This window comes from Brachyhypopomus gauderio, chromosome 4, assembly GCF_052324685.1.
Source record: "Brachyhypopomus gauderio isolate BG-103 chromosome 4, BGAUD_0.2, whole genome shotgun sequence".
NCBI lineage: Eukaryota > Metazoa > Chordata > Actinopteri > Gymnotiformes > Hypopomidae > Brachyhypopomus > Brachyhypopomus gauderio.
The window spans coordinates 26,610,700-26,754,878 of NC_135214.1; the positions used below are offsets into that span (position 1 = coordinate 26,610,700).

General features: G+C 40.5%; 7 protein-coding genes and 2 long non-coding RNA genes across 16 annotated transcripts in view; 4 read left to right on the plus strand and 5 right to left on the minus strand.

The window, feature by feature from the left end:
• LOC143512742 (somatomedin-B and thrombospondin type-1 domain-containing protein) overlaps positions 1-16,020 on the minus strand; it is a 22,230-nt gene extending 6,210 nt beyond the window's left edge. For both annotated transcript variants that reach the window (XM_077003395.1, XM_077003394.1), the window contains exon 1: positions 15,554-16,020. In XM_077003395.1, the coding sequence (XP_076859510.1) occupies positions 15,554-15,803 (250 nt within the window). In that variant the 5' untranslated portion in view covers positions 15,804-16,020. The remainder of the gene's footprint in view (positions 1-15,553) is intronic.
• Positions 16,021-17,465: 1,445 nt separating this feature from the next.
• Positions 17,466-39,058, minus strand: LOC143512745 (tricarboxylate transport protein B, mitochondrial). The gene is made up of 9 exons (XM_077003401.1): positions 38,676-39,058; positions 29,901-30,008; positions 29,173-29,272; positions 26,733-26,871; positions 26,272-26,356; positions 25,950-26,054; positions 25,641-25,756; positions 25,452-25,525; positions 17,466-23,638 (listed from the first exon to the last, which is right to left on the minus strand). The coding sequence occupies exons 1-9, from the start codon at positions 38,785-38,787 to the stop codon at positions 23,524-23,526; spliced, it is 954 nt and encodes a 317-aa protein (XP_076859516.1). The 5' UTR covers positions 38,788-39,058; the 3' UTR covers positions 17,466-23,523.
• A 17-nt stretch (positions 39,059-39,075) lies between these two features.
• Positions 39,076-40,372, plus strand: LOC143512746 (uncharacterized). Its single transcript, XR_013130519.1, has 2 exons — positions 39,076-39,227; positions 39,342-40,372. It is a non-coding gene; the product is annotated as an uncharacterized LOC143512746 (long non-coding RNA).
• Positions 40,373-40,783: 411 nt separating this feature from the next.
• On the minus strand, positions 40,784-80,370 carry cltcl1 (clathrin, heavy chain-like 1). Of its 5 annotated transcripts, none has more exons than XM_077003397.1 (34): positions 80,135-80,370; positions 70,535-70,742; positions 67,861-68,129; positions 67,518-67,679; positions 66,672-66,785; positions 66,372-66,545; positions 65,289-65,486; positions 61,951-62,151; positions 61,615-61,767; positions 60,607-60,729; positions 60,248-60,385; positions 59,801-59,965; positions 59,459-59,639; positions 59,153-59,316; positions 55,957-56,082; positions 55,725-55,867; positions 51,110-51,344; positions 50,863-50,985; positions 50,550-50,695; positions 49,390-49,573; positions 49,013-49,205; positions 48,858-48,878; positions 48,484-48,641; positions 48,095-48,259; positions 45,285-45,392; positions 44,981-45,148; positions 44,563-44,712; positions 44,314-44,445; positions 43,940-44,050; positions 43,670-43,840; positions 43,180-43,401; positions 42,354-42,374; positions 41,195-41,270; positions 40,784-40,934 (listed from the first exon to the last, which is right to left on the minus strand). In XM_077003397.1, exons 1-34 carry the CDS (start codon positions 80,174-80,176, stop codon positions 40,813-40,815), a joined length of 5,067 nt encoding a protein of 1,688 aa, XP_076859512.1. In that variant the 5' UTR covers positions 80,177-80,370; the 3' UTR covers positions 40,784-40,812. The 5 variants fall into 5 exon arrangements, with proteins under 5 accessions (XP_076859512.1, XP_076859511.1, XP_076859514.1 ...); XM_077003396.1 differs by having other exon boundaries at positions 42,348-42,374; XM_077003399.1 differs by lacking the exon at positions 42,354-42,374 and having other exon boundaries at positions 80,135-80,368.
• A 318-nt stretch (positions 80,371-80,688) lies between these two features.
• On the minus strand, positions 80,689-91,432 carry LOC143512747 (uncharacterized). Of its 2 annotated transcripts, none has more exons than XM_077003404.1 (19): positions 91,241-91,432; positions 89,968-89,993; positions 89,828-89,865; positions 89,143-89,180; positions 88,110-88,203; positions 87,898-87,983; positions 87,721-87,781; positions 87,332-87,412; positions 87,108-87,136; positions 86,043-86,088; positions 85,464-85,536; positions 85,240-85,282; positions 85,111-85,144; positions 84,058-84,163; positions 83,403-83,434; positions 83,238-83,263; positions 82,914-82,997; positions 81,524-81,682; positions 80,689-81,254 (listed from the first exon to the last, which is right to left on the minus strand). In XM_077003404.1, the coding sequence occupies exons 1-19, from the start codon at positions 91,382-91,384 to the stop codon at positions 81,138-81,140; spliced, it is 1,317 nt and encodes a 438-aa protein (XP_076859519.1). In that variant the 5' UTR covers positions 91,385-91,432; the 3' UTR covers positions 80,689-81,137. The 2 variants fall into 2 exon arrangements, with proteins under 2 accessions (XP_076859519.1, XP_076859517.1); XM_077003402.1 differs by having other exon boundaries at positions 82,914-83,000; positions 91,241-91,428.
• LOC143512748 (uncharacterized) lies at positions 91,172-118,502 on the plus strand. The gene is made up of 10 exons (XM_077003405.1): positions 91,172-91,349; positions 101,615-101,795; positions 105,716-105,772; positions 106,154-106,210; positions 113,879-113,935; positions 114,879-114,935; positions 115,678-115,737; positions 116,643-116,699; positions 117,442-117,501; positions 118,408-118,502. Exons 2-10 carry the CDS (start codon positions 101,723-101,725, stop codon positions 118,485-118,487), a joined length of 558 nt encoding a protein of 185 aa, XP_076859520.1. The 5' UTR covers positions 91,172-91,349; positions 101,615-101,722; the 3' UTR covers positions 118,488-118,502.
• A 10,492-nt stretch (positions 118,503-128,994) lies between these two features.
• On the plus strand, positions 128,995-130,838 carry LOC143511651 (uncharacterized). The gene is made up of 3 exons (XR_013130215.1): positions 128,995-129,054; positions 129,797-129,856; positions 130,763-130,838. It is a non-coding gene; the product is annotated as an uncharacterized LOC143511651 (long non-coding RNA).
• Positions 130,839-136,060: 5,222 nt separating this feature from the next.
• LOC143512750 (uncharacterized) overlaps positions 136,061-144,179 on the plus strand; it is an 8,935-nt gene continuing 816 nt past the window's right edge. The window contains exons 1-6 of the mRNA XM_077003408.1: positions 136,061-136,114; positions 136,857-136,916; positions 140,430-140,486; positions 141,239-141,295; positions 142,049-142,122; positions 142,221-144,179. The exon at positions 142,221-144,179 is cut by the window's right edge and continues 816 nt beyond it. Of these exons, the coding sequence (XP_076859523.1) occupies positions 136,093-136,114; positions 136,857-136,916; positions 140,430-140,486; positions 141,239-141,295; positions 142,049-142,122; positions 142,221-142,325 (375 nt within the window). The 5' untranslated portion in view covers positions 136,061-136,092 and the 3' untranslated portion in view covers positions 142,326-144,179. The remainder of the gene's footprint in view (positions 136,115-136,856; positions 136,917-140,429; positions 140,487-141,238; positions 141,296-142,048; positions 142,123-142,220) is intronic.
• plat (plasminogen activator, tissue) overlaps positions 142,834-144,179 on the minus strand; it is a 14,692-nt gene continuing 13,346 nt past the window's right edge. For both annotated transcript variants that reach the window (XM_077003406.1, XM_077003407.1), the window contains one exon: positions 142,834-144,179. This exon is cut by the window's right edge and continues 2,017 nt beyond it. The gene's annotated coding sequence lies outside the window, so the exon portion shown is untranslated.

The following is a 144,179-nucleotide window of genomic DNA, read 5'->3' on the forward strand; positions in this document are numbered from 1 at the left end:
CTGTCAACACATACATGCACACACACACACACACACACACACACACACACACACACACACACACACACACACACACACACACACACACACACACACACACGCACCTCATCATACAGCCGTTGTCAAATTCCTCACATTCCACTACATTAGTTCTGCGGGTCTGCCCCAATCCCTGATAGCCCCTACAATCCTGGGTAGACTCATCCCATTATGCAGTTCAGCATAGTTATTTTGTGTTTACTTCAAATAATGTTTATGCACATAAAACTATGTTCTTATATTTGACAAAACAGTACAGGTGAACATTTCTATTACATTATGATAGTTGCATATAATGTGCAGTTTTTGACACTTTTAATTGTCTTTTCCTTTTTTATTTAATTTCAAATAATGGTTTGACTCAACATATATTTCACATTTGCCCTTCATAACTCAGAACACACACACACACACACACACACAATGTAAAAAAACAGGATTTTGAATCCTTGAATTTTTGAATTTTGAAACCCCAACAGAAACCACAGTAAAGTGAACTGACAAGACAAATAGATCTGCTTCATGATTATTGTGTTCTAAGCTTGGCTTAACTCGGCAAAGCATTATTTCTTTGTTAATGCAGAGGAACAGAGCATTTAATAGTAATGACAAGGTAGATTACTATACAGAATCACAGAGACACCCAAACATCTAAGAGGCTTTCATGTAGTTCTTAAGTATTTATATACATTATGTATCAAGATTATGAGTGATAATAAACCCAAGTTTGACAAGTGTGTAGTGTATACATTCAGTTTACACACACACACACACACACACACACACACACACACACACACACACACACACACACACACACCCTCTCATAACTGCACACCTGTATTATGTGCATGTGCATTAACAGCTGTAGCAGCACTGGCAGGCCTTAATTAATGCTCAGCCCATAAGGTCTGGTGTGCGGAAGGATTGGAGAGAACATGGGAAGGGCTGTGTGTTTTTCACTCATAAAATGACCAGTGCTCTTTAAAAACATTATTTCAGCACGTTAGATTTCATGTCCCCATCCTGCCAATTGCCTAACCTCTGCACAAATGAATCACAAACACACACACATGTGTTTATAGGGAGCACTAAACACAGGGCAGACTGCATACTGCATTCCACACTGCTTCCAGACTCTGCAACTGTGAAAGGATGCCTGTTTTGTTTTGAACATAGCAGAGGTGGGTTCACAGTAACACCGACATGCTGCAACATAAACTCTCGGGGCTTCACTGTGCTTGCTTTGTGAACCAATACAATTAACAACAATCTGTAGCAAAGGTGTTTCCAGTTGAGAGTTTGTAATATTGCCATCCTTGCTGCAACGTTTGAGGATTCCACTCTATGATAGTTATTTGAATTGCCCTAATCTACATTTTGTAGATATTTGACTATGGCTATAAAAATGTCATTTTAAATGTGGGTAAATTTAAACAGGTGATAGACTAGAAAATGCCAATACACCTCAGTAGCTTGATCAGCTGTGATGCTGCTGGGTTCAGTCATGTTGACCTGAGTCTGAATGCAAGCAACAGCCATTGCTTAGATGGTAGCCAGGCTCCATAGCCAGGCACACTAGACACTCCATAATAGTACACTGGAGAGGGAAGCTATGGTGACAGGGAAGAAGCCATAGCAGATGAAGCTGGTCTACAATGTAACCAGAAATATAGAGAAGCTGCATATATTTTGCTGAATTGTTACTGTTGAATACTGCTGAATTGGGTTTTTAACCCTTCTGTACGGTGGCCGAGGAAACCTATTGTGCTGCAAAATAAAAAATGCCCTGGGGGGGGGGGGGGGGTTGTATACGTTGTATATCGCGATCGATTGCCAGTGGATCGGAGGTAAATAAACTAGATTTTTTTTCTCGCCGTCGGAGGTGTGGCGTGTGAGCGTGTGAAGACGGTCAAATGCGTGTGTCACACGCTCAATGCGTGAGACTTGAGAGCCCTGCTGTAACACATGCTACATTTCAACACATATGCTACAACACACTGTAAATTCAGAAATGCTGCAAATACAGTCGGAATGGAAGTGGGCCACAACACAATGGAAGTGTTTCTGGGCAAAGTATTAAATTTAGAGCCAGAATAGATTTTTTTTGTGTTAATTGGGATTTTGTGATCAGATTTTTTAAGCCTTAGTTTCTATCTAAATACTCACATTAAAGAGCATGTATCTTATAAGCAACAACTACCAAGTAAAAACTAAGATTTTATCTCAGGTAAAATAAATAACAGGGTTGCCAACTTTTCAAAATCACTTGGAGTGAGATTTGATTTGGGGGGAGGGGGAGTCAAATCAAATGGACACATTGATTATTATATGTTTATTTGGCGGGGGGTGTCAAATGGACACATTCATTATTATATGTTTATATATTTCCTCTCTACACCTAAAGCGATCGATCACCAGTGGTTGGCTCCAGAGCGAACTAGTAACTCACTGAATCATAGATGTAGATCAGAGATAAATAACCTAGATAACCTTTTTTCAGCATGAGAAATCGGATGTATGGCGTGTGAAGACAGCAGAGGTGGGACCAAGTAAGTGTTTTGCAAGTCTCAAGTAAGTCCAAGTCTTTATCCTCAAGTCCCGAGTCAAGTCTCAAGCAAAGACAGTCAAGTCAAGTCAAGTCTCGAGTCAAGACAGGCAACAGTCAAGTCAAGTCCCAAGTCTGAAACTTGGAATTTCAAGTCCTTTCGAGTCTTTTTTTTTTTTTTAACCAATGTTGCAGGTATATGTTAAATGTAAATAATAGACATGTGTTCTTTTTTAAATCTGTATTCTCCTCAAATCTTGATAAAACATGTGCAACTGAAAACACGAAGTATAAAAAAATTTAAATTACACCTCTTTATTGCACAGTTCAATTTGTTAAAATTAGCTGCAAAAATATTCATACTTTAAACTACAATTTTCCAGAAATAAATATTCTGTGAAAAAGTCATAAGTAGAACTCCATGTTCAAATAAAAAGTGCTGATATTTTCACAGTACAATACAAAGAACCATAACAGCATTTTTCCCTCTCTTCTCTTATCTGGTTTCTTGGAGAACATGTGTGTCCATGTGTGAGTGACACAAGACAAACAAAAATAAGAACTGAACAATTAACAGGAATCAGGAATGAAACTTTAGACATTTCAGTAAACTATTCTGCTTTGCATTTGCAAAAGACCAAACTGGCCAAAAGTCTGTATGTCATTTGTGCACGATGAGGCCATAGCTGAAAACTCGCTCCACTTTTGTCAATATATTTTTTTCTCGACGTAGATGTCTTCAAATACAAAATCCATGCTGAGATAGAACTGGATATGATGGTGACAGAGAGAGGCTCTCTTCCCTGAGTTCAGATACAGAACCCAGGGTTGCCAACCCTCACGCATTGAGCGTGAGACACACGCATTTGACCGTCTTCACACGCTCTCACGCCACACATCCGATTTCTCACGCCGAAAAAAAAAATCTAGTTTATTTACCTCTGATTCTTATCTATGATTCAATGAGTTACTATATATACTTATAATACGATATACGATATAATACTTAATTTGTGTCCATTTTACACCCCGCCCGGTAACAATTCACGTTCGCTGACCCCCCCATTTGATTGGTTGTGCTGCAGCTCATGCACACACACACACACACACAACGTACAGAGTGTGGAAAAGCAGAGGACCGGTCTGCATCAGAAGGACGGAAATGAAATGAATGGGGCGCACTTTATAAATATTAATATGCGTTTTAAAATTTAGATTTGGGGGAAAAAAATCAAGTCTTTGCAAGTAAACAGGTTCAAGTCCAATTCAAGTCCCAAGTTATTGGTGTAAAAGTCCAAGTCAAGTCTAAGTCTCTGAATATTTTTTCAAGTCAAGTCAAAAGTCTTAATATTAATGACTCGAGTCTGACTCGAGTCCAAGTCATGTGACTCGAGTTCCCACCTCTGGAAGACAGTCAAATGCGTGTGTCTCACGCTCATTCCGTGAGAGTTGGCAACCCTGTAAATAATGCAGTATGTCTCAAAATGATTTCACAAAATAGACTAAACAAAACCTCATTGTTTTAAGTAGAATTTCATTTTTGGAAAGAACTATAGAGCAAAAAAGTAGCTGAAAGTCATTAAATGACGCAACCCCCTAAAAACAATAGCTAGAAGGGTCGGAATACTCGCTAAATATAGCAACAAAGTCACTAAGTTGGAAATGTGGTGCCAGTTTATTGCCATTCACAAAAATTATGTGTCTCATGCAACATCTCATTTAGGGGGGCCTAAGGGGGTCCAAGGAACCCCCACTACATTTAAAGAGTTTTTCTAATTTAGTCCCTTTCTACATAAGGAGATACTGTATAACACAATTCTAGTTAAAACATACAAGGTTATTCCGTTGGTCTTTTACCAGGTTATGTTCAGCCTATTTTGTGGAAAAAATTGAGACATACTGCATCATTTAGCTTACCCATGATAAATCTCTTACTTTTCACTTAGTCGCTGCGTATATCATGGATAAGCTAAATGATCTTTAAATGTTGCTAGGTTGCTAGCTATTTATACAGAAGCTAAGGCTTAAAAACCATTTAACACAACTTAGTTTATGTCTAAATACCTAGCTAGCTACATTTAGTTTCTCTACTAACTTTAGGCTTCCTCTCATTTTTCACTCTCCCTGTTCCTGGGTGTTGTCAGGACTTTACCAGTGTCATGCTTTCAGCCATCAATATGATAATCTCCTCATGCTCTGACAATCTTACAGTCATCTTAACATACAGTGCATGCTCTACACTGCCCAAAAACATATAACAAACATAAAACAAACTTTCTTGTACACACATATATCAACTTCTGTTCCTCTTTCTAGGGCTGCCACAAACGATTATTTTTATAGTCGACTAATCACCGATACATTTTTATGATTAGTCGACTAATCGGATCATATGTTAATTGAATATAAAGCACAGCTTATCGCACTAGAATGCAGCTACTATTATATAACCATCATTAGATTTCAGCTATATGCTAACTAAAAATAAAAACAATTTATATCATAGTTCATTAAACCTTTAATGAAATATGCAGCTTGTTGCAACAAACTATTATTAGCTAAAATAAGGATAAGGCACTGGCTTAAACAACACTAAAATAAATACATTAATAAATATATATTTTTTGGTTTTTATTTCATTTGTCTCTGGCATCAAACTTAGCTACATTTAAATCAAATTAGGTAGGTAACTGAAACTAAGGAATTATTCACAAAAATTAAGTTTTTGTCTCACTAATGTTACAGAAAACACATGAATGCGTGCTAAGGCTAATGAAACAAATCGCCATTGTTAATGTTAACTTTTACAGCTAAAACGATGAGTAAGTACTAAGTTGTTTATGCTAATTTTAGCGGCTAACTAGCGATTTAGATTACTGAGATGACCCTCTTCATCAGTCTCACAATCAGCCACAACATGCTTCAGGTGCTCGTGCATCGCGGTTGTGCTGCCGTGCAAGGCAAGTTCTGCCTTGCAGATATTGCATTGCACGTGTTTTTCTTTCATTCTATTAAAGTAATGCCACACTTTGAGTTCCGTCGCCGGGTAGCCACGATACCAGAGCCTGTCTGTATAATGTCCTGGGATGTCGTTTCCACTACTGCGCATGTGCGTCAAGGACAGAAAGGCAGATTGAAAGAAGAAAAAAAAAGCACGACACTTCGACACAATCCCCGGCATTGTCTTGAGATCGCGGTGCGCGATTTCAAAATAAGAGCGGATAGGCCGCTATTTGAGTATGGGGGGTCTACATAATCGTGACTAGTCGACTAATCATGGCAGCCCTACCTCTTTCCCTCACATTTTCTCTCTATGACACACACACACACACACACACACACACACAAGCATGTTTGAGTCCTTTACTCTATTAGGAATTATTTTTACTAACAGGCTGACGTGGGTAGTGTTAATAAGTGACTAATTATGCTCAGTCATCTTCTTCTCTTCTTCTGTCCTGCATGCAGAGATTGTCACCAACTATACCAAAGTAAAAGAATGACTGCCTTAAAAAAAACAAGGGGCAAAATTATCCATCCAAAAATGCAATGCCCATCATTTCCTTTAGTCCAGCAATCTACATAACACAATGATTGAATATAGACCATAAAGAGGAACTTGACTGAGTTAACATGATGATGGAAAAAATGTAATGTAAATGCTAAAAAGTTTAAATGTTGTTATTATTGACCTTATTACATAACACCACATTAATAGAACTTATATTCTTATAACCACTCTTTACATATTCTATACTGTGTAACTGGTTGCTGTGAAGATGTTGATATGGGACAGCAGAGATGTTTCAGTTAAAAACTAGGAATGCTGTGGGCAGGCAGTTTCATTTGATAGGGGTTGAGTAACAGGTTGCTGTAATCACAGAGTGGGCTACAGGGATGAGGAATACCTGGAGGTTACTGCCCACTGACTATGGCACTCAACATGCCTTCAAGAAGCATCGATGTCTCCATGTTTTATGGTTTCTGCACTGTACTACGTAAACACTGATTACTTCCCATTCTATTCCCAAGTGAACGTGTATGTGTGTATGTGAATTTGTGTGAGAGGCAAGGTAAAGTGCGGGAAGGTGACTACCTTGTCTTTTTTTATCATAAGAACCTTTCATGCTTCATCCACCATGTGTTTGCCTATCTGGATTCTGTTCACTAATTCCTGCCTAATTTCTATTTATAGCATAGCCACCAGCTGCTTTGACTGAGGCCCCAACTTTGATATAGGCCTGCTATCCTAATAATGTTCCATTTCTTACTGCCATGACCAAGAATCAAACAATGATGTTCTGTCTTACTATATTACTACACATATGAACTGAAATACAGTTGGTGGGCCACTGAAACATTTCTGGACCTGTGCTATCATTTTGCTATAAGAAGGGCACACTTGACTGACAGTTCCATATGGATTCATTTGGCCACATCTGGATAATGAGAGATGAGGAATTACATTTATTTCTAGTCTTCAAAGGCTGCTTCGTGATTTTGAGACACCACTGTTTAGACATTCTAGTTGTTACTGTTCTCCTAGCAGTTTATTAATTTTCTCATTATTCCTATTCCATAACATTAGGGATTTCCATTTCCAGTTGTGTACATCCCATAAAGATTTAGTGTAACTCACAGTATTGTGAGTTACAATATTGACTTATATATTGGTGGGGATGTGTCACTTCAAAGTCTGAATACTCACCTCTAGCACAAGAATCTTCTCTGTCAAACTAGTAATTTATCTGCACTTTGCTATTGCTAATGACGGACAGAGCTAAATGTCTGCTGCGTTCTGCACACTGAAGAAGTCATACTGTATATAGTGGTCATGACCAAAGATGTTTTTATGTTATTTACAAATTTTGAGTGGTTCACTGAATTTTGTTTTTAATTATAGAATAGTCAAAGTTTCAGAATTGTATTTAGCTATGTGTGAGGAAAATACTATGAGTTATGATATTTTGATAGAATAGCATGAATCTGCTTTTGAGTCTCGTTACAGTAGCATTTTTATACAAAGCAGCACAACTCGTCACAATAACAGGTATGGTAATCTTAAAGTCTAAGCAAGAATAATTAATCAAAGATTGTCATTCACCTAAGACCTAACAATACCCTTCACCAGTCAGATGAAAAAGATTAATATAGTAGATGCATGTCAGGAAAGGCCATAACCCATAATGTGGCGTGCAATATAACATACAGACGTTTTTACTAAACTTCTGCATGTCCAAGTGGTGCTCATAAAACAATGTGGAATTGCACATTGTGCTCATAAATCAATGTGGGGTTCATAAATTATTTGCCTAAGTTTGAGGGCAAGCCTAGTCTTTTAGGGCGGGATAGCATACAGCATACAATGGAGGGTTCTTCACTCACAGGCTCTGATTGAAATGGACTATTACATACAGTATACTTCATACTACACTCATACGGTCCCTGTAGTAGTATGCAGTATTGTATCCAGTATGCGAGAAACGCAAAGTCACATGAATATACGAAGGTTCTGCCTCCTTGGGAAAGATTTGCTGTCACTGTTGCATCCTGGGATGCAATGCACCATGAAGAGCATTGGTACTAGAATAAAATACTGGAATATTGTTGGAAGTAATACATCATCCGGGAATCATATCATACTGGAAAAATGTATTTCTTTTGTTACATACTGCATATAGCAGACTGATTTGGGGACCAATCAGTACCCAGTAGTATTTTGTAGGCTATATTGAACACAGCAGCAATCTTATGTTAATTACTTAATCAATGACAATCCAGAACAGGAGGCCAGGAGGCAAAGAGGCTAAACCAACTGTCTGCTGATTGCTACAAGACATCAATCATGGTTCACCATACTGACACTCTGTCTGTTCCCTGCATTAATCAGAAATATGGATAACCAAGTGCTAAAAACATGATTAGTAATAAGGTAAATGACACAGAAAACTGCCAGCAGCTTTGATTTGAAGCTAGCATTACAAAACATTAGATTCCAAACATCTAAAACACGCTAATCGTAAATGAAATAAATGTCAATCATAGATTTAATATAGGCCTATTCTCTCTAACAAAAACATGAATCGGGCCAAATGAGTACATAGCTTTAAAAGAGGCCAGCCCTACTGACTACAGCTATGTACACCACCCTCAAATAACTGGCTGTGCAAGCAGAATCACAGTTATTTATAATGAAGCATTAAATGTAATTCAGAAAGCTGGTTCTGATTTCAATCTTTTGAAATCCTTTTATTAACATAAATAATGTAGCCATAAAAAGAAGCCCACTCAGCCTTTTTCACTAATTGGGATCTACAGGCCATCAGGACCCGGTTTAGAATTTACTAAAGAGTTTGCATATTTCTTCTCTAATCTACTCACTTTGGTAGAAATAACTATTGTTGTTGATTTCAATATTCACTTTCATAGTGAATATTGAAATCAAGACACTTTAAGATCAGCCTTTAGTTCTACACTATCAATTGTTTTCGCTCAATGTGCTGGACATACACTTGACTTAGTGTTGTCATATGGTATAGACACAGAGAACATAGTCATACTACCCCAGTCTGATTCCATGTCAGACCATTCCCTCATTTCATTTGAAGTATGCACAATATAGTGACTTTGCCAAACACACCAGATACGCAATCACCTAGATTTATTGTAGAACTCCCAGATTTATCACTTTTGACTGAATACCCTCAAAATCCTTCAGAACATAATCACATGACTGAATGCTAAGAACCAACATTTCATTCTACACTCAATGATCCTGCTTCAATTACAAATAAAAAATTGGGAAAAAATTAGATTAGGACCATAGTATAATGATCATATTCGCAATTTAAAAGAGAGCAATTGAAGAAAGCACGCAATTGGCATCTGATCAGGGTTGTTTATTGTTGCCTATATTGCTTGATCTCAGTGCAGCATTTGACACCACATATCAGCAATCACATCATATTTGACTAGATAGTCTAAAAATGTTGTGATTAGGGTTGTAGCCATTTACTGGTTTAAATCTTATTTAGCCATCCATTCATTTACATATACTTATCTAGGGTGACCAAACGTCCGTATTTCCCGGGACATGTCCGTATTTCACGTCCGGCGTCCCAGGTTTTTTTGTTAAAGTGAGGAAATGTCCTGGTTTTTTAAATTACCTTCATCGGGCCATTAATTCTAGAGGCACTAGGACCCTGAGCACGGCGATGCATGACACGGAATCCCTGAGCCATATCGTACTCAACGAGAGACGGGATAATTAATTTTAAAGCGTAGTGTTACTACGCTTTAGTAGTAGTAGCGCTCAACAACTTACGTTCGCCACCCTTGAGCAAATAGTCAACAAGAACAATGTAACAGTGATCACCCTGCAGGAGACCCACATGGAAAACAAGAACATGCTGAGGGTTCCAGGGTTCACCTTGGCTGGTTACATTGCCAATAAACATCATGGCATTGCAACATTTGTTCGCAAAGACATGGCATGGTCAGCTGCTGGGCAATCCCCAGAGGGGGCAGAGATGGAATGGTTAATAACGAAAGTATATGATATCACCATTGTCAACATCTACAAACCACCTCCCAGTAAACTGTTTCCATCGTCCCTGCCAGATGTCCCAGCTCTTACTGTGTACACTGGCGAATTTAATAGCCATCATACAGTCTGGGGTTACAGCAGTTCCAACAGCGATGGCGAAGTCCTGGTAAACTGGGCCTCAACTGTAGATGCAACCCTCCTATATGACCCAAAGGAACCATGTACATTCTACTCTGCCCGCTGGAATAGTACTACCAATTCAGACCTGGCATTTGCAAAATGGCATAACAACCAACCACTCCCCATAAGACGCACTCTGAACATGTTTCCTCGGTCACACCATCGACCGTCGCTTATTACTACCACGTCTTTGGCTCAGCCTGTGTAGGGGAGGGCTGTCAAGAGGTGGAATTTTCGGAAAGCAAACTGGGCAGGCTTTACCGAACAAGTCAGCCAGGCGGCCGCCGGCCTATTACCCCCGTGTTTTAACAACCTAAATGATGCCTATGACTCATACTACAAGATGCTGCTGGCCGCCGCCAAGAATAACATCCCCCGTGGTGTACGCAAGGCCTATGTCCCCTGCTGGGACCAAACATGTGAAAACCTACTTCGCTCCCACACGGAAGCACAGACCAGCGAAGACAGGGACAAAGCAGCAGATGATCTACTCTGCAGGCTAACAGAGAAGCGTAGGAAATGCTGGATCGAGATGGTGGAGTCAATCGACTTCACACATTCCAGCTGACAGGGGTGGCAGACCTTGAACAAACTAACCGGTAGGTCAACAACTCCAGCACAATGTCCCATCACTGCACACTCCATCGCATCGCTCCTGCTGAGTAATGGCCACTGCCCTAATGCAGACAAGGACTCCGCTCGACAGACATCAGCAAGAGTCCATGAGCTCCTTAGGGCTCCAGGGTGTGATTCTAACCTATCTACCAACTTCACGACGCAAGAACTTGATTTGGCAATCCAATGCCTGAAGACTGGCAAGGCACCAAGCATAGATGGCATTCACTCTGAGTGCATAAAACACCAAGGCAAGAAGGTAACTGATTGGCTCTGTTCCTTCTTCTCTGCATGCCTTCAGTACTTAAAGGTGCCCAAGATCTGGTGTCGCGCGAAGGTAATAGCCCTGCTGAAGCCAAACAAGCCAAGTGATGACCCTAAGGGATATCGGCCCATCTCATTGCTCTGTGTACCATGCAAGCTCCCCAAACATCTCATCCTGGCGTGCCTCACCCCAGTAATTGACCCCCAGCTGCCTAAAGAACAAGCTGGCTTTCGAAGTGGGAGATCAACAACAGACCAGGTGACCCTCCTGGGCCAAGACATAGAGGATAGCTTTCAGGCAGGAGAGAAAGCTGGTGCCGTCTTCCTGGACCTCACAGCTGCCTACGACACTGAGCTTCATTATGGAGATGCTGAGCAACCGCAGCTTCAGGCTACACACCAGCAATGGCCAAAGTAGCAGGGTGAGAAAGCTCAGGAACGGAGTCCCACAGGGCTCAGTGCTGGCACCAATGTTGTTCAACATCTATATTTACGATCTACCTGTAACAACATCTCGGAAGTACTGCTACGCAGACGACCTGGCCATTTTACTCAGTAAGCCATCTTGGGAAGCAGTAGAGGAGGGCCTCTCCAAGGACATGGACATCCTGTCATCTTATTTGAAGAACTGGCATCTCAAGCTCAGTGTTGATAAAACAATGTGTGTGTTTGTATGCCCAGTGGTGGATGGTGCTCTGCTACTATAGGGTCTGTCCTCTCTCCCCTTCCTGCACCCCATTCAGTCCCCCAGGGGGCTCTGGATCCCGGTAGAGAGTACGCTGTGCGCAATTGGCTGCCGCTTCTCGCCGGTGTGTAATTGGTAGTGTAAGAGTTGTACCTGTGTTAAAATTGTAAAGCGACCTTGAGTATCTAGAAAGGCGCTATATAAATTGAACATTCATCATCATCATCATCATCATCATCACTGTGAATGTGGGGACCCATTACAGATAGTGGAACATGTGATGACTAACTGCCCCAGATTTCGGCCACCGAATGGTGTTCGTGGTTTAATGGACCTGGATGATAAAACACTGGAATGGCTTGCAGCAACAGAGCTTAAGGTTTAAGGACATACGCCAGAGAGGGCGGTATGCAGGGGCAGTAGCCTAAGCAAAGAAGCCCAGGTTTTCCTCTCCCACAGCTGAAATTAGTTTTATCTGTAGGGTGACCGGGCTCTCCTTTAGAGTTAAGGTACAGAGCATGGTCATCCAGAAGAGACTTTGAGTAGAGTCACTGCTCCTCCACATAAAGAGGAGCCAGTTCAGGTGGTTCGGTCATGTGGTCCGGACATGCTCCGGGCATGTCCAACTGAGAGGAGACCCCGGGGAAGACCCAGGACACGCTGGAGAGATTATATCTCTTGGCTGTCCTGGGAACGCCTCTGTATCCCCCCAGAAGAGCTAGAAGAGGTGGCTCGGGAGAGGGAAACCTTTGCTTAGGCTACTGCCCCCATGACCCAGACCCGGATAAGCGGATGAGAATGGATGGATGGATGGAGATTCATTTCCATCTCTTTGTTAAGGATACTGAACAGTATTCTTTTCCCTGTTAATTCTGTTATTGACTATTGTTTGCTTCTTTTCTATGATATTTGGATTTGCCCTTCAGTTTTGCCTAGTTTACTATTTTCTGTTTTCAGACCTCTGCCTGTTTTGTTTTTGGTTGTGAATTGCCCTTATCTAGTAAAAGTGTTTATTCTGATGTTGTTCCGTGGGCATCTGCTAGCTTACATTGCTATGCTAATGATACTCAGTTATATATAATATAACTGATATACTGATAACTGATATACTCTCAGTTTGTAGAGCCCTCCAAACATTCAAAAGTGAAATAGTGAAATATGGGGTCCGGCAAGGCTCCATCTTAGGACCACTCTTATTTACTTTACATTATACATACTACCAATGGGCATAGTTATAAACAAACATGGTGTCAACTGTCACTGCTATGCAGATGACATCCAACTTTGGAAAAATTGAGCCAGTAGCCAAAAATCTCGGCGTCATATTCAACTCTGTTCTATCATTTGACAAATACATAGATAATACTACTAGGATAGCTTTTCTACATCTCTGCAACATTGCCAAGCTATCAATGCATTATCCCAGCATGATGCAGAAAAATTAGTACACACCTTTGTTAGCTCCAGATTAGACTACAGTAACTCATTACTGTCAGGATGCCTAAACAGGAATAAATTTCAAGTAGTTCAAAATGCCACAGCCAGAGTTGTCTCTAACTAGAACTAGAAAATTCTATAATATCAGGCCAGTCTTATCAGCCCTGCATTGGCTCCCACTTAAATTCTGTATTGATTTTAAAATTCTTCTGACTTATAAAGCACTGCACAGGCTTGCTCCTGATTACCTCCTGATTTCTCCTATTATGAACCCCCACGTCCACGAAGATCACAGGGTGCTGGCCTCTTATTAGTTAATAAGATAATCCATTAATTAATAAGGTAACCTATGGAATAAACTTTCAGAATGTGTCTGGGACTGTCACACAGTCTTAATCTTTAAGTCTAGGTTGAAAACTTACTTATTTAGTTTAGCGTTTGGTAATTAATGTGCCCCCTTAGATAAAGGTTACAGATCCAGGGTTTCATGAGGCAAGGGTTTTATGGTAAACCGCAATATGGTAAACAGCAATGGTGCTGTCAACCTGTCACTGCATGACATGTGATAACTCAAGTTTGTGGATGGATGCCATTATCTCAGAATGCCCCCAAGTCTGTGTTACCTTCTGGTTCTGCCCTTTTTAGCTAGGCTGTAATAATTTAATGCCGGATTTGCTGCCACACTTCAGAAATGTTTTTATTCTCCTGTCCCGCATATATACAGATACATACAGAGCTAATTTTCTCTTTTCTTTTTCCAAATGGCTGCCCTCCTACCCGAGAAATACTGAGACGAGGAGACGAGCCTGCTATTCACCCTGTTTCAGCCACCTCCTGCAACCAGCTATGGATGAAGGATAAACCCACTGCCCTGGACACTTGTAAAGCTGCTTTGTGACATCAACTGTTGTAAAAAGTGCTATATAAATAAATTGAGATTGACTGATTGATTATAAATTACTTTAAGTGAATCATACTTGTTTTACACGTTTAAACAGCTGTGCTTTGTCCAATGCAAGGTCTGTACCTTATTGTTTGACGCATCTCAGAAAATAATACAGACCAACAGGTGTGGATACTGTTACATTTAAATCTACCTGAATCATCTTTTTATACACAAGATGAGGTTAAAGTTAGGATTTCAATTAAATTTGCTGCTGAGCTACATCTTAAAAAGAATTAGACCTAATTGTTCGCGATCATATCCATATACTGCCATAAGATACCAAGAACAATATTACTTGACTGAAACTGATATGTCCTGTATGCATAAATCTGGTTAAACGACATTATCAGATTGCGCTTTTTTCAACGTGGTCCTTTTACAAAAAATACTATACTAGCGATACCTTATAGTGTGGACCTCCCATTTTGTTGCACCAACCCTTGCGCAAAGCGAAGTAGGAATTGAGCAAAACGCACATGGAGAGGTCATAGCCTAATATGTTAGCCTATATGAAAATATGATAATATGTTGTAGTGCTACCTAAATTTGTGGCGAGGGCTTAAAAACCGCCCAAGTCTCATTGCAAACTGAATGAAATTCATCTACAAATATTTTCAAATCCAAACAATGTGCTTACAGTATATTATTCAAAATGTCTTAAAACCATAACTGGACATTTACTATCATTGTGGTTCCTCTTTCGAATAAAAAATAAGTAATCGTAGCGCCTTTTTACTGTGAGCGTGTTGATTTAAATAAACGCGTTGTTTTTCAAATATACTGTATGTTCAAATGTTTTGTATTTTCTTATTTTGAAGAAGTTTTCTGTCTGTCATTTTCATAAGATGCTTTCAAATCATATACAACGTCGTATGTCACAATTCTCTCCTGTGTCCATGCAACGTCACTGATATCTTAGCTTATGAAGTGCAGTACAGAACTCATTTGGAATCTGCAGCGCACAAACGCTGTTTTCTTACTGAGGAGAGTAATTAAAACCACCTCAAAGCCCAAATGCAGTTCGTTTAAAGTTAAATATTTTAAAACTTTTAGGCACATAGAACATAAGTTTGCTATTTGCTATTCAGTCAGACGTCACCCTTTTAATATATGAGAAACTCGAAACATCAAATTCTATAGGCATAATAACCTTTAAAAATCGAAACACGATTGTCGGTTGGATACAGTAAATCTACTCTAGTTTGTCAAGATAAAAAGAATATATTGATATAGTAACCATACCATTAACCAGAGGTCCAGCAACTTCATCTGGGATATACTAGAGAAACTCACCGTATATTTGGCACACTTGCTCATAGTCTTCACAGCAATCACCGGTTTTCCGACAGTATTCATCACAGTAGCATATGGTCTTCTCCTTGGTGTATTCGAAACAATCGTTATTTCTACCAGTACAACAATTAGGCGACTTTCTCTTCTCGCATCCGGCCTCGGCCCACGGGATACAAACTTCAGAAAAACACACTAAAACACTATAAACAGCTATCCAGTACCGTCTAAACACACATCCATGCGCCCCCATATTTGTAGGTCCTCAAAAAACCCCAAAGATTCTGCGTTGTGGTAGAACTAAGGTGCACCTGCAAATAGTCTATATATTATAATGGTTAAGCGTTTTAATACTCGTGACTCAAAATAAAGTGTATGTAGTACAGCACTGACAGTTCGCAAAGTAACTTGGTGTAATGTATCCTACGAGCGCAGCTGCAGTGTGGTATTTTCCGTACACCTTGTTCAGATGTGCGTAGTTTTCTCTGCGCTGCGGCACCGCCCCCATTTGAGAGTTTAGCGGGCACAACTTTAACTTCTGTCTTGGGAAGCCTCATCTGTTTTTGCGAAAACAGACAATAGTGACAATCTGTAATAAGAATTTAACAGCGGAACGTCAAAAATTAATACTGCTGGAAGACACAAGTTACTTTTACTGGCATACGTTATTTTATAATCTTTATTTCACATGTAGCAATTTGCTAAATATAAAACAACCCAAAGTTCTGAAGCCTAAAGTTCAATAGATGCGGTGAGGTTTGCGAAACGACGCTTACAATTTTCTTTTTCTTTCTTCCTTTCAAAGGCCAGACTGAGAGGACTATTAGGGACAATAAAATTACTGTCGCCTCAGTACGTATCCAATAGCGTACTGTAAAGCGCATCTGGCAGCAGGTCGTATCGTGGGTCAGACGGTAAAACAACGCAACTATTGTCTCTTTCTGCCATCTTCTCAAAGCCCGGGGTCAGAATAGTGTCGTAGCGGATAGTATGAGGTGTAACATGGCCTGTGTGAGAAGACATTCGTTCATTTTCTCGGCGACAACGTTCAGAACGACGAACGTAAATATGATATTAGAAAACATTGCTTTGTGAACTGTTGGTTATTTTTACGTTTGGATGAATATTTTGACATCGGAGATGATGAAGATGTTAGCAACAGTCTCCATCCGTTTTACAAAAAAAGTTTACTATGCAAAAATGACGACTCAGTAATGTTTTTGCGACTCAGTAATGTATTTGCTATGAGAAAGAGACGGAGGACTAACGAGAATAAAAACGTGGAGTCTTTCATAAGGTTAAGAGGTAAGGAAAGGTGTGATAGAAAACCCTCTTCTATTGAAATTAGCGTTTCATTTCACAGGTATATTCTGACTATAACCAGTAGATGGCACTAGTGAATTAGCAATACTGTACTTTGATAGTCCCTTGGTATGTGAAGTAATACTTAGGAAAAGTAGCTGTTTATCATTAGGAAAAGTACAACTTTTAAAGCCACATACGACCAAACACCTAACCCCACAACCATTTTTCTTAATGCAGGGTGCTATGAAAGTGGATTTCTCTGCATGCCATTCATAGCACTATGCAGTCCACATTTGAAACATACAGAGAACTGGATCATTTCTGTACTGTATCTCTTAATATTGTGAAATTTGGGCGTTTTCACATGCTACCTATAGCACTATACAGTCCAAGACACACAGAAGTGATGTAATGGTGTATGATGTGATTGATAAAAATAGATAATTTGATCTTTGATTTTTCCCATATCACTATACAGCGCCTGTTAGAAATGTGCATACTTTCATACACACACGCACACATACACAGAGAGAGAGAGAGAGAAAGAGAATTTGAGCATTTCAGAAGTGTATCGATTTAGGACAGACATATTGGAAAGAAAACAAGCCAATAATTTCATCTGCCTATAGGTTTATTTCAGCTAGTGAAAATAAAATAAGTTAATTTTAAATTATTAATTTTATATTTGTATGTTGACACTCATCATTTTACAAGAGACACAAACATATTAGCATAAGGTGCGAATGGCATCAGCAACAGAATTACATGATACTTAAGGAAGGCACTCACAAACATACCTGTACCAAATGTTCAGAGACACATAGACAAACAAGTATGCGCATACACAAAACCTTGACACTGAGCTGCTATACTGTCTCAATGTGCATGGGAACAGGTCATCAACATATCTAGTATGCATGACTCTGGTACAGTTAATCTTAATGCATTACAACTATAACAACTATTCTGCTTTGTGTACTATTGCCTGCGACCAAGCACATCAGACTTAGATGTAGCTCCTCCACTTTGAATAGGTATAACCACAATATAAGCCCTACTCAAAGAATGCACCATTAAGCAGTTCAGTAATACAAATTCACATCTAAGTATAATAACACTTTTGTAGATATCCCAGACAAGATTGTCAAGATTTTCTCCTCCACCTCCACCACACACATTTTCTTTTTACAATCAACTCAGCCAAACCCAAATCTTGCAACTCGTACAACTGAAAGACCCTCTCTGTCACTTCAGACAAAGCATGTGGAGGCAGTGCCACTTTATGAGAGGAGTAAAAGAAGAGGTCAAAGACATAACTGTAGTTATGACATGCTTACAGTATGAAGGCTTTTAAACAATGGAATCAAAAACCCCATGGAGGCCTGTTAATTCTTGAATAGAAAACAAAATGTTGCACAGAGTTCTTAGGGTATTCAGAAGAATTATCTGCAAAATGTAATGTGAATGCACAGTCATATTGATGTACATAAATCATTTGTAAAATGAAAAAAAAAATCTTGCTTTGACACTCTTCTTAACATTTGACACTGCTTGATTGAATAAACAGTATTAATAATTGGTTTACAAGTATTCCTAAATGCATTGTGTAGATGTTTTTATTGCTTCAAGTCCCAAAGGAAAAAAAGTCATATAATAGAAAACATTTGTTTCTTTAAAGTATGTGAGTAAAGTACAATTTAAATCATCAACCTAGGGGATAATTTTCATAGTATGTCCAGATGTGCATTTGCTGGACATTTCATCCAAGAGACAATTGAACCATTTGAATAAGTTAGTACAGTAGTTGGGTGTAGCTGGATTCATATACTTTAAGTTGAAACCTTACATCCAGGGAGTCACATCACAATACGACTTTCATCTGATCTTTCATCAATATATGTCACATTTACAGGAAATAAATCTCACTGATCTCTACTTCAGGACAATGCACAGCTACAGTTTTTTCGGTACATTCACTTGTTAGTTGTGTTCCACAGTTCTGGTGTAGTTTTCAGTCGTAGAATACTGCACACAGGGAAGGTTAATATTTACATCAGTGTATTGATCAGCACCAAATGCATGAGGAGAGACAGGAATCACAAGAAACCAAATGTTCTTTTGCTTTTAAAATAAGGTCTGAGGAATGTATGGTTAAAGGCACATGTACAACCCAAAGACAATTTTTGAGATCATTTAACAAAGTGAGATACAAAAGTAAATGGGAGGGAAAAAAAAAAAAAACAGTGCCACGAATAGTGATCCTGGGGTCCAAGCATCTTGCAAGTAGTGCAAGCCTTATTGTAATATAGCATAAATTTCCTGTAATACCAAATCAGACTGAACCAGACTTAGTGGAGCCCTTTAACAAGTTGTTTAATATGTCTGTTAAATGTGTTTAGTTGAGACCTGAACTGCTACAAGAAGTGAATTAAGTGGTGAAATGTTTTTTTTTTTCTGGTTTGGTGAAAATACACTGATTACATGTGATTTTTAGAAAGATTTGTGTTATCAGTCCTAAAGAACTTTGCGTTGTGACATGACTTTATACTTTATTTAAAAAACAAAGCAAGAAATATTTGTTTTATCTTATTTATACCTCAGTAACCACTGTAGCAGCCCCCAGAGGCCAATTTGCACAAAATGCCTCAGTTATCCACAGAATGTAGGGCTAATAACATTCCCCAAAGATATGCCAAAGTTTACCATGACTACAGTTGTAAATAATTCAGCACACTGAGTTCATCACAGTGAATGACTGACATGTAGCATCCTTGTTGTACTTAAAGTATAAATTTTTAATAAACTTAGTTTTTTTACTGAAAACATTGCATTGCAAACAATTTTGTGGCAATTCAGTGAAACGCCTAGGATTAGTCAAAAAAGTTTTTTTTTTTTTATTAATGGTAAACTGCAAAAACAAACAAACAAAAAAGCAGACATGGTGAATCATGCAAAGGCAGCTTCTACACCAGGACATAATGTAGTCCCATATCAATTGTATAAAAGTTTTGTAGTTTTAAATCTTGAAGCTTTATAGATGATGGTTGTAGGTGGAAAAAATTGATTATTCCAAAAGAGTGGAAATCTGGGTATTCTCATACAAAAAGTGAAGGATGCTGTAGGTATTGATCAGTTTTGGTTTACAGGCCCTTCTTTAGAAGATCATGTGGAGACTGCTACATATTTGAAAGAGAATAATTCATACATTAATGCAAAAGGCAGGGGACTAGGGGATTTGCAGGTTGTATAGAGCATAGCAGTTTTTTGGCATCAGATTCAGACAGCAAAGTAAGACATGTAGAACCTACATGTGGTTTTCCTCAATTCTTCATCTTCTCTTATGGAAGACATTTGGGTTCTGCTTCACCAGTGGCATTTAAGATGGCAATTAACATGATAATTAGGCCTGTAGGCAGTGGAGAGGCAGCAGAGTGGGGTGTAGGCAGGGAGAGGCAGCAGAATATTACTTCTCTCTCTCTCTATTGAGGGCATACAGGGATGACAAAGAACAAGTTATGGGGCTAAAGAAAATATTTATCAGGTAAATTCAAATTGGGGCACCTCCAGTTTGGTTTGATGTGTTATATTAGATGTGCACTGACTGTTTATGAGACTGCAATCACTGAAGTAAAGAGACTGACAGGATTATGAATAAGGCTAAGTCCTAGTCGTGTGGCACTGCCTGACTAGTTTAGTTAGGAAAGTTAAATGTTAAATGTAACATTTATATTTAACAGTTATATTGCCAGTTGATTTGGTTATGGTTTAAGGGCACTGTTGGTTTAAGGGCACCTACACCAGTTAAAGCAGGGAGAAAGCGGAATCTATGAGTGACGGTGGACCTTAGGGAGGAGACAGGTGCAAAGTGGAAGAGCAGGACGTGGGACAGGTGATTTTATTTGTCAACAGGAGAATGATGGGTAACATTGGCTTACCAGGGAAATCAGGGATAATTGCTTCGTTGCAACATTTTAGAGTGGTGGAGAACCACCTGGAGAGACAGTTGTGTCCTTCCCTTTGCAAATCCTTGGACAGTGGTTATTAGGTGAAGAACATAGTTGTAAATTATATTGAGGGAACCACAAGCATATTTTATTGCCATGTAAATTTAGTTTGCAGCATGGATGATATGCATGGAGACAATAATAAGCACACAGAGGTTAACCCATTGCCCAGTAATGGCAAGAATAGATATTTAGGTTTAGGTTTGTGCACAAAGGACAGTGGAAAACCATAACAGGATAAATACAGATAGAGAAAGATAGATTTAGTTAGTAGAAATAACCGAGATCGAGTTAGTAGAGATAGCTGGGCATAGAAGCACAAGACTGTAAATTTGTGGTGGAATTATGTAGAAACTACATATTGCACTACATTGCATTAACTACACTGAGGCTGTTTATGGTGTTATACTCTGAAAGTAAGTGGACAGTTTATTTTATATACATCCGACAGGAAGAACTTGAAATATGCAGATTTTGTGGCCGATGTGAGAGGATGTGGGTGGCAGGTGTATAATGCCAGTGGATAAGGCTAGTAGAGATAAGTGATTAGTGATAAAGGATTTCTAGCCAGATCTGCCACATCCTTGAATGGGGATTTTGGTTTTAGAGGCTGTAATCTAAGGGCATCAATGAAGGAATCTGAAGTAGCTGAAAGGTCTGTGGATGAAGAAAGCACAGGTGTTTTCTGTTAGTTTTTTTTTAGATGTTCAGTGTCACAGGAATGTGGAAGATTGGGCAGGTGAATGCATTGTTGGGTCACATCACCGTCATGTCTAGAGTGGTAGATACAGATGGAACTGGTGGTATTGAGCGTGCAGTAATCGTGTCAGTAGATCTGAGTATGGCCTTATTCACTTGTGAAGCCAATATAGATTTTATGGGTTACGGAGTGATCAGCTGCATCAGGGCGGCACACATTGCGTGTACTGTGGGTTTAGGAAGTGGTGGCACTTGTAATGGCACAGGATCATTAAAAGGTCTGTAAATGGCCTTAGTCAGTGGAGTGGACAATGTGGTATTACATCTAAAGAAGTTTTTGTACAAGGTTGGTTTAATAGCAATATTGGAGGGGGGTTGGGTCTGGGATGTCAATCCCCACTGTTGAGCTTTCTGGAGGAGTCATGTCATTCAGCCAAATGCTGATGAGAGGAGGTGCCTACGTGATGATCCCTGTGACTAACTTGTGCAGTTGTGATGCCTATTGTGAAATGAGTGGGCTGGGCCCTATGCAAACATTGACATCTTATCCTATGTGTAATTACAATTATGTTTGATGTTTTACATTAATCAATTAATTTACATTAACCTCAATGAATGTGATCATTTCATGGATGTTATAGCGCCATCTAGTGATCCATGTCCAGCAAAATTCCTGCTGTGCCCTAAACCCCTTTGTTAAGTTGTGTTTATGAAGTTTAATGTCATTCCATCAAAACGTTAATGAGTTGGAGTTGGCGCTACATATGTACAGCTATATGTACAATACAATTTAAGATAGTCATCCAAAATATTGTATAATATGTAAAAAATAAAGTGGGCATAACTTAATGGTTCTATTTTTATAAACTGGAAGACTGTTTAGTAAAAATTAATTTTGTTTGAATGAAATATGGCGTAAGAGTTAAGGACCCAAGAACCAGGTTTTATGTCTATAGGACTTCCGGTTTGGTCTGGCTGAGTAATATCGGCAAGGAATTAGAATAATAAGGGGGAAAAAAAGCTAACAAATATAAAGGGTTCCAGGGTTTGAATGGTGCTTGGACCCCTAACAACTGCTGATAAAGTGGACAATGTTAAAATAAACCACAGTGGTGGAAAGGGCACATTACATATTGCTATGGACAGATGGACAAACAAAAGCAATAAAGCAAATATTAAATGTTCAACTTGGACCGCATTTAATTAAAGCACTCACATTAAAAATAATCCTAATGTACAAATATTAACAAATAAGAAATAATTAAGAAATAAATAAGTAGAGTCCCTAAAACATATGTAATAATACCATTCTAACCACCGATATGTATTGACATTGTTTGGAATGTTAAATAGCAAAGCTCCCAAATTTGAAAAGGTTCTACTGCCTAAACCTATAAATCAGCAATCATAAACGTCATTATTTTATTAAATTATTTGAAAGCTTAATGTCTCTTTTTGAACACATAAATAGTGCCACTTGATCTTTTTTACAAATAAACAAATTACAAAAAGCATAAATGCTATATACTTTACAACTATATCTTAAACTCTGTGAGACTTGTGAGAATGTATAGAATGTAGGTGTTTATGTGTTTGTGAATTGCAGACAGTGGGATTCTCAGAGATACAGTAGTTCCCTAATCAGAAGTGAATGCTCCTTGAAGCTGAAACCACTACTCTTAAGATATTTCCAACCAACTGGCACATTAGAGGTTAAAACAGATATTTTGCCACATTTTCTGAAAAACTGAAAATTGCTACACTGCAGATGGTCCACTGTTAAAAACACCCATGTGCATATTTCAAGGTCTACAATAAGAGTAATGTAAACATAATGAGTGTAACGTAAGTGATGAGACATTAAAAAAATACTAAGCACTCAGACTTTTGGCACAGTGTTTGCGTCTCATGTTGTCCCCACTTGTCCTCCCTCCCCTCTGTCCCCTCTGTCCTTCCCCTTTGCTCTCACTTGGTCTTCCAGAATTTGTTGAGGACCTTCACCACCTCTTCATAAATGATGAAGACGATGGCTACATCCAAACACACACGGCCCAGTCGGGGAATGGTGCCCTTGTAGAACCTGAACATGATCAAGGCACATAGTTAACACACGCTGAAGCTGCAGTCAAAAACATGCTGATTACAGAAGGATTACTGTAACAGCACACCAACTAAACCAGTTTTCAATGTTCCAAGGTCTGTGACTGCTAACCTGGAGCAGTCACAGACATGGTTCAGGAAGTTCACATTTTGTACACATGCTTTCTTTCTCATTCTTTTTGTTATTCTTCAGTATTATTAACACTATAAAACACATTCACATATCTTTCTGTGTGTCACAGATAAACACACAGAAAGCAGCAGAGGTGGGACCAAGTCAGTGTTTTGCAAGTCTCAAGTAAGTCCAAGTCTTTATCCTCAAGTCCCGAGTCAAGTCTCGAGTCAAGACAGGCAACCATCAAGTCAAGTCCCAAGTCTGAAACTTGGAATTTCAAGTCCTTTTGAGTCTTTTTTTTTTTTTTACCAATGTTGCAGGTATATTTTAAATGTAAATAATAGACATGTGTTCTTTTTTAAATCTGTATTCTCCTCAAATCTTGATAAAACATGTGCAACTGAAAACACGAAGTATAAAAAAAATTAAAATTACACCTCTTTATTGCACAGTTCAATTTTTTAAACTTAGCTGCAAAAATATTCATACTTTAAACTACAATTTTCCAGAAATAAATATTCTGTGAAAATCATAAGTAGAACTCCATGTTCAAATAAAAAGTGCTGATATTTTAACAGTACAATACAAAGAACCATAACGGCATTTTTCCCTCTCTTCTCTTATCTGGTTTCTTAGAGAACATGTGTGTCCATGTGTGAGTGACACAAGACAAACAAATATAAGAACTGAACAATTAACAGGAATCTGCAACTTTAGACATTTCAGTAAACTATTCTGCATTGCATTTGCAAAAGACCAAACTGGCCAAAAGTCTGTATGTCATTTGTGCACGATGAAGCCGTAGAATGATGTCCCCATAGCTGAAAACTCGCTCCACTTTTGTCAATATATTTTTTTCTCGATTTCAAAATCACAATCCATGCTGAGATAGAACTGGATATTATGATGGTGACAGAGAGAGGCTCTCTTACCTGAGTTCAGATACAGAATACAGGGTTCCAAACCTTCACGCATTGAGCATGAGACTCACGCATTTGACCGTCTTCACACACTCTCACGCCACACATCCGATTTCTCATGCCGAAAAAAAAATCTAGTTTATTTACCTCTGATCTACATCTATGATTCAATGAGTTACTAGTTTGCTCTGGCGCCAACCACTGGCAATCGATCGATCGTGATATAATACTTAATTTGTGTCCATTTTACACCCCGCCCGGTAACAATTCACGTTCGCTGACTCCCCCATTTGATTGGTTGTGCTGCAGCTCTTGCACACACACACGTACAGAGTGTGGAAAAGCAGAGGACCGGTCTGCGTCAGAAGGACGGAAATGAAATTAATGGGGTGCACTTTATAAATATTAATATGCATTTTAAAATTTAGATTTGGGGTTAAAAAATCAAGTCTTTGCAAGTAAACAGGTTCAAGTCCAATTCAAGTCCCAAGTTATTGGTGTAAAAGTCCAAGTCAAGTCTAAGTCTCTGAATATTTTTTCAAGTCAAAAGTCTTAATATTGATGACTCGAGTCTGACTCGAGTCAAGTCATGTGACTCGAGTCCCCACCTCTGGAAAGCAGTCTTTAATCTTCCTTTAGTCTTAATTAAAATGTTTTATAGCACTGTCCAAAACACTTCATATAAACAAACAAGACAAAAACAACTCACGAGACACTCACACCCTTGTGCACACATGCACACATGGACACAAACTTACGCAGTTGGCCCCTCATGTTTCATGATCTGCACAGCACAGTCCATAGTGTTTTTGTACTTGTGAGCCTCCAGACCCTGAGAGACATATACAGGTCATTTTAAACAGTAATCTAATGAAGAAATAACAATGACTTCAGATCAGAGCTTCATGCACACACAGCATCTGTGCCCACATAAGAATAGCACTTACCTGCATTCTGGTCTTGATGACATCTACAGGGGTGTTCCCAAAGACGCTAGCAGCACCAGCCACTGCACCAAACATGCCCGTCACTATTGGGTTCATTGGCTTGTTTGGGTCATTACCTAGTTAATGCAAAGAAAAAGTCAATAATGGAGTAACATTTAAAATACAGCAGTCATGTCTTTATCATTGATATCTGTCAGACAAACAACTGAAGCATTTCAAATTATATTTGTACACACTCCTGAAAATATAACTCATTTAAGTCCTACCAGGTTTTAGCAAACATCTCTACATATTGTAATGGATACAAACCTTTGTACCAATTCTTCAGTGAGGTCATAACAAAGAAACGGATGGCCTGATTGGAGCCCTGCTTGAGAACTGTTGCTGTGAGACCCTGATATGTTCCCCTGATCCCTGAGAGAGAGTGAGTGAAGGGTGAGTGAGTGACTGAGTGAGATAGATATTAACCTTATTTATTAAGATGGCATGTTTACAAAGAACTTTTACAAAGGGAACTTTTTCTTTTGAAATCACTGAGTAATGGAATTTGACAGTATCTACATATAACCATGTACTGCCTCTTCTGACCAGCAGAGAGCATCGAGTTTTAGAAAAATGCAGCTTTCTGTACCTTGGGCTTGGACAATCTCTCGGACTCCATGGAAGAAACCACGGTATCTGGGGTTGGCTGACGTCTGGTCATGAATGAATTTAACCTGGTAAAGGAGGGCACAGCAGTTGGAGAAAACGCTGCACAACTGCTGGAATTGACGGACAGGCATTTCTTTCATTAAGTACAGACCCATTCCAAACAATTTGAAACAATTTTCTTTTTGTTTTGAGACAACTTCATTATGTCTATTTATTTATTCCCCGTCTATTCATCCTCAGGAAAAAGTCCTGTTTAATATATTATATATAAGGAATTATAAAATAGAAGGATACTTCAAATATTTCACTTGCCATTTCAGATCTTATGGGAAACATATAATAGTTATTCTCATACACCTGTAAAGTACTACTGTTGGAACATCTACAATTATAGCCTCGCCACTAAGGCAGGGACAGGATGCCTTTGGCCGATGCCCTTACCTTTATCGTCTCCATTGGGCAGACAACAAACACCGCCTCCATGACCCCCGCACCAAGGCCACATACAAATCCATGTGTTGCATCCAACCTCCCAGTTTCATCACGCATCTGATTACTGAAGATCTCAAACATGCCAAACCTGCAGAGAGAGAGAGAGAGAGAGAGAGAGAGAGAGAGAGAGAGAGAGAGAGAGAGAGAGAGAGAGAGTGTGTGTGAGTGAGTGAGTGAGTGAGTGAGTGTTTAGATTACGGTAATCATTAGTCATCATTGGTCTAAATAACTTCTAAATAATTTCCTCATCACACAATGAGTTTGCTTATTTCGGTGAAGGTAATGCTAGGATTCTCTGATGACGCACATTTCTATATTTCAGAGTGAGCCTATGAAAGCACAGCAATGCCTTTCCAGTGGAACAATGATCTTAATTCCTACATAATCTTATGTATTCACGCACTACTACTAACAAACACACGTAAACAAAAACAAACATGAACACACATGCACCTTTTCCTGCTTGCCAGTCTGCCTGCAGACCTGTCAAATATTTACCGCCTGCCAAGAAGACACATGCTTCCTCTTTAATCAGCTGGTATCGACGGTAACCCAGGCAACAGCTGGCAGGGAGACCACTGGTAACCAACAGCAGGATCCAGGAACTTAAGGAGAGATTTTTTTTATCTACCTATTTTTTTTCCCCCTGTGCTTTATTACTGAGAAGGCGTGGTTGAAGGAACACCAGGCAGCCTAAAGACGGAGCTATTTTTAGCTCCCAATTGAGTTGTGGACCTGAAAAAAACGATACACCCAGGAAGCAAGTGCTGGTGCAGGCAGCTGTCTGTCTGGAGTGCTTTCTCACTGCCATGGTGTATTTTCTGGAGTGTACCTGTTAGATCCACCTTAAATGGCCCCATATCTCGCTCTGCTGCTCAGTCAAACTCACCCTGTTATTCCCCATCTGTGCATTTCTGTCTCATGTGCTTTCTCTCTCTCTCTCTCTGTCTGTCTTTCACTTGCTCCCTCTCTCCATCTTTCACTCTCTAGCTCCCTGTCTCTCAACACTGGGCCATGTAATTTTTTTTGGTTTATTAGATCTGAACAGCTCTTTGACAGGATAAGCACAGGAACTCTGAAATGGAATGTGTCCTGGTCGATCAGCTGACATCCCCTCCCCCCTCTTCTACACTGTCCATCTCTAATAAACTGGCGCACATATTATTCATAAAAGGCTTCAAAACATGATTAAATAATCAGATGCCTGCCCTACCCTCCTATGAGCCATGTGCCCGTTTGTGGAATTTAATCTATTTGGACTCAACGAGAGAAACAATGATTGTAACCAGTAAACAGAGTCATTGTAACCCTGTGAAAGCTCAACAAGAAGTAAATTCAAAACAGATGCCTCTGCACTTTTGCCAAATTAATGGGATAAAAGAGGGAAGGTTCAATCAACAAAAGGAGGGACCGGATGTGACATCAGAGCCACCAGTCTTTGATGAGTCACAGTGGTATTTGTCATCATGGGCATTGCCTAGCGACACTGCTTCCATTAGTGGGTATCTGCAAGATCGATCCCTCTTGCGCTCCTTCTCTCCACCCCCCCCCCCCCCCCCCCCCCCCCCCTGACTCGGCCTCGCTCCATCTCACTACAAGCCCAATCAGCTAATGAAAACGGGAGGAGTACAGAGAGGAGGAAGGTTTCAGGGCCAATCAATCAGAGTACCATGAAAAGGGGAGGGAGGGAGGGGAGAGTATGGCCGAACACGCACAGGGTCTTTCAGCTTTTCACATCACCTACATGCATCCACACTGGAGCAACATCTCCAGCTGTTCAAGCGATGTGCAAATAATACAGCTAATGGTAATCTTGGTAAAGTAACTTCAATTAAAACTAGTGATGCGTTTTCCCTCAGGGAGGGATATGTATATTTATGTGTGTGCGCATGCATGTGTGTGTGTGTCACAGATAAATAGACAGGTTCAGCAGTGCATATCCTATGTTGTCAATCAGAGCAACGTTCTCTGCTACTCTATGGCTTAGTGATACTTAGAAAGGCAGCACTTCTGACTTCACACACACACACACACACACACACACACACACACACACACACACACACACACACACACACACACACACACACACACACACACACAACCTCTGGGGGAGCTGAATGTCCAAACCTGTCAGAAATGTGAAAAGGGCTTTCTACAGAATAACATTTCTTGTGCATTTGTGAGTGTGTGTCTTTGTGAGGCAGTGAGTACGGTTGCATCTTTGTATGTTCAGTTGGCCTTTGTTCCACAAACAAAAACAAGCTGCATAATAAATGTCAAGTCTCCAAAATAGAAATGTCATTAAAGCTGTCACTGTGAAATTAAAATCAAATGCATAATATTTGTTTGTGTGCATGTGAGTGGGTGTGCACATGTGCACACTGACCTAACTGCTGACTTGGGTATAGAGCCATACAGTAGAGAGCTGAGGCCCCGGTACAAGCCTTTAACTCCATGCCCCCGAACTGTCTGTGTCACACAGTCCGCTGCAGATAAAACATTAGAGCAAAATCAGTTATCAGCATCAACACAACCTGCAAAGTCATTTCTCATCACTCTGTTTGGATGGCACATTATTAATGCAAAGCAAACATGGATTGTAAGGTTTTTGGAAGGCAAATGGTAGTAGTCTGGTAAACTCAACAGACGGCTTAATAAATGTTTCTCAGAGCTTTAGCCAAGAATGTAACAATTGGAGGAGAGAATGAGGAGAAATGGGGAGAGAGATGGAGGGGAGATGGGGTGGGGAGATATAGGGGAGAGATGGAGGAAGAGATGGGTTAGAAAGCAGAATGGGGAGAGAGATGGAGGAAGAGAGAGATGGAGGGGGAGAGAGATTAAGGAGGGGAGAGATGGAGGGGGAGAGAGATGGAGGGGGGGACGTTAAGTTTGTTTACCTCATGCAAGAGTGGCAGAAGGCTAGAGCACGTTATGGGCGGGAGAGTTCTGCTAATTAACTCCGAAGAGGATCTCCTTCCAGTGTGTGTGTGCGTGTGTGTGTGTGTGTGTGTGTGTGTGCGCGCATGCAAGTATATGTGTACGTATATATAAGCATACATGTCTGTGTGTGTGTGTATGTGTGTTTTAGCTCATTCCCTGTGTGTACACACTCACCAATGCCTCTATAGCGTGGTGGGTTGGCCTTCTCGTCTAACTGAAGCTGCGTCTTCACATACTCTGTTGGAAAGGTGATGCAGATCTCAATGCCCCCTGCAATTCCACCTAGAAGCAGAGAAAATTATCCATCAGCCTTCCTGCTCACTTCAAGTGCCATTAGGCTTGTGGAGAAATCGAGAAATCCTTTAATCCTAGATTACATTAGCACATCTGACTATTATTGCTGTCTTGATGCACAGCATGAATCATTAGCACACACACATACAGTAGTCCCAGAAGGAAATCCTAAACTCCCACATGTCTTATTTCATGGCGTCTCTAACAGGTTGAGAGGAGTCACACAATGAAGCTCATAAGAGAGGGAAGCAAATCCTGTGGCACTCAACATAACAAAGAAAAAACCAACAAATCATTTAGGCACTGCATAAATACATATAAGGGGAATAGGCTGGAACAATATTACTAAAACTCCACCTCCCCTTCTCTCTCACACACACACACACACACACACACCCTCCCACACTCAGATCCCCACACACACCCCCACATATACACCCAACATATTACGTGCCCTGAAGGCCCTGTCCATGGAACATAGAGAATGAAATGACTGAGAATGAATGAAATGATGAGTGGTAGTGTAGTTAGAGCTTCACTTCACAGCTTTGGTCATGGGAAATGTGCCTCCATCTATCAAACTACTCAGAGTCCATTTCTCTTGCAATATCCATCAAGCCCTGGGCCTGGATTCATGGCCTATTGCTGTCTAACACAAGTTTACCTGTAAGTCTCAGAGCATTTTCTCTGGTAAACAAAAGGTTGACAAATAATAAATGGCCGTTGTAACACTGTGCGCGCGCGCGCGCACACACACACACACACACACACACACACACACACACACACACACACACACACACACACACACACACAGAGTTCAATCCATCAGGGTGCATACTGCTGTACAGGAAATTACTTCTGGCCAATTTGACAAACGTCCATAAATCAGACCTAAAACATTTGCATTCCTGTGGGCATACAGCTGTATGATTGTGCAAATGTGGACAACAAAAAAAATCTGGAGCAGTGCAACACCTGATAGAATGTAATTTAATATGATTCATTAGCAAATTAAGACTTTTCCCATCAACTGGAAAATGCCATGTAGGCTACTACTGAAATACCAATATGCAGTACTTTTCTTTGTACCATACTACATATACACACAAATGATATAGCATTGGCAGAAGTAAACACACACACACACACACACACACACACACACACACACACACACACACATATATATATATATATATATATATATGCATACACACAACAAAAAAAAGCTTCAAAAGCTTCATATACATTGGAAAAACAACCATCTGGGCTAAATCAGCACTGAATGGTGCTGTGTCAGAATTTGATTCTGAAAAGATTCCAGTCACCTTTACTCACTAGAAGTGATTTTAAGACCTCAAGCAGTAGATAATAATTAGTTTCATACATCATAGTAAGGAAACATTAAAGTTGAATGATTTGTTTATTTCTTTCCACACTTGTATCAATACCATGTCCACTTTCTCAAAACTTCAGACAGTATGTTTTTGAAACATGCACCTCAGCACTCAAAATGCACTTAAAACACCAAAACACTTCATATTTCGTTCAAATGTGACTCATTTTGCCATAACCAACACATGCCTATGCTTCCTCCAGCAAGTCTGCTTTATCACTCAATATTGGACTTCAAAATAGGGGTGCACGATATGGACTAGAATTGCGATGTGCGATAACGTTGTTGGATATCCCGATATCGATGTGAACCACGATAAATTAAGATTAAAATACAGAAATGTAGTGTCTCTCTGAACAGCAGCACGTTAATTTGTTTTGTTTTTTACTGTGTAATGAATCCAGAATAATTCCAAATATTTTGCAAATATTCAACAATAGATTCAATCTAGGTTTATACTTTCACGAGTGAGCGACTCCGCACACCTCGTTAAACTCCGCGAACGGCGGAAGCGTTTAATCTTGCCGTGTCACATTCTTTGCAGTGTTGTCCGAAACGATATGTAGGCCTAGTAGTATAAAAAAAAACACCCCTCAAATACAGGGGAATGAACTTTTACCTGACCAATTTTAATGTTGCTTTGTGTTTCAGGTTTGAAAAGTGCTGGAATTTAGGCTAAAGTATTTGAAAAGGCTTGAAATTGTAACTACTTCGTTTCACAACAAATATCTGTCTGACTGAACAATTCTCTTATATTACGTTAACAAATACGAGCCTCTTGTAATTCCAGGACGAAACATGAGAGAACGTGAAGACGTTAAGATTGGGCGTTTTGAAAATAAATATCCATTAAATAATGTGATAAAAAAGCGAATTATTTCGAATCATTTAGAGTATATGTATAAATATTTAATTCAATAACGTGCTGGGAATTATTGAAATGGACCATGAAAGTGACATACAAGTGCTTGAATTCCACCTTGTATAGGTGTATGAACCCTGCAAACATGACTGTTCTCATTGCGCCGAGACGCGGCGCGCGCGAACTTTAAATAAATAATAACATTAAATAATGTGATAAAAAAGCGAATTATTTCGAATCATTTAGAGTATATGTATAAATATTTAATTCAATAACGTGCTGGGAATTATTGAAATGGACCTTGAAAGTGACGTACAAGTGCTTGAATTCCACCTTGTATAGGTGTATGAACCCTGCAAACATGACTGTTCTCATTGCGCCGAGACGCGGCGCGCGCGAACTTACAAAATTCGAGAGGTGCACGACCTCGTGAATCGACAGCGCGCGAGGCAATTGCACACGGGCGAAGCCACCGCGATTACGTTATTTTCGCCTCCCGGACCCTCGCGCCGCATCAAGTGTAAACCATAGTGATGTGTCGTTCGCGAACGATCCGGCTCTAAGAGCCGCAGGGTTGCCAGGTCTTACAAAAATATCCAGCCCAAAGTCAGTCTAAAACCCGCCCTTCAGAAGCTCAAACTAGCCCAAAGTTAGTATTTTGTTTATGAGGGATTTATTATCAGTATTGCGATTTATATTAAAGTCATTAATAATATTGTAACATTAGTGTTTATCAACTAAATTTAGATTTCCAAAACAAGCCCAATTTGGCGTGAAAACCGCGAACCTGGCAACTCTGAAGAGCCGGCTCTTTGTAGTGAACAATTGGAACCGGCTCCACAATGGGAGCCGTTTTAGGATCCTATTTGGGAGCCGCTTTTTCCTTCAGTATTGCGCTTGTGCTCTGCAAGTGCCACAGTTTTTTCCCCAACATCGTTTTTATTTGTCCTTCGGTGCCTCGCTGTCTCTCCCTCTCCTTGCGCGTATTGATCTGCTTCTGCCAGTGGTAGAGAGCGGAGAGTTTATTTCCTCAGTCAGTCCTTGGCGCCGAAAATGACGCAATCGCGGTGGCTCCGCCCCTGCGTGAGGACCCCCGTGAGAAGCGAGGTCGTGCACCTCTTCAGCGCAATGAACAAAGTTATGTATGCCGGGTTCATACACCTTTACAAGGTGGAATTCAAGCACTTGTACGTCACTTTCAAGGTCCATTTTCAATATTTCCCAGCACCTTAAACTTAAGTTAAATATTTATACATATACTCGAAATTAATCGCTTTTTTATCACATCGATTCAGTCAGACAGCTATTTGTTGTGAAACAAAATACAGTTACATTTTCAAGCATTTTCAAGTACTTTAGCCTACTTTAGCACTTTTCAAACCTGGAACACAATGCAACATCAGGTAAATTCCTTCCCCTGTTTTTGAGGGGTGTTTCTTTATACTACCACATATCATTTCGGACAACACTGCAAAGAATGTCTCCACTGCCCGCATGTCATGCGTGTGCTCCACACATCTGACCAATCACATGCAGCTTAATAACGTGGTGGGAAAACACTGAAAAAACATGTTATCTCCACTTTTTTTGTGGAAACAGGCAGACAATTGGCCAAGCTGTATTGTGTTCTTTTTGGTGCTATTTTGTGATAATTTAATAATTGGTTATAATAAAAGTTTTATTTATAAAGCATTGTTATGCCGCATTTTTACTCATCACAAGTGCTTAACAATGTCAATAATGAAACAAAATGTTATAAAATTAGGTTTAAGCTATTAATTAATTTAAAATGTAAAAAATATATATGGGGAGCCATTTGGGAGCCGAAAGAGCCGGCTCTCCACAGTAAGAAGAGCCGTTAGAGCCGCATCTCAAAATAGAGCCGAAAATCCCATCACTAGTAAACCAGGCTTAAACCAAATCGCGTGTCTGATGAGCGTGTTCACCCCACTCCAGGGTTGCCAGGTCCTACAAAAGCTTTCCGCACAAAATCTGCGAGTGTAAGTTGTCGGCGGGGGGTGGGGGGGGGTGGGGGGGGGGGGGGGGTGGGGGTGTTGCGAGTGTGAACTGGAGACAAATTAAGTATTATATCGCGATCAATTCTTAGTGTTGACTTGTAACTTCCGCAGTAGCCCAACTCAAAAGTAGCCCAAAAAACCGCACCCCGCGGCCCCAGAATTTTTACCCGCGGCTGGATTTTCAAACAAGCCCAATTTGGCGTGAAAACCGAGAACCTGGCAACTCTGCCTCACTCTGCCTCTTGCCTACTTACGTCACGTGATCATAGTCTGCAGCGCGAATAGCTCCCTCTATTGCTGGACGAGGATAACGCAATTTGAGTTTGCTGTTATTCAAGGAGTTATCGTGGCTCTTTCGATGTGTTTATCGTGAAACTTCACATCGCGATAACGATAAAAATACGATTAATCGTGCAGCCCTACTTCAAAACACAAACAACTCCAAAATACATAATACATAACTATGGGGTTTCCCTTCCTGTATTTCTATATTCACAATGCCAGCTTAAAAAATGCATTTGATCTGTTGATTTGTCCATCACTACTGTAAATGTAACAGTCGTGACGTTTATAAACTGTAAATTAATTAATTGTTTACTGTGTTGGAAACCCAGAATAGCAGCATTTACTGTATATGATAAAATAAACTGTACATGATAAAGAAACAAAATCACAAGAGCCATAGTATTCTTGAGGGTTTTACTACTTTTAGCCATTTGTTCTTATAGTGCAATAGACCAAAGTTCAGAAAACATATACAACCAATAACAAACACTGTACTGCCAAACCGAATCAGTATCACTACATACAGTAGCATATTTATCTGCCTATACAGTAACATATTTATCTGCCTACCAGTATCAGAGGGCTATCATTAGCCCAGTCCATCCATCCTGTCCATTGCATTTGGCCACAGTTTTACATCACCCTCACACTGAATATATGGTAACAGGGCACAAACAAAAACACCTTGTTAGCTGAAATGACATCCAGGTGTTTCAACAGTATATGTACTGCAGTTGCACCTACAATTCCCTCTATACATGGACATTTCAATCAAAGTCTGATCCCTTCTGTATTGAGCATAAAGCTGCCAAATGAAATTAAGTTTCTGCTAAAATCAGAAGAATCATGTATATTTCAAGCAGTGATTCATTGCCTTTTGTATCAAAGCAAACAAAAATTGTAACAGCATATCAGACCTTGTAAGTCCCCCATGTTGAGATACTGGGATAACGGACATACACCAGGATGACTAACATCCAAATAAACAATTAAAAAAATGTTGTTGATGTGATGTCAAAATAAGTTACTTATGTATGAAGGTCATTTGAATAGTAGTGGTAGATAAAGCCATACTTACACAACCATAAAAACCTAAATGAAACAAACTACCTTCTATTTTGGTTCTCTTTCAGTACATAAATTGTATCGATCTTCACAACTCCCCTAGAATGCCAGCAAGAGCCAATGCTATAAAAAAGACGGCAGTAAAATACTGAGATGCATTAAATCTTATAGTCCTTATGACGAAAAGGACAAAAATAGGAATAATAAAGAAGACAGACAAATTAACTTGGAGTAGAGGGGTTCTTTACCGAGGGCTTTATCAAAGGGAAAGATATGTGTGAGCAGGCTGCTTGGTGTCAGTGGAGCATCAGAAGACAGTCATGTGGGCAAAGGTGGAGATAACGGCACTATGAGGTTTTGACCAGAGCCTCTTAAGAGCCAAGACCTCAGCTGCCGAGGACAGACAAGCACTCACCAAGCTCATGTGCTGCCTCCCAGAGACCCAGAGGGAGACACAGCGAGACAGAAAGAGAGTGAAATACAGATGTGGTGACAGAGAGATGAAAAGGGTAACAGCATGTCTCCATGGTCTCCCCAAAAATGTCCATGCCTTGGCCAACAGACACAAAGTACACCTAACAAGTACAACTAAACTACTGTCACAGTGAGCAAGCCTATCTATGGCAAAACAAAAATTTGTTTCCTTATACCCATAGCCCTTGTATAAACTACATCTCCCTTTAATTCCCTGTGTCATAGTTCTGCTGAGCATGCCACAGAGCTGGTTTCTCTAGTGGCCCACCAGGCAGGGCAGTACAGCTGGTTAGTTGGGTTCTAAAGAGAAAGAGAATGTCAACAGACAGATGAAGAACTACGGCATCACACACACACACACTCATTCACATCTTGGGTGGGTCACCATGCAGTAAAAAATCATCTCTAGAGTCAAAGATGTCAGAGCCCATATTGAAGGACCAGTCACAGCATAAGATAACAGTGGAGGAATAATGTTTTACTGTGGAGACTGCATGGCAGGACCTGGGGCATCTCACTAGGTCAAGGCAAAGCAGTGATATTTCAGGACTGGCCTGTTATTTTTTTTAACAATGACAGTCTAGCAGGCACTTATCCAGCTCCCTAATCTCTTCCACTCGTGTGACCAAATAGACCTGGGATGCTTTAATGTGTGCAGTACTTCCAGGTCACTGATGACCTGGGGAACATTTGGGACAGAGATGCTCCAAACTCCACTGTGTGCTAGACAGGCAGATGTAAAGCACACTAGAAGGGTTACCCAGCGACACCAAATCAGCTTCATTGAGAGCCTAAAGCTCATGGGAAAATACTCCAGTTACATTTTGTAAACAATGAACTTTCCACTGTGTGTAAGTGTAACCACTTGAATAGAGGTCAAGGCCTGAAAGATCTATCCTACCAAGGAATAGGCCTACACAGTTCTCTGTTATTATCCTCTGAAGGTTGTGCTGTAGCATTATTTCATAATTGTACTTAACTAAGCACCCCACCCAACCCCACCATAACTGCAAACTATTAATATAGCCCCTAGTCCCAGAGTACAGTGTGGAAAAAGAGCAAATAAAGGAATCTGGTCTGCTAGGCCATGTATGTAGTGTCTCTGGTGAAAGCAAGTGTGGTTCTTCCTACACCCATAGTGCAGTCTCCATGTAGCAAAAAATACTTCTGCATTTGCATATCATGTAATTATAGAAGGGTGGAGAAGGGTGAATAAGAAGAGTTGTCGGGGGAAAAAACGGACATTAAAAACCTGTCATTTCAGTTGACCAGTTTTAGAGTGCAGCTAACTGCTTGGAACCTTTTTACTACTTTATAAGGGGTGTGGTGGAAGAGAGAGAAGGGAGCAGAAAGGTAGAGAAAGATAGAGAGAAGAGAGTAAAGTATTGATTAATCATTTATGACCATATGGGAATTTGTGGAGATTTTTTTGCTTTTGATCTGTTGGAAGTAATTTGGAAGTTGTGCAATTGATTAAAATATGAAAGCTTAATCATGAAAAGGTTAATATGAAAGCTTAAAAACATGACAGCTTAATCAGTCTGGAAGTGATCACTATTAATATAACTCTTAGCAGTCTGATTCTTTATGTTCATCCAGCAAGACTGTGCCATTAATAAGGTCAGAGATGAATAAGAACACCATTGTACTTTTTAATGATGTGTTATGTGCTGACTTTGAGGATGAGATTACAAGATAAGAATATGAAGGGTTCTTGGGGAGAATGTCCTCTCTCTGGAAATAGAAACTGACTAAACACTACTCCTTACTAAGGCAGAATAAACGAGCACATTCTTCTTTACAGGGCTGTGTGTGAAATGCAGCAAAATAACTAATCATTACAGCATCTTGCAGAGGGTTAAAATAAATCAACACTGATGCTGTGAGTTTGTGTATTGAGATTTTTTCAGACAACAAAACAAAAACATCCTTGATTGGGCTGTGATAAAGCATGACTGTGCTCTTCTGTGAAGAACACAGGTAATACACGACATTTTATTTTGCACCGACAGGCATACTAATTCAAACACCGCAGGTTGTCCTTCGTCCTCCCAAGGTTTCTCCCTTAATTCCGCCCAGGGACTTTTTCCCTTGCCAGGGTTGTCCCCGGCTTCCTCATTAGGGATCTGGACACATCATCTGTAAAGCTGCTTTGTGACAATGCGTGTTTAACCTGAATTTGATTTTAAATTTATATACCCTTTTTGGCCGCAACACTAGTGTGTGGATCCCGTGCTGTCAATGCAAAAATAGTAAATACAAGTCTACAGAGTGTTCACTGCTGAAAGGTTCTCGTTAAGTTTTTTGAAAGCGTTCATTCATCTGTAGCACTCACTCGGCACGCCTCTGCCCACATAACTAAACGGGAAACAGAAAGTAACCTCACTTCACCGAGCTTCCCCCTGATTTCGGAGCAACTCGTGCAAGTTTCGATACAAGTATCCTAACATTTAAGTTGAAAAATAAAATGTCGCTCTAAACTGAAGTAACTTTGGGAAAGCAGGCTTACATACTTCATAAATATATTAAACTATCCAGAAAGTAAAACTTACCTGCCAGTATCGCTTTGCCAGGATGCGTGAGTTTGGCTTTTTCACCGGGTGCTGCCGCCGCTAAGCAGCGGGGTCTCTGAAACGGACCGATGTATGTGGGCTGCTCAGACATTTTCTGACAAACACTGAACAGACTAAACTGTTAAGTTGGTTGTTTCAAAGGCCCTTTCAAAGTAGCTACTTTGTTAAACAACAAGAGAGCGACGCCCGTAATGTCGCCGCTCTGTCTATGAATGAAGTCTTAGTCCAGCCTTTAAACCACACAGCGGATGATGGGACCGTTGACAGGCGAGGCTGGCCCAGCCTATCTGAGGAGAACACGGGCCACTCTCGGTTCCTCCCGTGTTGTCCCCTTACACACACAGGGCGGGGCGCTTTCTTTCTCCGTTTCTTTTCTGTCTACACCGAAGTCGGCGTCACATCCTTGTTATGGGGAAACTCGTTTTAAGGTGGAACGTCGAGACTTAAGTCACTTTATGAATTCACGAAACTGCTTTGGGTTTGCGTTTGGTTTCATTACATTGAACAATTTACTATTTTTTAAATAATCAGGTAAGGAGCATACACCACTACACGCTTAACCTTAATCAAAAGACTTTAATGGCCATTACTTTCTTAAATGTGTGTGAAAAAAATAATGATAGGTTTAAATTATTTTTGTTTTAGCCATCAAAATATATCGATGGGCATCGTTAGGCCTGTAAGTGGTGCAATACCAACAGGAAACAGGAAGCAGCGCCTTTTAAATGCCCCAAGATCGTATGCACATCTGGAAGGTCAAGTTATCCGTACATTTTATAACATTACATGCAATATCTCTAATTATCATATTATTACTCTTTTAGCAATTGGAAATATGTATTGGTAGTATAAAAAAACGGATAAAAAACGAAATAAAATGTGAGTACAGATCAAGCCTTATGTAGGTAGGTGAAAATGGCATATCTGGATTTTTACGTTTCACAGGCTTACCATAACAAAAAGCTGTTTAGGTTTTGAGATTAAAAAAAAGAACTCGAACACAATGTTTTAATTAGTATGTGTAAACTTTATTTTTATCTGCGTGCTTGGCTCCCTAAGCAAGCAGCCATCACACGCATACACCCATTTCCCTCGTAAGTTCATAACACACTCGAGAGACACTACCACGCCTGCAGAGCCTAGCAACCAAAACAGCTGTTGCCAGACCTCATATTTTTGTTTTTTCTATCTTTTCCTAAAAAAAAAGTTTTTTTTCCTTCCACTACATGACACTAAAGACATTGCTTATGGCTTGCAGTAACACTGAACGTAAATCAACAGAAGAGCAGCATCATAAATTATGCATAAGTCATAACTAACACGAACTTGTAAAGATATAGATATACTTTGAATCTGTGTTGTATTTCTTTTCCTTAATGTGATGCAAATCCCTAACCTGCAACATACAAGCAAAAGCTGTGAACTACAGTCATATCATGTGAAATTCACCATAATGAATGCTCATCAAAAGCACTCTGGTACAAATATCAAGACATTTTCTTGTATTATGCTGAAGAGACAACGGTCAGAATGCTACAATGCTCTTTGTAAAACCCACCACTCATCTGTACGTGCTCCACACTACCATGAAGCTGTGTGCTACTTTACTCTTTCAGACACACTCCATACAAGAAATCTAGTATCGCTGTGAATGTAAACGAGTAACAAAAATGTAATACTGCAGGACAAAAATGTGAAAATGATGCTGCAGGACTGAGAAAGAAGCTCGTACCAGATGCGATCACCAGTGTCTGAAGAATGGCATCGCACATTCACTGAAACATTTATTCATGTATACAGTCTGGTCAATACAGTGCTAATTTTGAGGTCTTTTAGTACTTATGTTCTTCCTCTCACCATCAATGCTACATGTCTATAAAACTATTAAAAATATAAAATCTTACAGATAGTTAGATATGCCTCATTAGTGAAGAATGAAATTGTTATGTGGTTAAGCGCATTTAGCATGGTCTTTTGATTGTGTGCATTGTATTTTGTTGGTTTCAGGGTCTCCATCATGCTGGACTGGCCCCTGTCTCATAGGCATATACTTTCCAGGGTTCCTAGGGTGGGGGTGGGGGGTGGGGGGGTTAAAGGTTGTTTGGATACCAGGGAGTTAAGGCTGAAGGTTAAACCCATAGGCTGCTGTAGTGTATCCAGGAGTTGCGTAGCCATAACTAGGGTATGCAACTTGAGGTGCTACTGGAGTCTGACCTGAAGTCAACATCAGCTGCTGACCTGCTTATAGACACACACACACACACACACACACACACACACAAATATTTTGGATCAGTACAGTTCTATACATCTGTATGGTTTTTCAGGGCAATAACATTTGTTAACTGCTGCATAACAGGCAGAAGGTAAGTAGAGCAGTTTGATAAGCAGTTTCAGGTTGGGAAAAGCAGAGAGAGAAAGAGAGAGAGAGCACATACTAAAAAAGGAAGGGAAGATCAATATAGGTGTTGCTCCCCCTGGTTTCCCCATTCACATACCATATACTATAGAGGTGGGCTCCCTGCCTTCTTCTTCAGTGTTTCTCTTATCCTCAGCTTCTTCAAGCTTATCCACCTAAACACACAGAGAGGTCAGCATGGACCAGACATTTGAGGCAGAGAAACACGTGTGTCACGGTCACTGGTCTCCTGTGCTAAGGGTTAGGGTTAGCACCAGTCTAAGTCCATACGGCCCTAGTGTATAGGGAGGGGACAACCAGGTCTGGTGAGGATCCATGCTGTAGTGGGGTGCAATGAGGTGTTCTGGGTTCAAACATTCCTAGCTGCCCCTTCACCCACTACTAATGCTTTCTGATGTAATATTCATAATCGTCCCAGAGCAGGGGTATACATTTCACATCATATGTCTTGTGTATGTTCTGCCTGAAAGGAGACAGAAATATAAGTGAAAATATTTCACACCCTTATACCTGCATGCATGTACCTCCATGCAATCAAAATATACATCATGCACTTCATGCCAAAATTTGTTATATCTACGACTCTTATTTAGGTAAGATTTAGATTTCTCTGTTCCCACTAAAATGAAAACAGACTACAAAAAAAAAAATTCATTTACCACCTACAGGCGAACTTAGTGGACTGCACTACAAGCAGTACAAGAAAACATTCGACCTTTCAGACATATAAGATTAAGAACTGCAAACTGATCTTAAGAAGGAATGGGAATAAAATTACAACACCATTAGTCAAGGGTAATCTGCTCCATTAGCTACAAGTTTACAGTCACGCAGTCAAATGACAATTCAGAATGGTTGCTATGGAAACAACCACAGACGACATGTTGTTTTTTTTTTTTTTTGGATTCAGATAACAGAACCTACCCTCCTGCTCTAGATATCACCAGGTCAGGGTGAGACAGAGAGGAAAACAGTGGGCATGTGACTTTGTTTGATGACACTAGACATTAACTACACTGCATTAGCAGGAACTAACACACTCACCTAGGTGACAGTTTAGATTTGTAGATCACACACACACAAATACACACACACACACACACACCGTGCTCTCCAAGCCATGTTACAGCTGTATTACAGTTCATCAAGCAAACTACAGTGAGGCCTCTTAGAGGTGTGAGAGGTCAGTTAGTGCACTCTCTACATACTATATCTGAGAAAGACAAGAGTACCTTCACCTGCCCAGCTAACTCATCCACCTGCAGAAGAGGGGAGACAGATATATGGATCTATGATTCAATTAACCACCAAAGGAACCCCCATCTCTCAGTTAAAATGGCCCCTCTCAGAAAGACAAGGTGAAACTCCTTTAGCCTTTTTCCACCAATGAGGAATGGGTTCTGTCCTGGTTCGTGCACATAATTTTGAACTGTTACGACACATTTTCACCAAAATAAATAGTATCCAGTACCCGCAAATGTTCTTTCCCAGCTGAAGCCACAGAATAGGGTGAACGTAACGACATGCGGAGGCATGTCAGGTTGTGAAGTTGAACGGGGTGATGTTGTGCTCCATGGTGTGCTGGGTAACAGCAGAAAGTCACATGACGGGGGCACTGAATTCAGCTACAGTAGTGCTGGGTACTGATCTCCATCCATGGCTGCCTCTTTAGGCAGATAACGTTAAACTTAGCCTACATCTAATGTAATATATTTTCATGACCATTTGCTATTGTTATGTTAAATTAGCTAATTATTTTTTCATTATCTATTATTACTGTTATCTATCTTTTTTATCACCAATAGTTGATCCATACTAGCTTTTTGGATAAAAACAAATATCTGTATCAAGAGCACAAATGGTCACAGGTAAAGCTCTGCCATCTTCTTACTACTAGTTCTGTTGTGTGCTGTGTCACACCTTCTGTAAACGTTGCATCCTGGGTTAAATTAACACTGCAAATGCAAATAGTTGGCCGGATCTCTGAAAAGCGCAAACTAGAACAGAACTTGTTCTTGGTTGTTGGAAAAGAGCTGTGTGTGCACCCATGCATGTGTGACTCACCTTGTTGAGGTATTCCCTCATCACCTGGGTGAAGTAAGGCATGGCGAAATCCTGCAGTCCATGTCTCCAAGCCAGCTCCATCACAACATCTGGAGCTAGCAACTCGTAGCAGGTGAAGAGGCAGGCAGCAAAGCATTCTCTCCTGCCCTCCTCGAGGAACCAGCGCAGCAGGGCCTGGGCCTCCTCACCGTCCTTCGACTCCGCCGCGTACTGCATGGCGTCCTGACCCACGGACACAGGGAGACACACAGGAAGAAAGATGAAGAAAGAAAATATGCTTCTGTGTATTACGTTAGTGTTTGAATCCAACACTGAGGAATAATGGCTGCACGGTCTGGACTGATGGGTTCATCACGTGGACACTGATGTAATTTTGGTTCTGTGGTTCTGTATTCATCCACATGCAAAAATAAAGAAATGCACGAGGTTGAAATATATTACATCTGATGACCATTATTTTGCTTGAAAACTGTGCACGGTGTGTGCATACTTTGTACAGATTGTCTTTCTTGCAGAGCTGGATGCTCTGAGCCCAGCGCTGGTTGGTTTTGTAGAGGTAAGCAGCAATGCGTCTGAACTCAATCAGCTCGTGCTGCTCCAGCCGCTGAGCCAGAATGATGGCATCAAAGTTGTCGTAGGCGTCTATGGAAGCACGCAGACCCTGCACAGGATAGAGCAGGAATGAGGTCAGTGGTGGAAAAGTACACAAAACAACACATTGTAGTGTGTGCGCATGTGTCTGTGTGTGTGCTCTATGTACCTGGAAGTCTTCCTCCAGTGTCAGGAGGTTGTTTAAGGCCTCATTCACTGCTCTGTTGTTGTGGGTCTGCACAGATCTCAGATATGGCTTAACCAACCTCAGCTGATTCGCCTAAAAAGGTTTACAGTAGTCAGTATTTTGGGAGGGGGGTGTACTTTTAGTTACTTTATCTTAGTAAAATCTATGTTGCACTGGTATGCTGAAGTTATACTACACTTTTATATTTCTAAATATTATTTCATATACCCTAACCCTTCTAAGTATTATCAGAGCAATTTTATAACATCTCATTCAGATTTTCCATCAGTTAAGTTATTTATTAATGCTATCTTAAATTAAACTTCCTTCACTTGTGTGTGTGTATGGGTACAAACCTTGGAGATGAAGCCGACTGCTCTTGTGTGGTCAAGTCGAGGTGCTAGTATAGTCAACAGGTCATTGACTAGCATTGGTTTGTACTCTAAGTAGAACTGCAGTGATTTATAGTACAGCTCCACATTCGCTACCTACATTTATGCAAGAAAGCAAGAGAGAAAGAAAATGTGAGATGGGAAACTGAGACAGACCTCTGGCACTGTTAGGAAGCACCTCTCTGTGTGCATGTATGAGAGCACAGCAGTCACCTTGCTGATGATCTCTTTGAAGGAAGCATCTTTCCATGCATCTGTGGGGTGTGTAATCATAGTGATGATGGCGTTGTCATACTCTTCATACTTATCATACAGGAAAACAAGCTCCGCCCACATGTGGGCTTGTTCTGCTGCTCGCAGCACCTGATAAGCAATGATAAGCACCGATAAGCATTTCGCACAGCGATCAAATCATGTATTCTTCATGTTATGACTGTACGCTGTACAGGTTCAACTCTATTAACATCTTCTGGTTTCTGAGTGAACTACATAGGTCGGCCTGGCCATCACACCTGAAGTCCTTCAAGCTGGTCCATGTCATTAAGTGTGTATGTATTATGGCATGCATCCATATCCCTGTGTATATGTTTGTTCTCTCCATCTATAGTGGCTATCCCATACATGGTTTCACCTTTGGGATGTTGACTCTGGACCAGAAGAGCTCAAGATGTTCTTTCATCTTCTGGGGCTTATATTTGGAGTACAGAATGGCCAGCTCGGTGAACATGCCCATATGAGCCCGCTCCAAACCCAGTGCAGCCTCCAAGAGCATAATCAGCTCCTCGAAATAACCCCGCTCCTGAGACACACCCATACCCAAGCGCATGCGCACACACACGCACACACACGCACACACACACACACACAGTGAGTAAAATATACAATGTTTTCATTCAATAACACCTACGTGTGTAATACGAACAGCAGTGCTGTACCTGATAGTAGTTGATAAGTTCTTCCAGTTCATCAGCATGAATTACGATGTTTAGGCCACAAATCTGAGCCAGTCTAAACTCCTCTCCATCTACACATGCAAAACACACCTGCAAACACACACAAGAATAGCATCTGTAGCCAAGATATTATTTGTCAATAAGGACAATTTCTTATTTATTGTTATCGATTAATTATTGTTATTTCAGATTTCAACTAACAAATGAACATTTTGAGGGGTTTTTCATTTTTAGCCATAGGCATTTAGCATTTGAGAAAGGTGAGAAAATATAACGCAAAACCTTTTTTTTTGCCGTTGTGTTAACTGCAATGCATATACACCTTTGTTCTGTTCCTATGGCAATATCACCATGTGGTTCCACCGTTACCTTCCTCTTGAACCCTGTACTGGCAGCAGCAGTGCCTCGTTTCTCTTCATTTGTCTGGGTATTTACATTGAGCTTGATCAGATATTCTGGCTTGCTCCTTTATATATTTTCCAAATAAGTGTTGTTATCTCCAGGCTTCTCTTTATGTTTTTTTTTTTTTTTTTTTTTTACATTTGGTCCTGTTTTTGATGTAATCTTTGTTACATTTCATTCACTTTGACATAAGACTGTTTTTAGACTTCTGGATTTCTAGTGCAACTTCTAGTGCCACCCCAAACACTTTGCTCATCTTTGTTTACTGTTCTCAGAATTTCTTGACTGTTGGGTTTTAGTTTGTTTGTTGTTATCTCTGTTTTGCTTTATATGTTTAATTTGTACTGTTGTACTGTTCATTATGTTGTCTGATTTTTTGGTAATTATGCATATTTCATTGATATATTATTTTACTCTGGGTGAACTACTATGAAAAGGTCTTGCTTTAGCTGCGCGTGAAAGAGGGCACATGTTTCAGCTTTTGCAAAGGAGCACACTCTGGTATAATATGCCTCACCTCCTACACAGGGGAATAGAGATAATGCAATTCATAGCCTCTAAAGGAAGCAGCAACCAACCTGTTTGTAACTGGGCTGAAATGTAAATGAAGCATTGTTTTGTGACCAACTGGTTAAGTCTTTTTAAGTTTTGCTTTCTTGCTGATGACCAGTGATGGGTGACAACACTTTTGTTAGGACCTTAAAATGTATGTATGAAGTTGGTTCATGCTGAATAAATGCAAGCTCCCCAGCCTGAGTGCTAAAACTTTACTAGGACACTACGAACACTAATCCACCATGTTTCTTTGGCATAGTCAGCAGGAATCCAACATTCTAGGAACCAGTGTAGACCTTTGGGACCAAGCAAATTCACCATCAAAAGGAAGCCTCTTAGATAGCCTCAAGTGTGATGACTCATTTTAGCAAGCCACCCCAAGAGGATCTTCCAGCCTGGGTGATGTAATTATTTTTAAATATATACATGTCAAAAAAGAAAAAGAGGAGAAAGAAGTCTTTTCCTCGGTCAATTAACCAGAGTGGGTTAAAAACTGAAGATTAGAGCTCTGCTATAAGGATGGTGTGCACTTCCCGTGCACTTTCTCCACATGCACCACCTGCCCCACTTCCACCAGCCCCTGCTCCATCTGCACCTGGGATTGAGAACCACCACAGGCAGGCGTCAAACCTGCACCACCAGATGATGACAGTGATGAAGCTGGGCCTTCTCAAATGGAAGAGAAATAGAAAACACACCCACATTCCACTTTCAATCACATCTCCAGCCATTTATGAGTGTGAGAAGCATAAATGGTGAGGAAGCAGTCACATATCTCTATCGTTCATAGAACTCTTCAGATATTAAAATCCACAGTCAATATAAATAAAACAATCTTTATTCTTTACATCAACTGTCCAACTATTGACTATATGTATTATAACATCAAGAATGGAGCCAGATTGAATAGCTGTCATGGATCAGATGACCGATGATTCATTTCAGAGGAGTAATCCCAGACTACAGACTAGGCAAAGGTTAATGCCATATGACCAAGATATGACAAGCTTGTAAATTAATTTCTGGACATGCTACAGCAAGCACCCTGGTGTATAAGACCACACAGCAAAATACAACTCTATCAACATGTGGTTCTCTGAAGGACTTTTATCACCAGCCTCAAAAAAGCCAAACCTTCTTGCATCAGGAGGAGGATAAACTATCTAGTAAGCTTACTGCACATTCTGAGCATGCAGAAAAAGAGCTGAGAGAGAGGAAGGAGAAGACTCAGCAAACGCTCTAGGGTACACAGCACTTTTTCTATCAAAGAGAAAGAAAATCAAAAGGAGAAAAAGAAGGTCATAAGGACAGGGCTAAGGTGGTGGGAGTGGCCATGGCCAAGGTGGTGGGAGTGGCCATGGCCAAGGTGGTGGGAGTGGCAGAGGCTACCCAATGAATAATTGGCAATGTATCAACTTGGGCCAATTGGGTTACTGGGTAAAAAACAAGTCTGTACATGGAGAGTCTACCAATTGATTGTGGATACAATTATAAAAAAATGCATTCTGTCTTGCCCCGCTCTACATTACAGTATGTTTATAATTATGGCGATATAAAATTTATTAATGATCAATTTTCTTCCATTTCTTAATCTCACTGCAATTCATATACAGATAATGCTTTGATCCCGTTTAAAAAAGTTTATTAAAAAAAAAATAAAAAGTATTTTTTAAAAGTTAAAAAAATATTATTATTATTATTATTATTATTATTAATATCATGTTGGTAATATCATTATTAGCCACAAGGCACTAATTATTGGTTATTATTTAACCAAGCACTAATTATTTGGACCAGTAAATTCTACATTGGTGTATTCCTAAGTAAGTTAATACCTCTTTCCATGTTCGTGTGGAGTTAGCTTTGCGGGCACTGTCCACTGCTGCCTGGTACTCGCTAAGGTGAACTAGCGTGGACGCTAGCCGTGCAAAATTAGACACGTTGTTGAAGAGCAGCTTTGCTGCATCAAACATGCCCTCCTCATAACAGCGGTCTCCAACCTGCGAGCAAAACAGAGGCACCAAACAGAAAACAACAGAGATATGAAATAGAAAAAATTGCACAAGAGAAGCACACAAGTGGAAGCTCTAGGTATAGTCTGCCTCCTTGTGGTCACACGCAGTAGTGCTCCAAAAGTTACACTACTACATTCCATCTACTGAGTCTTAAATTGTTAACACATGGCCTACAGGTAATCTGTCAGAGTGTTGTTCAGTGTTTGTACCTGCTGGATATGAGCATTGTTGGGGCCACTGACAAACTCTTCCAGTTCAGAGAGGCGGCTGGTCTTAGCTAGAGCAAAGATGAGTTCTGTTTCCACATAAGACTCTCGTGCTTTCTTTCGTGCCATCTGCAGAAACTTCACCAGATCCTCCCAATTATCTAAAAAACACACACAACAATGCACAAACACTCACAAATGGACACAATAAGGTGCATCTGTGCACGTGATGGCACCCAAATGGCAACTACTGCAAAAGTCAAATAATATATGACAAGCTAAAAACGACAGCTCTAAAACACACCTAGACAGAGGTTCTAGCCCTCAGGGACCCCCAGCCAAAGGTAAGCAATTAAAGGCTGTCCAGGGCTGATTACCTGGGTCAGACGTGCCAGCAACTGGAATAGAACAAACATCATCAAGCTGGAGGTCCTCAAGAACTGAACTGAACCCTCTGCACTAGGAGAGTTAATTCATGTCCGTGAATCGAGCATCGAGCTGTGGAAGGATATGTGATGGTTAACACTCGTACTGTTTTTGCTGGCTGCATCTACCACTTCCATGTAAGCGGAGGGGTCGTCTGCTCTGATGTAGGAGTCGATGGCCTCCTTCACCAGGTTTTTCTGAAGTTGAGCCCGGGCGAGCTGACTCCACACCGCTCCTTCCGCACAGCACTCAGCAAACTCGTATGCCCGGTCCAGGTTCCCAATGTGCTCGATTAGAACCTATGCAGTGCCCATACACACACACACACACACACACACACACACACACACACACACACACACACACACACACACACACACACACACACACACTCATGTATTTCTTGTTATACAATAGCAAACTACTGCCTATATGTCTGCTTAGCCAGTGAAAATACAGTGCTGAATTAGTATTTGTGTGTACCTGTATAGCAGAGGTGTTGACATCAAACTTCTTAAAGATAGAGAAGGCCTCCTCAAAGAGCTCGTTGCTGATGGCAATGTTAGCAATATCTGGTGCATCATAGTTATCCAGGCGGTCGATATAGTCCATGACCCGAGTGCGGTCTGCTTTAATGGCCGTCAAAATCAACAGGTTCTGCAAATTTCTGTTTCACACATGCATAAATATATGTGTCCACATGGGATTGAACAGTATAAGCAACCACTCATCACTTATCTGTCTTCTGGTTCTACCTGTCCTGCCCCTTGGATCTACCCAGTCTGTCCTGTCGCTCTAAACAGCACGCCCTGTGGTTCTTCCCAGCATGCCCTGTGGTTCTTCCCAGCATGCCCTGTGGTTCTTCCCAGCATGCCCTGTGGTTCTGCCCCAGTGACGGTATATATAATGGACGATATGTCACCATTGATTCCCATTGTGAACTTTTGAAGCCACCAAGATGGCCGCACGGACACTGCCATCTTGGATGCACTTGCGCAGTAGATGAAAATTGGAGCCAGAGCATGCGCATTAGAACCGGTAGGCAGGACAGTGTCTCCGTCCCAACATTCATTAGGATACCAGTATAGACACTTTTGACGTTTTACAAAATAAACAAAGGTAAAAGGTTTTAATACTGCTGTCGAGAGTTTTGCTGTAGAGAGTTTTGATAGAGTTTTGCTGTTGAGCACATTCACGTTTGAGCGTCTGGTATTAGATGTCAACCAACACAGCTATTAACTGGTCAATCACCTTATCGCCACACCCCTTTAAGTAACACTTAATAATTTCTATAAAATCTGTTTATCGTAGAGAAAAACACTGGGAGAGATACTAACGCAATGGGGTGTTATAGAATTGACAAAATATAATTGCTCAAAAAACTTATTTTACGTGTAATAAAAATTCAAAGTTTCTCGTCCGGCCCGTTCACTTACATGGGAATGGGCGGGGTTAAAAGTTGTACTGCAGCCAGCCACTAGAGGGCAGCTGACACACGGAGACTTCACTTTTCACTCGTGTAGTCCAGTCCACTTATATATACGGTCTCTGTTCTGCCCAGCATGCCCCGTGGTTCTACCCAGCATGCCCTGTGGTTCTGCCCAGCATGCCCTGTGGTTCTACCCAGCATGCCCTGTGCTGACCTGTGCTCACTGAATGTGGAATTATCCAGCACAATCTTCTCCAGGAGCTCAATGAGCTCATTGGGCAGGTCTGCAGTCATAAAAGCTTTGACGGTTACAGACACCTCCTCTGGGTCCTGCGTCTCAGGAAGTGCCGTCTGGACCACCTACTCCCACCCAAAATACAAAATAAAAATCTTACACAAACATTATTCACAGAAGATGATCTTATTCCTTACAAATAGCAGTTCTCCTGCATAATACAAAATGGCGAGGTTGATCATTTCTGATAAGTATTATGATAGCGTGGCCAGAATGCTCTGAGAAGACTGACCTGGTCGATGAGTGGTCGCCTGTGAGGATTACTCTCCTCCAAAACCACAGCCCAAAGGTCCGGATCCTTACGCCGAACCAGATAGCGTGCTTCACTTTTAAACAAGGAGTTCTCATTGCACACCTACAAATATATACAAGTCATCCTCTTTTTAGGAACGACTCTTTTTTTCGGCTTTTTCCTTCTTTACAATGACTTGAAAAGAAACACATAATTTGTTGTTTGTCCAGTTCATAGTGCTCGTTACCTTGACGAGCTCCAGGTCGCACTGGCCCCTCTCATAGGCCACAAAGGCCAGGTGTGGGTCCCTCTTCTCACAGTATCGGCCCACAATGGTGCTGTCGTAGTAGGAGTTCTGTCTCAGGAAGTGCTCGGGGTTGCTGTTGCTGTCAATGTAGATCTTGGCCAGGGCATTGTGGGTGGCAGGCTCCTCACAGCCCTCCTGCACCCGTGCTTCCAGCCAGGACGTCAGCAGCTTCAGCCTGTAGGAATGCTCTTTAGAATAGTCGGCCTGCACCACATAGCAGGTGCTACATAATCAAGCGGCTTAATAGTACGTTTCTGTAAATGAAGCTGAGCTGTCACTAAGTAAATGGAAAGCATATATATATATATATATATATATATATATATATATATATATATATATATATATATATATTTTTTTTCTATAAATAATTTGAACGAAATGTGATATCTGATATTTCGATTTGTTCTAAAAAATGAAACACAATACTATGCAATGTGAAGTTTTCAATAAGACACATGAGTGGCTGCCTTCCAGTACTTCTGAGTAGTGGTCTCTTTAAATAGCACTTTTCCTCCTTTTTATACTTTACTTTTCTCTTTATTACTTTACTTTTCATGGTTTCTCCAGTTTCCATTTTTACTAATTATCCTGCATATACATACTCTTCCTTGATCATCTTCACTTTGCAAAGTATTGCCATTCCTCTGTGTTTGCATGCCGAGCGTTATTCTCTAGCCTGTTTTCCTGTGTATTGATTTCTGCCTGTGATTTTCTGACGTCGCCTTTTGACTTGCGCTTTTTGTACCTTTGCTGTTTTTGGATCTCTGGATTTTTTAAAACTCTTTTTGCCTGTTTGTTTTTTCAGACTCCATCTTTGCTCCATTATAATAAACCTGCACATGGATCCCAATACGTATTGTGATTCTGACTTGTTACAGTGGGTGTAGATGATGTCATCTTCTATCTTCTCCACTAGACTTATTCCAGCCTGAATAAGGGGAGTGGCACTGTAAGAATAATGTTCTTCAATTTCTCCGGTGCCTTTAACACAATACAGCCCCTACTGCTGAGAGGAAAGATGGACAGGATGCAGGTGAACCCACACCTTCTAACCTGGATCATGGACTACCTCACCCACAGATCACAGTATGTTAGGCTAAGGGACTGCAGGTCTGAGTCTGTGGTCATTAGTACAAGAGCACCACACAGGACTGTGGTTTCTCCCTTCCTTTTCACTCGGCACTGGACAAACTGGACGGGTCAGTGTGCACAGACACTCTTTTACAGGAAGGAGCAGAGACAGCTGTATTTCCTGAGAAGACTGGGGTCTTTTATTATCTGTAGGAAATTTCTCCAAATGTGCTACCATTCTATAGCTGCCAGCATTCTTTTTATGCTGTGGTGTGATGAGGTGGTAACATCAGGAAGAGAGAGGCAATATGGCTGAACAAGATGGTCAGACGGGCAGTGTGTTTATTGGAAGGCTGCAGTCACAGAACTGTTCAACTGACTGACTCCACAGATCATTCTTTCCAAGTGTCATCAGACTTTTTAATTCTGCCCGTGGCGGGAGGGGTGCCACCGGGGGCAGAGATGAAATCCTTACTCCTCAATCTTAAGATTAAATACTAGATGACTAGATATGTATGTTACATATGACTTACACTATATTGCTAAACGTATTTGCTCACCTTACTTTACATATAAGCTTAAGTGACATCCTATTCCTAATCCATAGGGTTTAATATGACGTTGGTCCACACTTTGCAGCTTCAACTGCAACTATTTTGGGTTTAGGAGAATAGTCCACAAGGTTTAGGAGAGTGTTTTTGACCATTCTTCCAGAAGCACATTTGTGAGGTCACATACTGATGTTGTACAAGAAGGCCTGGCTCTCAGCCTCCGCTCTAATTCACCCCAAAGGTGTTCTATCAGGTTGAGGTCAGGACTCTGTGCAGGCCAGTCAAGTTCATCCACACCAGATTCTGCCATGTCTTAATGAACATTGCTTTGTGCACTGAGGCACAGTCATGTTGGAAGAGGAAGGGGCCAGCTCCAAACTGTTCCCACAAAGTTGGGACCATGGAATTGTCCAAAATGTCTTGGAATGGTGAAGCATTCAGAGTTCCTTTCACTGGAACTAAGGGGCCTAGTAATATTTATTGTATTGTACTAATATTTATTGTATTGTGTCTTTATAAGCTACTGTATGCCTCAAATTGCCTCGGGATTAACAAAGTATCTATAGTCCAAAATTTTGTATACATTGGCATGTAAAGGTTTAGGTCAAAATCTCTGTTACTGTGAATAGTTGAGTGAGTAAAAGGTGAATTCATTTTCAACAGGCATAAAGTTAAATTATGACACAGTAAGATTACTTTTTGTTTATACAAAATATCAAAAAGGGGAAGGATTGGACACCATGCATTGTTAGTGCTTAGCAATAGAGCACAATCAACACTGTGAATATATTCTTATCCATATTGTGAATTTACAATCATGCCTATATCGATATTTATGAACGTTTATATTCTTTACTCAATATGAAACTGGTGTTAAAGTGCAGTACATGTCCAGCAGGTGGCACCTCAAAAAGAAAAAAAACAAAGCTTTAGAAAAAAATCAACACATTCGTCTAAGAGAAAACATGGAAAGGTTTGAGGTGTATTCAAAGATTTTGTTTAGGTTGGGAGACTGTGAGGGCCATGGCAAAAATGAATGCCTGCACCTTTTGAGGTAGTCCACTGTGGATGTTTAGGATCATTACCCGATTGTAGATCATTACATCCTGCTTCCGTCAGCATAGTTTTGACAAAGTGTAATGTTTGCTTGCAGAATTTGCTGGTATTTAATTGATTCCATTCTTCCATCTACCAATGAAATGTTCCCTGTGCTGCAAAACAAGCCCAAAGCATGATTTGTCCACCTCCATTATTTTAGATGCAAATATATCTTTGCTTGTTGCAGCCAAAAGTTCTATTTTAAGCCTTTCTAGCGATCCTACAAGCAAATTTTTCAGACAGGTTTCTTGGTTTCCAGGCCTCAACTTGATCTACCATTCCAGTTAACTACCATTTCTTAATTACTAGGGGTGACCTGCAATAGTCACTGATTCGACTATAGTCGACTATACCCCCTAGTCGACTATGAACGTCATAGTCGAATGTACCATTCTAACTGCATGGGGGTGCCCAAGGATACTGCTAAGCATTAGTTGATACATGAAATGTCTTTGTTTTTGTTATACATAGCCTTTTGTCAAATAAAATCATCCTAATTTCTGTTAATAAATATTTTTAAATGATGTGTGCGCATTAACAATAGGCATCTTCCTTACTACACATTAATAAATCACACCCTGCAGTTGCACAATCCAAATGAGCGGAGCTGAACACGCTACAGGATAGTCAGCATTTGCCGAGATTATAATGGCTAGTAAAAAAACTCCAAAAGTGTGGGAGTATTTTGAAAAAGATAAAGATGAATCAAACAAAGTAAAGTGCAAGTTATGTCGTCAACGTCTTTCATTTCACATGACAACAACCAACATGGCATTCCATTTAAAATGCGTAAGGCGAAAAAAAAAAACAGTTCAGCCGTTTGTCGTTTCGGTCGTGTCGTCTCATCGTGTCTCGGCAAGTAGGCCTATAAACATTTTTGTTGTTGTTTGCTTTTTAAACCCTGTTACTTGAACCTTTCCTTATAATTTTTTTGTTGTTTTGTTTGTTTATTTTCAGGCAAGCATATTTTATTATTTAAAATATTTTTGACATTTTGCACAGTGCCTGTCTGACAGTTCGATATGGGCACTGCGCACTGACTGTGACTTTTTTTGTTTATGTTCTCTAATGTTTCATAAATAAATAAATAAGTAACCAAATAAAAGCTGAATAAAGGCAACCTACCATTTTTATTCATTTAGGTTAGTGTTTTAGTTTTTTACTTTGAAGTGGAAAAAAGTCCTGAATGAGAACGGGATCCTGTTTAAGGTGCTCTAGATAAAAAAAAACCTGATTCGACTATTAGTCGACTATTAATTACATTACAAATTACAAATTAAGGCAACAACTACTTGAAAACGCTTTGCTATCTTTCTATAGTCTACTCCTGCTTTGTGGACATCAGTTACTTTAATGTTCAGAGAGTTAGGCAGCTGCTTATATTAATCTGTGGCTGCTGGTTTTTGGTTAGTGTTATCTGAGAGCTCAAACCTCTTGGGGTGACCAAACACTTGCATGGTGTTCCGAACTTTACCCAAACATCATACATAAATCTTGCTTAAAATGTTGAAAAGTATATTTCATCTTTAACTTCATGCCTTTAACAGATTCATTCATCTTCCACTTGTTACCAGGGGTAACAAAAGGACTTCCACTCTAATGACACCCTATATGTAGAACACGGAACACATAGGTTTTGTATCATAGATAGATCTCAAAGTAAAGTGTACTGACGTATACTGAAGAAAGTAAAGTGTACTGAAGAAAGTAAAGCTCCTTGTTACCACTAGACCTACTCCCCCTTTACCTCAGACAACTCCAACATTGTTCCTGCACAATCAATAAGATTTCCCATTGACACTGAAAAACGGACGATGTACACATTCAGCTACCTGTTTCTCTTTTCAACCTCCTCCACTAGATGTTCCGTGCTGAAGTCTCCCCGCACTGCCATGATCAGATTCTTCATCACTTCTTCTGAGCAGTCCACATCCAGCAGGCCTCCCACTACCACTGGCAACCGACTGGGGTTCACCTACACACACACACACACAAAATATTTAACATACCCTAACATTGCTGCTGTTGATACATTGCTACTCATTGCTTCTAGGGGTTTACAACCTTTTGGACGTAGATCTCGATGTACTTCTGCAGGTTGTTGCGATACAGGTATAGCACGAGGTCATGGACAAAATCAAAGCGATCGCAAACGATGATTAACGGCAGCTGATCGGTTAACTTGGCTTCCTGTCAGTCAGAAAAACACCATAAATCCAATAACAAAACGTCAATTAGTCTGGGGATAATATGCAAACACACACACATGCATGCACTAATACTTAACACACTTACAGTTTGCTTTACTAAAAATACTAACAAGCTGTTTGTAACAATTATACACACACTAGAGATACCAATTTTTCTATAGTGACCTGATACTGAAATTTGATGCGGATAATGAACCAATATTTTTTCATTAAAACCTACTATGGAGTAGTGGTTCTGATGTTTGTGTGGGATTTAGATTGGTTAGCAATTTTGTGTGAGATGTATAATATATTTTTACAATTATCATACATGAATATGACATATAAATAAAATATTTATTTCTAACAAAAATATCCTGCATCTCATCACCAACATGAATCATTACTTTTCAAAGGCATAACTTTGCTATGAAATGTGTTGGTAACAAGAATGTGAACCAGGTGTTTCATTTGCTGCCCCATGAATTCATGTTCCCTGTTAGAAATCATTGAATCGTTGATTTAAAACAGCGTTGCTTTTTTTTACTTTGGAAATGAACACAATAAATAATTGTCTGTTTTTTTTCATTACTGAATGCAAATATAATTTCACTCAATTTAATATCGAACTTATCATTTTTCTTCTCGTGAATTTCAGCACTGAATTGCTGTTCTACCCACTACACATCAGACACTGAAGAGCAGGCAGATAGAGGCTACCTGCAGTGTCCTATAGTCTCTTCACTAGAAGACTGCTGGTATTAAAATTAACTATTCAGATTATGGATCGCACAATAACTCAATATAACTTATTTAACTATACGCTTTTAAATATAGCTTGAGAATTGTTTATAAAGATGAAAATATATATTTTAATAAACTTTCCTGCTGATAAAAAAGCTAAATAATAAAATATAAAGTTTCCAGTATCAATTTTTTCTTTGAAAAGTAGCATACATAAAAAAACATAAAAGTAGCAGGAATAAAATAGAAGTACAGCAGTTTTCCCTTAAAATCAAACCATCCTTCCAAATGTAAAATACATTTTTAAAAAGAGGATGAGAACACAAACATGCATTCTGAACAGCTGGAATGGGCCATCTTCACACTGCAGTCGAATGACTTACTGGGTGGGACATAGAGTAACATTAAACTCTAATACACCATTTACCTTCTGTGACCGACTGCGTCACCCAAAGTGTGCTACAGAGCGTTACCGGAGATCCTTCACCCCTGCTGCAGTTAGACTGTACAATCAACACTGCTCTTGATGGCAATACACTTTTTGCTTATAGTGCTTATAGTTCTTTTTTGCTTATATTCTATATGTATATATGTATCGTGTAAGTTTGGAGTCTTGTCCCTTGTACTACTGTCACTTTGTCACTTTGTACTACTGTCACTTTGTCCCTTGTACTACTGTCACTTTGTCACTTTGTACTACTGTCACTTTGTCCTACTGTCACTTTGTCCCTTTGTACTACTGTCTGCTGCTGGGAGTTGTGAATTTCCCCATTGCGGGACTAATAAAGGCTTATCTTATCTTATCTTATCTTATCTTAACTTATCTTAACTTATCTTAACTTATCTTAACTTATCTTAACTTATCTTAACTTATCTTAACTCTACATTCAAGCCATGATCTTGATTCTAGAATTCCTGGACTGGAATACACACAGAAATGCATTAACACCTCTGTATGCTTCACAGTAAATGGAGAGGTGAGTTATTAGGGCTGTCCCTAAATAAGTAGGAACACACACACAAGAGTGGTACAATTCTTTGAGTTTTGGAAAGCATCAAAGCATCAAATCCCCTGTTGTTATGTTGTGTACTCAACAGCAACACATCCTCTAGCCACACAACATTGGCATGATAATGATGCAAGATTGCAGATTTAGGACATTTATTCATCAGGCAAAAAAGTTTTAAAGATTAAAATATGTTAGAGACTACACTCTCAGACTCTTTTATTCATATTCTCCTGGCAATGCCATGAGGTTTATCCCTGTTCACTGCATATTTCATGTTTCATCCCCATACCTGCAGAAGAGGTACCATTGATATCAGCAGTGTTATAGCTTTCTCCATATCTGTGCAATTGTGTAGCATGTTCAATGCCATTAACAGTTCACACTTTGGAAGGTCTTGGTCATGAAAGTGTTGCCCTTACACTATTGCTCAATTCACTCAAGTAAGCAGTAATGTCTACATATCAAGTCACGCACTATGATGTATTCAAGTCACGCACTATGATGTCACCAGTGAATCATCATCAGTTTTAGACTACATTGATTATTCATGGCACCTCTACTTCACCCGACCTCTGCTTAACACCAATAAAATGGAAAATGATAATCACAACATGGTTATTCTAACTGAAAGATTTCTATGGACAGTAGTCTAAAGCTTAATCTCCAGCTTATTATTTTCAGTATACCTTAACAGCGTACTCTACAGCTTTTCAGCTTTTTCATGCACTTTGAATATACTAAAGCCATAAAGTAATTAACTTCATGAAGTCAGAGAAGGACAGTGCTTTACTGGTTGGGTTATTCTTTTCTCTCCTGCTCTGTTTCTGTCAGGTTTCTGCTACTCTTCCTCCTCATCTTGAACGTGCACTCACTAGGCAGACAACATATTCCCCCACACTGCCTTGTCAAAATTACATGTCAGCATTACAAGTCATCACATATGTGTAAGTGCATGTATATTATGATGTACACTAATACAAGGACAATAAATTAAATATTCTGTACATTGGAATATACTAATTTTAAACATCAATGTGCAGAAAACTATAGTTAAATAGTTAAACTAACTGTTCACACACTATGCTCAAAATAACCCAGTTGTTATATGACATTTTCAAACTAACTTAGCTTTTATCACATGACCTGCCTCAAAGGACTGCTCTGCTATTTTTAGTATAAATTTATGATGACATCGAATCATTTTCTTTAAAAACATCTCCCCATATCTAATAGCCTGCAGCTTTTTTCTGATATTGATGCAATTTTGTTACATGGTTTCACATCAGTTTCACACAATTACTTTGCTCTTTCTCTCACCTTGAGGAAATTTTTGACATGCTCAGGGTCATAGCAGCTGCTCTCTCGGCAGACCCGCTCCACCTCCTTGATCTGGCCCGTTTTACAAGCTGCCTGGATGTACTTGAAGTGCACATCAGGCTCCTGGCTGAAGTTCACAATGGAGCCCAGGAAATAGAACAGACCTGTATGTGTGTGCAAGTGAAGGAGCAAAATGGTGAGAGACACAAGTAAACAAAAACAAAAAAAAACAAGTCTTCAAAAATGTCATTTAACAATTACAACTGCAGGGGAAAAAATACACTGCCTCCATTCATGAACTCATACCCTCATAGCTCTTGAAGGACTCGAAGAGTTCCACCAGCGTGGCCGTGCCCAGCTGCTCGTGGTACTTGGAAGCCACCTGTACAGTCAGCTGCAGGTTCTGCCTCAGGTTAGCCGCTAGCATGGCCCTCAGGCACTCCACAGAGTCACCCACAGACAGTGAGCCAAAGTAGTTCACCAGCCACTAAGACAAAGAAGAAACTATGGTTCTCCTTTCTAATTCTGTCTACCTACAGTCTTAACAGTTGGCTAAAAATTTGGATTCCTTAACTCTCGAAAGTTTGCGGGATTTAATAAAACCTTCATGACATGAAGAAGGCTCAGAAATAATTAAGGCAAACGCACCTCAGGGTTGAGCAGGTGTGTGTGTACGATGGATCGTTTGATGTCATAGAGATCAGTGTAGTGTTCTAGTGCCCTTTGCAGCAGGCCTGCTTTCTCAGACAGTTGAGCAATGTGAGCTCGGTCATAGTGGGTAAACATCTGATTACCCAGAATGGCGTCTGCCACCTGAAAAACACACAAACACATAGGAGCACAGGTAGTTTGCAGGATGTTTGATACTGTCAGTTTCCCACCTACATTTCATGCTGTCCCTGTGCACTAGTGTGGAGGATACTGGCCCTATGCACTACAGTGTGGAGCCCTGTACCCAACACTGTGGAAGTCGCTGACCTCGATCACATCAAATTCGCAATACTTGTCAGAAGAACTGTAGTTGGATATTTTGCCCGAATTCTTCTCCATACTTGGAATGTGATTGAGTTGAGGTTTAAGTGCTTTGATGCTAACCTGGGGGGCATGAATCAGATTCATTTCCAGGAGGCGTGTCTGTAGATGCCCCTCCTCTGGTTTGTTGTTTTTTAGAGCATCCAATAAGAAGGAAGTACATTGCTGCACCAAACTGCCCTCCATAAACACATCCACCACCTAAAAGCAAACACATTAAGATGCACTTCCAGATGTGTTTTGACAGATGGAAAGGCTCTGCTAGAAATATAACAGGGAACAAAGAAAATTAAAAAGGAGGGAAGTAGGAAAAACAGGGAGAGAGCAAGACATTTTTTGCTAAAAACATGGAGAGTTTGCTATAATCAAACAATGTCAATGTCACTATCCTAAGAAGGAGTTATTTACATTTTAACAATTACCTCGTTTATGTTGGCAAGAGGCTCCTCATCTTGAACCAGCATCTGTGCAAACTGCAGTCCCTTGTCAGGTCCAGCTCGTAACACATTTCTCAATAGCATTATCCAGTCTGGAGAGTAGCCCATCTACACACAAAGCCAATCGACAATGAACTCTAATGGTGGCCAAATCAAACCAAACTACAACAAAGCACAAGTCTGTTTTATGTAATTTTCATCACTACACTGCTCACAAAAAGTTAGGGATATTTGGCTTTTGGGTGAAATTTATGGAAAACGTAAAAGGCCCAAGCTACAATAATATTATACTTTGAAAGAAGGACATTTAAGTAGAAGCATGCAATGGTGATTTCCCTCATCTCAAACAACTTCTTAAAACAAGAGCCAACAACAATGGTGGGTATACCCCAACAAAAAATGTTAATGTCTCAATAACTTGTCATGTGCCCTTGAGTATCAATTACAGCTTGACAACAACATCTAATTTTGTTCACAAGTCAACTTATTGTATGCTGAGTCATGGAATCCCAGTCGTTTTGAAAGCCCCTCAGGTCATTGAGGTTCTGGGCTACAGAGTTACGAGCCTCTACATGGCGACTCATTTGATCCCATAGATTTTCTATGGGTTTCAGATCTGGAGAAAGTGCCAGCCACTCCATTTGAGGTAGCCCAGTCTCCAGTAGTCGTTCCCTAATAAAGCTGGAACGTTATCATTCATGAAGATGAAATTAGGCTGATTATGAAATTTATTGGTCGATTCATCGCTTCTTGAGAGACAGCATCAAGTTGTGCAAAAAGTACTGAAACATTTAACAGCTGGACATGTGAATTCAAAAATGTAGAGAAGGTCACATTAAGTTCACCTGTAAAAGTTAGAGTGTATTTTAGGTTCATTCTGAAATTTCACCCGAAAGCCAGATATCCCTAACTTTTTGTGAGATAAAATCAAGAACAGAGTAAAGAACTGAAAGGAGATATATTTATACATGAAGAATGAATGATCCAGGATACCTTCTTAGCATAGAGCACAATTTTCTGATATTGTCCAGTCTCAGCAAAGCACTGGATGACCTTGGCAGGGATGTTGGCTCGGAGGTACACACTGAGCGCCAGTGTGGGGTCCGCTGACTTCACCAGGTCTCCCAGCTCCTCTGAGCACTCCAACTTCAGAGACATATTGGATATGGAGTTTATTCTTCAAACGTTTAAGTCACATTCTCTGACAAACCTACGACTACAAGCCTATGAATTATGTACATTTTCTTAGTAATTTACTTTTTTTTTCAAAACTAAAGATGGTCTAATCGAGCCGCAGACATGACCATGCTGACTGCAGTGGGTGTGCACCTTATCGCCCTTGAGCCACTTCTCCAGGAGCTGCACACGCCCCTGCTGCAGCACTGGCCTGCACAGCTCCACTGACTCCAACCGGTTGAGTTGCCCGCGGTCCAGCAGCACGCCGAAATACTGCAGGAGTGGAGAGGGCTGGCCACCCTGCACCGGTGCCAACTGGAACCTGCTGATGGTCTCTGCTGTGCGCAGGACTCCCTGAGCCCATGAGAAGACAGGGGAGGGGGTGGAGAAGGAGGGAGGTAGGTGTGTTTATATGGTCCACTTTTCCTGTTGTGTTCGGTTGCTCCAGATGGCTATAAAAACGCTTCTAAAGATCGAAGAGTGCCTTATTAGTTCGGTTCAATCCAACATACCACTCCATTCATTGCCCACCTGTTGCCAGACCAAACTTTATTTAAATTTGTTTGATCTATACTTAGTTTAAAGGTTGGAGTTTAACAAGTTAACATTTTTTTATGCAATCGTTTTCATTATCATATGTTCTGAACATTAGCGAACCGTGACCATTAAACCTGGGCACGCTCCCATCCCCCCAAAAATTGTTTCCTCTCCTAATGAACTGCAATAAAAAAAAACTTAATAAAACTGAGATGACAGTACAGCTTTAGAAACACAATAAACAATAGCATCTGTACTAGATAACTTCTTAAGCAAAATAAGGTTCCAAACAAAATAAGGTTTCACAGCTCCGTGTTCCTCGGGAGTGGAATATGTAAACAATGCGCACGAGGGCATCAAAGGAATGAATCAAGACTAGCTAGCGGTGGGACGCTAACGCTAGCTAGCGTCGCCAAAGCGGGATATCATACAGTTAAGCCCGCACACCAAGAGGGAAGATATGATTGGTCAATTTTACTGTAATTTGAAATTGGTATTGCGCTGATTTATAACTGCCTGGCCCTCTGTAAATGAACAGCGGGACCACCAATCACCACCATTCTACAGAGGCATCTTAGTCCTGATAGAGGGAGACACAGGCTCACAGGCTTCCACTTAACTTAACCCCTCACCTTCCAACACATTGAATAGACACGGTTGAATAATTTATTTGCTTATATTTTTGTAATTGTTTAGATGTCGATTGTCAAACTGTAAGTAGATCAAATAAAATTGGATAATGTTATATATATGTTTTAAGAATATTTTTGACCCTCTGAGAGGGCATAGAGGGCCCTGACGGTTCCCCACTGGTTCTGAAGCAGTAAAATACCTGCTCTTTTAGTTTGAGTGCTTTTGGTAGTTTAGCAAGAGTAGGTTTTTTTTGTTTCTTTGTTTTTTCTTGACAGGCTGCTGGATTTAAAGCTTCTAGTGCAGTGCAGGCCCAATTTAACACAAATTAACACATGAAAACATTAAGGTTTCACCTTCACATTGTCATCCCAGCTTGGGGAAATGCGTAAACTTGAGATCCTCTAAAACTGCATCTCAAAACAAAGATTGCGAATGCTTTTGTTGTCATAGTCAGGTCATTTTATTGTTGTTTATCCAGCATTGAGAAAGAAAAGTGAGGCCTCTGAGGGCCCAGTTCCAAAAGCAGTGGATTTTGTTGATGTCACTTGTACTTTGGTAATATTAGATGAACAGAAAGTTGAATCTGTGTATGATCAATTCATTTTATGTGTCATGAAGATTAAACATCAATTACAATTCTTCAGGATACTGGTGTAGCAGTCATTTATGCTTGCATTTTAGTATTTTCAAATAGTATTTTTCAGATATTTTGGTCAAGGATACTGACATTGTGCTATTACATAACTGGTAGTTCTCGTCACAGATGGGTTTCATATCTGATTAAAGTTGCTATTCTTCATTAATTCCCTGTAAAAGGGGTTGACTTTATGCTTGACATTAATCTTGCTGGTGGGAGGGTTTAGTCCCTTTTGGAGGTAAACAGTTATCTGATACCTGCAGAGCAACGGTGACCTGAATATGTCTGAATTTCCTTGTTTTTCCCCACATGTGTAATAATGCATGCAAAGACCCGCATTTTTGAAAGGTTTGACAATTCAGTTTATCTTTTTGACACTTCCTTGTGTTTGAGTGCTTCTTTAGAGGACTCTCGTGTATCTAGAGCTGTTCCCCCAAGTTGCTGTCAAGCATTTGGGTTGGGTTAAATGTGGGCAAATGAAAACCAGCTGTTCTGTATTATGCAGAATGGGAGTCAGTTTATCAAGTAGTGGTATCCATGAAATTCTCCAAGAAAGTACAGGACCTCACCCAATACAGCAGTTTTGTCTCGTCATTGGGGCGTTACTTTTAATCTTGCATTGCATCACAATTTTTGGACTGGGTTAAAACCAAACATGGTTAAATATTGTAGACTGTGATGATAATTTCTATCATACCTCTTCGGCCTATTCCTGTTATAAGTGAGCTGTTCAAAGTGTCATTCTTGAGTGGTGTGGGACCACTTTATCATAATCCTTTAACAATTATGTGTACAAAAAACCTTTTCCAGGGGCTGTGCCATTTTGATCTCTAAAAGATAAATGTTTCTGTTGTTTACACAGATGCTGTCCCAACTAGATATAAAATATCACATGCCTAATGCATACCATCTTGAACCATATGTGCATTGAGAGGGATTCCACCAATATAATTTAATTTAGTTTTATGTTCTGAAACAGGAGTGTCCCCGTCTTAGTCAGATTTTTTGCCTTTTTTATTGCTATTGTAGCAAGGGTCTTTTTGTGTGATTTTATTTTCTTTGTGGTAGGTTAGTCCAATTCTTTTTTCTCACTTTCCTGTTCTACTACAAACCTATGACTTATGTACATTATCTTAGTAACATAGTGACATTTTGTTTTTGTTGGACCAAATGTTGGACCTTGGGCATCTCTGAAGTTTTATTCCCTGTTCATATTCTAATGCCATGTTACATCTTATGCCCAAACATGGCTCGTGTTGTGTCAAACAAATGACTGGATTCATTATCTGTTTTAATGAGTGTGTTTTGACTTCAGTTAATTTTGGAGTGGCTAGTTAGCAGACATTCTTCCTCTTTATTGCACCTCACCCCAGGAGACATAACACGGGTTATGTCAGCAGTTACTGCAGAACACCTGGTAAGACCACCACACCATCAGCCTCATACTGACACATACTTATTTATTTTTTGTGTCAGTAATGGAATAAAAGTAATAACATTTTGCACACACGTTTAAAATTATGAATCATCCAAATGTTTAATGCATCAAATAAGCTCAGTCTGCCATGTACTGTAATCTCTCTCTGTGTGTGTGTGTGTGTGTGTGTGTGTGTGTGTGTGTGTGTGTGTGTGTGTGTGTGTGTGTGTGTGTGTGTGTGTGTGCCTGCGTGAGATTCCGCTTTACCTTAGGGGCTGAAGCGGCCACTTTAGCTGCCTCGCCATAGCTGCCCTGGCTGAAGAAGGTGTTGAACTTGTGTGTGAAGAGCTCCTCTGCTCCGGGGAGGTCACAGCGCAGAGCCATGCGGAGCCCCAGCTCGGGGTTCTGCAGCACACTAGTGGTGTAGTTCACGATGTTCTCTTCTTCAACACACACAGAGAGGACCTGCACCACACACACACACACACACACACACACACACACACACACACACACACACACACACACACACACACACACACACACACACACACACACAGTCCAAACTCTGAAAAGATGTGTATACATTGTGAACAAGATAACGAGACAGGGGGCCTGATTCATCAGAGGTGTGTGCCAGCAGAGGTTGACTGAGTGTCATGAGTGCCAAGTTTTAAACAAAATGATGCACACCGTGTTCCTGTTGGCAAGACAGCCTTATTGTATACCCCCTCCCTACTAAGCCCTTGACAGGGCAATTATGTGAGGCTTTTGTGAAAAATGTTTAGGTTTTCAGCTTCAGTCCACATTGCTATGCAAACGCATACAGGGGTTATGCAAAGGTCGTAAGACAAATGGGCAAATATCCTGAGTAAGGAAATAACTGGCCAATTAAGAGCCGTCACATCTGTCATAGGTCATATTGTATTTTTTTGCTATTTCAGTCAGACATAAAAATAATGTGCTTCAAAAGATCTAAAAAGGCAATGCTTTATTTTGTCTTCTTTAAATGAAATAATTCAATTCCCTGTCCTCTTCCTGCATTCTGAGAAACTTTCCTTACCTGTTCATTTCAACTGAAGCTGTTGTTACCAATGGCATTATGTGTACAGTTCAGGAACAAAATGGCATTATGTGTATAGTCCAGGAGTTCAGCAGTGTGCTTGTCTCTTCATGCTCAGCTGATGACATCACCTTATGATGTCATTTATTCCCTGAATGTAGCGTTGACCATAGAACAAGATGTTGTGGTGTATTCACACTGCCTGTAGTATTGAACAATGATGGCCAGTGTGACTGATCATGCATGTGTGAGAGGGTGAGATACGTGTGTGTGCATAATGCACAAACCTGTCCCTTCTTGTTCACTCCGATAATTCCAGAAGTGCTTTCATGGGCAGCTGTGACAAAGATTGTTTCTGCACTGATGCGGTTCATATAAATACACACCCCTGACTCCAGATCGTACATGTGAATGTAGCCGTACTTAGTGATGAGGTAGATCACACCGTGTTTCATGCCAATCTGAGGGATGACAGAGAAGAGGAAGAGAGAGCGTGAGCAGGGTGGCTAAATAAAAAACACTCCTTCTCATATAAGCTTTGAGGTGTAGATTCAGATCACATGCTGACTCATCCAGCTGCCGGTTACCTGCATGGCCACAGGAAAGTCTGTCTGCGCCTCAGGGGGGAAGAATACATCCACCGCTTTCTTGCTGAATGGCTGGTTTCCTGGTGCAGGTTGGCCCACTTCAATAATGTGCAGCTAAAACACAGAAAGAGACCAAGGTGTTGACACACTGATTTAGGACTGACTTAATTAGATGAGAAAAAAAACACATAACAAGGGTCATACACCCATCAGCATTACATAATCAAGATAAAAAAGTTGGATAACTATAGCTACAACTATAGCTTTATCTTCCCATACCTCCTTTTAAATGGCTCTAATTTAGTGAGCAGTTCCTGTCACTGTTGTCACAACGCAACAATATCAGCATCAAATGTAGTCTGCATTTATATAAGTTTCACGGAAGAGAGAAGGGTGCATTTTCCATTTTCATTTCACTCCCAAAATATGACTGGAATTGGGTATAATACCTTTCTTTGCTTTCATTGACACAGACAACACAATGTGAGTGCCGCTTTGTTGATCATGAAAACGGAACTTGTTATTGTAAACAGGATTTTTGTTTATACAAGTTTTCTTTTTTGTGGATACACCATTTGTTTCATATAACAATATTAGGGTTCAGTAAAAGTTATCTTGATATATCTTCACAACTGAGTGCTACCCTATTTCTATTTTTTTAATAAAGAATACGTGATCTGCTATAAAGTTACCTTGCCAATCCTGCATGTAATCACTCTGGCAGAAGCAGAGACAAGGACAAAAATAATAAAGAGACAGACAAAGAGAGAGGGGGAACAGAGAGAGAGAGAGAGAGAGAGAGAGAGAGAGAGAGAGAGAGAGAGAGAGAGAAAGAAGAATACTGACCTTGCCCCCAGCCTGACTCCTTACAGCAAAACAGAAGAGTGTAGAAGGGTTTTGGTTGCCATCCAGTTTGTACTGCCCAAATGCTGCAGCATGGCCCTCTATGGGCTGAGACACCTTCCTGTCTACAGAGTATAACTGCATGGCCCCAACCACCCGGTTTTGCTGTTGTGCCAAGATAGAGAGTGTGCTACAGTCACACACAGGCATTCAGTATGAATAAACACATATGTGAAGCACAACAGAATCAAGCTTGTACTTTAGATGGAGCTTTGCTGAGTCATAGTAACAAGACAGAAAGTTGTAAATGACCACACAAACATTCGCACAGACACTTTAAACTTACCTGTGCTGATATGCCTATAAGCAGAAGCCATTTCTGGGCCTCATCTGTTCTATAGTTAATTATTTGGCATCCTGCAAGACTGGCATGGCGGTCAAACATTTTGATTGGCTGAGAGTCTCCCTCCATGCTCCAATGGTAGACAGTCGTATCGGTAACCAGGGCAATGGTGTTGACGGAGATCCACTTCCAGAACATGACCTCATCTGTCATGGTGTGAGCCTTCACCTTGCTCTTCATCTCCATGTTAAAGATTTGAAGTGTCCTTGCAGCTAACCAGAGGAAAACATCAACTTCAGCATCTTGACCCATAAAGGTTATTATTTAACATCTAACAAACACATAACAAACCTACCAGAGTAACCATGCTACACAGTGTAGGATCAGGCCACAGAGCAGAAGAATGCAATGTGAATCAAAGGCTTCCACATCTATACATCCTGCCTCATGTGACATACATTATCATAAACAAGACAGACTGACAAAAATAGTGTCTCTCAACTTCAAACATGGACAATGAACACAACCAAAATAACTTGAGATCACCATTTTCAAGCCAGTTCAAATGGGTGCAGCTACTGTTTCTCTGAATGAAATGTGCATCGTGGTAACAATCATGGAGATGCTAATGGTAAGCTGTTGAGGTTTCTGCCACACTATATAGATCAGATGTACAAATCTATGGTAAATTTTGATTGTCTATGGTAAATATTCACATAAAGCGGCCATTGCTCTCTGTTGCCCAATCAATTGTTAGCATGAAACCACCATACAACTAGTGTCCTCAGATCAAATTAGGGGTGTGGTTATACAAATCCCTATTCTAGCGAAAAATGCACCCCAAAAAGGAGCTGAGATCTGAGATATTCACATATATCCATGAGAGAATGCACACTCACTAGCCAATTGATTAGGAATACCTCCTTGTACCCATACTCACTTTCAACTTTTTGAGCTAGCCCAATCTTATGGTGCTTTATATACGTTTACAGGCAGTATCTTAACTGCTGGCATCCAGAATTCCTGTCCACCCACCACCCTGTTTATCACTGATTTCTGACCAGAGAATTCAAGCAGACTGGTTGTTATTTGGGTGGCTGGTTACTACATGGCGGTGGCATGTTGAGGGTGTTGAACTGGGTCAGGTTCAGCAAGCACAGCAGAGTTCAGAGTGGTCCACCACCCAAACTCACCCAGCCAAGAGCACTTATGTGGCCTGATTTTGTCTACTTATAAAGGACTACAAGGTGGCTAACACAATTTTCAAGCATGGCAACTATAAACCTATAAGGTTTTTCTAATAAAGTGGCTGTTGAGCGTATAATTGGTTATGTGAGAACATCAACTATCACAGTGATGTCGACTGAAAACAAAGAGAAAGACCAAGAGTAGAGCTGGGCGATTAATCGATATTATCTATTAATTCGAATTTACAGTTAAGGACAATGTGTTTTTAAGAAAATCAATTTTCTGAGTTTTAATTTTCACCACCGATGCTGCACTGTGGGCTCCCGTAGTTCATTGAGTTTAGCACCTCCCACCCATCCGCCCTCAACACACACACACACAAACATGACGGCGGAGCTTGTGCCCAAGAAAAGAGCAACTAGCTCCTTGATCTGGAGTTGGTTCGGTTTTCCGGCGTCAGACGTAGACCAAACAAGTCCTCGCTGTAAGGTGTGTTTGAAACCGATAGAGGGAGAGAGCGAAGAGTACTATTGTTCAGTTGCGTTGTGAATAAAGTTTCTCTCCGCTGGATATTTTGGATTAAGCAGTTTCTGCCTCGGTTACCGAACACGCTTCAATGGTTTATACTTTCACGAGTGACCATAGCGCACACCTCGCGCGAATCTGCGCCAACGGTGGCGGCAGGGTTCCCAGGTCCTACAAAAATACACAAAATCAGGGTAAAACCCGCCCTTCAGAAGCCCAAAGTTGTCGACGGGGCGGTGGCGAGTGTAAGTTGTCGACGGGGGGGAAATGTAAAATGGAGACAAATTAAGTATTATATCGCGATCCATTCTTAGTGTTGACTTGTAACTCCCGCGGTAGCCCAACTCAAAAGTATCCCAAAAAACCGCACCCCGGGACCCCAAGATTTTTACCCGCGGCTGGATTTTCAAACAAGCCCAATTTGGCGTGAAGACCGCGAACCTGGCAACTATGGGTGGAGGCGTCCGAAACGATATGTGTATTAACCATTCCTTTATCATCTGTAGTTTTTTAGTAGAGGAAAATAAATATATTAATCTAAAATCGGATTTTAAAAAAATTATCGAAGATTTTTTTGGAGGGCCATATCGCCCAGCTCTAACCAAGAGTGAGACAGAGAAACAGAGAAAGAAAGAAAAAGACCAGAAGACAAAACTCACCATCTTTTTACAAGAACAGAGAGCAGTGGAAGGCAGATAGACAAGTAAGACATTTAAGAGGAAAAACAGACAAAGCTTTGGAAAAAGGACGTAGGAAATGTTCCTAGATTCAGGCCTATCTAAAATTTAACTTTATACTCAAACGTTAATGGTGTGTGCATTTGAAGCAGTCTAAAACATCTTTCACTGGCATTACACTATCATTGCACTAGTATAACTCGCTTCTTTAGATCTTTATAACACATGTTTAATGATTCGCACTGCAGTATGGCCAGCAATATCACATCATATGTAGGGAGTCCCACCTTTAAGAGCGATGACTTTGCTGGCAGGGTTCATGATGGCACTGTCTGCAGTGATTGGCCGCCGGATGGGGTTGGAGGAGTCACTGAGGTCGATGATCACCACCTGGTTTTGCTCACCAACCTTCTCCCGGATGCAGATGAAACGATCTGACTCCATAGTCAGACAACTGAAGCCAATATTTGCTGGGTTTATACCTAGAGTCTGGAGCTGGGGTAAACAAGAATGCGATACCCAAGAATGTGAAGGGAACATATATAATCAATATGATTGATACAGCCGTCAAACTAATTTTAATTTTTTTTTTCAATTCACAAAAACATCTTTCACCCCTGATTGCAAAACAACGGTGAAAAAACTCTTGCACAATTTCATAAGCTATGTATTTTCAGATCAGTGTATGTATACTGTATAATTAGAATACAATAGCCTTAAAAAACAATGTATTGTTACACCACTATTACACATCTTGTGTCTCAACTCAATCTCTTGTCCTATAGAAACTTAAATTGGGATTCAGTCTTTTTATAGGGTGTCCCAGTCCAGGAATTATCGCAGGAAACTGGAATCATACAATGTCCCTAAAAATACACTTTTTATAACCAATTTACTATTGTATTGCAATAGTTAGGACCATTACTAGCAAAGGTTTACATAAAAAACTCTAAATATGTGAAAGACTTTATATGCCAATATATCATGAACACTTCTGTTATATATTAAGTTGTCAAATTTATATTAATGCTTATGTATGCAGTAGCTGACTAGGTACATAAGTGATATAAAATCAAGGTTTCACATACGTTACACATAAATTTTTCCATGTCTACCACAGTCACTATCATCATAATCTCTAAATCTCTGTAAATTTCTGTTTTGATGGACCTAATGTTCCTGGCTTTTGTCCATTTAGGTATGTAAACTCAAGGCCTGTGATTAAATGTAAAACAGGTAAAGTAATTTAAATATATTTGCCTATTTTGGTCAAAATCAGCAAAACATGACTCAGAAACGTCTATCTGACCTGATTATCTTCTTTTTACCTGACCTTATGTGACTGAATGCAAACTATAATTTTTTTTAAGCACTTATGATTTCAAAGTTGTTAGAACTCCTCCAAAGAATCATTTGAATCCAGTTTCATGTGAAAATATGAAGGCGATATATTTGATTTTCTTAATAGTCGAGAGGACAAATGTTTTGAAATGCTACAGAATCACAGAAAATCCTTGTGTATCCACACCACTTAAATTTCACTGAAATTGGTCTAGATTATGCCTTCTGAAAGTTGACTGACATATAGTTAGTCCTTAATATAGTCTTACATAATGTAGCTCGATATGTCATGCTTGGCCCGCCCTCACCTGACAGTCATGTCTTTGCTTTTATCTGCCACTGTGTTTTGATTTCTGTGTCCACACGCTTTGTCATTTGTAACCAAACCCTTCATTATTGGTCTCATGTGTGTCTCGTTAAGTCCCCTTGTTATCTTGTGTATTTATTCCCTGTGTTTTGTCATATGGTCTTTGTCAGCTGGTCTTTGTTTTCTGTACAGCCGTGTTGTTGGTGTCCATGTCCCTTTAAGTATTGAGTTGATTCAGTGATTTTTGTTCATCACGTCTCACCCTGTGTTATGCATAGGTTAACTGACCATGGACCATGTAAAAGTCGACGATTTTGGATTTGCCCCAATCACTCCAAAATGCCCATGGCACACTGATTACACGATGATGCAGCGTGCAAATTTTCAGCTTGATCAGATGCTGAGCTATAGTATTTTAGTGTTTTAGCAGCCCCTATTCATTTGCCAAAATCAATATGGCACCCTAAACTCAAGGGCCTAAACATGCTTTAAAGTTTAATCAAAATAAATCAATCATGAGATTTAACCAATAATGCAAAATGTGCACTTATCTGAAAGGGTTAATTTGCATAGGGTAGCCAGATTATTTTGAAACATCAAAATTATTTTGATAATTACTGAGGAAAATTTGAATCCCAAGATTTTGGTGATAGGGTGAAAAACGTAGGACTAGTTCATTATCGTAGGTAAATTTAGCATATAATGCAAATAAGTCATTTCATACCTGTGCCACCAAAGTTTGGTCTTTACAGTCTTTGCTGCACATTTCATTTCAACCCAGAGAAAAATGACAAGGCTAGAAAAGTCCAAGCAATTGAAGAACTAGCTTTTACCATAATTGTCTTGAGCTTTTTAAGAGAGAAACAATTATTCATAAAAATAACTTATAACACATTACATTTCCTCACCAATGGTCTTCTGAAAATGTGAAACATGGAGTTCTAAATAAACTCTCTCCTGTTCAGATTAATGCATCATAAATTCTCACCATGCAGTCCCACAAGTCTTGGCTCAAATGCGGGGCAGTGCACAGCCTTCCTCTGAACCACGAGAGCCAAAGCACACATCAAACGTGTGCAGAACAACAGTGTCAATGCCAATTATTTTTTTTTCTTTTTACATTACTAGGGAATAACAACATTGCTTAGGACAAAATATCATATCAAAATATCATGTATTTGAGAATACGTTACTCACTCAGCTAGTGCGGAGTCCTTAAAAAAAGATACACAACTCCCACATCATTCAACAGTATTTAAAATGACCATGTTTCCGCGAGACATTCACTCTAAATGACATGAGAGGTCAAAACTTCAAATCTGCTGTTTTGCAGATCTCCTTAACTGCAAGCATAGAGTATCAACATCTGAATAGTTCAACATACATGGACATTATCAGGAATTCATATAATATATATTTTTAGGCTGTATTAGATATATTTATGGTGTTGTGGTTAATCTAACAAAATTGTTTTAACTTAAGTACACTCATTTGATTTGTGCAGTTTCAGTGGTCTCAGATGTCAGGTGTCAGCTCTGGAAGGAGATAATGCTGAGGGAGGGTTAGCTCTAGTGAATCACCACTCATTTCCTTTGAGACAGAGACCTTATGCAGCATTGCTGCTGTTCCTGGAATATACTGCCTGCGTAAGTGGTGGGGGTGGAAGGGGGGGCTACTTCAGACAACTATGCGCATGCGCCCACAAACACACACACAAAACCTGATTCAGAGGAATGAAATTACTCCCACATCCATCCTTGGTTCCATCAATCTCAATATTCCTCAACTAATCACTTCCATCTACCAACCCATCTCCCACCCTAACCACAAAAGTACACATGGACATGCCCCCAGTCATGTTACTCAAAGCCAGTCTGTCTAAAATAAAAGTCTCCAGATTAGAGTCCTGCACCGGGTCGGGTACCCGCGGGTACGGGCATATAGATGCTGAAACAGGTGGGTTTTACGCATGCCGCAATTTTACGGGTGGGTATGCCGGCGGGTAAGTTAAAAACGTGCAGTGTTGGGTAAGTTACTTAAAAAATGTAATTCGTTACAGTTACAAGTTACCTTGTTTAAAATGTAATTGTAGTGTAACTTTTCCGATTACTTTTAAAAAGTAATGTAACTAATTACTTTTGGATTACTTTTTGATCACTTTAAAGTTTAAATGAGTATCGACCCATGATCAACATTAAATTTTTAAGAACTGACAGTGTGAACCTTAAAAAAGTACTAAGCTGAGAGGGAATTGCTGACAGGCAATCACAGGAGGTCCACAAGAAGAGATGCCTGCACCAAGCATGTAAGATTCTCAGACTCCTGTCATCGGGCCATACTCTTTTCTGCTCCTCCCCCAGGCTCTACCATTTTCACAGTTTGCAGACTAACATAAGCAGGTTCAGAAACCACTTCTTTCCCACAGTGGTCACCTTATTGAACTCTTCCCAAAGACCATTCTTTCCTTCCCCTATATCCATACTTTACCATCCACACAACATCTGTAGTGTTCCTCTTCAATTCACATCTGTATAGCCCTATCTACAGTGGTATAGGATAATCTTTATATTATCTGTATGATTCCATCTGTATTTATCACATTTATTTATACCATATATATTTCTTTGCCCTGTGCATTGTACTGCCATAACTACATTACACCACATGCATTTCCCTAGGTAATTTATCTACTCTGCACATATCTATTAACCATCTTTACTTAGGCTACACTAGCTGTAAATAACTGCATTTTATCTCTAAATACTGCATTCTATACAATCTGCACATGTTGCACTTGATTAGATACCAAACTGCATTTCATTACTTCATACAATTTAATTTAAATGTATTGCTTGTCGAACAGTAGGTCTAAGATAGGTCCAATGATACCAATTGGGTAGGCTATGTCGTGTCATAGACATCGACAAACATTTTTCCAACACCAAACAGTCATAAATATTCATTTGATACCGTCTGTCATTGTCTATAATAGTCATGTATGATTCCAACGAATACCTGTTTAGGACTTTAAACAGTTAATTTGGTTAGCCTGTAAATCAAGCTAGCAAGCTAAAGGACAAACACATTCAAGTGAATGGTAGTAGCTAGCCCAGCAGGTAGCTAACTATGGAAACCACAGTTTTTGTCAGTTAGCATACCTTGCTGTTAGCTCGCTTACAACCTCAATAGTGGTTGCCTTCTGATCACAAATAAACCTCCAAACTCCGAAATTTACACAAAGACTTGGCATAATCACAAATAGTTGCCGATGGTAGCACATGGTTCACATTTATTTACAACACGTAGCGAAAACAAATGCTCCTTAAATTTCCAGTAATTCGCTGTCATTATTGCTGCTTGAGCTGAAACTGAACCGCGTGCTTGCTGTTCCAGCACAGAAACATAAAATATTTCACAAAGGTTTTGTTTATATTTTTTTATGTAACTAAAATTGTAATTCTTAATATTTCTAGAAGTAACTGTAACTGAATTACATATTTTCTCATTGTAACTGTAACGAATTACAGTTACACTTTTTTTGTAATTAAATTACGTAACGTCGTTACATGTAATTTGTTACTCCCCAACACTGAATACGGGTGGGTATGCAGGCGGGTAAGTTAAATACGAGGATGAAGTTTCAGCATACATCGAACTCAAGCCACCTAAGGACGAATCGTTCAATGTTCTTTTGTGGTGGAAAGAACACCAAGACAATTTCCCCAACCTGGCAACAATTGCCCGAAGTGTCCTCTCAATCCCCGCATCCAGCGCTGCAAGTGAGAGAGATTTTTCCTGGATTTGTGATCCAAGAGCGCAGAACGCAGCTCAAACTTTGGACTGTGGACGATATACTGTTCCTGCACTGTAACCTAGGATAGATTTGTGAACCTATGCGATTTTATTTAGTTGTTATACTGGCATTTGTTCCCTCTCGTTTTGCATTGTTATGGCACCGGTTGGCTACATACATTTTCTTGCGTTTTACCAGATGCTACTTTTAGATAGGAATACTGTTCCTGCACAGCAACCTTAGATTTTATTTTGTGTTGTAATGACGTTTTTTCAGAGGCGCATTGAAAAATAAAGTGCTCTATAGGAATACTTTCGATTTGTGTGATTTTTCACGGGCACGGGTAGGTAATGGGTAGAATATTAACGGGTCCGGGCGGGTACGGATTTAACTTTGAAATAGCCACGGGTTCGCGGGTGGGTGCGGGTCTCAAAAAACGGACCCGTGCAGGACTCTGCTCCAGATCAGTCAGTATTTCCTAAGAAAACTAATCCAGCCATTATCACCACAGGTCAGTGCAGGCAGAGCCAGCCAAACCTCTCGGTATGACAAAGGTTTGTCTGACAAAAAAAAATGGAAGGCAAAAGAAGGAAGATAAATGAAATAACACTGAAACTAATGAGCAAGAAAAAAAAAATGATGAAAAAACTAAAAGAATGAAGTAAATATAATAGGAGATAAACTAATGGTGTTAGTGAGTCTTTAAAGACTGGACCAACATGGTGTCTCTGGCCAGCATTGTCCGAGCTTGAAAGGATTGATGGATGAGATGAACCTGGCCCAGAAGGCACAGCAGTGCACTCCTCTCTCTGCCATCACTCACTGTCCCTGTCCAAGCTAAAAAAAAGGTATTAGCACTGCAAGACTAATCACTAATGACATTATGCACAGGAGTGTTGTTCCAGGAGTGAATGTTACACACACCAAATCCGCAAGTCAAATGGAACATGTAATGTGTTAATTAAGCTGGCATGTCAATCGTTCACAAAAACAGACAAATCTCTCCACTTGTTACATATTCTAAGCCTTATATGGATATTCAGGGCAAGATGTTTCAGTTGCAAAAGCAACATCCTAAGACTTGCACTGCTAAACTAGGAGATTTGCAGTTTAGAAGTTGACAGATCTGGGGAGAACGAAGGCAGAAGCTCAGGTGACTTCCTCTGCAGCCTGCAGTCGAGGGGTGGGGGGAGGGGGCTGGGGGGTTTAGGGGGAGGGGCCTGCTCCCGCAGTGGTGCGCTCTGAGCAGCATCGCCGCCCCCAGCAGAACCCAAAAGAGCACAGACTGCACTTTGGTTCCAAACTGCAAGCGGCCATGGAGGGTGGAAGGGTACAGTGCTGCTATTGAGCTACTAATGTGAATCCAGTCCTTTGAAAATCGTGCTTTGGTGGGCAATAAAAATGCATCTACATGCAGTCCACTCTTTGTGGTTCTGAACAGGTGGATCACCTACCTCCGGCTCCGAGTCATGTGCTGATTAAATTTTCTGTTATAAGCTGTATGTACCAAACCAAAGCCACTATGTGAGGCTGAAAGGATACTGTTACTGGGAAATGAATGTATGCTTTGTCCTGTTTTAGAAGATAACCAAGTTGCTTTGCTTTGCGCAGATGCTAATGAACTACTTATTCCTCTTCCGGATCATAACTACATTAGGTGAACCTTTATTGAGTTTAAAATGACTCAGGATTGCCTGCCAATGACAGAAATGCCGGAAAAAACATCACTACAAAAATAATTCAAACGACACTGCAAAACATAAATATTATAAATAACTAAATTTATATTTAACCAAAAGGTTCCACATGTTCTTAAATGAACTGGTAATCGCCAACTACCCACATAAAGCTTTGTAGGATTTAAGAAATGCAGTGGGAAGTCACATTTCTTGCATGTGGAAAGATTCAGTATAAGAACACATGTATTTCTTTAGAATCAGATTTAAGCAAAAGAAAAACAACACAGTATCATTAAGAGTAAGAAAATTTGCAGACTTGACTGATGTCTGTTTATTTAAATACATTGAGCAAAAGATTTTCAACCTTGGTTAGCCACCCCTTACATTCCAGACTTAAAGGATTAACTGAATTACTTCTTCTTCTCTACCATTTACACACCATAATATGGCCTGGACACACACCTGAAAGAATGTGAGAATTCCAACACAAACCTATACCAGCGGTGAGTATACGCTGCATAAATACGTATGTGTGCACGCACACGCACATGCACATTCAGTATTAACTGTAAAGTCTAATCCAGTGCAAAATGATGCTGCTAAACGCATAATATACACATTCAAAGAACAAAACATTACAAACATAGTTTTGCCATCTGCAGATTCCTTGCATTCCTTTACTTAAATGAACCAGCTGAATAGGGGAGAGTAGAATCACAACATGCCAAGCCATCTATGATCCCAAATACAAAATACAACAGCAAATACTAAAACAGCATTTCTGATCCACTTGAACGCACCTATTTATTTGAATACGGGTGATGACATCTGGCCTCAATTAGCCCAGAAGTAAATTCCAGATGTCCCTACCGCATACCATAAAATATTAAGTGTTTTTAAACTTCCAGGGCACACTGCTGAAAACATAATACTAAAAAGCAAAGGGCTAAGAAAAAAATCTCTGGCAAGATGAAATGAGACATGACTGAAACAGGATCCCTGTGTCTGCTTAGAAGCTGAAGGACCAGGAGACAAGCTTCTGGAATGGACAAACTCTAGATCCAACCACGCCCAAAACTCCCTCACATCCTTAACATTCTGTATGGAGCCCAGACTTAGAAGACTGGATGAGAAACTTTATTAGCATTTGGCATCTACAACAGGCAAACCCAGACGCAACCTCACCCTCTGCTCTCATGGAGGCAAGGAAAAAAACAGCCAGAGTAAAACACAGTGCCATTGTTTGAAGTGGACCTCCCTCCAAAAAGACAGCACAGAGCTGACAAGCTAACTCCATGCACAAACAGTGGAAGGAGAAGAATACGACATGGTATAAATGATTTAAGGAGGTTGTATTTGAGTGTTTGCATTCACACCGTCCATGTGGCAAGTAAGAATCTTCCTGGAAACTTGAGTCATGTTGCCAAATATGTGTTAGACATGTTCTGGGATTCTATACTGGTCCTGCATTTATCAGGCTTAAGATCAACAGCTCTAACATCTGCTATAACTTTACAAAGGGGTCAGCAACCAAACACCATCATGTATGGCTGGATTTGTCTCAAAACACATTGGTGACCACAATTAGAAACAATTAAAAAAGTGTGGAAATTTGACGGGCAATATGAGTCAGTGGTGCCAACCAGAGTAGAGCCATATTCCCATAGCCACAGAATAATAGAACAGCAAAACTAGTTTAATATAAAACTTTACCAGTGCTGCTAGGCTATCTGAGAATCTCCATCACTGAAAGATAAACTGACACCACCAGAAAATTAGTCATAAACAACAACTGCTCTCATGGGTTCTGAACTAAGGGCATTTGGAAAAACTAGAGGTTGAAGGACATAAGTTGAAAGACAAGATTTGTCGATTTTCTTAATTAATATGTATGCCTTTGGTGTGAATGTGAATTGAAATAATACATAACTTCAATTAAATTAACATTTTGAATGTACATGACTTATTTGGTTCTGTCTGTAAGTTGAAGTTTGTGAGGCAAGGCAATTTCAGGAACCTAATGAAAGAGTTACGTGCGTTTCTTGAAACAAAAAAAGTACGACAAATGATAACATTAAGAGTTTTTCTGAAAGGAAAAAAACAGATAGTTTTAGTTTTACAAGGCCATTTTAGAAAACGTCGAATACCAAAAACACTGGTGTCCCACCAGTAGACACCAGTTTTCAAAAGAGCACCCGAAATGATGCAATGTGGTACCGATAGTGTGGCACTGGAAGGATACTTTAGTCTAGCAGAAATATAAGCTAGGATAAATATTTTGAGCGTAATGTTGACATTGTCAACAGAAATTATTATTACCACCACAAAGTTATCTCGTTTGTTTTGTTCAGGAATAGCTGGCAGATAGGTGACAGCCCAGGATTCTGCATTTCCATTCTGTATTCTTCCCTGCCAAGTCGGACTTGCTTGCCTTCTTGCATCTGCTATCAAACATTGCTTTATGAAGAGTCATGCACACATTAATAACTGTTGGCGCTTTAAAAACTCGCTGCGTCAGTGTTGCCAGGCTTGTAATCCACTACCCAAACTACTAATATTCTCTCGATCACAGACCAGTGATTTCTAGATTTACTTCAGCGACGCTTAGCTCCAAGAAACTGCATATAGCAACGACTCTAAGACCTTTGCTACGAAGAGTTTCTTGACATGTTAAAGCTGTTCCGCAGCAACATTCACGACTTCGCTATGCGGACCCGCATTCGGCAGCGCGAAAACCAAATATTTCTCATGTTTATCTGTGGCTTACCTGCAGATGTTCCTGAAAGCGAATGGGTAATATTTGCGCCATTATTCTAACGATGGTATCAGAAAAATAAAGAGATGAAGGAAGAGGGGAAGGGGAAGATGAAAACAGTTGTTTTTTTTCTCTTCACAGTAACCACAGATCTGTAAAATATTAAAATATGAGAGCCTATTAGCAACTCCGACTGGTCAGTACTCCTACACCGCTATTCTATCCGACTCATTCAGTCGAAAGTCTCCTCGTTGGAGTAGATAACGCCTCCGCCTGAGAAAGTAGACCCAAGTCTTTATAATTTCGGAATAAATCAGTCTTTGTCATTTTATATGGGCCAGCGTAGGTGTCTCCATTTACATATAAACGTGGTTTCTACTATAAATCTCGTGTCTGAAGGACATTTTAGGTTATGTATGAACATAGGCCGGGAGTTGTGTACCCTTCCGCTACCCCTTCCCCGAGATAGAAGCACGTGACTCCGCACCACTCCTATTTTTTACTACCGAGCAAGTAAACGACACACAAATAAATAAATATAACCATCATTCAGCCTGAAGTGACATTGGACGTTTTATTTAGTTTACTGAAACAGCACAAAATGTATTATATACTATAACGTTAATGCAGCTAAAAACAAACAGCCACAATATTTTATTTATTATATTGAAAATTGCCGTTGCTTAAATTTAAGTAGGCTACTGTGCAAATTGAAGTTAAATATATGTAGATTATTTGGCCACAGCTGTGCCTTATATAGTCATTGCAGTGCAAGAACCATTACCATGCCTCTACCATTTCAGTATCACTGATGTGTTAAAAATGGTTTAGCTTATATCTAACCTAACTTATATCTGCCAGCAGAGACCAAACTGACCAGTGATGGGCTACACTATAAAATTAAATATACATCTATAAAATAACAAAATATATCTGTAAGATAGGTATGTGAAAGGGGGTGAGAAAGAAATTGTAGGAGCAAGTGAGGGATATATATGTACAAAAACTGTATATGTTAGGGATGTACAGGATGTGTGAGATAGGTGGTGTGTTTGGCCTGACTCCTGCTGTCAATCAGCAAGAGAGGGTTATTCTTGTGGTGAGAGATAATCTCCTGAAGACTGGCAAAGAGCTAAGAGAAAGACAGACAAATGAAAGGCAGATTAAACAAGTTGTTCATCTTCCATAAAATGTCATTCTAGAATGTCTACCAAAATGCCTAGCTGTTAAAACATCCTGCAATTACATAGACATCAGACAGTTTTTAATCCATTCATTATGGTTGAATTAGATATTGGCTGAAATTTCTCAGCCAATTAATCTCAAATTAGGAAGGAAACAAAAGTACTGGTCAATAAAAGTCAGAGAGAATCAAGTGTGACTCTCCTGGGATGCCTGTACCTCTTCGGTTTTCTTGCCCTCTTTGCCCAGGGCGTAGCTGTGCAAATCCTTCAAGTAGCGCACAGGAATGTTGTAGACTCTCTGATTGAACAGGACGACCAATGTATATGGCTGCCGTATGCTCTGTGCAGTGCTGCATCGAACCATGAAGGAACCGTCCTGCAACAAATGCCATATTTAAACCATAGTTTACATTTAGGACATTTAGCAGACTCTGTTATCCAGAGCAACTTACAAAGTGGTTTGCATCTGTTCACAGAATTCTTTCTAGATAATACCACAAATAGGCTTCAAGATACCTTTGAACCAGACAACTACAAAACTAAAGGAATCAATGTCATTACCTAGCATTTCGTAAAATAGGCTCACTTAAACCTTTTAAAGGAGTTAAACTTTTATCCAAGAAGTGCAAATAACCAGACAGATAGCATTCTGAACTAGTTGCAGAGGACTGATGACCCGTAGAGTTAGACCTGCAAGTAGGGAGTTGCAGTAGTCCTGCTTTGAGATGACTATAGAGACTGCACAAGCACCTGGGTAGCTTCCTGTTCCTTAGTTCACAATACTGTCAAGACACTTTCAAGATGTGTGATACTTCTAATTATCTTTGTAGATATTTATAGATCTTTATAGATTATCTTTGTAGGGACCACAATGCCACAGTGATTAATTTTCTGCTACTATGGGAAGTTTGTTTAGGAAGAATGTGTAATGTTTATCAGAGACAGGGGTATTTAAGTATAGGCATAGAATAATTTCATAAAGGGCATATAGAAAGTTTTCTGACCTTTAACGTTTCTACATTTTAGTATGTTTCGGGGTCAGACTAACATTCAACAAATTTTCTCTCAAATCTACAAACAGTACTCTACATTGGCAAACCAAGACTGTTGGTTTGAATGATTTTGTAAATGTATTAAAGATTTTAATCAAATATTCCATTTTACATGAACCCTTCATTTAGTACTTGTTTAAAGCCCATTTGGCAGTCATGACAATCTCGTGTATTCCTGGGAAGTTTCTTTGACAGTAGCAGAATGCACCAGATATTAAGTACTTCATCAAATCAAGTAATACTTTGGAAATTCAATGTCTTAATGAATTAATACATTAAACTAAATGTTTTTGCTTTGTCAATGTGGAATATTGCATCAAGGCTGATGAAAGTAAAATGAAAGATGAATCTGAAACATACCACAATTTGGAATATGAAATGGTTAGAAAATGTTCTGTAAGTATATAGGTAAATAACTCTACTCATAGAGTAGTACAAGTAGTCAGTGAATATATGATGTGTTTCAATGTGTAAGAGCATGAAACCCCTCTTGGAACTCCATGGAACCTCATGGTATTAAAACAAATGAACAGCTGGTGATAAAAAGCTGGTTACCCTATTAACTTTGAGTAAGGCATCCTCTGCAGCCTTGCGTCCACATATGCCAGCAAACCAGTCTGATTCCTGTAGCCCCATCTCCTGCTAGGATCACAGAATTACACACATAGGTGCTGAAAAATGTGTCTTTCATATGCATAGAAGTTACAACATAGGTTAAGGAACCTGTGATATTTGTTTCAGCATTGCATCACGAAATACAATTTCACTAGCTTACTGCCTTTTAATCTTAAGGGAGAATGAATATAGGTGCAGAGCCAAAGCAAATATTTAATGACAAATACATGCAGGTACTGCATTCCTTGAACTTCAGATTTTTACCTGTCCTTCAGGGGGCATCAGTAACACTATGTGTGTGAGAGAGAGACAATGAGGAAGTGATTTTAGACTGAGACAGGACAATGAATCTATTATTAGACATCCATACATCCATACATCAGCCAAGTGGGGGTTGGAGGATAGAGAGAAGAGTAAACATAATCTCACCAGTGCTGTCTGTTGAAGGGGGAGGAGGGGGGCTAAGAGAAAGAGAGATAGAACAAGAGTACAGTCTGTTAGTCTACACTGTGTGTATATGTCACAGATGTGTTTTAATATGACAAGGACCACTACTAGTAGCAAGGACTTAAGGGTGGGTATTTTAACCCATGAAACCTACTTTAACTGAAACAGCAATTTCCATTTTTAACCAGTTATACGTCATTGCTCACCATGAATTATTTTCACTTAAAAATGTGTTATTACATCCCTTTGACAAATGCACATCTAATGGTCATATATGTTGGTCATATCTCGGCCTTTCAAGTGTAATCGGCTTCTGAGTCAGACCAGCATGCCTCACCCCTGAGATGCTGAACAGACCCTAAAATCACTGTGTTTGGTACAGCAGGAAGTGCATGATCAGCACATGTACATTCGTATTCCAATTTTGATTTACATTGACATACATTACTTGGCACATGAGACATTATTTGACCTTTTTTAGTTTAACTACTGAAAGGTAACTTGAAAACCAAGAATCTACCAAGAATTTTGTGTTTGACACAAAATTCATTTTCTGTGGTGTGTACAAAATTGAGTAACTTGAGTGTAGTTAGAGCTAGTGTTTTGGTGTGTGTTTGTGTATGTGTCTATGTTTTACCTAGGTTTGGGTTCTTTGAGGCTCAGTGGAAGAGGAGGTTTGGTAATTGGTGTTGGTGGAGGAACTTTGCAAGGAAAGGTGTGACTTTTCATTGCTGAGGGTGATGCTAGGGTAAAATATGAAGACACCAAGAATACTACTGCAAACTAAGAATTGAAACTAATACTGTCAATTAGAAAAAAAAACATAAGAACATAAGACAAAAATAGAATGTCAACTGGATTAAATAAAAAAAATACAAAAATGCAAATTATACATATACTATATTGCCAAAAGTGTTCAATCACCCATCCAAATAATCTGATTCAGGTGTTCCAATCACTTCCATGGCCACAAGTGTAGACAATTAAGCACCTAGGCGTGCAGACTGTTTTTACAAACATTTGTGAAAGAATGGATGAATCACTGTTTTTCAGGAGCTGGGCTTGGCCCCTTAGTTCCAGTGAAAGGAACTCTGAATGCTTCAGCATCCAAGGCATTTTGGACAATTCCATGCTCCCAACTTTGTGGGAACAGTTTGGAGCTGGCCCCTTTCTCTTCCAACATGACTGTGCAATAGCGCACAAAGTATGTTAAATAAAGACATGGATGGCAGAGTTTGGTGTGGAGGAACTTGACTGGCCTGCACAGTGTCCTGACCTCAACCTGATGGAACATCTTTGGGATGAATTAGAGCGGAGACTGAGAGCCAGATCTTCTCATCCAACATCAGTATGTGACCTCACAAATGTGCTTCTGGAAGAATGGTCAAAACCCCTAAAAACACACTCCTAAACCTTGTGGACAGCCTTCCCAGAAGAGATGAAGCTGTTCTAGCTGCAAAGGGTGGACCAATGTCATATTGAACTCTATGGATTAGGAATTGGATGTCACTTAAGCTCATACGTCAAGGAAGGTGAGTGAATACATTTGGCAATATAGTGTATATTAATATAGTCCTATATACATATATATATATAAAATGCTAATTCATATAAGTGAAACTAAAAGCAGTTCCATTGGGATGTAAATAAAAAAAGAAAAACCTACAAGAGAAAAAATAAACAGACTGACCTGCCTTCACTGTGTCAGTGGTGACAAAAGAGCTCTGACAAAAGTCACAAAAACCTTTATGTAGACATGCTTGTATACATGCGAATGCATGTGTATGCCTCCATGAGTTTGTGTGTGAACCATACTTACAGATTTGGCTCTAGGTACAGGTGGTTTCATAAAGGTGGTTTTACTGTAAAGTAAAAAGAGAATGTGAATATCACAAAATCCTGTGATATTTAAACCCCGTCCTGTGGATCCTAGGCATTGGCAACAATAAGTCTCACCCCTAAACTTAACGTAAAATAAGCCTCATGTAAATCAATGCATGCAACACTGTGAGGATCAGCAAAACCACCAACTTGTTCACTTACATGGAAAGTGGAAGATCTCTTCCTCCAGTCTTGGATAGAAGAAGCATGCGAGACCCACATACAGGCGGACGTGCTGTGGACAGTAGAACAAATTAAGAAAACCTCTACTTCATGATGGACAGTTACAAGCAGATCAGATGACCCATGAGCATTGCTATATAGATACATTGCTTTATAGATACAATATGATTATATATAGCTGAACTAATGGAATGTCAGTGGCTGCTTATTATGAAACCGGGATTCTGGTGCACTGACTTAAAGCAGATCATATTGTCTTAATTGTTCTAGTCCAGATGGTTCACAAAAAAATATTTTGTCCTAATTATCAGCAATTAACTGCAGCTTCAGAGAAATCTGAAAAGTGAGCTTCCCGTCCAATAGATTGTTAATAATGATGCATATGAAAACACAAGCAAAATAGGACCAAATGCTCAATCTATGTTTGACTGCACAGGACATTTTTTCAACTAATTAATCAGCTGTTTTTAAAAATTGCAGTTTTAGCCATGAAACCTTAAGTGCCATCAGTACAGTTCAATAATTAACTGAATTAAAGTCAAACAGATGAATGGTTACCTGGAGTAGGATCCACATACACATCATGTGGGGGCTCGCCCTCAGTCTACAAGCAGATAACAATACCATGATACTATACCATTACACTCTCACCACTCTCCAATTCTTGTCCATTTACGGTGTTTTCACACTAGAGCTTTTTCCAGGCCCAAGTCTGCTTGCTTCTCGACTTCAGTATTTTTGGTGTGAAATCTATTTTTGAGACTGGGAGTCCTTCTGAAATCGTTGGTATGGGGTTTGATTCTAGTAAACCATTTTGATTCTAGTAAATTCTATTGGGGGGGGGGGCTTCTTCTTTAAAATTTCTGCAATTCACCTCGCCATGATAGATGTCAGTTTCTGGGCAAAATCTTGAGTGATGGCAACCCATACTTGCCTAATCAGTGCTTGGCGTGCCTGGGTTTTTGTTTGTCCACCCTTTGTCCACCCTTCAGTACTAACTGAAGACGTTTGAGAGAGGCTGATTCCAAAATAAAGTGTGTTACAGTAAGACGTAGACGTAATGAAGGCATGGATTTCCGTTTGAAAGTGCTCATGTGAAATGATTCTTTACCTTTGCCAGCTGCCTCAAATGGAAAACCAATGACACCTATCCATCCTCCAAGATCCTTCATCTCACTGTGCATTCAGATACACTCACACACCTGCACTCTGCCATTCCTAAGCAAGCTCTGCACTGGTAGTGACCTGATCTCGTAGCTGCATCCTTTTTAGGAGACGGTCCTGATGCTCGTTTGCCTTCTTTGAGTGCCCAGAAACCTTCTTTACTGTGGTTGAGCCACTGTCTTTGAAGTTCTTGATGATTCAAATGGTTGATTGAGGTGAATCTTACAAGCAGCAATGTCCTTGCCTGTGAAACCCTTTCGATGCAATGCAATGATGACTGCACGTGTTCCTTGGACGTTAACAGACTCTGAGAGTCTCGGAGTGCAGACTCAGGTATTCAGGTATGTGAACACACCCTTACATCTTTGAGATAAACTTGTCAACTTTACACTTCATGAAAACAGTTTGACAACGACTGACATGAGCAAACATCAAAGATTAGTATCAACTGCTGCTCACCTGTCCTTCATTTGGGTCCAAGTAAACATCTGAAAGCAAGTTTTGCAGAGTGCAATTTAACTTTAAATTCAGTGCTGTAAACGTTCAAAATATAATGTGTGTGACTGTGTATGGACAACAATTTACCCAGAAGGGCATTAAAACACAGTGAGCAGTAAGCATGGCCTTGTATGAAATAAATATTTTGGAGACAGTGAAAGAGTAAAAAAAAAAAAAAGAATTACCTTCTTCATGGCTAAAATCTGGTATTACTGGAGGGCTTCTCCTAGGGGCTGTCTTCTTATCAGCTTTATCTTTTGGGGTGTCTTCAGAGAGATATAGATGGAGAGAGAAAGAAAGAGACAGGAAATATGATTTTTAGCTAGTTGGCATGTTACAAGATGCTGGGTACATATACTAAAGTAAAAATGCTATTAAGCTACTTTTAACTTTGGTTACATGTCTGTGGGGTTTTAATGAATACTATGAGAGAATCATAGTGTCATACCTTGTCACTTATCATTTCACTTATTAACTACATCATTTGTTCACATGTATAATGAATCTAGTAAGCAGTAAACTAAAAATATCGAACCATTCAGCAAACAGATGGCAAAACAGATAAGGAATTTACGTTTCCTGTCATTCGGGTCTATGTAGAACTCCTCTTGGTCAGGTGTTGGCTCAGGTGGTCTCTAAGAAGAAAGCATTAGTCTCTTTCTACCACTCAGTCATTTTTGGCTTGGATTGTTTATATGAAAAAAAACATAGAATCTACTTTTAAAATTGTATTGTTTTTATTACCAATTACCTTTATAGGTGTGATTTTGGCTGGCCGTGGAGGGGGTGCTGCCTGTCTTTGGGCTATAACAGGATGTGGAGGTCTTTCAGGGTAGCCTGCACATGGATACAGCCCCAGACAATACAAAACAAACTCATTCACCAACAAAATATTTCAGAATTTTGGATATCTTCTGAAATCAGAATGAAAGGAATGAAAGACAATTTGGAAGGGGGATGTACCAAGGTAAACGTTCTCCTCTACAGGCTGGCGTTGGACTTTGATAGTAGGGCGCTCACAGGGTGGAGCTTCATATGTGGCACCATTTTCCTCATCCTATACAATCATATTCACATACACACATACAGACTGGCTATAATAATGCTTGCCTCATACTACCAGCTGCAGATAATTGTAACTTGCACTACTGTTTCAGATCTTTAGTATCTTTATGTCTTAATTCACAAACAAAATTAGTTTTAAATTATTATTATTATAATAGTGGTTTTTATTTCCTTGTGAACATGAGTTTGCTTACACTGTTGACCTCTGCCATTTTGAGACATTTTAGTATTTTAGACTGATAGTCACCAAGGAAGCTATAAAATATGGGTGATACAGAAACTAAAACCAGTGCAACATTGCAGACACTTTAGGAACTTGCTGTAAATCATGTTGGTTACTTATGAGTATTGGGAGGAACTGAGAGGTGACAGTACTGAATGGTTATGTTAGACAGGAAGTGACACTGTTACACACACCTATTGTGCACTCTGGCTGGGTCAAAAATCTAATTATACCCCACTGTTAAGTCCAGCTTTGGTGTAATCAGCTAAACAATTGTTTGAGAAAAGAACAATTTTTGTTTGCCGTTTGACAGGTGCTCTTTTTCATAGTGACATGTCTGTCAGTATAATGATACATGTGCTTCCTTGGAAAAATAAGTAAAAATGTCCTGTACAATTCACCTAATTCTGGATCTGTTAAAAAGATTATTTGAAAATGACATGGTTATGAATTATGGTTATGGTTATGAATGAATAAAAACTGCTTGGATCTCATTTCTATTCATGATTTCCAGCATTAGCTGGATGAAGCAATCCTTAAAATTTCAATCCTATTACATGACATCCTTGAGAAAAAGAAGAATGACATTGTCATCTCATATTACGCGTGTACTGTAACTAGTGTAACAAACAAACATTTTTAATTGACAACATACTGAAACAATCAGTGAACACAAAATTCCTTTTCTGAGGCAACCACAACACTTACAAATTCATCCTCTGACCAATCATTTCCTGTATTGGTATCTAAAACAAAAGCAAACAAAGTAAGACAAACACTACAGTAACACAGACAGCCACGCACACACGTGCACACACAGACACACACACACACTTCACTGCTGTATTAAAATAATATTTTAATCAGGTGGTTCATAATGGACTTTTCATATGAGGATATTAATTCAGCCTTCACTCCAGTGACGCCATAATGAGAGATGTTGTATATACATTGGACATTTGCTTACGAAAAAAGGGATTTGTATTCTTGAAAACCCAGCCCATGTGTTTTAATTTTCCAAATATTAATTTCAAACTGCAGTACCAAAAACCTAGTTATTCATAAATCCTTTTCAGGAAGAAAGAAAGAAAAAAAAAATTTAAGAAAAAGCTGACAAGTAAGTCAATAATTAATTTTAAAAAGTTAATCATCAGTAAAAAGTTAAACGTTGTAACTCATTCAGTGTGGGGTTTTTGGAGGGATTTGGGTGGAAGGAACTGGCACTTTCATTACAGGAAAACCTTTTACCTCTGATTCCGGAATCAACAATATTGTTTGGAAATGTAATCATCATTTTCTTTAAATGTGTAAAGATTCTTAATCTGTTGGGATCGTCTTTACTATGAATAACACAAGCTGTTGATTAAATTAGGCAGTGCTCATTTGAATGTACCTTGGGGTCTCTTGGGTAGGGCAGGAGGACCAGCATGTCTGTAAAACAGGAAAAGTGTAACAATAAGAATATTCTGACTCTGAGGCAGTATAACCCACACTGAAATGATGTCTGAGCAGGTGCAATGAGTTCATACTTACAGGTTTTTCAGCTTCTCAAGGAAACTCTGAAAAAGATGTGAAGTTTATACATGAACAAATGTTTATACATGAACACATACAAGAATGGCCACTTAGGCATATACGTGAGTCATTCTGATCAGGCATGCCTGTTTCTTAGGCCTATCACAAGACCTAGAGAAATGCTGCACTTTGCCCTCACAAATGTATTGATACAAAACAGCTATATAGGAAGCAAAGGAAAAGGCATTTTTATTTAATCTGTGAATGGTGCTCTTCATAAAGTGCTACTTCCTGGTGTAAAGAGTCAGGGATTATGCAAAAGAGAATGGAGCAGGAAGCGTAAAACAGATGAACTGTGAACTGAAGCACCTGCCTTTGCATTATTATTAATTACTTCATACAGGTGAACTCGGACTTCATATTGCATGTATCATCAGTATTTTCCCCAAAATCAAAAGACTTCATGCATACAATGCAGCTGAAGCTTGTGAATTCATATTGTTGCACAATGGCCATTCATACAGCCTTTGGCAAACCACGTTAACCCAATAAATGTCTTACTGCTTTGCGTACCAAATAGTAAAACAAACGTCTACAGTTTAAAGTCTGAGATAAATCAGCCTTTTTAACTCAAAAAATGTTCTGCTATTTGCGGAACACATAATGGTGTATGCCTCAAAACGTCACTGAGACGCATCTCAAACGTACGTAAAGCAGAAATGAGAATCATGAGCACTGGACATGCTAACATAAAAAAACCTCCACGTAGCCCCGATGAAGGCCATCACATTCTAAAGGAAAGGGAAGTGTGCACACTTTCCTGCTTTATCAGATCAGGTGAGAGCAATACGTTGATCACAAAAGAAAAACAAAAATGTGATTGTGTATGCATGGTAAATATTGCGAAATAAATATTGTACATTTGTTTGTGGTAATGTTCGTTTTCTGTGTAACAAATGATAATATTGCCACTGTAATATTAATAACTCTCAAAACACTATCGGACAAATCGCATTAATAGAATATCTAATGCTAACTAAAACGTAAAGACACAAATGGGGTTTGTTGTTGGGAGCGTTACAGAATTTTTCTAAAATGCCTCAAAATATGATACACAAGTATTACGTAAATAAGCTTAATTCATAACCATAAGAGGGTTAACATTTTTTACAAACAACCCACAAATGTAAACCGGCGATATCGTTAATCCTTAACTTGATTTCACATGTCCGGTCTTCTATAATTGCATATTAATATAAAGAATACACAGATATAAATAATTGTACATTACCATGGTCATTACGCTTTCCTTCTGCAGTTCATTAGAAGTATGTGGCGTGTGTCTCGGACGTAACTGCACACACTCTTGATGGTAACTGTCCGGTCGCTGTTTCACATGGGTAAGTATTTGCATACTGACTAGATGAAGCGCCATTTGCGTGACACGCACTGGTCTTGAAACGAACAAAAGTAACTGGGGGTCAGCAGCTTTCTGTTTCAACGTTGTTATATATTATGTAGCGCCGCTGAGCACAAGACCACCGACTTGTTTTCAGAAATTTTCAGTTGGTAACTCGAGTCAACGCAATAACCTGTCGAAGTTTAATATATATTTTAATAATATATAATATAAAGGTTGTATAATTAAATAGATTTAGGATATCCTTAATTTACATTAACATTTACATTCCCCATTTGATGGGAAATATATTTAAAGTATGGTTATTATGTAATTTCATTTTTTAGAACAATATTTTATTGAAATTTTCTAAATATAGCCTAAATAAATCACCAACGCATGTATACAAATGTAGGCCTATATTATTACTATGCAAAGCTGACACGAAAGAAAACAAACGACAGCAAAGTAATAAAACCTAGACATATTTAATTATTGATTATTTTAATTGCCGGAATAAATAAATTGCGGTAGTTAATCTCTGTCGCCTGCAGGTGGGAGCAGATGCACATTGATAGACGTTCATCCATTTTAAAACGCCTATATGTGGCAAATCATCCATTATTATTGGAGTATAGCGGGTTTTAAACCTTAGGTACAGAGTTAGGGTAATATTTATTTTGTATAAAGTTAAAATAGTTTGGACAGGGGTTTTTATTTATTTATTTATTTATTTATTTTTTACAGTACAACAGCTTACCACAAACCCATTACTTCCTAACTACACCAAGTCGGGGTGCAGTGAGGGTGGGGCTTGCGGTGCTCTTTTTGAAAGTCTTATCCATAAAACATGAGACAATTAAAACAAATGCAGCATAAACGGCTGAGAAAACTTTAGATTTGCAGACTGACGCTGTATTCCTTTCTCCTTTAACGTGAATATATATCAGATTCATTCAGATAAGTTATAGTAATTGAAAAGTTTGAATTCACAATTTCACAATCACCTTTATAATAAGAGCTTTTAAGTTTATCTTGGATGTGTTAGTATTATTGTACTGCTAATGTGACGGTGGGGTCGCGGCGAAGAACGAGACACACAATCCTTCACAGATACGTCACTTTACTTAATCACAGTTATTGCGCAATAGCGCACGAAGAACAGCGATACACACACACACAGCAACGTGTAGACTTTAGACATTGACGAGCACAGGACACTGCGCGAGCGCACATTAAATAGACAAACCACAGTAGCCCCACGTGATCACGAGACGATTCACAGGTGAGACTTATTAATCACACAACAAAACCCTACCCACGTATATACACTGACGCAGACAAAGCACGTGGACTACGTTGACACACGCCCAAAAGGGAGGGGCCGGGGTCCTCAACGTGACAGACGCCCCCTCCAAGGGCACTACCCGTCCCGGGGTGCCAACAGGACCGAGTGCCCCGAACCCACGACGATGGGCGGATCCGACGCGCTCAGTCCTGCGTCTGGGAGGTGACCGCCCTTGGGGAAGCGTCCGCCACGGACCGCCTAGAACACCCTCCCTGGGAAGACGGGGGAAAAGACGGAAGACACATTAAACGGAACAGACACGAATACACACACAGGCACACTGACATACATCGGAATAAACGGGAAAAGGGGGTTTGGTACACAAACGGGCAGACATACGAACACTGGCACACTCACACATGAGACAGGCGCCAGGCTGCGCGCCAGGAGGAGAGCGACTAGGGGAGAGAGATCGGGTGCTGCAGGCGCTGCGGGTACTTGTCCTGCTCCAGCCTTTGCTGCATGGTCTCCGCCTGGTACAGCGCGGCTGGCTTGTGCGCCTGGTACAGCGCGCCTGGTACAGCGCGATTGGCGTTCGCGCCAGGTGCTCCGCGGCGGGCTTGTGCGCCTGATGCAGCGCGGCTGGCTTGTGCGCCTGATGCAGCGCGGCTGGCTTGTGCGCCTGATGCAGCGCGGCTGGCTTGTACGCCTGATGCAGCCCGGCTGGCTTGTGCGCCTGATGCAGCGCGGCTGGCTTGCGCGCCTGATGCAGCGCGGCTGGCTTGCGCGCCTGATGCAGCGCGGCTGGCTTGCGCGCCTGATGCAGCGCGGCTGGCTTGCGCGCCTGGTACAGCGCGGCTGGCAGACGCCCCGTGCGGGCCGTTTGGTGTTTCCCCGTCGATGTCCATGTCCTCCGTCCCCCGGCTCCACTCCATGGACTGCTCCGGGCTGCCACCCCGGGAGTAGTCCATCGCGCTCTCGCCGGAGCGATCGGAGTGTGGACGACGCTCCGCACTCCCTTTCACGGTCCTAACCGACCTCACCGAGGCAGGCGGACTGTCCTCCTCTTCCTCCGTATAGGAGTCCCCCTCCGTCTCACCGTAGTCGGCGGTAGGCGTGGAGCACCCCAATGGAGGGTAGTCCTCTTGCTCCTCCTCCTCGGTAGGAGCGGAACCCACGGGCGGAGGGAGGTAGTCGTCGTCCTCCGACTCCTCCTCCTCCTCTTCACCGTAGTCCTCGGTAGCGGCCTCGCTCTCTGAAGGAGGGTAGTCCTCTCCCTCCCCGCCGTAGTCTACGGTGGATGCGTCACATAAAGACGGAGGGTAGGCTTCCTCCTCCTCTCCACCGTAGTCCTCGGTAGCGGACTCGCTCTCTGAAGGAGGGTAGTCCTCTCCCTCCCCACCGTAGTCTACGGTGGATGCGTCACATAAAGACGGAGGGTAGGCTTCCTCCTCTTCTCCACCGTAGTCTACAGTGGAGGCGTCGCACACCGAGGGAGCGGGTTCTTCGCCCTCATCTTCCTCTTCGTCCTGCTCCTCTTCCGTGGAGTCCCCTGCCCCGAACTCGTTCTCCGGGGAGGTATCGACAGCTCCGAAAACCCCGGAGTCCACCTTCGGCGACGAGGGAGCGCGGGACGGAGGGGAGTGTCGCTCCCTCCAAAGCCTCACCGCGCCCTGGCGGAAGAACTCCGCCAGCTCGGGGTCCCTCTCCACTAGCCCCTGGGCTGTGGACAGCTGGAGGGCGCACACTGGGTCGGTCTCCAACTCCTCGACCGTCGGCATAGCCTCGTGTCGCGGAGAGGGGTTCTCCTCAGGCTCCTCCTCTGGTGTCCTCCCCTCTCCATAGAGTTCGGCGAAGCCCACCCGTATGGGCGAGGGCTCCCGGGAAGACGAGGGGTGTCGCTCCTGCCACACCTTTACCGCCGTCTGGCAGTATTCCTCCGCCAGCCAGGGAATGGCGGTCTCCCGAGCTGCGCACAGCATATAGGAGCACTCCGGGTCCTGTTGGAGCTGCTCCATAGTCGGCGTGGCTGGACTGCGTGGAGGGGAGGAAGAGGTACGGTGACGCCGCTTGCTGGGGCGCTGTGCCTTCTTTGGCCGGGTTGCGTATCCTGGCATTTCTGTGTCTCTTGCGGCTCGTCAACCTGTGACGGTGGGGTCGCGGCGAAGAACGAGACACACAATCCTTCACAGATACGTCACTTTACTTAATCACAGTTATTGCGCAATAGCGCACGAAGAACAGTGATACACACACACACAGCAACGTGTAGACTTTAGACATTGACGAGCACAGGACACTGCGCGAGCGCACATTAAATAGACAAACCACAGTAGCCCCACGTGATCACGAGACGATTCACAGGTGAGACTTATTAATCACACAACAAAACCCTACCCACGTATATACACTGACGCAGACAAAGCACGTGGACTACGTTGACACACGCCCAAAAGGGAGGGGCCGGGGTCCTCAACGTGACAGCTAATAAGATGAAAACTATATATTTTCTTAACAAAGATATGACTATATGGATTGTTTGTTCATATGGGCCATTATACTGGTTCTCTGGTTAACTGAGCCATAGATAACAAGACGCCTGACCCTTGATTTTCCTAAGATGACATACTGAGTGGGTAGAACATGAGGGGTGGATTCAACAAAATATTCAACTCGTATTCCAATCTAATTTATTATTTTTCTATTATTATTAGTAAAGCTACTTATCACATCATGCGCTGTACAAACACCTCACTGTCACGTATGGCTACGCCCCCTCTCCTAGCTGTCACTCTGGGTTCCCTTGTGTCTGTGTTCCGTGCCTGTTCATCCTGCCCTGCTCGTTTGTTTTGATAATTCCCTATTGTCTGCCACGCCCCTGTCGTCATTGTTAGCACCTGGTCCTAGTTTAGTTCAGTGTATATTAGCCCCTGAGTCTCCCATGTCCTTTGTCGGTTGTTTTGGATGTTTGGCTGTTTCGTTCTCTCGTGATTCATGTGCCCTGTTCCTGGTGTTTTACTCTGTTGATTCATGCTCTGTTCTGTGTTATCCTGCCTGGTTTTGTTTCGTGTCTGTCTTGATCATGCCCCTGTACTTGTCTCACTTGGCTGGCTCTCCGGTTATGACTCCTGCCTGTGACTTCGACGACGATTATGGAATGCCCTGTAATAAATCTTGCTCTTCTCAGCGTTTGTGTCCGCCTCCATGCTCTGCGCCACGCAGATCGTTACATAACAACCGACCATACAAGGACACAGCGAGAGAGCGAGACTCTGGTAAGTTCAATCGCTGTAATGACATGTTGGCTGGTTTAATTCGGTTCGACTCTCCGGTATTACAGCGTGAACGAACCAGAGACAGGAATTCCACTTGCGCTGTGGGTACAGGGGAGTCTCGTCGCTGTAAAAACAAGGCGAAATCACTTTCGGTTTCTAGCTTTAGCGACAAGCTCCCTGATAAGCGCTATGTGTCTGCCCGACTTGATACACGCTATAAGGAGGAGCAACCTGTAGCGCGAGACTCGGGCAGACGGAATGAATGTGCAGACAAGCGTTGGCTTGGCTCTCGGTTGGCTTTCAAAAGCCATTGTGAGCTCCCGATACCTCAGACGAGGCGGAGTCACAATGAAAGCCACCGAGAAGCAGTTGTGTCTGTATGTTCTTCCAGGCGCAGACCAGACCGGGGAAGGAGGAAGACCACACCTCCGACTCAGAGCCCCGTCGCCACAGCGCATGAAGAAGTCGCCTTCCATGAGGAGCACCTCCCTCCTCTGATCCTGCCAGCTTCTCCCCTTAAGACGCCAAAGAATTTTTTGGGGGGGAGTAGTGGACACTCACGGCAAGAGTGGCCGGCTCCACCCCCCGGTGACGTCAGCATGGCGGTCCCGCCCCCCGGTGACGTCAGCCCGGCGGTCCCGCCCCCCGGTGACGTCAGCCCGGCGGTCCCGCCCCCCGGTGACGTCAGCCCGGCGGTCCCGCCCCCCGGTGACGTCAGCCCAGCGGTCCCGCCCCCCGAGGACCTCAGCCCGGTGGTTCCGCCCCCCGAGGACCTCAGCCCGGTGGTTCCGCCCCCCGAGGACGTCTCGTCCACGCCGGTTCCTGTACCCGCGACCCGGAGGAGGTTGTCCACGCCGGTTCCTGTACCCGTGACCCGGAGGAGGTTGTCCACGCCGGTTCCTGTTCCCGCTGCCTGTCTGTCGGTTCCTGTCCCTGCGACCCAGGAGGGGTCGTCCATGCCGGCCCCCGTTCCCGCTGCCCGCCAGCGGACGCTGCCTGTTCCCGCTGCCCGCCAGCGGACGCTGCTTGTTCCCGCTGCCCGCCTGCCGGCTCCTGTTCCCGCTGCCCGCCTGCCGGCTCCTGTTCCCGCTGCCCACCTGCCGGCTCCTGTTCCCGCTGCCCGCCTGCCAGCCAGGCCTGTCCCCCAAGAGACTGTGCTGCCCACGTGTGGGCTTGGACTCAATGTGTTGCCTGTTCCGCCCTGTGTTCCTGCCTCTACGCCCATGTTCCCCTTGCTCCCGTGTCCTGTGCCTGGTTTTGTTTTGGTTCCTGTCCCCGTGGTTGTGTCTGTTCGTGTCCATGTTCCTGTTCCTGTGTCTGTTTCCCATGGTGTCATCTCTGTCCCTGTCCCCATGTCTGTTCCCCAAGTCATGACCCACTTCGTTCCTGTCCCAGTCTCCGTCGTCCAAGCCGTGTTTGCCTCAGTGTACGCCTCTGCCCTGTCCCCTGGCCCCACTCCCATGTCTGTCCCCGGTCCTGTCCTGTCTGGCCCTGCTCCTGTGCCTCGCCCTGGCCCTGTGCAGTCTCCCTGTGTCCCGTGTCGTGCCGTGTCCCAGTCCAGCTCTTGGCCAGTCTCCATGTCTCCTGTCCTTGTCCCTGCCATGCCCCAGGTCCCACGTCCTGTCCCTCTGGTCTGTCCTGTGTCTGCTGTCCCTGTCCCTCGCCATGTACCGTGGTTCCCTGTCTTGTCCTAGTCTGGTTCTCTGTCCTGTCTGCCCTTGCGTGCCCCGGAGTGGCACGCTTTGAGGGGGGGTACTGTCACGTATGGCTACGCCCCCTCTCCTAGCTGTCACTCTGGGTTCCCTTGTGTCTGTGTTCCGTGCCTGTTCATCCTGCCCTGCTCGTTTGTTTTGATAATTCCCTATTGTCTGCCACGCCCCTGTCGTCATTGTTAGCACCTGGTCCTAGTTTAGTTCAGTGTATATTAGCCCCTGAGTCTCCCATGTCCTTTGTCGGTTGTTTTGGATGTTTGGCTGTTTCGTTCTCTCGTGATTCATGTGCCCTGTTCCTGGTGTTTTACTCTGTTGATTCATGCTCTGTTCTGTGTTATCCTGCCTGGTTTTGTTTCGTGTCTGTCTTGATCATGCCCCTGTACTTGTCTCACTTGGCTGGCTCTCCGGTTATGACTCCTGCCTGTGACTTCGACGACGATTATGGAATGCCCTGTAATAAATCTCGCTCTTCTCAGCGTTTGTGTCCGCCTCCATGCTCTGCGCCACGCAGATCGTTACACTCACTCTCTACATTTCTTATTGAAAACTGTCATGGATTTAGATTAGTCTGCTGGCTTACAAGCTAAAACTGTGCTTTAGAAACAAGCCTTCTGTCACGGTGAGGCGGCCCCCTACCGGTCGCCTCCGTCCACAGCGGCTGTTGTTGTTGTTTTGAACATGTGATGTGTTGAAATCTTGATCCCACAATTCTTAATAATTATCGACCTATATCTAACCTTTCCTTTCTTAGCAAAATAATTGAAAAAGTAGTGTCAATCCAGTTGAATGACTATGTCAAAGTAAATCAAATAAATTACACTTTTCAATCTGGTTTCAGAGCTCTCCACAGCACTGAAATACTTCTTGATCGACTACAGAGGTGGGTAGGCCTTAGTGGCTTAGACTTAGACTGGTTTAGATCATACCTAACTGGGCGTGATTACTATGTAGCATTAGGTACCTCTTCCTCCACACGTCAAAAAATAACTTGTGGCGTCCCCCAAGGATCAATTCTTGGGCCGTTACTATTCAACCTATATATGCTTCCGTTACCACACATCATTAAAAAACATGGTATTAGTTATCATCAATATGCAGATGACACTCAACTGTATATCTCGCTAGAACCTAAAGCCCTAAAATCAATTTGCTCACTGTTTGACTGCATAGATGATATACAGACATGGATGTCTGACAATTTTCTACAGTTAAATAAACAGAAGTCAGAGGTTCTTGTTCTTGGCAGTGATTCACAGAGGAATGATGTCCAGACTTATTTAAATCATATGAATCTGAATGCCAGACAATGTGTTAAGAACCTGGGCGTCACCTTTGATAATGAGCTCAACTTCAAATCACACATCATGACTACATGCAAGACAGCTTACTTTCACCTTCGAAACATCACTAAGGTACGAGATATGCTCTCTCCTGCTGACAGTGAAAAACTTGTCCATGCATTTATCACATCAAGGCTAGATTATTGTAATGCTGTTCTATCTGCTCTTCCAAAGAGCTCTATTTCGCACCTACAGCGAGTTCAGAACGCGGCTGCAAGGGTTCTGACCCGCAGGAGAAAGAGAGATCATATTACACCTGCACTCCACTCACTGCACTGGTTACCTGTCAGCTTTAGAATAGATTTTAAGGTTCTAGTGATGGTTTTTAAATGTCTTCATGGTCTTGCCCCTCTTACCTCAGTAATGATGATCTAAATGATGGTTAGATATGTTCCAGTCAGGTCTCTCAGGTCTTCAAACAGTAATCTACTGGTGATTCCTAAAAGCCGACTAAAGATTGGCGAGGGTGCTTTTAGCCACTATGGCCCAAAGCTCTGGAATTCTCTTCCTGAAGAGCTCAGAGGCATTTCATCCCTGCATAGTTTTAAGAACAGTCTCAAAACATTCCTGTTTAGATCCGTTTTTAGTTAAGAAATTCTCAATCTTATTTACTTTATTACATTATGTTGTCTATTATTTTCTAAATCCAATTATCTTAATAGTTTTATCTTATTTACTTTACTTCTTATTATCTTATTTACTTTACCTTTTTTACTTTTTATGTTATTTTAATATTTTTATCTTTAATTTCTTTTAACATTTTCCTTTTGTCTTTTTGTCTTATCTCCTTTTAATGTTTATTTTATTTATATTGTAAAGCACTTTGAGTTGCATGTATGTATGAAAGGTGCTATACAAATAAAGATTATTATTATTATTATTATTATTGTGACATTGTGTGCGTCCCTCAGGTGGGCGGAGCCCGTGATCCGTCTCACCTGAGGGTCGTTTGTTTGCCTATATATGTCTTGTCTTTGTACCAGTTGACCGCTTTCTATTAAACCATCCTTTTTCCCTGAGACTTGGTGTGATCGCTTCCTTTTTAGTTGCTCACCCCGCCCGTCACACCTTCAGCCAGTTACTGAAAGAAACAAGACATGTCGCTTAACAATCCAAGTAAGCAAACTACTTATAAATAAAAACTTGTAATTAAAATAAAGTCTCACTTTACTGACAGTATGGCATGAAAGATCAAAACCTAGTTTGGTCATTTTCAAAAGTTTGTCCTGAAATTGCAGAATAGGCATAAGTAGGACTTCTTTGTAACAAAGGGTGTACCAACCAGTACACACCGCGTAAAATAAAGGGAGAAATAGACCCAAGTGCCGACAAACCCAAATAGAGACGGCAAAAAAAAAAGTGAATGTGTGCACGTACACACACACACACACACACACACACACACACAGCAGTCAAACAGAACACAAAGTACACGGAAAACTCGACGCGCAAAATAAAACTCCGTGAGAATCCGGGAGAAAAGATAACTGAAAACAACGTGGAAAGCTCGACACGTAAAAAGGCAATACTCAACCGTAGAAACATGGTAGAAAAATAACAAAGGAAACTGAAATAACACGGAAGAAACTCAACGCATAAAAACTAAACTAAGGATGCCAGGGGAAGTAAATGGCAGCAGGCAGATGCCAATAACCAAAAAACCCTTCGCAAAATAAACGTGAAACAGATAGGAAGAGAAATAGCTGGATGAAAACTTGAGATAGGACAGGAGCAGGCGCAGGAGATAGATACTCTAAGTCATAGAATAGGTAAATAGAGAAGAGAGAGAGAGAGAAAGCATAAGGTGGTGAGAGACCTTTCGCATGGGAACGCAACGTAATGACAAGAGAAAGCAGAGAGAGGGTTGACAATGTGAAGGAGAGCCAAAACGATTCATCAGTGATCACTGCTGATTACACTTATTCTAGGACTGACTCGGGTGCCTCTAGTGGTTGTTGGAGGAACGGCATCCGAGCCAGCCCTGACGTCCTTAAATATTAGAAACGGTAAACCATTCTACTCATAGACGTCTATACACAGAATCCAGTGGAAAATATTAGTTATGGTCAGAGCACTTAGCACTCAAAACTGTCAGTGAGGTTGTGGTGGAAAACATAGTGTTTAAGGTATGGATTAAACGATAAATCTGATAACCCTCCTTTACCTTACCTTATGTCTCTACCCTTAGTTATGCCATCCTCTCCAAATTGTGTATGTAGTCACTGTATATATCCTCCTTTCATGTCATGCCATATTTGCACTGCTAAATAGCAATACTGCTGCTACTGTTTACTGTCCTACTACTGTACTGCACATTCCTCTTCCTGTGTACATATCTATTGTATATGTCTCCTTATTTATTCACTACCTGCTCATGTACAGATTGCACGTTTTGCTCATTTGCACTTCTGGTTAGATGCTATATTGCATTTCGTTATGCAGTACCTGTACTAGGGTAAATTGAATCTAATCTAATCTATTCTAATCTAATTACGATTTAACATTAATGCTTATTGCTAAAACCAATGAGAAAAACGTTTCCTTGAATGCACTCTGAAAAGCAAAAATGTGATTTAATGCTTCATTTAAAACCAAAGAGAAAAATATTTCCTTGTATGCACTCCTTTCCTTGTATGAATGTTGTTTTTCAGGTTGTACCTACACTTTTCAGGCTCTTCACACTTTTCATAACATGATGTAACAAAGTCACTGACACACTTAGATGCTGGATCCTTCAGAAGCTCTTGACTGACATCAAGATGAGTTTTCCCACTGTTCTCACTGGCTTGCTGTTCATCATAATAAGCACCATACCAAACCCAGGTACACCAGGTAAGGCACATGCATATGGTTCTATCTTCTGTACTGAAATTGTCTTGACATCACCTTCACTGAAAGTTCAGCCCTATGAACAAGATTGCTGGAAGTTTCTAGTACATGATTTAACATGTAGGGATGAGAGCATAAACACTCCACATCAGGCAGAAAACAAAAAAATGTTTAACTATGGACAAAGTACATTTTGATAAATTAGTAAACAAACATAAAGCTAACAGGTAGTTATTGAAGTATGTTTGGTTCGATATATATTTAGATTATTTATCCAAATTGCTTTATTTCATACACTCCAAGATTTCAGGTTTGAATTCTCAAAGGGAAAAAAAGAGAAAATGTGCACGCGCCTACATTGTGCACCATGTAGGTTCAGAACAATGTATAGATAATCTAGGAAAGTGGGCAGGTGCCACCCCTGTAACTTTTGGTTAGGATCAGACTAGTTTAAATAGAGATACTTTCTATCTTTGTATACATATATAGCTAGGGACTACAAATATAGACTACGGTCTATATTTTCTCTTTACTTGGGCACCGTCCTGGTTTGCTCTCCAGTGATACCCACTTGGTTTGATTTATTTATGTATTTTTTTTTTCTATAGTTGGGTGGACATTGTGTTTATGGTGGTTGTTGTCGGCTGTAGTGTTAATTACTGTTAGTAATAAGCCCTGTACATGCACCTATTGATATTTGGAATACCAGGAATACCTTGGCTATTTGGAAGATGTGGTACAGATCACCTTTGGGCGAACCAAGAGCCACAGGCATAATCAAAGTAAATTAATTCAAACTGGAATCTGCATGTGCATGAGAGCAGAATGATTTGGGATGCAGTTAAATGTGCTCTGGAGTTGCGTTGGAGATCACCTTAGATGGCACCTATCACTATCACTCCTTGGCATCGTGGTTCCACCAGCAACACCCTCATGTATTGTGTTTTGATTTTCATTTCCGCATTTTATTCTTCCACATGCTTCTGTTTTGGCTTGTGTTCATACCCCACGCTTCAGTGTCCGCCTTGTGTAATCATTTGCACCTGTGACTAGTTTATGTCCTGTTAGTCATAACACAGGGAGAAAATAGACCAAAATACCAGTCGACCACCAGGGCTAAATAAAACACCAAAGACTCCTAGAAACTGTAAACCAGATAATACTTGCGAATAACAATTGAGCTGTATAACAAAGACTAACAAGGAAAGAGAAAACAGGATTTAAATACACAGGTCCTGCAAGGAGACTAAATTATAATAGTTGACAGGGGCATGGCAAATTTGGAAAACCAAAATAAGATCACATGGAAATACAAAACAAAAACATGATTGACAGGTAAATGTGGGGCTATATGTGACAAGGACATGTACAAGCCCCTCTCAGGCCTCAGGGACCGGTGCAGGCCCCTCTTTGACCTCGGGGAAAGGTGTAGCCAAGGGGACATCCTCTGCTGCTGTAGAGACAATCTTTGGGGGCATTGCAGACACTGGGATGGCCTCTGGGGGCCTAACCCAAGAAAACCTACCTTAGATTAGAGTTACTGACATCACTGCCGACATTGTCCCACTTTCCTCTCTGGTCTAGCGTGTTTTATGTTTTGCTCTAGTGTGTTTGTCAGCTGTTTTATGTAAATCCCCACAGCGGGGTTCCCCCTCAAATAAATCTTAACACGAATGTCGAATCAGCCAATCACATGGCAGCAACTCAAGCCAAGACGATCTGCTGCAGTTCAAACTGAGCATCAGAATGGGGAAGAAAGGTGATTTAAGTGACTTTGAATGTGGCATGGTACTTCATGCCAGATGGGCTGGTCTGAGTATTTCAGAAACTGCTGATCTACTGGGATTTTCACCAACTATATCTAGGGTTTACAGAGAATGGTCCAAAAGGTGAAAATATCCAGTGAGTGGCAGTTCTGTGGGGACAAATGCTTTGTTGATGTCAGAGGAGAATGGCCAGATTGGTTTGAGCTAATAGAATGGCAACATTAACTCAAATAACCAGTCATTACAACCGAGGCATGCAGAAGAGCATCTCTGAATGCACAATGCATCGAACCTTGAGGTGGATGGGTTACAGCAGCAGAAGACTAATCTTGACTAATCTCACGACAATGAGTTCAATGTACTCAACAGTCTCCACAATCAGCAGATCTCAGTCCAATAGAGGACGTCAGTCACTGCACCTAGACTGGTATGTATAGAGTGAGTTTTACCTGTTTTAGATTGTGTGATTAGAGGGGGAAGCAGTATGATGTTCAACCGCATCGCCTAGAAGGACACTATAATCCTTGCCCTCTAGCTCAATGTGTGAGTTTGTGTTTATAGTGCAATTGTGTGCAATGGTGTACAATGATAATTTTCAAGCTTGGAAAATAAATAAATTTGATGACGAAATGATTAACAGAGCGAGTTGGAAGCTTTCTTACTTCCTCCATGACACACATCAAAAATCTAGATCAAACACTATATGACAATCAGTAAATAAAGGTAATAAAGTACAAACAGTACAGAAGGGCAAATCAGCTTGTATTTGTGTTACCAAAAAACCCAATAGTCTACTCACCACAGTGTTATAAGAGTAATCGATCACTATATAGTAAAGATGTACAATCTTCGTGGGGAACAGATCGTGTAATTTTTGTCGAGGGGAATTTGGCTGTGTATAGCACATAGTGTGTATATGACACAATGTAAGTTCGTTGTTATTCTGGATGGCAGAGGCTGTAACAATCACATTTGCGTTCATGTGATCACGTCGCTTTGTGTGCTCACATGGGCAGTGACAGTAGGACATGGAAGGGCGTGGGAGTGCAGTTCTGTTATTGGACTTCTGTGTTCGTCACAGACTGTCCATAATGAACACCATGTTCGAGCACAGAGGTGTCCATAAGTGCACATGGCACCAGGACATCTTAGGTTGCAGTTCGATGATTGATTTTGTAATTGTGTCGTAGGACTTGCGACCATGTGTCTTGCACACTCTGTTAAAGAGATGAGCTGAGCTGTCAGCCGATCACCACCTAGTGGTGAAATGGATCGGATGGCGGGCGTGGATGTTGGACAGACCTGGCAGACCCAAACGTATTGTAAATGTTTGCTGCGAACGTCTGGCAGAGGAACCTGTCAGAAAGGTCTTAGAGTCCCACATCTGGCAGAGCTTTGACCGCATCCCAAGGGAGGCCTGAGACACTTAGTAAAAGTGCGCTTTTGTTCCGTGCTTCCATTGCCAATGCGGCAGCCCGGAGCTGTGGCCGCAAGGTTGTCGGTGCCTGTCACGGCGGCAATCTGCGAACCCGGTGGTAGACACCTCGGGTAAGAGAGGCCATCGTGCTGAAGAAAGTTTGTGGGACTCTGGAAGCAGCAGACGGGTACAGGAGGGCCAAGCGGATCATGGCTTTGACTGTCGCAGAGGCAAAAACTCAGGTGTGGGAACAGTTCGGTGAGATCATGGAAAGTGACTTTCGATCAGCTCCAAGAAAATTCTGGCAAACTGTCAGGCAACTCAGGAGGGGAAAGCAGTTCCCGACCAACACTGTATACAGTGGGGATGGGGATCTGCTGACCTCAACTGGGGATGTGAAACTTTATAAGAAAGAGGAGTGGAGGGTGAGCTCCAGCTATCGGTGGATCACACTCCTCAGCCTTCCTGATAAGATCTATGCAGGGGTTCAGGAGAAGAGAGTCCAGTCAATTGTCAAATCTCAGTTACAAGAGGAACAATGTGGGTTCCATCCTGGTCGTGGAACACTTGACCAGCTTTTCACCCTTGCGAGGGTCCTAGCACATCCTTTAGTATTACAGCACTACCCATCTCCACAGAATCTTTATGCCAGGCAGCCATTCAAAGACATGTATATACTCAAATGCCATACTTGAAAAAATTTTTTAATTACACATTAATTTACATGCATCCTATTCTAGCCAATTCCACTGATCTGCCTCCAACCAATCAGACTATGACGGCATCCTCAAATACAGGTGTGTGTGTGTGTTCATTCTGATGTCTTACTATGGATGTTTTTTTGAATAGCTACTAGGAAATGTGGATAAACCTTTGTCTTTGAATATAATGGATTTGTCATAACAATGAGGCTGAGGAAAGAAGTCAGCACAAATTTCTCTTGAAATTACCAATGATTAAAACATATCTAGAAGCACAAATAACCATAGACAGACAAAAATACAATTTAAAGAACAAGGACAAGAAGTGCTATCTGTGATGCTAGTGGTCATTTAAGTACTAAAGAAACAGGTGAGTCTTCAGTCTATATTTGATGGAAGTTAAATATATATGTACTCAGATGTCATATTTGAAAAATGTTTTTAATTACACATTAATTGACATGCATCTTATTCCAGCCATTTCCAATGCTCTGCCTCCAACCAATCATACCATGACAACATCCTCAAAAACAGGTGAGTGTGTGTGTTCGTTCTGATGGCTTACTTTAGATATTTTTAGAATAATAGCAAATGTGGATAAACCTTTTGTCACGGTGACCGCTCCGGACCCCTCCCTGTGGGCGTGTCGCTACGTTGTCTGCCTGTGTAACGCAGCACTCGCTGCGGAGTGAGGAGGCGGACACAAACGCTGAGGAGAGCAAGATTTAATAAAGGGAATACTGAAATCAGGGTCGAATAGAAATGCAGAGGTCAAATCAGAGAGGGAGTCCGAACACGAAATATGGAGAGACATGACCGAATGAAACCAGAACTAAAACACGAGTAGAACACGGAAACAAACGAAACAACCAGTTACATGAAACACAGAGCGACTGGGCAGCGAACGAGAAGTACTCACAACAGCATGAACAAAGTACAAAGCACAAAACCACAGATAACCAGACTGGGGAATAACCGGGACTTATAACACTGAACTGAAACAAGGGACAGGTGATAACAATGACACAGGGGCGTGGTAACAAACGAGGAATCACTGAGACAAACGAGCAGGGCGGGATAAACAGGCAAGGAACACAGACACGAGGGAACCCGGAGTGACAGCTAGGAGAGGGGGCGTTACCATACGTGACAGCCTGCAGTTATGTCCATGTTTGTAGTTCCGTGGGTGTGGGTCGTCTGTGAGCGTGTTCGTAGTCTCACCTGTGCCTTGTTTCGAGATCACGAGGGTATGTGTTAATCACCTATTTAATGTGCGTTCGCGCAATGTCTTGTGCTCGTCTTTGTCTTGAGTTCGTGCCAGCGTGAGTCGTCTGTGTGTGCTTACGCTACCGCGCTGGACTTCATCTGTGTTTATCACAATAAAAGCAGAGTTGTATAGTAACGAAGTAGAACTACTTCGCTACTGTACTTAAGTACTAAAATGCTGTATCTGTACTTTACTGGAGTATTATTTTTTTCTCCTACTTCCACTTTTACTTCACTACATATTTTCCATCAGTTTAATACTTTTACTCCGATACATTTTTTACGTGCTGTATAGTTACTCGTTACAATTATAAACACGTTAGCTGGCGCTGTCACCGGGTCAAGCGATCAGGCTGTTTTATGAGAAAACTGCGCATGCTCCGGTCGCGTCTCGTTTACTCTGCTGCTGCCTTCACTGAACACTTGAGCTTCGTAATCTAGGTTCACTTGACACGTCGTGACTGCTGCAAGGGTCCGCAAGGGTCAAAAACTATGCAATCGCGGTGGCTCCGCCCAGGTCCGGAGTGGGACACTTTTTCAGCCCGGGAGTTTCATGTCAAAATCCGGCCCAAAATTATTTTTCCCCTCCCAGTCGGCCCAAACTAGAGACTGACATGAGCCGGCCCATCGGGAATCCTCCCGAATCTCCCGATTAGCCACTCCGGCTCTGGTAATAAGCCCTGTACATACACCTATTGATATTTGGAATACCTGGAATACCTTAGCTATTTGGAAGATGTGATACAGATCACCTTTAGGAATCAAAGTATAAAAGTAAATCAAATCAAAGTAAATTAATTCAAACTGGAATCTGCATGTGCATGAGAGCAGAATGATTTGGAATGCACATAAATGTGCAGGCTGATCTAATGTAAAGAGTTGCAATGGAGATCACTTTAGGTGGCACCTATCACTATTGCCCCCTCCTTGGCATCGTGGTTCCACCAGCAACACCCTCGTGTATTGTGTTTTGATTTCCATTTCCACATTTCATTCTTCCACATGCTTCTGTTTTGGCCCGTGTTCATACCCCACGTTTCAGTGTCCGCCTTGTGTAATCATTTGCACCTGTGACTAGTTTATGTCCTGTTAGTCATAACAGGGAGAAAACAGACCAAAATACCAGTCAACCACCAGGGCTAAATAAAACACCAAAGACTCCTAGAAACTGTAAACCAGATAATACTTGCGAATAACAATTGAGGCTGTATAACAAAGAATAGCAAGGAAAGAGAAAACAGGATTTAAATACACAGGACTTGCAAGGGGACTAAATTATAATTGTTGACAGGAACATGGCAGGAGTACATATGAGAAAACCATGAGCACATGGAAATACAAAACAAAGACATGACTGACAGGTGAAGCATGAAAGGTTCTCCTGTCCTCCTGCGCTGGACTAGAGTGGACTAGAAAGGATGGAAAGGCTCAGGACATCCAGAGCTGTGACCAAAGACAAAGGAGCCAGGATTGGTGACCTGACTTCTTTCACACTGGGGACCGAAGCTGGAGTTTACAAGGTGGCTAGTGGGTCGGACACCTCCTCAGGCCTCTGGGAATTCCTGGTGGAACAGACAGCTACTTTCCCCTCTCACCATTTACCACCACATTTATGTCCCTTCGCCTTCGGAGTTGCCCACCTGAGTGTCATTTGTCTATATGTTGTCTATATTCTTGTCTATGTACTAGTTGCCTTCTGGTTATTATATCCTTAATTTGGTTTGTCACAGGTTTTGTGTTTGTGCACTTTATTCATTGAATCCTCCATTTTCCCTGAGACAGACATGATCGCTTCCTTCTTTTTTTGCATTCCCTTGCAGAATAAGTAGCCAACTTTTGGAAGCTGCCAGTCTCCTTTTTCTTTTCCCTTCATTTGTGGTCATGGTCTTCATTTGCACTATGTGCAACGTCTGGGTGAAGCGTGTGACAGCTTCTTTGGTCTGGTGTGTTTGTCAGCTGTTTTATGTAAATGCCCATAGCGGGGTTCCCCCTCAAATAAATTTTAATGCAAATGTCGAATCAGCCAATCACATGGCAGCAACCCAAGCCAAGACAATCTGCTGCAGTTAAAACTGAGCATCAGAATGGGGAAGAAATGTGATTTAAGATACTTTGAATGTGGCATGGTTCTTGGTGCCAGATGGGCTGGTCTGAGTATTTCAGAAATTGCTGATCTACTGGGATTTTCAAACACAACCATATCTATGGTTTACAGAGGATGGTCAAAAAAAAGGAAAATATCCAGTGAGCGGCAGTTCTGTGGGCACAAATGCTTTATTGATGCTAGAGCTCAGAGGAGAATAGCCAGACTGGTTCGAGCTGATAGAATGGCAACATTAACTCAAATAACCAGTCGTTACAACCGAGGCATGCAGAAGAGCATCTCTGAATGCACAATACGTTGAACTTTGAGGTGGATGGGCTACAGCAGCAGAAGACCACAAGGGATGCCACTCCTGTCAGCTAAGAACAGGAAACTGAGGCTACAATTCACACAGGCTCACCAAAATTGGACAACAGAAGATTGGAAAAATGTTGCCTGATCTGATGATTCTTGATTTCTGCTGCGAATGGTAGGGTCAGAATTTGGTGTCAACAACTTGAAAGCATGGATCCATCCTGCCTTGTATCAACAGTTCAGGTTGGTGGTAGTGGTGCAATGGTGTGGGGGATATTTTCCTGGCATATTTTAGTACCAGTTGACCATTGTGTCAATGACACAGCCTACCTGTTGACCATGTCAATCCCTTTATGACCTCAGTGTACCCATCTTCAGATGGCTACTTCCAGCAGGATAACGCGCTATGCCATAAAGTGCAAATAATCTCAGACTGGTTTCTTAAACACGACAATGAGTTCACTATACTCAACAGTCTCCACGATCACCAGATCTCAATCCAACACCTTTGGGATGTGATAGAACAGGAGATTTGCATTCGCTGTGTGTTGGTTTCATGTCAATATGGACCAGACTCTCTGAGGAATGTTTCCAGTACCTTGCTGAATCTATGCCATGAATGATTAAGAGGCAGTTCTTAAGGCAAAAGGGTGTCCAACCCAGTACTAGCAAGGTGTACCAAATAGTGGCCGGTGAGCAGTGGCACAAAAAGGGGGTATGCAGCGTATGCGACGCATAGGGGCGCTGCCCTAGAGGGGGCGCCAAATCGATCAGATATAATACTGAATTCTGTGTCCATCTTACGTTCCCCCCCCCCCCCCCCCCACCCCCCACCCCCCCGCTCAACAACTTTCGTTCGAGTGGCGCCGATAGTATGTTTGCATACACCCCTGCTGGTGAGTGTACACACTATGTGTGCTGGGAGGTTGAGGTCAAGGGCTGTTGTACAATTAATGTGTGTGTGTGTGTGTGTGTGTGTGTGTTTGAGGTGCAGGTATGTCCATTCTTGTTTGATCTAATTTATGTTTTACTACATGATGGGCGAGTTGGAACCTTTGTTACTTCCTCCAAGACACACATCAAAATTCTAGATCAAACACTATATGACAATCAGTAAATAAAGGCAACAATACAAAAGGGCATATCTGGTCATATTTGTGTTATTAACACTGTGGTGAGTAGACTAGTGGGTTGTTTGATAAGCTATAAGAGTAATCGATCACTACATAGCAAAGATGGACACTCGAGTGAGCGACTCAAGTCGAAGTCGCACTTAAGTTGCCTACAAAAAGACTTCAGACTTGAACTGAAACTTGTCCCTAATGACTTTCGACTCGACTCGGACTCCAAAATGACAATATCGTTAATAAGAGTCCATTGTCTTATAGAGAAAATAGTTTCTATGTGTATTCATGTACAAAAGGCCCGACAGGGTTGCAAGAGTTTGAGCTAGCCGGACGTTGTGTAATCACTAACACCACTCTGTCGGTGGATGCATTCGCTCCAGCGTCACTCTTCGTGGGGAGTAGTTTATGTAATACACTGCTCAAAAAAATAAAGGGAACACTCAAATAACACATCCTAGATCTGAATGAATGAAATATTCTCATTGAATACTTTGTTCTGTACAAAGTTGAATGTGCTGACAACAAAATCACACAAAATCATCAATGGAAATCAAATTTATTAACCAATGGAGGCCTGGATTTGGAGCCACACACAAAATTAAAGTGGAAAAACACACTACAGGCTGATCTAACTTTGATGTCCTTAAAACAAGTCAAAATGAGGCTCAGTATTGTGTTTGGCCTCCACGTGCCTGTATGACCTCCTTACAATGCCTGGGCATGCTCCTGATGAGGTGGCGGATGGTCTCCTGAGGGATCTCCTCCCAGACCTGGACTAAAGCATCCGCCAACTCCTGGACAGTCTGTGGTGCAACGTGACGTTGGTGGACGGAGCGAGACATGATGTCCCAGATGTGCTCAATCGGAATCAGGACTGGGGAACGGGCAGACCAGTCCATAGCTTCAATGCCTTCATCTTGCAGGAACTGCTGACACACTCCAGCCACATGAGGTCTAGCATTGTCCTGCATTATGAGGAACCCAGGGCCAACCGCACCAGCATATGGTCTCACAAGGGGTCTGAGGATCTCATCTTGGTACCTAATGGCAGTCAGGCTACCTCTGGTGAGCACATGGAGGGCTGTGCGGCCCTCCAAAGAAATGCCACCCCACACCATTACTGACCCACTGCCAAACCTGTCATGCTGAAGGATGTTGCAGGCAGCAGATCGCTCTCCACGGCGTCTCCAGACTGTGTCACATCTGTCACGTGCTCAGTGTGAACCTGCTTTCATCTGTGAAGAGCACAAGGCGCCAGTGGCAAATTGTCCAATCCTGGTGTTCTCTGGCAAATGCCAAGCGTCCTGCACGGTGTTGGGCTGTGAGCACAAACCCCATCTGTGGATGTCGGGCCCTCATACCATCCTCATGGAGTCGGTTTCTAACCATTTGTGCAGTGGTTTCTAACCACTGCTGGAGGTCATTTTGCAGGGCTCTGGCAGGGTTCCTCCTGTTCCTTCTTACACAAAGGCGGAAGTAGCGGTCCTGCTGCTGTTGTTGCCCTCCTACGGCCTCCTCCACGTCTCCTGGTGTACTGGCCTGTCTCTTGGTAGCGCCTCCAGCCTCTGGACACTACGCTGACAGACACAGCAAACCTTCTTGCCACAGCTCGTATTGATGTGCCATCCTGGATGAGATGCACTACCTGAGCCACTTGTGTGGGTTGTAGAGTCCATCTCATGTTACCACGAGTGTGAAAGGACCACCAACATTCAAAAGTGACCAAAACATCAGCCAGAAAGCATAGGTACTGAGAAGTGGTCTGTGGTCCCCACCTGCAGAACCACTCCTTTATAGGGGGGGGGGGGGGGGGTCTTGCTCTCATTTCTACCTGTTGTCTATTCCATTTGCACAACAGCAGGTGAAATTGATTCACAATCCATGTTGCTTCCTAACTGAACAGGTTGGTTTCACAGAAGTGTGGTTGACTTGGAGTTATATTGTGTTGTTTAAGTGTTCCCTTTATTTTTTTGAGCAGTGTATTTGTTGAGGGGAATTTGGCTGTGTATAGCACATATCCTGTGCGTATGCGACACAATGTAAGTTCGTTGTAAAGGCAGAGGATGTAATGAAGATGTGTAACAATCACATTTGCATTCTTGTGATCACGTCGCTTTGTGTGCTCACGTCACGTGGGCAATGATAGTAGGATCTGGAAGGGCGTGATTGGGAGGAACAGTCTCTCCAATTTGAACCCGAGTGTAGTTCTGTTATTGGACTTCTGTGCTCGTCACAGTCTGTTCATAACGAACACCATGTTCGAGCACAGAAGTGTCCATAAGTGCACATGGCACCAGGACACCTTAGGTTGCAGTTTGAGGATTGATTTTGTGATGGTTGTGTCGGACTTGCGACCATGTGTCTTGGACACTCGGGTAAAGAGAGGAGCTCTGAGCTGTCAGCCGATCACCACCTAGTGGTGAGATAGATCAGATGACGGGCGAGGATGCCGGACAGACCTGGCAGACACAAACGTATTGTAACTGTTTGCTGGAAACATCTGACAGAGGAACCTGTCAGAAAGGTCTTAGAGTCCCACATCTGGCAGAGCTTTGACCGCATCCCAAGGGAGGCCTGAGACACTGAGTAAAAGTGCGCTTTGTTCTGTGCTTCCATTGTCAATGCAGCAAACCAGAGCTGTGGCCACAAGATTGTTGGTGGCTGTCACGGCGGCAATCTCCGAACCTGGTGGTGGACACCTAGAGAGGCCATCGTGCTGAAGAAAGAGTCCTATCTGGCCTGGTTGGTTTGTGGGACTCTGGAGGCAGCAGACAGGTACAGGAGGGCCAGGCGGATCGTGGGTTTGACTGTCGCAGAGGCAAAAACTCAGGTGTGGGAAGAGTTCAGTGAGACCAGGGAAAGTGACTTTCGATCGGCTCCGAGAAGATTCTGGCAAAGTGTCAGGCAACTCAGGTCGGGAGCAGTTCCCGACCAACACTGTATACAGTGGGGATGGGGATCTGCTGACCTCGACTGGGGATGTGATTAGGGATTGAAGGAATACTTGGGAGTATTCTTCTCAATATATATTCTTCTCATATATCGGGGGCAGTGCCTCTGGACTGGCAAACGTTTTTAAGAATGAGGACCGAAGGGTGTGCTCCAGCTATCGGAGGATCACTCTCCTCAGCCTCCCTGGTAAGGTCTATGCAGGGGTTCGGGAAAAGAGAGTCTGGTCAGTAGTCGAATTTCAGTTACAAGAGGAACAATGTGGGTTCTGTCCTGGTGGTGGAACACTTGACCAGCTTTTCACCCTTGCGAGGGTCCTAGCACATCCTTTAATAGTATTACAGCACTACCCATCTCCACAGAATCTTTGTGCCAGGCAGCCATTCAAAGACATATATACTCAGATGTCATTCTCGAAAAATGTTTTTAATTACACATTCAATTACATGCATTCTATTCCAGCCAATTCCAGTGCTCTGCCTACAACCACTCAGACCATGACGACATCCTCAAAAACAGGTGTGTGCGTGTGTTCATTCTGATGGCTTACTTTAGAGATTTTTAGAATTCTAGGAAATGTGGATAAACCTTTTTTATATTAATATAACGGATTTGACATAACAATGAGGCTGAGGAAATAAGTCAGCAGAATATTCTCTTGGACTTACCAGTGATTAAAACATATCTAGAATTTGAATTATTATTCGAATTATCTAGAATTTGAATAATTTTACCCAGGATAGGTCTAATCTTCCAAATGTTGTCAAGCAAACTGAGGGGAAATGTCCGTTGTGGACTGTGTTAATGTTAATTGTATTTTTTAATGATTGTTGAGTATTGCTTAACTGTGTAATTTGCTTATGATTGCATAGGAACTATTTCTTTGACTCTTTCACTGTAAATCGAAACACTCTCATAGATCATGCCTAAGAGAAAGTGACTGACACAATGTAAGACTACTGATTAAGAACCAGATATTTCTAATGGTTCTGTAGGAAGCTGTACGGCAGTGTGACATGCATCAAAAGGAAATATTTATTAATTGGTAATAATGAAAAGCTACAGAAACTGTTGCCCAATGTTTATCTATGGGCAGTCATGGCCTGGTGGTTAGGGAGCTGGTCTTGTGACCGGAGGGTCGTGGGTTCGATTCCCAGACCTGAGGCCATGACTGAGGTGCCCCTGAGCAAGGCCCTTAACCCTCAATTGCTCACTTGTATAAAAATGAGACAAAATGTAAGTCGCTCTAGATAAGGGCGTCTGCCAAATGCCGTAAATGTAAATCTATTTTCAGGATTAAGCCCTTCATCATCATACTGTAGCACATCCTGTAGTTTTACAGCAATACTCATCTCCACAGAATCTTTGTGCCTAGCAGCCATTCAAAGACATGTATATATTCAGATGTCATACTCAAAAAATGTTATTAAATACACATTAATTTACATGCATCCTATTCCAGCCCATTACAGTGCTCTGCCTCCAACCACTCAGACCATGACAACGTCCTCACAAACAGGTGAGTGTGTGTGTTCATTCTGATGGCTTACTTTAGAGATTTTTAGAATAATAGCAAATGTGGATAAACCTATCTATATTAATATAATGGATTTGACATCACAATGAGGCTGAGGAAATAACTCAGCAGAATTTTCTCTTGGAGTTACCAGTAATTAAAACATATCTAGAATTTGAATTATTATTCAAATTATTATCTAGAATTCGAATAATTTTACATGGTATTGGTCTAATCTTCCAAATGTTGTCAAGCAAACTGAGGGAAAATGTCCTTTGTGGACTGTGTTAATATTAATTGTATTTTTTTATGATTATTGAGTATTGCTTATCTGTGTAATTTGCTTATGTTTGCATATGAACTATTTCTTTGACTCTTTCACTGTAAATTAAAACACACTCATAGATCATGCCTAAGAGAACGTAACTGATGCAATGTAAGTCTACTGAGTAAGAACCAGATATTTCTAATGGTTCCGTAGGAAGCTGTACGGCAGTGTGCCGAATTACACGAAAACATGTATTAATTGGTAATAATGGAAAGCTATAGAGACTGTTGCCCAATGTTTATCTATTTTCAGGATTAAGCCCTTCATCATCATACTCTAGCACATCCTGTAGTGTTACAGCACTACCCATTTCCCCAAAATCTTTATGCCAGGCAGCCATTCAAAGACATGTATATACTCAGATGTCAAATTCGAAAAGTGTTTTTAAATACACATTAATTTACATGCATCTTATAGCAGCCAATTCCAGTGCTCTGCCTCCAACCACTCAGACCCTGACAACGTCCTCACAAACAGGTGAGTGTGTGTGTTCATTCTGATGGCTTACTTTAGAGATTTTTAGAATAATAGCAAATGTGGATAAACATTTCGATATTAATATAATGGATTTGACATAACAATGAGGCTGAGGAAATAACTCAGCAGAATTTTCTCTTGGAGATACCAGTGATTAAAACATATCTAGAACTTGAATTATTATTCGAATTATTATCTAGAATTCGAATAATTTTACATGGTATTGGTCTGATCTTCCAAATGTTGTCAAGCAAACTGAGGGGAAACGTCCATTGTGGACTGTGTTAATATTAATTGTATTTTTTAATGATTATTAAGTATATCTGTGTAATTTGCTTATGTTTGCATATGAACTATTTCTTTTGACTCTTTCACTGTAAATTGAAACATACTCATAGATCATGCCTAAGAGAACGTGACTGATGCAATGTAAGACTACTGAGTAAGAACCAGATATTTCTAATGGTTCTGTAGGAAGCTGTACGCCAGTGTGACATGCATTCAGGGCCGGAGTGGGACACTTTTTCAGCCTGAGAGTTCATGACCAAATCCGGCCCAAAATTATTTTCCCCTCCCAATTGTCCCAAACTAGAGATTGACATGAGCCGGCCCATCGGGAATCCTCCCGAATCTCCCGATTAGTCACTCCGGCTCTGCATGCATTACACGAAAACATGTATTAATTGGTAATAATGGAAAGCTATAGAAACTGTTGCCCAATGTTTATCTATTTTCAGGATTAAGCAGCTCATCATCATACTGTAGCACATCCTGTAGTTTTACAGCAATACCCATTTCCACAAAATCTTTATGCCAGGCAGCCATTCAAAGACATGTATATACTCAGATGTCAAATTCGAAAAGTGTTTTTAAATACACATTAATTTACATGCATCTTATTCCAGCCAATTCTAGTGCTCAGCCTCAAACCACTCAGACCATGACAACGTCCTCACAAATAGGTGAGTGTGTGTGTTCATTCTGATGGCTTACTTTAGAGATTTTTAGAATAATAGCAAATGTGGATAAACCTTTCTATATTAATATAATGGATTTGACATCACAATGAGGCTGAGGAAATAACTCAGCAGAATTTTCTCTTGGAGTTACCAGTAATTAAAACATATCTAGAATTTGAATTATTATTCAAATTATTATCTAGAATTCGAATAATTTTACATGATATTGGTCTAATCTTCCAAATGTTGTCAAGCAAACTGAGGGAAAATGTCCTTTGTGGACTGTGTTAATATTAATTGTATTTTTTTATGATTATTGAGTATTGCTTATCTGTGTAATTTGCTTATGTTTGCATATGAACTATTTCTTTGACTCTTTCACTGTAAATTAAAACACACTCATAGATCATGCCTAAGAGAACGTAACTGATGCAATGTAAGTCTACTGAGTAAGAACCAGATATTTCTAATGGTTCCGTAGGAAGCTGTACGGCAGTGTGCCGAATTACACGAAAACATGTATTAATTGGTAATAATGGAAAGCTATAGAGACTGTTGCCCAATGTTTATCTATTTTCAGGATTAAGCCCTTCATCATCATACTCTAGCACATCCTGTAGTGTTACAGCACTACCCATTTCCCCAAAATCTTTATGCCAGGCAGCCATTCAAAGACATGTATATACTCAGATGTCAAATTCGAAAAGTGTTTTTAAATACACATTAATTTACATGCATCTTATAGCAGCCAATTCCAGTGCTCTGCCTCCAACCACTCAGACCCTGACAACGTCCTCACAAACAGGTGAGTGTGTGTGTTCATTCTGATGGCTTACTTTAGAGATTTTTAGAATAATAGCAAATGTGGATAAACATTTCTATATTAATATAATGGATTTGACATAACAATGAGGCTGAGGAAATAACTCAGCAGAATTTTCTCTTGGAGATACCAGTGATTAAAACATATCTAGAACTTGAATTATTATTCGAATTATTATCTAGAATTCGAATAATTTTACATGGTATTGGTCTGATTTTCCAAATGTTGTCAAGCAAACTGAGGGGAAACGTCCATTGTGGACTGTGTTAATATTAATTGTATTTTTTAATGATTATTAAGTATATCTGTGTAATTTGCTTATGTTTGCATATGAACTATTTCTTTTGACTCTTTCACTGTAAATTGAAACATACTCATAGATCATGCCTAAGAGAACGTGACTGATGCAATGTAAGACTACTGAGTAAGAACCAGATATTTCTAATGGTTCTGTAGGAAGCTGTACGCCAGTGTGACATGCATTCAGGGCCGGAGTGGGACACTTTTTCAGCCTGGGAGTTTCATGACCAAATCCGGCCCAAAATTATTTTCCCCTCCCAATTGTCCCAAACTAGAGATTGACATGAGCCGGCCCATCGGGAATCCTCCCGAATCTCCCGATTAGTCACTCCGGCTCTGCATGCATTACACGAAAACATGTATTAATTGGTAATAATGGAAAGCTATAGAAACTGTTGCCCAATGTTTATCTATTTTCAGGATTAAGCAGCTCATCATCATACTGTAGCACATCCTGTAGTTTTACAGCAATACCCATTTCCACAAAATCTTTATGCCAGGCAGCCATTCAAAGACATGTATATACTCAGATGTCAAATTCGAAAAGTGTTTTTAAATACACATTAATTTACATGCATCTTATTCCAGCCAATTCTAGTGCTCAGCCTCAAACCACTCAGACCATGACAACGTCCTCACAAATAGGTGAGTGTGTGTGTTCATTCTGATGGCTTACTTTAGAGATTTTTAGAATAATAGCAAATGTGGATAAACCTTTCTATATTAATATAATGGATTTGACATCACAATGAGGCTGAGGAAATAACTCAGCAGAATTTTCTCTTGGAGTTACCAGTAATTAAAACATATCTAGAATTTGAATTATTATTCAAATTATTATCTAGAATTCGAATAATTTTACATGATATTGGTCTAATCTTCCAAATGTTGTCAAGCAAACTGAGGGAAAATGTCCTTTGTGGACTGTGTTAATATTAATTGTATTTTTTTATGATTATTGAGTATTGCTTATCTGTGTAATTTGCTTATGTTTGCATATGAACTATTTCTTTGACTCTTTCACTGTAAATTAAAACACACTCATAGATCATGCCTAAGAGAACGTAACTGATGCAATGTAAGTCTACTGAGTAAGAACCAGATATTTCTAATGGTTCCGTAGGAAGCTGTACGGCAGTGTGCCGAATTACACGAAAACATGTATTAATTGGTAATAATGGAAAGCTATAGAGACTGTTGCCCAATGTTTATCTATTTTCAGGATTAAGCCCTTCATCATCATACTCTAGCACATCCTGTAGTGTTACATCACTACCCATTTCCCCAAAATCTTTATGCCAGGCAGCCATTCAAAGACATGTATATACTCAGATGTCAAATTCGAAAAGTGTTTTTAAATACACATTAATTTACATGCATCTTATAGCAGCCAATTCCAGTGCTCTGCCTCCAACCACTCAGACCCTGACAACGTCCTCACAAACAGGTGAGTGTGTGTGTTCATTCTGATGGCTTACTTTAGAGATTTTTAGAATAATAGCAAATGTGGATAAACATTTCTATATTAATATAATGGATTTGACATAACAATGAGGCTGAGGAAATAACTCAGCAGAATTTTCTCTTGGAGATACCAGTGATTAAAACATATCTAGAACTTGAATTATTATTCGAATTATTATCTAGAATTCGAATAATTTTACATGGTATTGGTCTGATTTTCCAAATGTTGTCAAGCAAACTGAGGGGAAACGTCCATTGTGGACTGTGTTAATATTAATTGTATTTTTTAATGATTATTAAGTATATCTGTGTAATTTGCTTATGTTTGCATATGAACTATTTCTTTTGACTCTTTCACTGTAAATTGAAACATACTCATAGATCATGCCTAAGAGAACGTGACTGATGCAATGTAAGACTACTGAGTAAGAACCAGATATTTCTAATGGTTCTGTAGGAAGCTGTACGCCAGTGTGACATGCATTCAGGGCCGGAGTGGGACACTTTTTCAGCCTGGGAGTTTCATGACCAAATCCGGCCCAAAATTATTTTCCCCTCCCAATTGTCCCAAACTAGAGATTGACATGAGCCGGCCCATCGGGAATCCTCCCGAATCTCCCGATTAGTCACTCCGGCTCTGCATGCATTACACGAAAACATGTATTAATTGGTAATAATGGAAAGCTATAGAAACTGTTGCCCAATGTTTATCTATTTTCAGGATTAAGCAGCTCATCATCATACTGTAGCACATCCTGTAGTTTTACAGCAATACCCATTTCCACAAAATCTTTATGCCAGGCAGCCATTCAAAGACATGTATATACTCAGATGTCAAATTCGAAAAGTGTTTTTAAATACACATTAATTTACATGCATCTTATTCCAGCCAATTCTAGTGCTCAGCCTCAAACCACTCAGACCATGACAACGTCCTCACAAATAGGTGAGTGTGTGTGTTCATTCTGATGGCTTACTTTAGAGATTTTTAGAATAATAGCAAATGTGGATAAACCTTTCTATATTAATATAATGGATTTGACATCACAATGAGGCTGAGGAAATAACTCAGCAGAATTTTCTCTTGGAGTTACCAGTAATTAAAACATATCTAGAATTTGAATTATTATTCAAATTATTATCTAGAATTCGAATAATTTTACATGATATTGGTCTAATCTTCCAAATGTTGTCAAGCAAACTGAGGGAAAATGTCCTTTGTGGACTGTGTTAATATTAATTGTATTTTTTTATGATTATTGAGTATTGCTTATCTGTGTAATTTGCTTATGTTTGCATATGAACTATTTCTTTGACTCTTTCACTGTAAATTAAAACACACTCATAGATCATGCCTAAGAGAACGTAACTGATGCAATGTAAGTCTACTGAGTAAGAACCAGATATTTCTAATGGTTCCGTAGGAAGCTGTACGGCAGTGTGCCGAATTACACGAAAACATGTATTAATTGGTAATAATGGAAAGCTATAGAGACTGTTGCCCAATGTTTATCTATTTTCAGGATTAAGCCCTTCATCATCATACTCTAGCACATCCTGTAGTGTTACAGCACTACCCATTTCCCCAAAATCTTTATGCCAGGCAGCCATTCAAAGACATGTATATACTCAGATGTCAAATTCAAAAAGTGTTTTTAAATACACATTAATTTACATGCATCTTATAGCAGCCAATTCCAGTGCTCTGCCTCCAACCACTCAGACCCTGACAACGTCCTCACAAACAGGTGAGTGTGTGTGTTCATTCTGATGGCTTACTTTAGAGATTTTTAGAATAATAGCAAATGTGGATAAACATTTCTATATTAATATAATGGATATGACATAACAATGAGGCTGAGGAAATAACTCAGCAGAATTTTCTCTTGGAGATACCAGTGATTAAAACATATCTAGAACTTGAATTATTATTCGAATTATTATCTAGAATTCGAATAATTTTACATGGTATTGGTCTGATCTTCCAAATGTTGTCAAGCAAACTGAGGGGAAACGTCCATTGTGGACTGTGTTAATATTAATTGTATTTTTTAATGATTATTAAGTATATCTGTGTAATTTGCTTATGTTTGCATATGAACTATTTCTTTTGACTCTTTCACTGTAAATTGAAACATACTCATAGATCATGCCTAAGAGAACGTGACTGATGCAATGTAAGACTACTGAGTAAGAACCAGATATTTCTAATGGTTCTGTAGGAAGCTGTACGCCAGTGTGACATGCATTCAGGGCCGGAGTGGGACACTTTTTCAGCCTGGGAGTTTCATGACCAAATCCGGCCCAAAATTATTTTCCCCTCCCAATTGTCCCAAACTAGAGATTGACATGAGCCGGCCCATCGGGAATCCTCCCGAATCTCCCGATTAGTCACTCCGGCTCTGCATGCATTACACGAAAACATGTATTAATTGGTAATAATGGAAAGCTATAGAAACTGTTGCCCAATGTTTATCTATTTTCAGGATTAAGCAGCTCATCATCATACTGTAGCACATCCTGTAGTTTTACAGCAATACCCATTTCCACAAAATCTTTATGCCAGGCAGCCATTCAAAGACATGTATATACTCAGATGTCAAATTCGAAAAGTGTTTTTAAATACACATTAATTTACATGCATCTTATTCCAGCCAATTCTAGTGCTCAGCCTCAAACCACTCAGACCATGACAACGTCCTCACAAATAGGTGAGTGTGTGTGTTCATTCTGATGGCTTACTTTAGAGATTTTTAGAATAATAGCAAATGTGGATAAACCTTTCTATATTAATATAATGGATTTGACATCACAATGAGGCTGAGGAAATAACTCAGCAGAATTTTCTCTTGGAGTTACCAGTAATTAAAACATATCTAGAATTTGAATTATTATTCAAATTATTATCTAGAATTCGAATAATTTTACATGATATTGGTCTAATCTTCCAAATGTTGTCAAGCAAACTGAGGGAAAATGTCCTTTGTGGACTGTGTTAATATTAATTGTATTTTTTTATGATTATTGAGTATTGCTTATCTGTGTAATTTGCTTATGTTTGCATATGAACTATTTCTTTGACTCTTTCACTGTAAATTAAAACACACTCATAGATCATGCCTAAGAGAACGTAACTGATGCAATGTAAGTCTACTGAGTAAGAACCAGATATTTCTAATGGTTCCGTAGGAAGCTGTACGGCAGTGTGCCGAATTACACGAAAACATGTATTAATTGGTAATAATGGAAAGCTATAGAGACTGTTGCCCAATGTTTATCTATTTTCAGGATTAAGCCCTTCATCATCATACTCTAGCACATCCTGTAGTGTTACAGCACTACCCATTTCCCCAAAATCTTTATGCCAGGCAGCCATTCAAAGACATGTATATACTCAGATGTCAAATTCAAAAAGTGTTTTTAAATACACATTAATTTACATGCATCTTATAGCAGCCAATTCCAGTGCTCTGCCTCCAACCACTCAGACCCTGACAACGTCCTCACAAACAGGTGAGTGTGTGTGTTCATTCTGATGGCTTACTTTAGAGATTTTTAGAATAATAGCAAATGTGGATAAACATTTCTATATTAATATAATGGATATGACATAACAATGAGGCTGAGGAAATAACTCAGCAGAATTTTCTCTTGGAGATACCAGTGATTAAAACATATCTAGAACTTGAATTATTATTCGAATTATTATCTAGAATTCGAATAATTTTACATGGTATTGGTCTGATCTTCCAAATGTTGTCAAGCAAACTGAGGGGAAACGTCCATTGTGGACTGTGTTAATATTAATTGTATTTTTTAATGATTATTAAGTATATCTGTGTAATTTGCTTATGTTTGCATATGAACTATTTCTTTTGACTCTTTCACTGTAAATTGAAACATACTCATAGATCATGCCTAAGAGAATGTGACTGATGCAATGTAAGACTACTGAGTAAGAACCAGATATTTCTAATGGTTCTGTAGGAAGCTGTACGCCAGTGTGACATGCATTCAGGGCCGGAGTGGGACACTTTTTCAGCCTGGGAGTTTCATGACCAAATCCGGCCCAAAATTATTTTCCCCTCCCAATTGTCCCAAACTAGAGATTGACATGAGCCGGCCCATCGGGAATCCTCCCGAATCTCCCGATTAGTCACTCCGGCTCTGCATGCATTACACGAAAACATGTATTAATTGGTAATAATGGAAAGCTATAGAAACTGTTGCCCAATGTTTATCTATTTTCAGGATTAAGCAGCTCATCATCATACTGTAGCACATCCTGTAGTTTTACAGCAATACCCATTTCCACAAAATCTTTATGCCAGGCAGCCATTCAAAGACATGTATATACTCAGATGTCAAATTCGAAAAGTGTTTTTAAATACACATTAATTTACATGCATCTTATTCCAGCCAATTCTAGTGCTCAGCCTCAAACCACTCAGACCATGACAACGTCCTCACAAATAGGTGAGTGTGTGTGTTCATTCTGATGGCTTACTTTAGAGATTTTTAGAATAATAGCAAATGTGGATAAACCTTTCTATATTAATATAATGGATTTGACATCACAATGAGGCTGAGGAAATAACTCAGCAGAATTTTCTCTTGGAGTTACCAGTAATTAAAACATATCTAGAATTTGAATTATTATTCAAATTATTATCTAGAATTCGAATAATTTTACATGATATTGGTCTAATCTTCCAAATGTTGTCAAGCAAACTGAGGGAAAATGTCCTTTGTGGACTGTGTTAATATTAATTGTATTTTTTTATGATTATTGAGTATTGCTTATCTGTGTAATTTGCTTATGTTTGCATATGAACTATTTCTTTGACTCTTTCACTGTAAATTAAAACACACTCATAGATCATGCCTAAGAGAACGTAACTGATGCAATGTAAGTCTACTGAGTAAGAACCAGATATTTCTAATGGTTCCGTAGGAAGCTGTACGGCAGTGTGCCAAATTACACGAAAACATGTATTAATTGGTAATAATGGAAAGCTATAGAGACTGTTGCCCAATGTTTATCTATTTTCAGGATTAAGCCCTTCATCATCATACTCTAGCACATCCTGTAGTGTTACATCACTACCCATTTCCCCAAAATCTTTATGCCAGGCAGCCATTCAAAGACATGTATATACTCAGATGTCAAATTCGAAAAGTGTTTTTAAATACACATTAATTTACATGCATCTTATAGCAGCCAATTCCAGTGCTCTGCCTCCAACCACTCAGACCCTGACAACGTCCTCACAAACAGGTGAGTGTGTGTGTTCATTCTGATGGCTTACTTTAGAGATTTTTAGAATAATAGCAAATGTGGATAAACATTTCTATATTAATATAATGGATATGACATAACAATGAGGCTGAGGAAATAACTCAGCAGAATTTTCTCTTGGAGATACCAGTGATTAAAACATATCTAGAACTTGAATTATTATTTGAATTATTATCTAGAATTCGAATAATTTTACATGGTATTGGTCTGATCTTCCAAATGTTGTCAAGCAAACTGAGGGGAAACGTCCATTGTGGACTGTGTTAATATTAATTGTATTTTTTAATGATTATTAAGTATATCTGTGTAATTTGCTTATGTTTGCATATGAACTATTTCTTTTGACTCTTTCACTGTAAATTGAAACATACTCATAGATCATGCCTAAGAGAACGTGACTGATGCAATGTAAGACTACTGAGTAAGAACCAGATATTTCTAATGGTTCTGTAGGAAGCTGTACGCCAGTGTGACATGCATTCAGGGCCGGAGTGGGACACTTTTTCAGCCTGGGAGTTTCATGACCAAATCCGGCCCAAAATTATTTTCCCCTCCCAATTGTCCCAAACTAGAGATTGACATGAGCCGGCCCATCGGGAATCCTCCCGAATCTCCCGATTAGTCACTCCGGCTCTGCATGCATTACACGAAAACATGTATTAATTGGTAATAATGGAAAGCTATAGAAACTGTTGCCCAATGTTTATCTATTTTCAGGATTAAGCAGCTCATCATCATACTGTAGCACATCCTGTAGTTTTACAGCAATACCCATTTCCACAAAATCTTTATGCCAAGCAGCCATTCAAAGACATGTATATACTCAGATGTCAAATTCGAAAAGTGTTTTTAAATACACATTAATTTACATGCATCTTATTCCAGCCAATTCTAGTGCTCAGCCTCAAACCACTCAGACCATGACAACGTCCTCACAAATAGGTGAGTGTGTGTGTTCATTCTGATGGCTTACTTTAGAGATTTTTAGAATAATAGCAAATGTGGATAAACCTTTCTATATTAATATAATGGATTTGACATCACAATGAGGCTGAGGAAATAACTCAGCAGAATTTTCTCTTGGAGTTACCAGTAATTAAAACATATCTAGAATTTGAATTATTATTCAAATTATTATCTAGAATTCGAATAATTTTACATGATATTGGTCTAATCTTCCAAATGTTGTCAAGCAAACTGAGGGAAAATGTCCTTTGTGGACTGTGTTAATATTAATTGTATTTTTTTATGATTATTGAGTATTGCTTATCTGTGTAATTTGCTTATGTTTGCATATGAACTATTTCTTTGACTCTTTCACTGTAAATTAAAACACACTCATAGATCATGCCTAAGAGAACGTAACTGATGCAATGTAAGTCTACTGAGTAAGAACCAGATATTTCTAATGGTTCCGTAGGAAGCTGTACGGCAGTGTGCCGAATTACACGAAAACATGTATTAATTGGTAATAATGGAAAGCTATAGAGACTGTTGCCCAATGTTTATCTATTTTCAGGATTAAGCCCTTCATCATCATACTCTAGCACATCCTGTAGTGTTACAGCACTACCCATTTCCCCAAAATCTTTATGCCAGGCAGCCATTCAAAGACATGTATATACTCAGATGTCAAATTCAAAAAGTGTTTTTAAATACACATTAATTTACATGCATCTTATAGCAGCCAATTCCAGTGCTCTGCCTCCAACCACTCAGACCCTGACAACGTCCTCACAAACAGGTGAGTGTGTGTGTTCATTCTGATGGCTTACTTTAGAGATTTTTAGAATAATAGCAAATGTGGATAAACATTTCTATATTAATATAATGGATATGACATAACAATGAGGCTGAGGAAATAACTCAGCAGATTTTTCTCTTGGAGATACCAGTGATTAAAACATATCTAGAACTTGAATTATTATTCGAATTATTATCTAGAATTCGAATAATTTTACATGGTATTGGTCTGATCTTCCAAATGTTGTCAAGCAAACTGAGGGGAAACGTCCATTGTGGACTGTGTTAATATTAATTGTATTTTTTAATGATTATTAAGTATATCTGTGTAATTTGCTTATGTTTGCATATGAACTATTTCTTTTGACTCTTTCACTGTAAATTGAAACATACTCATAGATCATGCCTAAGAGAACGTGACTGATGCAATGTAAGACTACTGAGTAAGAACCAGATATTTCTAATGGTTCTGTAGGAAGCTGTACGCCAGTGTGACATGCATTCAGGGCCGGAGTGGGACACTTTTTCAGCCTGGGAGTTTCATGACCAAATCCGGCCCAAAATTATTTTCCCCTCCCAATTGTCCCAAACTAGAGATTGACATGAGCCGGCCCATCGGGAATCCTCCCGAATCTCCCGATTAGTCACTCCGGCTCTGCATGCATTACACGAAAACATGTATTAATTGGTAATAATGGAAAGCTATAGAAACTGTTGCCCAATGTTTATCTATTTTCAGGATTAAGCAGCTCATCATCATACTGTAGCACATCCTGTAGTTTTACAGCAATACCCATTTCCACAAAATCTTTATGCCAGGCAGCCATTCAAAGACATGTATATACTCAGATGTCAAATTCGAAAAGTGTTTTTAAATACACATTAATTTACATGCATCTTATTCCAGCCAATTCTAGTGCTCAGCCTCAAACCACTCAGACCATGACAACGTCCTCACAAATAGGTGAGTGTGTGTGTTCATTCTGATGGCTTACTTTAGAGATTTTTAGAATAATAGCAAATGTGGATAAACCTTTCTATATTAATATAATGGATTTGACATAACAATGAGGCTGAGGAAATAACTCAGCAGAATTTTCTCTTGGAGTTACCAGTAATTAAAACATATCTAGAATTTGAATTATTATTCAAATTATTATCTAGAATTCGAATAATTTTACATGATATTGGTCTAATCTTCCAAATGTTGTCAAGCAAACTGAGGGAAAATGTCCTTTGTGGACTGTGTTAATATTAATTGTATTTTTTTATGATTATTGAGTATTGCTTATCTGTGTAATTTGCTTATGTTTGCATATGAACTATTTCTTTGACTCTTTCACTGTAAATTAAAACACACTCATAGATCATGCCTAAGAGAACGTAACTGATGCAATGTAAGTCTACTGAGTAAGAACCAGATATTTCTAATGGTTCCGTAGGAAGCTGTACGGCAGTGTGCCGAATTACACGAAAACATGTATTAATTGGTAATAATGGAAAGCTATAGAGACTGTTGCCCAATGTTTATCTATTTTCAGGATTAAGCCCTTCATCATCATACTCTAGCACATCCTGTAGTGTTACATCACTACCCATTTCCCCAAAATCTTTATGCCAGGCAGCCATTCAAAGACATGTATATACTCAGATGTCAAATTCGAAAAGTGTTTTTAAATACACATTAATTTACATGCATCTTATAGCAGCCAATTCCAGTGCTCTGCCTCCAACCACTCAGACCCTGACAACGTCCTCACAAACAGGTGAGTGTGTGTGTTCATTCTGATGGCTTACTTTAGAGATTTTTAGAATAATAGCAAATGTGGATAAACATTTCTATATTAATATAATGGATTTGACATAACAATGAGGCTGAGGAAATAACTCAGCAGAATTTTCTCTTGGAAATACCAGTGATTAAAACATATCTAGAACTTGAATTATTATTTGAATTATTATCTAGAATTCGAATAATTTTACATGGTATTGGTCTGATCTTCCAAATGTTGTCAAGCAAACTGAGGGGAAACGTCCATTGTGGACTGTGTTAATATTAATTGTATTTTTTAATGATTATTAAGTATATCTGTGTAATTTGCTTATGTTTGCATATGAACTATTTCTTTTGACTCTTTCACTGTAAATTGAAACATACTCATAGATCATGCCTAAGAGAACGTGACTGATGCATTGTAAGACTACTGAGTAAGAACCAGATATTTCTAATGGTTCTGTAGGAAGCTGTACGCCAGTGTGACATGCATTCAGGGCCGGAGTGGGACACTTTTTCAGCCTGGGAGTTTCATGCCCAAATCCGGCCCAAAATTATTTTCCCCTCCCAATTGTCCCAAACTAGAGATTGACATGAGCCGGCCCATCGGGAATCCTCCCGAATCTCCCGATTAGTCACTCCGGCTCTGCATGCATTACACGAAAACATGTATTAATTGGTAATAATGGAAAGCTATAGAAACTGTTGCCCAATGTTTATCTATTTTCAGGATTAAGCAGCTCATCATCATACTGTAGCACATCCTGTAGTTTTACAGCAATACCCATTTCCACAAAATCTTTATGCCAGGCAGCCATTCAAAGACATGTATATACTCAGATGTCAAATTCGAAAAGTGTTTTTAAATACACATTAATTTACATGCATCTTATTCCAGCCAATTCTAGTGCTCAGCCTCAAACCACTCAGACCATGACAACGTCCTCACAAATAGGTGAGTGTGTGTGTTCATTCTGATGGCTTACTTTAGAGATTTTTAGAATAATAGCAAATGTGGATAAACCTTTCTATATTAATATAATGGATTTGACATCACAATGAGGCTGAGGAAATAACTCAGCAGAATTTTCTCTTGGAGTTACCAGTAATTAAAACATATCTAGAATTTGAATTATTATTCAAATTATTATCTAGAATTCGAATAATTTTACATGATATTGGTCTAATCTTCCAAATGTTGTCAAGCAAACTGAGGGAAAATGTCCTTTGTGGACTGTGTTAATATTAATTGTATTTTTTTATGATTATTGAGTATTGCTTATCTGTGTAATTTGCTTATGTTTGCATATGAACTATTTCTTTGACTCTTTCACTGTAAATTAAAACACACTCATAGATCATGCCTAAGAGAACGTAACTGATGCAATGTAAGTCTACTGAGTAAGAACCAGATATTTCTAATGGTTCCGTAGGAAGCTGTACGGCAGTGTGCCGAATTACACGAAAACATGTATTAATTGGTAATAATGGAAAGCTATAGAGACTGTTGCCCAATGTTTATCTATTTTCAGGATTAAGCCCCTCATCATCATACTCTAGCACATCCTGTAGTGTTACATCACTACCCATTTCCCCAAAATCTTTATGCCAGGCAGCCATTCAAAGACATGTATATACTCAGATGTCAAATTCAAAAAGTGTTTTTAAATACACATTAATTTACATGCATCTTATAGCAGCCAATTCCAGTGCTCTGCCTCCAACCACTCAGACCCTGACAACGTCCTCACAAACAGGTGAGTGTGTGTGTTCATTCTGATGGCTTACTTTAGAGATTTTTAGAATAATAGCAAATGTGGATAAACATTTCTATATTAATATAATGGATTTGACATAACAATGAGGCTGAGGAAATAACTCAGCAGAATTTTCTCTTGGAAATACCAGTGATTAAAACATATCTAGAACTTGAATTATTATTTGAATTATTATCTAGAATTCGAATAATTTTACATGGTATTGGTCTGATCTTCCAAATGTTGTCAAGCAAACTGAGGGGAAACGTCCATTGTGGACTGTGTTAATATTAATTGTATTTTTTAATGATTATTAAGTATATCTGTGTAATTTGCTTATGTTTGCATATGAACTATTTCTTTTGACTCTTTCACTGTAAATTGAAACATACTCATAGATCATGCCTAAGAGAACGTGACTGATGCAATGTAAGACTACTGAGTAAGAACCAGATATTTCTAATGGTTCTGTAGGAAGCTGTACGCCAGTGTGACATGCATTCAGGGCCGGAGTGGGACACTTTTTCAGCCTGGGAGTTTCATGACCAAATCCGGCCCAAAATTATTTTCCCCTCCCAATTGTCCCAAACTAGAGATTGACATGAGCCGGCCCATCGGGAATCCTCCCGAATCTCCCGATTAGTCACTCCGGCTCTGCATGCATTACACGAAAACATGTATTAATTGGTAATAATGGAAAGCTATAGAAACTGTTGCCCAATGTTTATCTATTTTCAGGATTAAGCAGCTCATCATCATACTGTAGCACATCCTGTAGTTTTACAGCAATACCCATTTCCACAAAATCTTTATGCCAGGCAGCCATTCAAAGACATGTATATACTCAGATGTCAAATTCGAAAAGTGTTTTTAAATACACATTAATTTACATGCATCTTATTCCAGCCAATTCTAGTGCTCAGCCTCAAACCACTCAGACCATGACAACGTCCTCACAAATAGGTGAGTGTGTGTGTTCATTCTGATGGCTTACTTTAGAGATTTTTAGAATAATAGCAAATGTGGATAAACCTTTCTATATTAATATAATGGATTTGACATCACAATGAGGCTGAGGAAATAACTCAGCAGAATTTTCTCTTGGAGTTACCAGTAATTAAAACATATCTAGAATTTGAATTATTATTCAAATTATTATCTAGAATTCGAATAATTTTACATGATATTGGTCTAATCTTCCAAATGTTGTCAAGCAAACTGAGGGAAAATGTCCTTTGTGGACTGTGTTAATATTAATTGTATTTTTTTATGATTATTGAGTATTGCTTATCTGTGTAATTTGCTTATGTTTGCATATGAACTATTTCTTTGACTCTTTCACTGTAAATTAAAACACACTCATAGATCATGCCTAAGAGAACGTAACTGATGCAATGTAAGTCTACTGAGTAAGAACCAGATATTTCTAATGGTTCCGTAGGAAGCTGTACGGCAGTGTGCCGAATTACACGAAAACATGTATTAATTGGTAATAATGGAAAGCTATAGAGACTGTTGCCCAATGTTTATCTATTTTCAGGATTAAGCCCTTCATCATCATACTCTAGCACATCCTGTAGTGTTACAGCACTACCCATTTCCCCAAAATCTTTATGCCAGGCAGCCATTCAAAGACATGTATATACTCAGATGTCAAATTCAAAAAGTGTTTTTAAATACACATTAATTTACATGCATCTTATAGCAGCCAATTCCAGTGCTCTGCCTCCAACCACTCAGACCCTGACAACGTCCTCACAAACAGGTGAGTGTGTGTGTTCATTCTGATGGCTTACTTTAGAGATTTTTAGAATAATAGCAAATGTGGATAAACATTTCTATATTAATATAATGGATATGACATAACAATGAGGCTGAGGAAATAACTCAGCAGATTTTTCTCTTGGAGATACCAGTGATTAAAACATATCTAGAACTTGAATTATTATTCGAATTATTATCTAGAATTCGAATAATTTTACATGGTATTGGTCTGATCTTCCAAATGTTGTCAAGCAAACTGAGGGGAAACGTCCATTGTGGACTGTGTTAATATTAATTGTATTTTTTAATGATTATTAAGTATATCTGTGTAATTTGCTTATGTTTGCATATGAACTATTTCTTTTGACTCTTTCACTGTAAATTGAAACATACTCATAGATCATGCCTAAGAGAACGTGACTGATGCAATGTAAGACTACTGAGTAAGAACCAGATATTTCTAATGGTTCTGTAGGAAGCTGTACGCCAGTGTGACATGCATTCAGGGCCGGAGTGGGACACTTTTTCAGCCTGGGAGTTTCATGACCAAATCCGGCCCAAAATTATTTTCCCCTCCCAATTGTCCCAAACTAGAGATTGACATGAGCCGGCCCATCGGGAATCCTCCCGAATCTCCCGATTAGTCACTCCGGCTCTGCATGCATTACACGAAAACATGTATTAATTGGTAATAATGGAAAGCTATAGAAACTGTTGCCCAATGTTTATCTATTTTCAGGATTAAGCAGCTCATCATCATACTGTAGCACATCCTGTAGTTTTACAGCAATACCCATTTCCACAAAATCTTTATGCCAGGCAGCCATTCAAAGACATGTATATACTCAGATGTCAAATTCGAAAAGTGTTTTTAAATACACATTAATTTACATGCATCTTATTCCAGCCAATTCTAGTGCTCAGCCTCAAACCACTCAGACCATGACAACGTCCTCACAAATAGGTGAGTGTGTGTGTTCATTCTGATGGCTTACTTTAGAGATTTTTAGAATAATAGCAAATGTGGATAAACCTTTCTATATTAATATAATGGATTTGACATAACAATGAGGCTGAGGAAATAACTCAGCAGAATTTTCTCTTGGAGTTACCAGTAATTAAAACATATCTAGAATTTGAATTATTATTCAAATTATTATCTAGAATTCGAATAATTTTACATGATATTGGTCTAATCTTCCAAATGTTGTCAAGCAAACTGAGGGAAAATGTCCTTTGTGGACTGTGTTAATATTAATTGTATTTTTTTATGATTATTGAGTATTGCTTATCTGTGTAATTTGCTTATGTTTGCATATGAACTATTTCTTTGACTCTTTCACTGTAAATTAAAACACACTCATAGATCATGCCTAAGAGAACGTAACTGATGCAATGTAAGTCTACTGAGTAAGAACCAGATATTTCTAATGGTTCCGTAGGAAGCTGTACGGCAGTGTGCCGAATTACACGAAAACATGTATTAATTGGTAATAATGGAAAGCTATAGAGACTGTTGCCCAATGTTTATCTATTTTCAGGATTAAGCCCTTCATCATCATACTCTAGCACATCCTGTAGTGTTACATCACTACCCATTTCCCCAAAATCTTTATGCCAGGCAGCCATTCAAAGACATGTATATACTCAGATGTCAAATTCGAAAAGTGTTTTTAAATACACATTAATTTACATGCATCTTATAGCAGCCAATTCCAGTGCTCTGCCTCCAACCACTCAGACCCTGACAACGTCCTCACAAACAGGTGAGTGTGTGTGTTCATTCTGATGGCTTACTTTAGAGATTTTTAGAATAATAGCAAATGTGGATAAACATTTCTATATTAATATAATGGATTTGACATAACAATGAGGCTGAGGAAATAACTCAGCAGAATTTTCTCTTGGAAATACCAGTGATTAAAACATATCTAGAACTTGAATTATTATTTGAATTATTATCTAGAATTCGAATAATTTTACATGGTATTGGTCTGATCTTCCAAATGTTGTCAAGCAAACTGAGGGGAAACGTCCATTGTGGACTGTGTTAATATTAATTGTATTTTTTAATGATTATTAAGTATATCTGTGTAATTTGCTTATGTTTGCATATGAACTATTTCTTTTGACTCTTTCACTGTAAATTGAAACATACTCATAGATCATGCCTAAGAGAACGTGACTGATGCATTGTAAGACTACTGAGTAAGAACCAGATATTTCTAATGGTTCTGTAGGAAGCTGTACGCCAGTGTGACATGCATTCAGGGCCGGAGTGGGACACTTTTTCAGCCTGGGAGTTTCATGCCCAAATCCGGCCCAAAATTATTTTCCCCTCCCAATTGTCCCAAACTAGAGATTGACATGAGCCGGCCCATCGGGAATCCTCCCGAATCTCCCGATTAGTCACTCCGGCTCTGCATGCATTACACGAAAACATGTATTAATTGGTAATAATGGAAAGCTATAGAAACTGTTGCCCAATGTTTATCTATTTTCAGGATTAAGCAGCTCATCATCATACTGTAGCACATCCTGTAGTTTTACAGCAATACCCATTTCCACAAAATCTTTATGCCAGGCAGCCATTCAAAGACATGTATATACTCAGATGTCAAATTCGAAAAGTGTTTTTAAATACACATTAATTTACATGCATCTTATTCCAGCCAATTCTAGTGCTCAGCCTCAAACCACTCAGACCATGACAACGTCCTCACAAATAGGTGAGTGTGTGTGTTCATTCTGATGGCTTACTTTAGAGATTTTTAGAATAATAGCAAATGTGGATAAACCTTTCTATATTAATATAATGGATTTGACATCACAATGAGGCTGAGGAAATAACTCAGCAGAATTTTCTCTTGGAGTTACCAGTAATTAAAACATATCTAGAATTTGAATTATTATTCAAATTATTATCTAGAATTCGAATAATTTTACATGGTATTGGTCTAATCTTCCAAATGTTGTCAAGCAAACTGAGGGAAAATGTCCTTTGTGGACTGTGTTAATATTAATTGTATTTTTTTATGATTATTGAGTATTGCTTATCTGTGTAATTTGCTTATGTTTGCATATGAACTATTTCTTTGAGTCTTTCACTGTAAATTAAAACACACTCATAGATCATGCCTAAGAGAACGTAACTGATGCAATGTAAGTCTACTGAGTAAGAACCAGATATTTCTAATGGTTCCGTAGGAAGCTGTACGGCAGTGTGCCGAATTACACGAAAACATGTATTAATTGGTAATAATGGAAAGCTATAGAGACTGTTGCCCAATGTTTATCTATTTTCAGGATTAAGCCCTTCATCATCATACTCTAGCACATCCTGTAGTGTTACATCACTACCCATTTCCCCAAAATCTTTATGCCAGGCAGCCATTCAAAGACATGTATATACTCAGATGTCAAATTCGAAAAGTGTTTTTAAATACACATTAATTTACATGCATCTTATAGCAGCCAATTCCAGTGCTCTGCCTCCAACCACTCAGACCCTGACAACGTCCTCACAAACAGGTGAGTGTGTGTGTTCATTCTGATGGCTTACTTTAGAGATTTTTAGAATAATAGCAAATGTGGATAAACATTTCTATATTAATATAATGGATTTGACATAACAATGAGGCTGAGGAAATAACTCAGCAGAATTTTCTCTTGGAGATACCAGTGATTAAAACATATCTAGAACTTGAATTATTAATCGAATTATTATCTAGAATTCGAATAATTTTACATGGTATTGGTCTGATCGTCCAAATGTTGTCAAGCAAACTGAGGGGAAACGTCCATTGTGGACTGTGTTAATATTAATTGTATTTTTTAATGATTATTAAGTATATCTGTGTAATTTGCTTATGTTTGCATATGAACTATTTCTTTTGACTCTTTCACTGTAAATTGAAACATACTCATAGATCATGCCTAAGAGAACATGACTGATGCAATGTAAGACTACTGAGTAAGAACCAGATATTTCTAATGGTTCTGTAGGAAGCTGTACGCCAGTGTGACATGCATTCAGGGCCGGAGTGGGACACTTTTTCAGCCTGGGAGTTTCATGCCCAAATCCGGCCCAAAATTATTTTCCCCTCCCAATTGTCCCAAACTAGAGATTGACATGAGCCGGCCCATCGGGAATCCTCCCGAATCTCCCGATTAGTCACTCCGGCTCTGCATGCATTACACGAAAACATGTATTAATTGGTAATAATGGAAAGCTATAGAAACTGTTGCCCAATGTTTATCTATTTTCAGGATTAAGCAGCTCATCATCATACTGTAGCACATCCTGTAGTTTTACAGCAATACCCATTTCCACAAAATCTTTATGCCAGGCAGCCATTCAAAGACATGTATATACTCAGATGTCAAATTCGAAAAGTGTTTTTAAATACACATTAATTTACATGCATCATATTCCAGCCAATTCTAGTGCTCAGCCTCAAACCACTCAGACCATGACAACGTCCTCACAAATAGGTGAGTGTGTGTGTTCATTCTGATGGCTTACTTTAGAGATTTTTAGAATAATAGCAAATGTGGATAAACCTTTCTATATTAATATAATGGATTTGACATCACAATGAGGCTGAGGAAATAACTCAGCAGAATTTTCTCTTGGAGTTACCAGTAATTAAAACATATCTAGAATTTGAATTATTATTCAAATTATTATCTAGAATTCGAATAATTTTACATGATATTGGTCTAATCTTCCAAATGTTGTCAAGCAAACTGAGGGAAAATGTCCTTTGTGGACTGTGTTAATATTAATTGTATTTTTTTATGATTATTGAGTATTGCTTATCTGTGTAATTTGCTTATGTTTGCATATGAACTATTTCTTTGACTCTTTCACTGTAAATTAAAACACACTCATAGATCATGCCTAAGAGAACGTAACTGATGCAATGTAAGTCTACTGAGTAAGAACCAGATATTTCTAATGGTTCCGTAGGAAGCTGTACGGCAGTGTGCCGAATTACACGAAAACATGTATTAATTGGTAATAATGGAAAGCTATAGAGACTGTTGCCCAATGTTTATCTATTTTCAGGATTAAGCCCTTCATCATCATACTCTAGCACATCCTGTAGTGTTACATCACTACCCATTTCCCCAAAATCTTTATGCCAGGCAGCCATTCAAAGACATGTATATACTCAGATGTCAAATTCGAAAAGTGTTTTTAAATACACATTAATTTACATGCATCTTATAGCAGCCAATTCCAGTGCTCTGCCTCCAACCACTCAGACCCTGACAACGTCCTCACAAACAGGTGAGTGTGTGTGTGTAACGATCTGCACGGGGCAGAACAGGCAGGCGGACACAAGCGCTGAGGAGAGCGAGATTTATTACAGGAAATTCCATAGGCAGAGTCGATGTAACGGGCATGGGTCAAACCGGGCAGGCAGTCAGGACATGAAATACAGACAGACATAGCGAACACAACAAGGAAGACTCACGGAACAGCGGTACTAGGGCGAACAGGCAAAACACAGCAAAAAACAAAAAGACCGACCACTAGACCTGGGAGACACAGGGACTAATATACACAGGACAAAACTAGGGACAGGTGATGACAATGACACAGGGGCGTGGTAACAAACAAGGAATCCATCAAAACCAACGAGCAGGGCGGGACAAACAGGCAGGGAACACGGACATGAGGGAACCCAGAGTGACAGCTACGAGAGGGGGCGTTGCCCTACGTGACATAACCCCCCCTCAAAGCGTGCCACTCCGGGGCACGCAAGGGCAGACAGGACAGGGACAGCGGACACAGGACAGACCGGAGGGACAGGACCAGACAAAATAGGACGAGGGACCTGGGACACGGCATGACACGGGACACAGGGAGACCGGATAGGGCCAGGGCGAGGCACAGGAGCAGGGCCAGACAGGACAGGACCGGGGACAGACACTGGAGCGGGGCCAGGGGACAGGGCAGAGGTAAACACTGAGGCAAACACGGCTTGGACGATGGTGACGGGGACAGGAACAAGGTGGGTAACAACTTGGGGAACAGACACGGGGACCGGGACAGAGACGACACCACCAGAAACAGACACGGGAACAGGAACACAGACCTTGACAGACACAACCACAGGGACAGGAACCAAAACAAAACCAGGGATGGAACACGGGAGCAAAGGGGACACAGGCATAGAGGCAGGAACACGGGGCGGAGCAGACAACACACTGAGTCCAAGCCCACACGTGGGCAGCACAGTCTCTGGGGCGACAGGTGCGGCCGGGCGGCGGGCAGCGGGAACAGGAGCCGGCAGACAGGCAGCGGGAACAGGCAGGGTCCGCTGGCGTGCAGCGGGAACAGGCAGGGTCCGCTGGCGTGCAGCGGGAACAGGCAGGGTCCGCTGGCGGGCAGCGGGAACAGGCAGGGTCCGCTGGCGGGCAGCGGGAACAGGCGCCGGCGTGGACGACCTCTCCAGGGTCGCGGGGACAGGAACCGGCGTGGACGACCTCTCCAGGGTCGCGGGGACAGGAACCGGCGTGGACTGCTGATGGGCAGCGGGGACAGGAACAGGCACGAACTGCCTACGGGCCGCGGGGACAGGAACCGGCACGGACTGCCTACGGGCCGCGGGAACTGGAACCTGGGGTGAGGAGATGCGGTCGGGGGGCGTGTACGCCAAGCCGACGTCCTCGGGGGGCGTGTACGCCAAGCCGACGTCCTCGGGGGGCGTGTACGCCAAGCCGACGTCCTCGGGGGGCGTGTACGCCAAGCCGACGTCCTCGGGGGGCGGAGCCACTAAGCCGACGTCCTCGGGGGGCGGAGCCACTAAGCCGACGTCCTCGGGGGGCGGAGCCACTAAGCCGACGTCCTCGGGGGGCGTGTCCGCCAAGCCGACGTCCTCGGGGGGCGGAGCCACTATACTGACGTCATCGGGGGGCGTGACCGCCAAGCCGACGTGGCTTGTACTCCCCCCCAAAAAATACTTGGGGGTGTCGTGATGTATAGCTGGCGGGGTCAGCGGCGGTAGGTCCTCCTCCTCAGGGTCCTGGGTGAGCCTGGAAGAATACACAGACACAGAAGCCCCTCGGTGGCTCTCTCTGCGACGGCTCCGCCTCCTCTGAGGCGTCGGGAGCTCGCAGACGCCATCGAGAGCCAACCGAGGGTTAAGCAAATGCCAGTCTGTGCACTCAATCCGTCTGCCTGCGACTTGTACTATAGGTTTCTCCTCCCTATAGTGATCAAGCCGGGCAGACACGTAGCGCTCAACAGGAGTCTCGACGCGAAAGCCAGTCGAAACCGAAAGTGACTGGGCTTTCGTTGGTGCGCGTCGAGACTTCCGTGTTCCCACAGCGCCAGGGGAATTTCTGTCTCTGGTTCGTTCACGCTGCGATATCGGAGAGTTGAACTGGACCGAACCAGCCAACATCTCATCACAGCGATTAAACTCACCAGAGTCTCGCTCCCTCGCTGTGTCCTTGTAAGGTCGGTCTTTATGTAACGATCTGCACGGGGCAGAACAGGGAGGCGGACACAAGCGCTGAGGAGAGCGAGATTTATTACAGGAAATTCCATAGGCAGAGTCGATGTAACGGGCATGGGTCAAACCGGGCAGGCAGTCAGGACATGAAATACAGACAGACATAGCGAACACAACAAGGAAGACTCACGGAACAGCGGTACTAGGGCGAACAGGCAAAACACAGCAAAAAACAAAAAGACCGACCACTAGACCTGGGAGACACAGGAACTAATATACACAGGACAAAACTAGGGACAGGTGATGACAATGACACAGGGGCGTGGTAACAAACAAGGAATCCATCAAAACCAACGAGCAGGGCGGGACAAACAGGCAGGGAACACGGACATGAGGGAACCCAGAGTGACAGCTACGAGAGGGGGCGTTGCCCTACGTGACAGTGTGTTCATTCTGATGGCTTACTTTAGAGATTTTTAGAATAATAGCAAATGTGGATAAACATTTCTATATTAATATAATGGATTTGACATAACAATGAGGCTGAGGAAATAACTCAGCAGAATTTTCTCTTGGAAATACCAGTGATTAAAACATATCTAGAACTTGAATTATTATTCGAATTATTATATAGAATTCGAATAATTTTACATGGTATTGGTCTGATCTTCCAAATGTTGTCAAGCAAACTGAGGGGAAACGTCCATTGTGGACTGTGTTAATATTAATTGTATTTTTTAATGATTATTAAGTATATCTGTGTAATTTGCTTATGTTTGCATATGAACTATTTCTTTTGACTCTTTCACTGTAAATTGAAACATACTCATAGATCATGCCTAAGAGAACGTGACTGATGCAATGTAAGAATACTGAGTAAGAACCAGATATTTCTAATGGTTCTGTAGGAAGCTGTACGCCAGTGTGACATGCATTCAGGGCCGGAGTGGGACACTTTTTCAGCCTGGGAGTTTCATGCCCAAATCCGGCCCAAAATTATTTTCCCCTCCCAATTGTCCCAAACTAGAGATTGACATGAGCCGGCCCATCGGGAATCCTCCCGAATCTCCCGATTAGTCACTCCGGCTCTGCATGCATTACACGAAAACATGTATTAATTGGTAATAATGGAAAGCTATAGAAACTGTTGCCCAATGTTTATCTATTTTCAGGATTAAGCACTTCATCATCATACTGTAGCACATCCTGTAGTTTTACAGCAATACCCATTTCCACAAAATCTTTATGCCAGGCAGCCATTCAAAGACATGTATATACTCAGATGTCAAATTCGAAAAGTGTTTTTAAATACACATTAATTTACATGCATCTTATTCCAGCCAATTCTAGTGCTCAGCCTCAAACCACTCAGACCATGACAACGTCCTCACAAACAGGTGAGTGTGTGTGTTCATTCTGATGGCTTACTTTAGAGATTTTTAGAATAATAGCAAATGTGGATAAACCTTTCTATATTAATATAATGGATTTGACATCACAATGAGGCTGAGGAAATAACTCAGCAGAATTTTCTCTTGGAGTTACCAGTAATTAAAACATATCTAGAATTTGAATTATTATTCAAATTATTATCTAGAATTCAAATAATTTTACATGGTATTGGTCTAATCTTCCAAATGTTGTCAAGCAAACTGAGGGAAAATGTCCTTTGTGGACTGTGTTAATATTAATTGTATTTTTTTATGATTATTGAGTATTGCTTATCTGTGTACTTTGCTTATGTTTGCATATGAACTATTTCTTTGACTCTTTCACTGTAAATTGAAACACTCTCATAGATCATGCCTAAGAGAAAGTGACTGATGCAATGTAAGACTACTGAGTAAAAACCAGATATTTCTAATGGTTCTGTAGGGAGCTGTATGGCAGTGTGACATGCATCACAAGAAAGCATTTATTAATTGGTAATAATGAAAAGCTACAGAGACTGGTGCCCAATGTTTATCTATTTCCAGGATTAAGCACTTCATCATCATACTGTAGCACAACCTTTAGTATTACAGCAATTCTCATCTCCACAGAATCTTTATTCCAGGCAGCCATTCAAAGACATGTATATACTCAGATGTCATACTTGAAAAATGTTTTTATTACCGGTACACATTAATTTACATGCATCCTATTTCAGCCAATTCCAGTGCTCTGCCTCCAACCAATCAGACCATGACGACATCCTCAAATACAGGTGTGTATATCTGTTTATTTATACAAATGTGTTACTATAGAGGTTTTCATAATATTATGTAATGTGAACCTATGAAACTATAAAGCCTATGTTTATTAATATAATGAATTTTAAGCTGAGGAAAGAATGTAATTTTCTACTGGCATTAACGGTGATATCTTGATGTGAAATAATAATGTTTTATTGGTTTAAGATCTTACCTTTTATATAGCACCATCAAGAGGCTTAAGTAAAAGCTCAGAGCACAGTAATAAATGACAGTAAATTATAAAATCACAGAGAATATGTAGAAGACGAAAGACACTAATGTGGATGCTGTAGTGTCTGTAGTATGGAGTGCCCATGTTATTCTTGTCCAATGGCACTTTTTTGCTGTTTCACACAACAAATTCATACAAAAACTTTGGTTTTCCAATGGCTCTACCTTCCACTATTTAGTCACCTATTCAGTATCAGTAGCAGAAGTTAATAATTTACACCTCATACAGACAGCTCTTGAAAGAGCCTCTGTAATAGTTATTCTCTCTCCCTCTAAATCTCTGCTAATGTGGCAACATGTCCATCCTAGTTAAAAGCGTATTCCTACATTCCTGGGCTTTTAAGTTTTTCTGACTGTGTCCCAGCTTTAAAGAATATCTTTGATATATATAAGAATATATTTCATTTGCCCCAAGATCTTGTCACTGCACGTGTGCTAGTACTGCACTATAACTCTATGCACTAAAAGACTTGGTTGATCTCTGTGTCTGGCAGGTTTCTCCATAGTGGTCTTTAGTGTGCAAATCAGAGCAAGTTCAGACACACCAGAGCAAGCAATTTTTAACATGGTGAGTGAGATTGCTGAGAGTTTTTACATACCAGCAACGTCTGGAAAGTTTCCTTTTGTTTTGACCATTTTTTCATTGTCTTTTCTCTTTATTTGCAGGCTTCTCAGATAGTGGAGCAAGTTTTTAAAAAGCAGAATAGTGACAATTCCTCATTTCACATCCAAAATATTAAAAAAAAACAGAGAGTAAATCAAATTCCCTAATACTAGAAATGCAATTAGTTTTCAAATTTTGTATCAAATCTATAATAGCTAATTATCTGTAACTTCATATTCACAATGAAGTCTATATTTGGGGTGCTGACATAAGTATTTGCAGTTGACACAAGTATTCAACATTTCTTTGGCTTTGGGTGGTACATATTATTATCTGTGGTACTTTAGCTAACCATAACGTCTAATTGTTTAAAAAAAAAGTGCAAAGACACACGCAAGCGTGCAGCATCTAGAGTAAGACTTATCCAAAATTACATTCAGTTGTGCACACGCATAGCCTAAAATCAGATTGCACCTGCAATTTTATCTGAAACTCTGGCATACGATTAGTCACGTCAGCCATTTGTTGTTGGGTCTCTATCTGCAGTTTTGCTAGTAGGTCCAAGACTGTCCCAGTCTCTGGCCCCGAGGAAGCTGCTTTCAGAGCCTCTATGTCTGCCATCTGATGGGAATGCGAAACATTCTGTAACATTCCAAAACAGGACAGACACTTGCAGACAGTAAAATTTGTTTTAATCAATGTAGTCAGACACAGGCAAGAATCAAAACCAGAATGGCAGTCAGAGGCCAAAAAGACAATTAAAAAAAATCTGAGTCAAGAAGAACAAGCAAAAAGTTGAAAATTCAAAAGACAATCTGAAGGCATAGACAAATCCAAAAAGGGCAGGCAAGAAACAGGACAAACCAGGTTCAAATTCAGAATAAGCAATCAGAATCAAAACACAGAAATTGGTAGTACTTCACAGCATACTGATTTTACCGAGTCTCTAAAATAGTGATGAATAAATGAGGAACAGTTGATGTTAAAACATCTGATGATGCAAATCTCATCCATGGAGGTGAGAGCTGCTGGGAATTGTAGTCCCCTGAATTGTGCTGTGTCACAGATCCCATTTTTGTGCTTGTGACTTTAAGCAAAGAAAAGAGAATTTTTTTTGCTTATCTTGCTTTTCCTTTTTTCAAGCCACATTGTTTCATGGTGTGGTGATTGCTTGTTTTTGGGTGTGTATCCAATTACAAATATTAAAACTAACTCTAAGTTACCAGAAATGTCAATCCTGTTCGTGATGGCTGGTACATGTACAAACGCAGACAAATGCAGACTTCACTAAACCAGGGTTAATTAAGAAGAGCGACTTCCAAGTTCCCCAGGCTCAAAACCAGAGAGTACACCAATACACTTAATCCGATCCCATAATATATATACAGTCCAAGTGAAGTTATACCAAGGAAGATCAATAGTAAGCAAAGGTAACAAGGGCAAATCCAAAAAGGGAAATAAAAAACACAGACAGGGTCGAACCTTGAAAACACGCAGGATACAAGAATAAACGCTTGGTATGCTGTCAAATATCTGTATGCAATACTTTGCAAAGTGAATGGGACATCTCAAGGCTTTACACTAGTGTTGTGTAGAGAGACAGGTGACTTCAATAACGAGCAGACGCTGCTGGGGCTCTTGGGAGTTGTGGTCTTCTTGGCGATGCTGCATGACACTATTGAAAAACATCTTATGAATAAAAATGACTAGTTGTAATTTGGATAAAGAATAAAGGACCTGCAAACTGGAAGAGAATAAAGAAAAAAAATAAAAGAAACAAAAATTTAATCCACTGTCAGCAAGCTTCGTACACATTAAGATGATTTTTTTACTCATAGCACCTGCATGAAGAACAAGCAGTTTTAATTTATCTTTGATCCACTTTATGTAACGTGAGACCTCTGAACACAGAGGACTCACGGGGTTTGTATTAGATGGACTCAGGAGCAAACTCAAAGGACTAATAATGAACTGAGACCTCCGCGATAAGCGGGAAAAGCAGAAAACAAAAGCAGAGATAA

What these genes read in the sequence shown, in the direction of transcription:
- LOC143512745 (XM_077003401.1), bottom strand. Translation starts at nt 38,787, where the DNA reads ATGTCTGAGCAGCCCACATACATCGGTCCGTTTCAGAGACCCCGCTGC. An exon ending in ACCACGCTATAGAGGCATTG is followed by an intron (nt 29,273 to 29,900) that starts GTGAGTGTGTAC and finishes TTTTATCTGCAG; the next exon opens with CGGACTGTGTGACACAGACA. An exon ending in TCATCAAGACCAGAATGCAG is followed by an intron (nt 25,526 to 25,640) that starts GTAAGTGCTATT and finishes TATGTCTCTCAG; the next exon opens with GGTCTGGAGGCTCACAAGTA.
- cltcl1 (XM_077003396.1), bottom strand. Translation starts at nt 80,176, where the DNA reads ATGGCGCAAATATTACCCATTCGCTTTCAGGAACATCTGCAG. An exon ending in GCTTTCAGGAACATCTGCAG is followed by an intron (nt 70,743 to 80,134) that starts GTAAGCCACAGA and finishes TGTTTACCCCAG; the next exon opens with CTCCAGACTCTAGGTATAAA. An exon ending in TCAACACCTCTGCTATACAG is followed by an intron (nt 49,206 to 49,389) that starts GTACACACAAAT and finishes GGCACTGCATAG; the next exon opens with GTTCTAATCGAGCACATTGG.
- LOC143512747 (XM_077003402.1), bottom strand. Translation starts at nt 91,384, where the DNA reads ATGGCGCTTCATCTAGTCAGTATGCAAATACTTACCCATGTGAAACAG. An exon ending in CACTGACACAGTGAAGGCAG is followed by an intron (nt 84,164 to 85,110) that starts GTCAGTCTGTTT and finishes ATTTTACCCTAG; the next exon opens with CATCACCCTCAGCAATGAAA. An exon ending in CCCTTCAACAGACAGCACTG is followed by an intron (nt 83,264 to 83,402) that starts GTGAGATTATGT and finishes TCACACACATAG; the next exon opens with TGTTACTGATGCCCCCTGAA.
- LOC143512748 (XM_077003405.1), top strand. Translation starts at nt 101,723, where the DNA reads ATGAGTTTTCCCACTGTTCTCACTGGCTTGCTGTTCATCATAATAAGC. An exon ending in GACAACATCCTCAAAAACAG is followed by an intron (nt 106,211 to 113,878) that starts GTGAGTGTGTGT and finishes ATTCTATTCCAG; the next exon opens with CCAATTCCAGTGCTCTGCCT. An exon ending in GACAACGTCCTCACAAACAG is followed by an intron (nt 115,738 to 116,642) that starts GTGAGTGTGTGT and finishes ATCTTATTCCAG; the next exon opens with CCAATTCTAGTGCTCAGCCT.